This window comes from Chelonia mydas, chromosome 1, assembly GCF_015237465.2.
Source record: "Chelonia mydas isolate rCheMyd1 chromosome 1, rCheMyd1.pri.v2, whole genome shotgun sequence".
NCBI classification, from domain to species: Eukaryota; Metazoa; Chordata; order Testudines; family Cheloniidae; genus Chelonia; species Chelonia mydas.
Window position 1 is genome coordinate 206,162,136 of NC_057849.1, and position 111,295 is coordinate 206,273,430.

Below are 111,295 nucleotides of genomic sequence, written 5' to 3' on the forward strand. Positions count from 1 at the left end.
AAAGGAAATAAATCATGCCGCATCAATCTACTAGAATTCTTTGTGAGGGTCAACAAACGTGGACAAAGGTGATCCAGGGGATGCAGTGTACTTGGACTTTCAAAAAGCCTTTGAAGAGGTCTCTCACCAAAAGCTCTTATGCAAAGTAAGGAGTCATGGGATAATAGGGAAAGTCCTTTCACGAATCAATAACTGGTTAATACAGGGGTGGCCAACCTGAGCCTGAGAAGGAGCCAGAATTTACCAATGTACATTGCCAAAGAGTCACAGTAATATGTCAGCAGCCCTCCACCAACTCCCCCCTGCTCCCAATGCCTCTCACCCACCGGCAGCACCACCAATCAGCACCTCCCCCTCCCTCCCCGCACCTCCCGATCAGCTGTTTCATGGCATACAGGAGGCTTGGAGGAAGGGGAGGACCGAGGGCATGGCAGGCTCAGGGGAGGGGGTGGGAAGGGCTGGAGTGGGGGCAGGGCCTGTGGCAGAGCCAGGGGCTGAGCAGTGAGCACCCCCCGACACACTGGAAAGTTGGCGCCTGTAGCTCCAGCCCCGGAGTGGGTGCCTGTACAAGGAGCCGCGTATTAACTTCCGAAGAGCCGCATGTGGCTCTGGAGCTACAGGTTGGCCACCCCTGGGTTAATAGATAGGAAACAAAGGGTAGGAATAAACCATCAATTTTCATAGTAGAGAGAGGATCTGTACTGGGACCACTGCTGTTCAACATATTTATAAATGATCTGGAAAAAGGGATAAACCGTGATGTGGCAAAGTTTGCCGATGATACAAAATTGCTCAAGAGAGCTAAATCCAAAGCAGACTGCAAAGAGTTACAAAGGGATCTCACACAACTGGGTTACTGGACAAGAAAATGGCAGACGAAATTTAGTGTTGATAAATGCAAAGTAATGCTCATTGGAAAAACAAACTCAACTATACATACAAAGTGACTAGTACTAAATTAGCTGTTACCACTCAAGAAAGATCTCAGAGTCATTGTGGATAGTTCTCTGAAAACATCTGCTCAGTGTGCAGTGGCAGTCAAAAAAGTGAACAGAAGGTCAGGAAACATTAGGAAAGGGATACATTAAAAAAAAAAAAAAAAAAAAAAAAAGACAGAAAATGTCATAATGCCACTATATGAATCCATGATACACCCACACCTTGAATACCGCATGCAGTTCTTATCATATCTTGAAATATATATATTCGAACTGGAAAAAGTACAGAGAAGGGCAACAAAATGGGCCATCAGCTTTGATAGGCCATTAGGAAGAAACAATAAGACTCTGAAGATACTAATCTCTCTCCTTCCTGAGAGGCGTCTTGAGATGTAGCTGTGACACTACTAGGTCAGGTGGTCGTGTCACCTGGTACTAAACACCATCTTGGAATTCTAGTAATTTTCCACTAAAAGGAGGGGGAGGTCAAGACTGGGAAACAAAAGATTCTCACCTTATGTAAATCTTATTTAAGGCTGGGGAGTAAGGCAAACAGGACTCGTCTCCATTGCCTTCCTGTCCAAGAAGAAAGACTGCTGAAAGTACCCGAAGAGAAAAAGGAACTGAGCAGTGGGCAAGGCAAGGGCTGAATCCATACTGAGACAGAGAAATCTAATCTGTAAAGAGAAATAACTGGAACTCTAAACTACAGAAATTCTGCATCCTGCCTAAGTCAACATTTAGGGTGAGAAATTACTTCTTGAAATCAGTCTCTTTAAGACCTTCAGTTTAGTATGTGTGTTTTGTTTTATTTGCTTGGTAATCTGCTTTGTTCTGTTTGCTATCCCTTATAATCACTTCAAATCTGCTGTCTATAGTTAATAAACTTGTTTTGTTTATTATTAAACCCAGTTTGTGCAATTTTTAACTGGGCGGGGTGGGGGGGGAGAAGTTGTGCATATCTTCCTCCACGTTGAGGGAGGGGCCAAATTTATGAGATTACGTTGTATAGATTTCTTTACAGTGCAAGACAATATTATTTTGGGTGTACTTTCCAGAGGGGGGCTGCACTTGAGTGCTGGGTGATTTCCTAGCTGAGTCTTCTCATAGAGAGCTGTTTGCAGACTCTGTGTGATTCTACCGCCGGTGCATCCCTACCTGCGTGTGTGTGCTGCCAGAGGCTGGAAAGCCTGATTCAGCAAAACAGGGAGAGGGAGCCCAGGCTAATGGAGCAGGCAGGCTCAGTGAAATCTCAGTACATCAGGTGGCCTAACCCATCACAATATAAAATTGTTTAAGAAACATGTAAGAAGGAGATAGAAAGATTGAATTAATTTAAACAAAAAGGGCTTTACTGGTACTACTGGTAAACAAGAGTAATACAGGAGTGATAATAAATGAACCAAAACTGGTTTTGGAAATTAGATCTAGTTTGTGGCCAAAATAATGAGGGGATGGACTATTCCACCCATCACTCCCTTTTGAGGTCCTTAAAAGAAAAGAGATTGGGGGCTGGGGGGGGGGCGGAAATGAAAATTAGTAGAGGGGAAAAGTTGGCTACAGCGATGCTGGCTGACTGAAAGATGAGAGAAAAGAACTCTGAAAAATCAGGACCTAGGTGTCTCAAATTGTGCGCTCAAAATTAGTTGATATTTTTGACAGTTTTAGCCTTACTCTTTCTGTATCCCCACGTTGCATGCAACATGGGGATAATTTCCACTTTGCAGGCACTATTATACATTTTGACAAATGTCAGTAAATTCTTCAAATCACAGCTTTTGGAATTAGCACAATTTTAAAATTTGGTCACTTTTATTTTTAAATTAGCAGCTGTAAGTTCATTTAAAAAAGGAGTGGAGAAAACCTAAATTAAAATTTCCTTATGTGGAAAAGTTTCTGGAGGAATTGAGAAGACAAATACAGTAATATTTGTGAAGCACTGGAATACTAGTGAAAGCAACACAGAAAAGCCTCTGAGAAAATGAATAAGTCTGCATTCAGTGCAGTGTTTGGATGGTGGGCCCTGGGCAGTACAGAACACATGGGGACACACATTGAATGACAAGAATAAAATTAAACAGTGAATAGCTACCTCTCCACCCTGTGCATTGAATGGGGCAGGGAGTTCGGGGGACAATTCTATGTGATCATGTAATAAAAGACTGTATCATAATGCATATGCAAAAGAGGGCTGAATTAAGGTTGCACAGGCAACCTTGATACTGGCATTTCCTGACTTTACATAGAGGAAGTAATATATTTTATATGGTACTTAAACACAGCACTGAACCCACCCATAAAGCCCTTTCAAGGTTATTTAACTTAACCCTCCAAAATAGCCACTTCTCTGAAATGGTCAGATGGGCTAATTACCCCAACATACAAGGGCAGAGATGCTCTCAATCCAAACTACTATAGAATTACTGGGGTTTGCAATAACACCTGCAAACTATTATACAACATCCAGAACAAAAGAGTAATGCCCTTTCTAACCCAAACCAGCGTGTGTGTGTGTGTGTATATGTTTTCCCGCCGTGCCTCCAGCTAGCTTATGAGGAGGGTGGCTATTACACAGCAGAGGAGACCCTAATCTCCCCTTAGCCCTTTTCTCCGTCAGTGTGTCTTTCAAACACTAGTAAACCTTCTCCAGATGCAGATGTTTCTTAGACCAAGATGGATTTGTTGCAGATGTGCGTGCTGGGAGGAGAAGGATGTATATGGCATCCTAAGGACACATGCCCTCTGGAACTGCCTGTATCTTCTGGGCATGGTGCCCAGAGGTCTCTCTTCATGGAGAAGTTCAGCATCCACATCCCAGCAACTACAATCTGCTGTAATGAGAGCAGCTGCTCCCTGGGGGGGGTGTCAGCGGAGAGGTGAGTTAGGATGCCTCCAGTTCTGTAACCATTCAGTACAATGCCCCTGCTTCACAACAGCTTTGTCCCAGAGTTCCCAAAGGCAGTGGCTACGTCTGGTTTTAGGTGTAAAGAGCTTCTTTGCTAGTTTAGAAGCAGCTCAAGGGTTTAGGGTTTGTTCTGAGCTCCCTCTTTGGACATTCCCAATCTTTTAACATTCTTAAAAATTCTAAAGATACTGTAATGACTCTACTGAGCCGCTGTAGGTCAGCAGAGAGCAGTGTCATGAATCTGCTAAGCGTGGACCTACTTCTGCTCTTCTTCTGACTTCTTCCACAGGGGAAAGGGATGGTAGGAAAACTGGTGGTAGTGCAAGGACAGCAGCTGTTCCTGGTGGCTGGCACTAGTGATTAAGCAGGAGTTTCTGGCATTGCCTGTGTGTGGCTAGGTCTGTCTCAGTTTGAGGTTTACAGGGGTCTTGTAAATAAGAATATGGTCATAGTACAAGTAAACATATGACACCATAACAGGATTCCGTGACATCACTTTCTCCCCGCAGTGGGGCTCTGCCTGTTGCAAGGCATCAAAATCAATCATCATTTAGCTAAATGGGTTGAGCAGCAATACAATGTAAAACATTAAGGTCATTCTTCATAGGGAGATGTTAATATTTGATGTCCTCTGTGTTCCAAGCACTTCTAGGACCATTACGCGTTCTGTGTTTCCATATATAACTATTGTACAGTGAGTATTCATCCATGACCATTACACACACACACAGTATATTCCAGTACCTATTCTTCTGGTAAGTGTGTCTTATGTAGACCTAGAATAAGTACACACTTTTGCATGTATTACACTCAGACGGATTCTGATTTACACTAAGGCCACTTTGCATCACTCAGGCAGTGTAAAAGGACCTTAAAGTGGGGTGTAAATTATAGTTACACAAGATTAAGGGCCTTTTACACAGCCAGAGTACTGTACGGAGGCCTACAGGTATGTCTACACTTTGAGCTGGGGGTGTAAATTCCAGCTTGAGGAGACATACCTGGACTAGCTCTAGTTGAGCTAGAGTGCTAAAGTCAAAGTGTAGATAGACATGGTGGCATAAGTGGTGGGAGGGGCTAGCTGTTGGAGTACAATCCCATCTGAGCTGCTAGGCACATCTTAGGGCAGCTAGCCCATCATGCTGCTATGGCTACTCTCTACTTTCAGCGTACTAGCTCCATCAGAGCAAGTCTGGGTATGTCTCCTCATGCTGGCATTTACACCACCTCCTCAAAAGAGGAGACATACATACACTTAACAAACCTGGTTCTCATTTTGACTAGGTCCTATGTATACCTACAACCAGCACACACTCTCTCTGGCATCTGCATACATTTACAACCATTAAATGGTTCAAGTATGTTCTGAGTAAATGTATAACTATTGCACATACTGAGTGTGTGCACACACATATATGCACCATGTACATATGCAATGACTGCATGTTCTTTCATGAAGGGCTTCTCTACACAATCATTTAGTTCACAGCAAGCTGGGAGGTGAAGCTAGCCCACATTAGACTGCCACAGACTAACTATCTGTGTGGACCCTGCTGACTTGCATTAAAAGTAGGTTAATGTACTTTGATCTATTCCTTTTTCAAAGAGGACTAAATCAAAGTGCATTAATGAACTGTGGTCATTTTATACTCCATGGCCCAGTGGTTAGAGCACTCATCCAAGATACAGGGACATGAGTTCAAATTCCCACTTTGTCCGATATGGAATGGGGACTTGAATACAGGTTTCCCACCTCCCAGCTGAGTGCTCTAAACACTAGGCTATAGGGTATGTCACTCAAATATTTAAATATTCACTGGAGCTGGGATTGGAACCCAGGACTCTCAGGTGAGTGTGCTAACCATTAAGCAATAGAGTCAGTCTTATGCTATCTCTGGTCTCATTAATATTTTAGTGTTTAGTGGAACAACTTCAACAGGGTAGATTCAGAAGGACTCACTGCAGTTGTGAGGGCACTTACCTGGGAGTTGGGAAACATGTTCAAGTCCCTGCTCCACATCCAGGTCTCCCACATTTTGGGTGAGCACTCTCACCACTGGGCTACTCTGTATAAGAGGGGACACCACCACCCTCACCCTCCTCCAACTGTGTTTGGGGGAGGGGGGGGGAAGAGGAGGAGAGAGAGAGGATCTAAGTCCCTTTGTGCATTTAGCTCCCAGTTTTGAAAAATCTTACCCTCAGTACATCTTTAACAAGTATACATCCTCGGAGTATGTGTATTTTAGGTACATCAGCACTAACTACAAAAACTTATCTGGTGTTCTAGAGACCTCTACAACAAGTGTGCACTCAGATTCTGCAATGATGAGCATGGTATAAGAACCTATGTAGAAAAGAACAAAATAAAATTGCTGAGTGTGTGTGTGTGTGTGTTCATTTGTTCTAGGTACATATTTCCCACTGTATGTTTCCCATAGCAGAATATATAGTGTTTTAGAAACATCTATCCACCATTTCTCATTTTGTTGTAAAAGATTTTTTGTAATTTATTTTTGCATCACCAAGCTTACCATCCTTACATGGCTTCTCACATTTCTTTACCACCCTACTGAGCTTCTCCAGTTTGATCAGGGTACACTCTAGCCAACTTCCACAATCTTCCTGGCATCTTATGGCTACCCTATAACTCAGCAACCCCATGCCTTCCAGGATTATATTTCAGAGTCCTCAATTGGGCCATTCAAAAATATTTTGATGGGAGCCAGTGGCAAGTCCTCATTGGAGAGGATGAAGTTTTGAACTGGGTACCGCTTTACTCCTAGACTGGAGTGTGCTCTATAGGGTTTCTCCTCTGTGACCTGAGTCTTGGCCATCCCTGTGTCAGAGTCCCATGCCTGGCCATGACGGAGCTTCTTGAAGGTGTTCCGGAAACCTTCAGTGCTAAAATAGTAAATTAGGGGGTCCAAAGAGCAGTTCATGCTGGCCAACAGCACTGTGACAATAAGCACCTGGCGCACGGAGTCCCGAACTGATGCCTCAGCCTGAATCACATTGGCCTTTATCATCCCATACACTGCCAGAGTTGTGTTGTAGGGCACAAAGCAGATGATGAAGATTACCAGATTGACCACAAGCAGGCGGATAGTCTTCTGCTGGTGCAGGCTCTGTGTCCCACTGGCCTGGCATAGCTTCTGGAAGATTCTAATTGAGCAGTACGTCACAGAGGTCAGTGGTAAGAGGAAGCCCAGGATTTCAGCCAGAATGACCAGTGGGAAGATGCTCTTCTGCCACAGGCCATCACTGAAGCTTTCAAAACACAGAGCGATGGTCTGGTTCTCTTTGATGCAGGGACTTGACCTGTGGACATCAGCAGTTGGAACAGAGCCCACGAGGATAAGCACCCACACCACCAGGCAGAGCAGCCGGGCCAACTTGGGCCGCCGAAGGTGGCGCCAGCGGAGTGGGTGGACAATGGCAACGTAGCGGTCCAGGTTGATGCACATGAGGAAGAGGCAGCTGCCATACATGTTGATCTGGAAGAAGGAGCCTGATACCTGGCAAAGGAAATCGCCAAATGGCCAGTGCTGGCTGGAGTAGTAATAGAGCCGTAGTGGCAGCGAGAGTGTGAAGAGCAGGTCGCTTACTGCTAGGTTGAACATATAGATGCTCACCACAGACTTGAGGTGCAGGTAGCGCAGGAAGACCCAGAGTGCCACAGCATTGAGCATCAAACCTGCCACAAAGATCAGGCTGTACCCAACCAGGTGCAGCCGGTGGTTGGAGCTGTAATCTTTGCATTGGTTCAGACTTGGAGAGATGCTGGCATTTGACATGCTCGGCAGAACCTGTAGAGGGTCTCAGTGATGTAGTTCAGGCCACTGATAGGCAAATGGGGCACATTAAGGGGCATGGAGGAAGATCATTACCCTCAGGGGAGCAGGGGTCAGGTCATCCCCCCCACCCCTCGGAAGTGGATGGGTGTCTCTCTCTCTGCAGATTCCGTCACCAGCTCTTCAATGCGTCTCCTGGAATCGGTGGTTTGGAGATCAATCACTGGTTACATTTCACAGATTCTTTCCAGCAGTTGTGGTGATGTGGATGCAATGCTGGGTTCTTGCCAGATGTGGAACGACAACAGTTCCTGATCAGAGTGAAAAATCAAGAAGGATGAGTCTAGTTTATAAGGGAGTAAAAGCTCCAGGGTGTTGGCTTCTGCCCTTAGTACACACAGAGAAAGAAAACAGACTGAGAAATAAGTATTCCAGAAGACAGAGAAGAGAGGAGAAAGAGGGATGGAGGAAGTAAGAGAAGGAGCAGAAAGATAATAGAAGGGGATGGGGCAGGGTGGTGGGGGGAAGCAGGGAAGGCAAAGTCTAAGGTAAGGTTGAATGATAAACAATTTCTGACTGAATGTCAGAAAACAAGCCTGAGCTTCAGAGAATGATAAAAGTTTGTCCAGATTAGAATTTGTGCTCCTGTTTTAACTTTAATCAACACAACTGTAAATGCTATTCTAGGTGCTCCATCAACATTTGTTCCAGGACACAAATTTATCAGTTTACCCTAGTCTAGACAAACCCACAGGGTAAAAACTGATGCACATATCCTCCCCGCATGCAGACATGAAGAGACTATATTTCTTCGAGATGAGCCTGTACACTGTTATGCAGGAGACCGGGCAGACACACCATCTCACTGGAGCTGTTGGGTGTGCTAGCCGCCTGCCATTCAGACTAAATGAGGGAACAATTTAATATCCCCTTTGTCTGGCGATAGCTGGAACAATGAAAACCACTGACCAAGGACTAGACTGCCTGAAAGTGCAGTCCAAGGGGGTCCCCAGAGGTCTGGAACACAGATTATTTTGGGGGATTATTTTGATTGCAGCAGAGAGAGAGAGAGAGAGAGAGGAGAAAAACCACAAGAGAAGCACACAAAGAAGGTGTCAAGGAAGCCTCAGAGACAGTCAGAGAAGTACTTGTAGCGTGCACATGAGAAAAAGCTATGAGAGAGAGCTTTTGGGTAGAGCACCGGCTAAAAAGAGGCTTGGAGTTGTGAGCAAAGAGACTGTCTCCTACTGTTTGATTCCTACTGTGGTCAGGGAAAACAGGACCTTGTATGTTCTCGGTAAATTAACAGGATTTTATCAAAGAAGTACCTGACTATCTTCAAATTTCTCCTCCTAACGGAATGGCCCACAAGATCTTGAATAACGGCTAACCACTCAGGTCAAAATGAGACAACTCAGTTGGGCATGTGCAGCAGACCAATGGCACCTTCTGCAAGCAATCCCTATTGTGGCATCTGTGCGCTTTTCCCTTGGGGTTCCAACATTCAGGAAATGAGAATATAAGAGGGACAGAGGACCCAAATATCTCAGTTCTTTCCCCCCTGAACCTCAGATCCTGGTGGAGCAACAGGGCTCTCAGGAAGAGGGCAGCTAATGTGAATGTGCAAAGGCTCCTATCAAGGAAATTCATTTATTGGTAAATAAACACAGGTTCTCCACCTTACAATAATGGGAATTCTTCAAGATGCTTTGTCCACACAGATCCCACTGAAGGGCTGCATTTTCATGAGCTCAGAATATTTTTGGCCAGCAGCAGCTGCTGAGTTTGCATATGTTCCCACTCCCAAAGGTGGAAAGTGTGCAGCAGCCCCTGCTACCACTCAGTTCCTACAAAACATCCCACTAAAGGACTCCATATCAGTGGGAAAGGAGGGCAGGTCCTGGGATCCATGTGGACAACAGCATCCAATTATTGTGAGGTAAATAGCCTCTCTTTCTTCAACATTTGTCTGTACAGATCCCACCATAGGTAGTGGGGAATCACAAATCTCAAACATGGGTCCCCAGCCAGTCCTCAGCCTGCAGCTACCACCAGGCAGCTCACTGGTACTGGCAAAGGAGTGTCGCCTGGTGGACTCTAGTTCACCTTAGGCATTGCCCACAAAGCTCCCAATTGGAGGGGATGTCCGGGCCTCTCTGATTGGCTCAGCCTCACAATTTAAGCCAGAAGGAGGCACAGAAGTTTGTCTGAGCAACTATGTACATCCCTGGCTGGCTGCTACATTGGACACTGTCTTCTCGCCTGACTCCCAAGCCCTGCCTTGTTCCTGTTTCCTGCCTTTCTGTCCTGTTCCTGGTACCTGCACTCCTGCCTTGTTCCAGATCCCTGCTTCTTAGCCCCAACTGCTGTCTACTGACCACAGCTCTGACCGGTGGCTTGATTCCTGGCTCTGATTCCGGCTCCAACCCTTAGCTCGATGTTGGACTCTGACCACAGCTCTGACACTTGGCTTGACTCCCAAATCTGTCTCCGTCACTGACCTCCAGTTCCTGGCTTCTGACTCCTGCTTTAGCCACTAGGCATGACCACCATTGCTCAAACCATGAGGCCTGATTGCCTATGTTCTAGTCTACAACAGTTTGCTCAGCCCACCAACCCCTCCGAGTTGGACCCAGCCAGATATGGACCCAGCAGAGCGCCCCCTTCCCCAAGGAGCGCTGGTGCTCTATGAATAGGTGTCCCGCCTCCAAATAGACAACCAAGCTATGCAGGTGCCGATGGCACAGCTGGTCACTGAGAATCAGGCACTGCAGGGGCAAGTCCATCAACTCTGTGCAGAGAACATTGCACCCCGGGCCCGCTATGGACCACATCCTGACCTGAGCCAGGACCTGTTATCCCCCTCCCAGAGTACTTCAGTGGGGATTGTTCCCAATTTTGAGGCTTCATGAACTAGTGCTGCCTATCGTTCTTGCTTTGCCCTCAAAATGTACTCATCCAGCAGGCACTATCAACCATCTTTGGGGACCCACATTGTGCTCTCTATCTGCAGAGCAGAAGCTCTGACAGGGGGTTAGGCCTCCTATGCGGCACACTTCTGCCATCTCACATTGGACAGGGGGTGGAATGAGGCAGGATTGCTGTTCCAGGGGGGCCTGCTGGATAGATTAAAGGAGGCTAAAGTTGGGACCCTGACAGATCTGGTGCCTTTATCAATCTTGACAGTTGGCTGCATGAACAGCGGGAAGAAAGAAGATAGGTGGCATCGGAGCCATGCCCACTGCTATTGGGTCCTGCTCTGCAAGTTTAGCCCATGCCAGTTGATCTGGCCTACCGACTACTCACCACCAAGTAAAGAGAGTGCCGGCAACATTTTAACCTGTGTGTCTTCTGCAGTGAACCGGGTCATGCAACACTGATTGCTCCTTGAGGATCCCAGATCAGAGAGAGCTAGGAAAATGAGCCAGCCCAGGCTTGGTAAAGGGTGCTGGCCCGAGCACCTTGACAAAATGTGCTTGAGTGTCAAGCCTTTGCCATAGCTAGCATTCAGCATGCATTCCACCAACCAATAGCATGTTTGCAAGTACCAGATGAGCTGTGTGTCCCAGAGTGCTCCCTTCCAATCTCTCTCCAGCAGGCTCTCATTAACTTGGGTCCAGTGGATGACTATTGATCTGGATGCAGTCCAGACCCTCCAGATTTTCCTAAGGCTCAAGCCTGTTCCAGACCTAGTAGAGGTCACTGTGCAAGTGCACCAAGAGATGCTGCAGTTCAGTTCCATTCACCCCCCCACACATTTTCCCCGATCCTGGGAATTTCTTGGCTGACCCTCCATAATCTTCTAGTTCATGCTAGTGAATGAAAGGCCAGCTTCTCTTCAGAACACTGCTGGCAGCACTGCTTGACTCCAGGAAGTAGAGCATGCATAGTAGAGCCCTGATGGTCACAAGCTGAAGTAGCTGGTGGTCTGACAGACTCACCTACTGATCTTTCCAGTAGAGTGACTTTGCCACTGTATTTATTAAAAAAAAAAAACCGACACACAAAGACATCCTACTTCTGTATAGAGATGACTGCCCAGGTGAACTGCAGCCAGGAGCAAAAAATCTGTTCACTCTGTTGGTTACATTTATGCCATATCTGAACCTGAATTGGCTGCCCTGTGAACCTGCCTGCAGGAGAACTGCGCCAAGGGCTTTATTCGCAAGTCTACCTCACCTACTGGGCACCAATCCTCTTTGTTAAAAAGAAAGATAGTAGCCTCCAACTTTGCATGGACTACCAAGCATTGAATCAGGTCACTGTTAGGAACTGGTACCCTGTCTCTAACTCCCAAATTATTGGACCACGTGGGGGATGCCTGAATATACACAAAATTGGACCTTTGCTGGGCACGTAACCTGGGGAGGAGTGGAAGATAGTCTTTCAAAAATGCTACGGACATTTTGTATACCTTGTGGTGCCTTTTGGTTTAATCAATGCCCCTGCCAGATTTCAAACATTTTATTAACAGTGTGTTCTGGGATATTCTGGACCAGTATGTGGTGGTACATCTGGATAACATACTTCCAGACAGTGCTGAGCAACATACCATGCATGTCTGTTCTGTCCTTGGAAGGCTATGCCAATATCACCTCTACCCTTAGTTTAAGAAATGTAGTTTTGGTCAGGCATCCATAGAATTGTTAGGGTTCATCTTATCCCCGAGGGTATCGAGACGGAGTCTCATCAGGTGAAAGCAGTCCTCAACTAGGCAGCTACACAGAACATCTGAGAACTGTGGCACTTCCTGGGATTCATGAATTTCTATTGGCGATTCATCCCAATGTACTCAGAGCACATCACCCCCCTCACTGCCCTTCATCCCCTGCACTGGCCGGCCCTCCTCCCAGGAAACCACCCAGCTCTGGATGGATCAAGTTGTCTGCCTCCATGGCCTCCCAGAGGGCATCATCTCTGATCACGGTGCACAATTTATCTCCTGCTTCTGGCATGAAGTTCTCTGGATATTGGGTATTCTTGCTTTTCTCTCCTCCACTTCTCCCCAGTCAAAAAGTCAGACAGAAAGAACAAACCAAATTTTGAAACAGTACTTACAGCGCTATATAAACCACCACCAGGATGACTGGTACTCACTACTATCCCACGTGGAGTTTGTGTACTATAACGTGGAACAACTGTCTACAACAGCGGTTCTCAAACATTAGCAACCTGAGGACCCCCCATTTTGATTTTAAGATTTTTTGCAGTTCTCCGAGTCCCCCACTCAGTCCCAGGTCCCACCCACACTCCACCCTTCCCCCAAGGCCTCACCCCTCCCTGCCTCTTTCCACACCCTCCTCCAAATGCACCCCATCCCCGCTCCTCCCCCTCCCTCCCAGCACACCACTCAACAGCTGTTCCCCAGCATGCAGGAAGCGCTGGGAGGGAGAGGGAGGAGTTGATCAGCGGGGACCACAGACCCCATACCACAGACTACCCTCGCGGACCCCAGTTTGAGAAACGCAGGTCTACAAGACAAAGGCCCCCCTCCTTTTTCCACCCCAAACTATGGGTTCCACACTAGTTTCTATCAAAGAACTACTCACAACCTCCCACAACCCTGCAGCTTTTGATTGGGTGCAACAGATCCATTGGACCAAGATGATCTGAAAACCCACTTAGAGGCCAGAAGAAGCTACAAGCAATATGCAGCCTGTCAATGACAAGGACAGCCCACTTTTTCCATAGGTCAGATGGTGTGGCTTTTGGCCAAACATCTGTATGCAGACAGGTCATCTTGTAAACTGGATTACTATTTCCTGACCGCTGACTAAATTTGCTGCCAAATCAATCCACTTACCTTTGAACTCCTCCTGCCCTGATCCCTACAAATCCACCCAGTGTTTCTCACATCGCTTCTAAAGCTCCATATACAGGACATGTTTTCTCACCATTCTCAACTGCCCATCCCCACTAACCCTACCAATACGTGTTTAAGGACATGACAAATATGTCATCCATTATATCCTTGATGCAAGAATGAAATGGGGTGAACTCTACTATTTGATTGGGAGGGTTACAGTCCCGAGGAATGCTCCTGGTAACCCACAGAAAATGTCCATGCTCTGACCTAGTAAAGGCCTTCCACAAGAACCATTCTGGAAAACCCAGACCACTGACAACTGGAGGGCACCCTAAGTGGTGAGTGTTATGAGGGATCATGAGTCTCAAACCCAGGTCTGTGGGTCCCTAGGCAGGCCTCAAACCACAGCTATGACCTGGCAGCTCACTAGTACCAGCAGGGAGTGTGGGCTGGTGGACCCTAATTCACCATAAGCACCACCCATGAAGATCTCAATTGGAGAAGCTGTCCGACCTCTCCTATTGGCTCAGACTCACTATTTAAGTCAGAAGGAGGCAAAAAAAGTTGTTTGAGCCACTAGGTGTATCCTTGGCTGGCTGCTACATCAGACTCTGCCTTCCCTCCTGATTTCTGTCCTGTTTCTGCACTCCTGCCTTGTTCCAGATCCCTGCTTCTACTCCCCACCCCTGGCTACTAGCCCTGGCTCTGACCCTTGGATCAATTCCTGACTCTGACTCTTGGCTTGACTCCCAACTCTGTCTCTGACCTCCAGTTCCTGACTTACCCTTGGCTTATCTCCTGATTTTTTACTCTGGCTCTGACCCTTGACTTGACTCCTGGTTCCTTGCTCCAGCTCTGACCCTTTCCTCTGACTCCCAGTTCCTGTTCTTGACTCTTTTCAAGGTCTATTTCATGAGCCACCCCAGGAGAATAGGGAGAAAAAAAAAATCTAGGAATAGGGCTTCTACTTTCATAAGAAAATGAAGTTGCAGACAAGAACTTTCCCACTATTGGAAGTTTAGCAAGTACTACGCTATAGGGTGACTAAATACACTCTTGTTGTCCATGTCTAGATGATGGGCTGAAATAATTGCAAGATGAACCTTTGCTGAAGATATGGATAGTTCCAGTGATTTGAGATGTAATATGTATTACAGGATTGCTAATATTGGGCCTGTTGTTGGAGAGAGGTTAGTATTGGTCATCCACAGCAAAACCTTCTCGGCAGTGAGACATTTTTTGGAATTCAGCAGGATCCCCTGAACTTGGGCTGATCAACGAAGTCCCATAGCTCAAGCTGCAAGATAGAGAGACTCTAAGGATGTTGAATCTGTCCCTCCCTCTGAATTAGTAAATCCAACAAAACTGGGAGGAACAGAGGATTCCCATGGTAGACCTGCAGCAAGTCAGAATACCACCATTGTCTGGTCCATGCTGGTGCAATGGGTTGTCCTGTCTGATTCTCCATAGCTCTCTTGGGTATTAAAGCAGAGGTTTTCAAACTTTTATTTCATTTGTGGATCCCTAAACAATTTCAAATGGAGGTGTGAACCTCTTTGAAAATCTTAGACCTAGTCTGTGGACATTTGGGGCGTCCATGGACCACAGACTGAAAACTACTGTATTAGAGGAATTAGTGAAAGGCATTAAGAGGCCTGTTCCCCAATCCAGGAGGAAAGTATCCATTACTGACTGTCCAGGTTTGCTGTCCATCAGAATCTCTTGGATTTGGTATTGTAACCTTGCCACCCACATTTATGAAATATCCAGTCTGCTACAGACTGTTTTAGAGACAACTCATGTTTGGTCATGAAGGTTTCAGCTCTGTTTCATAGAATGCAGCTCATTCTGATTAGAAGGAGTTTTTGGGGCTGAACCCTGAGGAAGGGATGGAACTGGGGGAGGAGCAGAGTGCCTCTCTCAGCAGAAGGACCTTTGGAACCATAGGCAGGACATGGTCACTAGTTCTGAACCAGCTTTTTTTTTGCCTTATATCCAGAGTTAGGGGTTGACAGGGATCCCAGGCCTGGTTTCTTAGATCCTGAAAGGAACCCTGAGCAGAAGATGGTCTCTTACAGATCCCTGAAGTCCCCAAGACATCTAAAATTTCTGCATCTGGGCACGTACACAGCTACCTAAGTCCTGCCACTACCCAGCAGCTCAGTATCTAACACATGTCTAAACCCTAGCAGGATTCACAAACTAGGCACTGCCCTGTCTATCTGGCCTTCGGGGCCCAATCCCGTAGTCATAGTCTGATCACATCTAAACCACACCAAATGGACAGAGAAGGAGGTAGGGGTGCCCTCCATTATAACCTTTAGCCTAGTGTTTAGGGCAGGGGTGGGCAGACTTTTTGGCCTGAGGGCCACATTGGGGAATAGAAATTATATGGCGGGCCATGAACACTCACAAAATTGGGGCAAGGGTGCTGAAGGGGGTGAGGGCTCTGGTTGGGGGTGCAGGCTCTGGGGTGGGGCTGGGGATGAGAGGTTTGGGGTGCAGGAGGGTGCTTTGGGCTGGGATCGAGGGGTTTGGAGAGCATATGGGAGATCAGGGCTGGGGAGAGGCTCGGGGTGCAGGCTCTGAGCAGTGCTTATCTCAAGCGGCTCCCAGAAGCAGCGGCATGTTCCTTCTCTGGCTTCTATGCATGGAGCAGCCCTCAACCCTGCTAGTGCTGGAGTGGGCCCATGAGGCTGCTTTGGGAGCTGCATGGTGTGGCCCCTGACCTGGCACCCTGGCTGGAGCTGGTGGGCCCTCTTAGAATGGCTCACGGGCCATAGTTTGCCCACAGCTGCAGCACCCCCTGGCTTGAAGTGGTTTCCACTATATACAGGGTTTACAGTTTGGTTCAATGGCTCTCAGCACCCCCACTACACAAATTGTTCCAGCATCCCTGTGCTCCAGGTCAGGCAGAGGGAGGAATTCATTCTGTGTTTCCAATCTCCTGGCTGAGTGCCCTAACCACCAGCCTAAAGTTACATAGTGGGGCTCTACCACTGTGATTGCCACCTCAGTTTCTTCTTGAAAGAGGACTGACCTGGCTTAGGGGCTTAATTCCAGGATAGGGCTCATGGATGTGAATCCCATGTGGAGATAGGCCCCTCCCTTCAGCCCACAGGTAGGTGCCTATGGCTCCACCCCTCCCTTGGCATTTCCTATTGGCTAGGCTGCTCCCTGCTCAGCTTTCTGGCTTTTGTGAATCCAGTTCTTAGGTACCTAACTCTCCCCATCATTGTAAAGCAAGCCTGGATGTCTAACTTGGGCCTGGGAATTCCATTAGGGGGCAAGGAACTGCAATGCTGGAAATTCCCCCTTGTGAATCAACTTAGCTGCTAGTACCTCCTGTTGCTGGCTCTGTCTCACCTACTTGCCCATGGAGAAGAGGACTGATACGCAGACCACTGAGATGGGGTGTTTGCCTCACCAAAGCATGCTGGGCACCAAACATGTGTATCTTTAGTAGGAAAGACCCATGGATGAGATGCATAGCATTGGAACTTGGATCACTTCACTATGGGGTCTGTTATTATGTATCCTGCTGGAAATTAAGTCACAGGTATGGACTTAAAGAGAATTTCATGTATTCCCTGCAGCTGTCTAAAATTTTACTTAATAACTATACCCTAACCTCAAATATCTAATAACTCATTGCAAAAACATTTTCAACAAAAATCAGCAGAATAATCAACAAAGTCAATGACAGAATGGGGCAGAGGCTCCAGGTCTGCAGTTGAAAGGAATGGCAGCATATGGAGCGTGCAGCCCCATTTTATACCCTTGCCTGTGCAGAGCTGTGCGGGATGGGGTGAACAGGCTCCCCAATGGGCAAGAGTTCCAGAAGGTAGCACTGGTCTATTGCACTTTGAGTGGATTTCCAAGTGTGAATGTGCAGAGGCCACATGACAAAGAATGATGGTGATCATCAATCATGTAAGTGGCTGCTTTCACTTGAGGATCCCAAAGCACTTAACATTCAATTAACAGAGCCTTACGCTACCACCACCAGTGAAAAAGACAAAAAGAGTAATCCAGAATCACCTTGCCCACCCCTGACATGCCGGTGTCTCTGGGGTATGACAAAGTAGCTGTTTAACAGCAACACAGCACAAGTCTAAAACAGGGAGTGAAGCAGCACCCCATAACCCATTCAAAGCACAGGGGGAAATTTAGGTAGACAAAATGGAATCAACCTAAGCCTGTATTTGGCCAGGCTAGCAGAGGGTATTTAATGACCACAAAGGGTGAAGGTATCTGTTTTACCTTAACAGACATTTTCAACTGCCTAGTAATCTCTGGCCTCATAGTGAGGCACTGGAATCAGTACTGACTCTTGGAGGAGCATACACCCTTCTGATTCACCCATAGCAATCATTGCAGAATGGTCTATCAAAGCTCTGACCACACCAACCCCACTTCGCTTGTGAAAATAAGGCTTACAGAGGAGTTATCCGTCTATACACACTGCATGCACCTTCTAACACACTCATGTCCACCGACACACAGTGCCAGGAACAAAACAAGCTACTTTTATCTTAGAGGAAGGAAAACAAATGAAAGAAACAAAGTAAAGTCTCCTGGAGAAAATGCAGTATCTCCCCACCGCAAAAGGTGCAGCAATCCATGCTCCCACACTCAGTTTCAATAAGGTCTCTTTATACCATTCTGTCCCTGAGAATGCCTTGTGCAGTGAGCTGTGTATGTGGTTTTTCACCAAGGCTGATCTAATATTTCCAAACCCAGGAGTTAAAAGACCCTGAATCAGCCTCCAGAAAAACCCATGAGATTTTTTTAAATTATCTCATTATTTTAAAGTCAAATAAATTGTGGATGCTTTTTAGAGTCATAGAGTTTAAATTCAGAATGGACCACCAGATCATCTTGCCTGATCGAATGTACAGCACAGGCCACCTGATTTCTGAGTCTTTAGGTTATTTGATGAGCTTCAGCCTTGACACCCCCATTATCAATATTTTTTGTAACTCAAAGGCCTAAACATCTGTATTTGACATGAAAGCCGAGATTCCCATTTTCATTTCTAATTCTCTAAATCAGTGGCTCTCAACCTTTCCAGGCTACTATACCCTTTCAGGAATCTGATTTGTCTTGCGTACCCCCAAGTTTCACCTCACTTAAAAAAAAACCTCCTTGCTTACAAAATCAGACATAAAAATACAGAAGAGTCACAGCACACTAGTACTGAAAAATTGCTGACTCTCTCATTTTTACCATATAATTATAAAATAAATCCATTAGAATATAAAATATTGTACTTACAGTTCAGTCTATAGAACACTATAAACAAGTCATTGTCTGTATGAAAATTTAGTTTGTACTGACTTGGCTAGTGCTTTTTATGTAGCCTGTTGTAAAACTAGGCAAATATCTAGGTGAGATGACGTACCCCTGGTTGAGAACCACTGCCCTAAATCACCAGAGGGAAGCACACCGTATTTATAGGCCCAAAGGGCAGGTTCTGGTCACATGTTCAGAGGGTTGCTTGTGTCTGTTACCCAAAAACTTGCTTCCTGTCTCCTTACCTTTCTCCAAGCAGAGCTGGAAGCAGGTGAATGCCCTTGTCCTGATGACCACAGCCACTGTGGAGACTTCAATTCAGCAATCAAAACTGAAAGCAGAGCAGAAACAAAGTGGATGTAGAAAGGCAGATAGGAAACTAGCCCCTGCACCTCCCATCTAGTGTAGGACTAGAAGGGACCTGCTGGGTCATTGAGTCCAGTCCTCTGCTGTTACAGGCAAATCTGTCATACAATCCCATTCCTAAATGTATCAAGATCCATTTTAAAACCAGTTAGGTTTCTTTCCCCCTTTCTTCCTATTGAGAGGCTTTTCCAGAACCTCACTCCTCTGGTGGTTAGAAAGCTTCTTCTGTTTTCCAGCCTGAATGTATTCAAGGCCAGTTTATACCCACTTGTTCTTGTGCTAGCATTGTCTGTTTAGCTTACATAGCTCTTCTCCCTTCCTTTACACCCCTGATATGTATTTACAGAGAGAAATCTTATCTCCTCTAGACTAACAAAATGAAGTCTGAAACAAGCCAAGCTCTTCCAGTCTTCTCTCATAAGATTAGGTGCTTCATTTCCCTGATCATTCTGGTAGCTCTTTGCTGCACCTGTTCCAGAGTGAATAGCTCTTTAGTGAACACCGGTGACCAAACTGCACACAGAGGCACTACTTCCCCCTAACTCTCTGCATGTGGCTGCTTAACACTCTCTTTGTTGCTTGCTGTTTTTCTCTCCCTCTCTCCTTCATTCCCCCTTCTCATTCTATCTTCTTCCTGTTGCCCTGCTGGGTTGGCCTCAGCAAATGGACTTTGCTGTCTGCAGGTGATATGCCTGCCGAGCCACACTTCTATGAAAGCAGAAGCGAAAGCAATTGTGAAATGTAAGTAACTCCCTTGGATTGCAGCAGCAGACTCCCTGAAACATGGGGACTCTGGAAACATAAGGACACATTCACTTTTGACCCATTGCTTCTCCTCACTCCCCCCACCCCAAGTTATTCACGGTCAATGGGAAAAAAAGAGTCACCTGTCCTTGGATATTCCCAGCTACAGTAGATGAGAGTGACAAATGGGTAGGAAGTGAGATGGAGAAGAAATTAATCATTACCCAGCAATTGCTGCACAAGGGCGCAGAGACTCCTGTTAGTGCACTGGGCTCCCACTAATCATGGCACTAAAGAATGAAACCCCTGGAGAGCAAAGCCAGCTGTGTATCCCTGGAATGGAACTGCTGCAGAGGGAGAAGGGCCAGAGGGAGCGATGCAGACAGTGTGAGGATTGGGACTGAAGAGGAGGAAAGAACAGCTGGCATCCGTCCCAGTAACCCCACAGCATGGGTCTGTTTGTCACTAATTGCACACCAAACCGGCACTAGGTGGAATCAGTTGCAGGATGTGAGACTCCGTGCAATGCTTGGAGGGTGAAAATTCAGGGGTAGCAGGAAGCCTGAGAACGGTGGATTCAAAGGAGAGTAGGAGAGCTTTCTGCCTCTTTCCATAGCCTCTGTAATATCTCTGGTGCCTTTTAACACTGTGGTCTCATTTCCTGTTGTATCTGAGCCCTTCACCTTGGGGAGGCTGTTGGGACCAGGAAGACACTCCTCTTTGCCACACTCTGAGCCCTATGCTTTCTCCCCAACGAGTCTGTCACTGCCTCCTGCTTTAGTAAGAGCACCCCTTCTGGGGCTGTGAAGCTATTCCCAGCCCCTGCGGGCTCATCACTGCCTGGACCCTTTCTCTGCTGCTCTGTCCAGCTCCTCTGCCTGTTGCATGTTCTTTCTTGTGTTTGTTTTTCTCATTCTGTATGCCCTTGTTTGGCTGTCACTGCCTCCTGATTCAGTGGGTGACACTCCGGGGATATATGTCTCTGCTGCTCATAAATCCTGCAAGGATACAATGGCAGCCCAGCCACTGATCTCACCCAATTTCATTTTAGTGCTTGCCTTTTTGAGCCAAACCCCCTTTCCTGCTTCCTTGTTGCTGGGATCTTTGTTCTTACTACTTTTAGTGTCTTTTGAATTACCATCGAGAATCCATCCCCACTAAAGGCTTGGAGAGAGAGAGAGAGAGAGACAAACTGGGGAGGAATCTGCACTTCCCCCGTTACAGGGCAGTCAGAGTCTTTAACCCCTCTGTGGGAACAACCCTCCCCACACAGTTGTCCTAGCAGCCCATGTCCCACCATGTGCATTCCAGGTCGTGGGATCTTTGTGGGTCCCTAATTTTGGCATATAGTTCTCTGCTGTCCCTGATGGAAAATTTTACCCACCTCTCTGATTTTCTGACATTTCAGCCCATGAACTTCCATTCTTGTGCTGTCCCAGGCAGGGTCAGGAAGCACCAAGCTATGCCTCTGAGCTGTATCATGGACCCTCAGCTCACTAGGGAAAGCAGCATAACCACCTGCATTTCTTCATCTCCCCGCCCCCTGGCTGAGTCGGCAGCAGGTAAGACCAGCTTGCTGGGGGAGTGCTGGAGGTTACACCCTGGAGCTGCAGATCCCAACATGCCTTTGGCCTTGGAGTTCAGTCTCAGAACAGATAAAACCAAGATTGGGAGGAGGGAAGAAGAGACAGAGAGATGGAGACACGAAAGTTGGGGGGGGGGGGCTGAAAGAGGGACCCATAGTACAGAGCAGTATCCAGCCCTGTTTGTATGGCAGGCAATTTCAGTAAAGACTGTTGACAAAAAGACTACCTCATATGTGTGACATGAGTCCTGAGCCACAACCAGAGGTGTAGCCAGTTGTAACTAACTACGTGAGGAATTAAACCTTCCTTAGCCTACAGGAGGGTGGGCGTTTCCCAGTCCTGTTTAGGGGAAAAAACTTTCTCTCAGGATGTTCCTGCTCCCAGCTCACAAGGGTTAAATTTGCCTAATCCCTCAGAGGTTCCACAGTGCAGGGGTTTTTTTGGAGGGGGGTATATTTAACAACCTAGACCATGTCAGTTTTCACAAATAGCCCACCGAGGGAGAGGTATTACCCCCCACCCCATTTCCAGGGCTGTCCCTTCACCTCAGTCTGACGGGGGGAAGGCGGGGAGGAGAGCTGCCAGGGAAAGAGTTAAGAGAGCCAGAAAGCAGCAGCCTGAGTTGTGTGTGTTTGCTGTAGCCATGAGGGTTGCAGGACAGAAAAGAGGAATCTCTAGCCCGGAGGAGCCAGACAAGAGAAAGTCACCAAGAAAGGCAGCTGGGAGGTGAAGGAGGCCCAGACCAGCACCAGCTCTCTTTGTGCGCCACTCTTGGGAACTAGCACTGGGACTCGCCCCGGCTTCCTAAAGGGACTGGTGGTAGAAAAAGATGCCGGAGAACTGAATCACCACGTAACAGCAAATTGGTGCCACTGGGACTTCACTGCATAGAGGAGCGTATTAGTTACCAATAGGGTCTCACTCTGCTCCCCTGCTGGCTTCTGGGCAGCGTGATTTGCAGGGGAAAGAGGGCGAGAGTATAAAGCATTCATCCGAGGAGTGGACTTAAAGATTCTGCATGTGGAATTGTGGGTACAGGGGCTGCTTGCTGTTCACGTTGGACTGTACCATGTGAGCCCCCTTTCTGGGAGAGCTGTCGTGGAGCCCCTGTCCCTGACCCTCCAGTTATGTCTCACAGTCCCTAGAGGACAGTGGTGCTGTAAATGCCCCTACAGTGCTAACCTGGGAGATTTCTTCGTCCCCCAGGGCTCCTGTGCTGACAGGCACCCTGAGACAGCTCATGGTTGTTGTGGAGGGTGGGGGTACTTGCTCTCCACAGTGCTGGACTGGGACTGCCCTGGGAGTGACTCTGTGGCACCAGGCGCTGGGGAGGAGGGAAAGGCATTTGTGCAGCTAAGGCAGAGGGGCTGTGGCTAAGATCTCTCCAGGAAGAAGATGGAGATTGTCCAGCTGTATGTTGTGCTGATTTCAGTGCGGCACATCCTTGCTGTGACCTGGCTGTAAGTATGGTGTGGGCTGGAGTTTGCCTTACCTAACCGTCTCCTAGGGAGGGTGAAGGACCCTAATCCCCACAAAAGAGATGATAGGCAGATCTCACAGGAAAGGGGAGGTGTGGGAGACCTCAGCACCCCAAAGAGAGAGGCTGGGGGATCCCCTGGGGTGGATGGAAGTCTGATCACACGGGGAGAGGGAGTCTGAGAGTATCCCTATGGGCTCTTCTAAGAGTGAGGCTATGAAGGGGTATTTCTCCCTTTGAGCTATTAGTGTGTCCATAGCTCATCTCTGAGTGTGGCTAACTCCCTCTACCCCTCTCCGCAGGTACTTGGCAAAGCAGCCCTCCCTGCGAGAGACTCTGCAAGATTCCAGTGCCTGTGAGGGCTTGAAGGGCCTGGCGGAGGAGCAGGTGCGGATCTGCCAGCGGCAAGCGGAAGCCATGGACTCAGTGAAGCACGGAGCAGAGCTGGCCATAGAGGAGTGTCAGCACCAGTTTCACAACCGCCGATGGAATTGCTCCACTCTGCAGGGGCTACAGGTCTTTGGCAAGGTTGCCATACAAGGTCAGAGGTCAAGAGTTAGGCAGATCTGGGCAGTGCATGGAACATTTGCCATCAGTGCCCAACTTCTTGGCTCATGTCCAAACCCCACCCTAATGCTCACATTAAACCTAACTTTTAAAACTTCACCCTAGCCCCAAACCAAACCCTAACCTTACCATGCTTATCTTAATTCTAAGAGTAAGTAGAACACTAAACTATATACACATGCTATAACTAACACTAGTATTCTGGCTAAACCTCTCCCTAAGTCTACCCCTAATGGTCAGTCAGACACTGCTCCTAATGCTCACCTAGACTATTCATCCTAATGGTCATGCATACTATTAAACCTAATGCTCACCAAACCCAAGGGGAATGTGCTTGTGTTTGGAAAGTAGATTCAGGTCAACTGAAAGATATAGTGATTTTGTATTGATTTTGGTGAATTGTTTCAGTTGAAACAAAAAAGGAAAAGAAAATATTTCACTATTCTGGGCTAGCTTTACAAGGGGATTTAGGTACCCTTCACAAAACAGGAGGAGGAGGTGTTCCCTCTCCCCCCCCAGCCTTTTCACCCAATGGTTAGAGTAGTCACCTGGAATGTAGAAGACCCAGGTTCAAAAGCCTGCTCAGGAGCAGGGACTTGACCCCAGTTGTCCTTCTTACCACAAAAGTATCCTAATCACCAGGGTATTCTGATGTGGGGCTCACTCAATCTTTCCTGTTGAAGGTGTTCTACTGTGGATAATTATAATAATTATTAAAATATAAATTATATAATTGCAAATAAAAAATTTATTAGCACAGGGACTGGAAGCAGATGTCCTACTTCTCAGGTTGGGGGGCCTAACCACTGGGTGAAAGAGTCATTCTCATTGTCTCTCACTGTGGCTCAATGACTATTTAAGTATTTTATACACAGTGGAACAGCTTTAGTAGGAGATCTCAGACAGCTCCACCCCAGAATAGCTTGAGCACGCACCTGGGAGCCTTCCTTTCTCCCTCCCACAGATAAGTGCCCCAACTGCTGAGCTAAAGGTTATCATGGGGGGCACCGCCTACTCCTTGTTTGTGAACAGAGCCCTTCATTTTCTTTGCTTTTTTAAAAAGGTTTAAAATTTCCAAAAATGAAACAAAATGTTTTGTTTGACCCAAAATGATTTTTCCCTAATTTGATTCTCCAAAAATATGTTACTGTTTCAGTTTGAACCAAACCTTTTTATTTATTTTTTCTTCAGAACTGCCAGCAAACCAAAAAATTAGTTATCTGCCCTGCTTTAGTCCTGAGAAATGAGGCTCCAGGCCCTTCACTTGGAGGGATGACTCTCCAGGCTCACTGACCCCCTCAATCTCACTGCATGCTCTTTGGTTCTCCCCCCAAAAAATTCCTTCTGAGACTTCCATCCCCTTTCCTCCCTGTTGGAGACATGAGATAGCTGCATGCATGCCATGTGGGATCTCCCTGGTGCCCTCCCAGGAGGGGCTATCCTCTCCCTGCTATGGGATCCAAGACCTCTGAGGATGTAGCAAAACTCCCCTTAATGATTTACCCAGCAGGATCTCTGTTTGAACGTCTCCTTTCTGGGGGTGACACAGCATTATCACATAGCCCTTGCATGTCTCAGGCTGCCTCCCTGTGTCTAATGCGGATGAAACTGCAATGTTTCCTCTCTCCGCAAATGAACTGAAGGAGAAATTCCTTAGACAAATCTTGAAGAAATTGTTCCTTCCAAAGGCTGCTTCTGTCTCTTCTGCAGGTACACGAGAGTCTGCTTTCATTCACGCCATCTCATCAGCGGGAGTGGCATTTGCTGTGACCCGGGCCTGCAGCCGTGGGGAGCTGGAGAAGTGTGGATGTGATCGCAAGATCCGTGGAGTCAGCCCAGAAGGTAACAGAAGGTGGTTAATGCTGGAGAAAGAAGCCCCCGATTTGCATGGGGAGAACTGGAAGGATGAACGGGAGCAGACAACAAAGCTAGCTACATATCCCTGGGAAGGGCATGGTGCAGAGGAGAGCGCAGAAATAAATGGGGATGGAGAGTGCTGCCCCTGGGATGAAAAGAGTACAGGGAGGGTGGGGCCAGGGAGAGATCAGCGGAGTGCTCTTCTTTTCTCTGCTTGGGAAGCCTGAACACCTCTGGATCTGCCCCCACACCTGCAGCAGCCTCTCTGCCTCATGGACTCTCTCTCTTCCCCAGGATTCCAGTGGTCAGGCTGCTCTGACAACCTGTCCTATGGTATTGCCTTTTCTCAAGCCTTTGTGGATAACCCTGAGCGGAGCCGTGGTATCTCCTCCAGCCGAGCACTCATGAACCTGCACAACAATGAGGCTGGTAGGAAGGTAAGGTTGGTACCATGTGCTGGGGAACATACCCAGCTGTCTGGGCCCCTCATTGGGGGCCTGAGCCTGTCCCATCCCCCACTCCCTTTGTGCAGATTAGAGTGGCACCCACAAACTGATTACCTCCGAGGAGAGCCCTTCCCTTCTGATTGGATCCAATTCCCTGCCTTTCCTTCAGAGTCTATCATTGCTCGGCCTCAGAGCAGAGCCTGTTCCTTATATACCTTGGAGTGGATCCCAACTCCTCAGCTCCACTTCTCTCAGAGCAGCTTTCTTTCCCTGTTACAGACTAGAAGTGGATTCCCCTTCCTCTGCCTCTTTCTTAAAGTGAATCCATTTCCCTCACTCTGCCTTCAGGAGATTCCCCATCCCTTCACCTCTTTTGAATGAATGGATCAGTTTCCCCAGCCACTGCCTCCTGAGTAGGTCCTTGACCCTCCCTCTGGCTAACAGTGGATCTTGTTCCTTTCCTTTGTGGTGGAGTAGATCTCTTCTCCTACTACCTCAGAGTGGATCCCTTTCTCATTTTTGAGAAGGCCTGCTCATATCCCTCTGCAAAGGGATCACTGTAGTTCTGGGCAGTTCTTTCCCCTCATAGTGGATCCCTTCAGTTGATGAGTGGATCAGTTACTTGTATTTCATATTCCTGTGAGCAGCCTCGGTTCATTCACTGTTCCCTGTCACGCACCTTAGAGAGACCCCTTTTCCCCAGGCCTCCCTTTCCCTGACTCTCTGGGTCACACTCCCCACATGCAGCACCCCTGGGTGGGAAGGAGAAGCTCCACTGCAGGCGTAGGTCTTCTTCTCCCTGGCTCCCTCTGGTGGGCTGCGTGAGGCCCTCCATCTCCTGCTGATGCTCTTTCTGCTTGCCAGGCCATCCTGTCCCACATGACGGTAGAGTGCAAGTGTCATGGAGTGTCAGGTTCCTGCGAGGTCCGCACCTGCTGGAAGGTGATGCCCCCATTCCGCAAGGTGGGCAATGTCCTGAAAGAGAAATTTGAGGGGGCCACAGAGGTGCATCCCAAGCGGGTTGGGTCCCGCAAGCTCCTGGTGCCCAAGAGCTCCCGCTTCAAACCCTACACAGCCCACGACCTGGTCTACTTAGTGGCCAGCCCAGACTTCTGTGACCGGGACCCCCACAGTGGGGTCTTTGGCACCTCTGGACGCCAGTGCAACCGGACGTCCCAGGCCGTGGATGGCTGCGAGCTGCTGTGCTGCGGGCGAGGCTTCCGCACGGCCCAGGCCGAGGTGGTGGAGAGATGCAGCTGCAAGTTCCGCTGGTGCTGCTCAGTCAAGTGCAAGCAGTGCCGCCACTTTGTGGAGGTGCACACCTGCCGGTGACAGGGAGCTGAGCCGGGGGCAGGGAGCAAGTGCTGGGCACGTGTGCTAGCAGCCAGAGGCAGGGGAACCTTGGGGAAGACACGGGGAGGGGATGACTCTGAGAGAGGGACTGAGAGCTCCAGAGAGGAATATACAAAGCGTGTGTGGGGAAGGAACACCCTTTACCACCCTGATGAAGAGGGAGCTGATTGCTCCAGAGGAGGTATCTCTGGTGGGGCTGCACAGAGGTTGTTCCCCTGTTACAGAGCGGTTTGTCTGGGATGTGGCTCAAAGGATTTGGGTTTACTTGCCTGTGATGGCATTCTCTGTATTTTTTGTTGTGTGTGTGTGTGGGGGGGGGGGACATGGGGTTGAACACAGAGTCAAATAAACCCTTAAAATATTAGGAATAAAATTATTGTATTAGCAAAAGATGTGAGTGTTAGCTACTGTATGTGTGAAACCCTGGGTGCTGCACCCACCGGCCCTTCAGGTGGGAACTTCTGTGCACTGGGGTGGGGGAGACTGCGCTCAGAGTCCATTCTGAAGGCTCCAGGCTCCAGTGCCCTTTGTATGCAGTTAAATGAGGGTCATTGGTGAATGTGTGAATGCGCAAGGGGAACCAGTGAGAGTGCAAGAGACACTGCTGACACAGCTAGTGTGGAGGAAGGAGTTCTAGGGAAAGGATCCATGTGGTTCAAAAAAGAACAGCAGCTAAAAGAACAGAGAAAGTGAAGTGTGTGGGCTGAACAGGCTCTTTATAAAACAAAACATAAAATATAGGAAACAACCCGCTGGTGGTGCCCTTGGCAGGAGGCCTGAGGGTAAAAGACATTGTGGGCTTTGGGCAAGGGCCATCAGGCAGGAACCTGGAAACTGGCAGAAACTCCAAGTGGATCACCCCAGGGCTGATGCTGCTTCTGTTGCTGGAGTCTCTTTTCCCAGCTGCTGAGCCTTGGAGGCACCTGGGGGACAGGTGAAACTGTACAGTGCCTGGGTTGGTGTCAAATGAAACGCCAAAGCCAGGGATTCCCCAGTGAATTCTGGGGTGCTGTCATTCACAATGCCATATGGAGCAGAGAGGAGACTGTGGCTCTTGGATGAAAGCAGGGGTGGGCACCAGAGAGACAGACAGAGGTTGAGAAAAGTTGCTTCAGGTCCTATCAAGTTTCTCCTCATCTCTCTGCCTCCACAGGGTCCATTCAGTGCCCTATGCCCCCTTTTTCCTTCCTCCCTGGGGTCTCTCTCTGTCCTCTCTCCTCCACTCATCCCTCAGTCAAGCGGAAGAATTTCTGGCTCCAGAGCAGCACCTCCTCCTCGCCTTTCTCTTCACTCAGCACTTGATATGTCTCATTCCTGCGGCAACCGTGACGAAGCACCTGAGCAGACAGATAGAGAGATAGACAACCTTATCCCCAGAGACTGGTGCAGACCCCTCTCTCCCCCACTCTAGAGTCAAGGGACCCAAGCGCCAGCCAAAGGGAGTCCTGGGAGTGAAAGGCGCTGCCTCCTGGTAACATGAGCCCTGCAAGTATGAGAGCCTGTCCCTTGGCCAATGGAGGGCCTGGAAGAGAGGGTCCTGTCCCTAGGTCACTGCAGGGCGGAGATCCTGGGTGGGGAGAACCAGTCAAAGGTGGCCGAGGGGCGATGGAAGATGTGGCTGGGCTGCACTAGGTTGGTGACCTAGGAGTTATTTATTTTGCTCCCATTTTGTTCTCCATAATTTCAGATTTCATTAAAAATAATTTTTTGAAGGTTAAGGGCCTGAGATATACACGAGGTCAGACTAGATGGTCTAATGGTCCCTTCTGCCTTAAACTCTACAAATTTATGACAGAAGTTTCTAGCCCCGATGGTTGTGAAGAAAACGTTCAAAATATGAACTCATGACATCTGCCTGAATCTGCAGACAGCTTGAAACAAGGGCTCTGATAGGCTTAACCTGCCATGTTTATTTCAGTGGGTGCTAACTCACATGTCCAATTATGCCAATTTAAAATGTCAGCACTGCTATCTGAGAGACAAGGTGGGTGAGGTAATATCTGTTAGCAATGTCAGTCCCAGGATATTAGCGTGACAAGGTATCTGTTTTACATCTAATTACAGCTGTGAAGAAGAAGAAAGGAGAAGGATCAATTTATGGAATTTTGCATAATCTACTGTGCAAAATTTGACCTTTCAGTTTGTGCCCCTAGTGCACGGTGCTTGGAAGAGACCCAACTTTTCTGCCCCCAGTCTGTGAAGCCAAAGGTCTTAGAGAAGGAGTGGAGCCGGGGGGGAGGGGCTAGTCGACTCTGGTGGTGGATATGGGGTGTGATAATAAAGTGGTGGGATAGCTCCCTTTGATGGACACCCAGCCAGCCTGTTAGCTGTAAAATCCCTCTTGGTAGCTGTTCTTTAATTGCTTTACCTATAAAGGGTTAAAAAGTCCTACAGGTAAAGAAAAAAAAAAAGTGGGCAACTGACCAAAAGAGCCAATGGGAAGGCTAGAACTTTTTAAAATGGGGAAAGAAATTTCCCCTTTGTCTGTTCTCTGGGCTGCAGGGACAGAGCAGCAATGCTGTGTAAGTTTTGAACCAGGCATGAAAAATTATCTTCCATACCTAGAAGGAATCATTTGGATAGGGAACGTTTAGATAAATTCGATCAGGTTTATTCTTTATTTTGGATTGTGGATCTCCTCTGTGCTAACCTCAGATGCTTTTGTTTGCTTGTAACCTTTAAACTGAACCTCCAAGAAAGCTATTTTGGGTGCTTGATTTTTGGAATTGCTCTTTTAAAAGCGAGCAAAAGCCTAAGTTCCAGATGTATTTTCTTTCTTTTTGTTTTTAATAAAATTTACCTTTTTTAAGAACAGGATTGGATTTTTGGTGTCCTGAGAGGTTTGTGCATATGTTGTTTAATTAGCTGGTAACCACAGCTAATTTCCTTTGTTTTCTTTCTCAGCTCTTCCCCAGAGGGGGGTGGTAAAAGGGCTTGAGGGTACCCACAGGGAGGAATTCCCAAGTGCTCCTTCCTGGGTTCAAAGGGTTTTTTTTGCATTTGGGTGGTGGCAGCGTTTACCAAGCTAAGGTCAGAGAAAAGCTGTAACCGTGGGAGTTTAATACAAGCCTGGAGTAGCAAGTATTGATTTTTAAAATCCTTGCAGGCCCCCACCTTCTGCACTCAGAGTGACAGAGTGGGGATTCAGCCTTGACATGGTGGTAGAGCGGTGGGATCACCCCCCCGCTTCTTTTCTTTTCTTTGCTGCCTGACGGGGAACAGGCACACCAAAGGAGCCAGGGAGTCCAACAAGCAGTTGTTTTTTTCTTTTCTAGCTTTGTGGCAACAAAATAGTTAGGCTAGAGTAGGGCAGCCTGTGCATGAGGCTGAGGTCAGGCACCGAAACCCTAGAGAAACCAGTCTCCCCAAAGTGGCACGCAACGGAGAAGAAAGACCCAAATCAAGCCCAGACATCCAGCTCCATGACAGAAATGCAGGGAAAGGATGGGGGACCAGGAACTTCCCAGGAGGGAAGGGTCAGCCCTCCCCAACCCAAGATCCAGGTGCCAGGATGGAGGGATGCCTTTAACTCAGGCTGAGTTCTAACTGAGGCAGAAAGGAATTTCTTCCTAGAGATGAAGCGCTTGGAAGAGGAGGACAAGTGTTTGGAGGTGGAAGTGGAGGCAAAGCGCTTGGAAGCAGAGGAGAGAGGAGAAGCGCTTGGAAATGAAGCACTCGGAGGCGGAAATGGAGCTGAAGCACTGAGAGCTTGAAAAGGCTAAGCTGGATCCACCAAGTAACCCTAACAGTCCTTCTCCAGGTGCCGCTCCCCATTCCAATAAATTCCCCACATACAAGGTAGGCGATGATACAGAGGCCTTCTTAGAAAATTTCAAAAGGGCCTGCCTTGGATACAACACCTCTATAGATCAGTATATGGTGGAACTGAGGCCGCAGCTCAGTGGACCCTTAGCAGAGGCTGCAGCTAAAATGCCTAAAGAACACATGAACAAGTATGAACTTTTTAAACAAAAGGCCAGAATTAGGATGGGGCTAACACCTGAGCATGCCCATCGGCAGTTCAGAGCCCTAAGGTGGAAACCAGATGTGGCATTTTCCCGACCAAGCCAATTTTACTAAGCCAATATCAGAGAAAAGCTGTAACCTTGGGAGATTAATACAAGCCTGGAGTGGCCAGTATTAATTTTTAGAATCCTTGCGGGTCCCCTCCTTCTGTACTTGGAGTGACAGAGTGGGGATTCAGTCTTGACATGGGGTCAGGTGGATTTCTCCTTGGCCTTAGTGGTTGGTGCACCTTCCTCTGCTGCTTTCTCCCCACTGGCACCATTGCATCGATTACACTCAGATTTTTCTTCAAAATCATAAAGACTAGAAAAACTTTTTGATAGACATTTACATTTTAATTTTATCACATGAGTCCAAGGCACATGGTATGTGCCTGGTTCTAGGTATAACCAAATCCCACTGAGGAGTCAAGCCTGAAGAGTTCAGCAGAGGATGTCTGATCATGTTTTGAACATCTGCACCGTCTACTGCAAGTGGCATCTCCTTTTGGAAACCCAAGTGGGTAAAGCTTAGGAGAGTACCACCACACATACCCCCAATTCAAGTCCTGCAGGAGGGGAAAATCCTGGGGCAGGAAAGAGCCAGGAGATGGGGAAACTGGAGTTGGGAGTGCTGCCATTCTGGACAGTGAATGGTCAGTGTGGAGCGGGGCAGATCCCTGGGGAGTGGGGCTGGTCCTCACCTTCTGGCTGCTGAGGCTGCGCTGTAGGCATTGGTGGCTCTTGAATGCACAGTAATTAGGGTGCTGAACTCTGTCTGAGTCACAGATCTGGGGAGAGAGGAGTGAAACGTTAGAGAGAAAATAGAGGCGAGGAGGAGGGATGAGGGGACAGTGGAGTTCAGCACTTACTTTGTTTGGGAAGTCTCCTCCTTGGAAGAAAGCATATTCCACTTGCAGCCAAAGGATCACACGGGGGTCATCACAGCCATGTGTGGCCAGGCGGCCACACCAATAATGTGCACGCAGCCCTCCGTACACCTCCATCCCATAATACCCCATTGCCTCCAGGGAACCAACCTGCAAACGGAGGGGAGGATTAGAGATAGGCGAGCTTCCCTACTGCAATGCCCCAGTTGTGCTTAATCCAAAAGCCTGCCGCAGAGCCAGGTCTGTACCTTATTGCCCACAGCTTGATACTGGGCAGAAATCTCAGGGTTGAGGTAGGTAGTGAAGGTGCCAGCATCACAGTGAACACGTCTCAAATCTGACACCCCATGGCACTGCTCCCTCTTCAGTGAGCAGAAGGCACAGTCAGGGCACAGATCCATGTGGTGCCTTCCAAGACTATCACACACCTAGAGAGGAAGACAACTGCAAGGTGAAGGGGCTGTGGTGGACTGAGTGGGGCAGGGAGGGAGGGCATGGGGAGACAGAGAGCTGGTCTCAAGGGCCTCCTATGCTCTTGGACCAGACTCTGTGTGTAGGTCCCAACTAATTTATAATCTAGCCACTCCAGCCCCAGCCTCTTCCACCAAGAGGGACTGTAGAGAGCAAAGCCAGAGCACTGTCTATTTGTGGAGTTCTCATATACTCCTGTACCAGATGCTACAGTCAGGAAGAACTGCTAAGAGGGATTAGGGAATGTTGCCACAGAGGCTAGATAGTGATTCTTACCGAATCCCCAAAACCAAGGGTTCTTGCCTCCATTCGCTTCCAAGCCTGGGTAATGGCTGATGATAGGCAGATGCCCTCCAGCATTGCATAGCAGAGAATCACCAGAGCCTCATCCCTTTCCAGAGCTAAGAGGCTAATGCAGAGAAAGGAACAGCAAGTCAATTTCTGGGATCTGTAGTTTCCTGCTGGTTCTTTAAGGGATGAGTGGAGAGTGCTGCACTGGCTCAGAGTCCAGAAGTTCTGCGTGTTTGTACGAGTTGCAGGCATGCGTGCAGTGTTTGTATGTGTATGTGTAATATGTATGTGGGGATTATTTAGTGTATATTTATCAATATGTGAAGGGGAATTTCTACAATGAAGAGCATTACTGAACATTATCAGGTGGCACTACTGCAGTTCTTGCTAGTTTTGTTTATTTGAAGATACAGGAATTAGATCTTGGAGAACTGCTTATTGTCAGCTGTGGTGACACACAACACAACACACAGTCAGTCTGTGGAACTCTTTGCCAGAGGATGTTGTAAAGGCCAAGACTATAACAGGGTTCAAAAAAGAACTAGATAAATTCATGGAGGATAGGTCCAACAATGGCTATTAGCCAGGATGGGCAGGGATGGTGTCCCTAGCCTCTGTTTGCCAGAAGCTGGGAATGGGCGACAGGGGATTTTCTGTTCATTCCCTCTCAGTCACCTGGCACTGGCCACTGTCGGAAGACAAGATACTGGGCTAGATGGACCTTTGGTCTGACCCAGGATGGCTGTTCTTATGGAAGCTGAACATACCAGCGAAAAATCTATGGCCAGTAGGATTAAAGACAATGAAGAACATATATCAGGAAGAAAAGAAATCCTAGCAATAGTATAGACCTATTACTAGAAAGGGGTGGTCTAAATGGTCAATGATGCAGAAAAAGCCGAAATGTTCAATAAATACTTCTGTTTTTGGAAAGAAGCTGGATGACATTCATAGCTTGCAGTGATAACAAAATACTTTACATTCTGACAGTAAGTAGGAGGAAAGCAGCAGATAAATATAAATAATTTTAACTGCAGGACTTGATAATTTTCACCCAAGAGTTTTAAAAGAATTTTGAAGTATTGAGGTGTTCATTCAGCCATTGGTAATGGTATTTAACAAATCTAGAATATTAGGGAAGTGTCAGAGGACAGGAAAAATGTGAAGTATCAATAAAGGGTAAATGAGATGACTGAGGTAACAAGAGGCTGGTTAGCCTGACCTTGTGTGATGACGTGGGAATGTTCTTAATGTTTTCTGTGAATACTCAGTTTCCCCTATGCATGTCTTAAGTATTTAGGTGGTTGGATAAGGGTGTGTGATTGTTGCAGAGCCCTAGAGGGCAGGGATGTGCAGGGGTCTGCATGGAGAATGGCCGACACCTTGTCTCCTGGCAACTGATGGTCTGGGCCCCTCCCCTGCAAGGTGCCAATTGAAGGTGTTGGAGAACAAAGAGATCAGGTGGTCTCCTTGCCCGGGGCGGGGGAGAGACAAAGGCCAGAATCAGGGCTGGAGGGGGTTGCAGTTTGGAGCTGGCTGGGGAAACGGAGGGAGGCCCAACACCGGGGTCTGGGCTCTCTACTCCCCAAGATGGACCTGACTGAGGGGTCCTGTCTTCTGTACCTATAAGCTCTGTTTTGGACTGTGTTCCTGTCGTCTAATAAACCTTCTGTTTTATTGGCTGGTTGAGAGTCACAGTGAATCGCAGGAAGTGGGGGGTGCAGGGCCCTGACTCCCCCACACTCTGTGACAACTGGTGGTAGCAGTGGGACGTACTGCACCCCGTGGATGGCGCTTCCTGCAGTAAATGACTAGGGAGCAGTACAACGAAGGGAGATTAATGAGGAACAGGCGTGCTGAAGACTCAGAGAGGAGCGGTTTCGGGGGGGCAGAGGAGCTACGCTTAACCCCTGGGAGTGTGTGACCAGTGAGAAGGACTGTTGCAGTAACAGAGTCCCCCTGGGGACTGCAGTGAGCGGTCCCAGCGGTGGAGGAGTCTGTGGCTTAACCCTGGAGAGAAGTGGTGACCTGGAGAAGGGCTGGCATGGTAGGGGTTCTTCCTGGAAACCGTGGGGAGCTGAGAGCATGCAGGCCTGTGAGTCCACAACAGCTTGGGAACAGCGAAGTGATGGCCTATCACCATCTCCTTAAGAAGGACATTGTAAACCTGTGCAAAAAGAGAGGGTTACGCTTTGGAAAGTTCACCAAAGCACAGCTAATTGTGCAGCTGGACACTGACCACTCTAAGGAACAGATTCCTAACCCAAATGGGGCTACAAGAGGATATGGGAGCAGCTGGAGTGGTAGCCAGGCATCCCAAGACTCCTGTCCCCAACCCGATGAGGATCTTCACGATTGGGTTCCCCATCAGGGGATCTGAGACGGATGGGATTGGAGCTGAATCTGAGAGAGCTGGAGGACAGTGAGAAGGAGCGAGAGGACCGTGAGAGACAACGAGAGCCCAAGAGAGAGCTGCAGGGGAAGCAGCAGCAACATGAACTAGTGATGGTGGAGTGAAGAGACATAGGAGACTTCCCGGGGTGAGTGGGGATATACCCTGGGGTGCCAGTTCTGCAGGGAACTTTGATACTAAATTGCTGCCCCTGGTTAATAAGGTGAGGGATGTGGATGCCCACCTAACTGCCTTTGAGCAGACTGGCAATTTGAACCAAGGGGACCCTGCAGAAAAGCCTGGTATCTAGCTCCCTTGGCTGGGTCCTAAGGCCATAAATGCCATCAGCCAGATGGGTGGGGTGGTAGACAGGCTTCCACCACCCCATCCGGCCTATATGTCTGCATGGACTCTCCTGGGCTCAGGCCCCTCGGACCCACAGTGGGAGCGGAAGGTGATGGGCAATGGGGAGACATTCCTGGGGTGGCAAGATTCTGTGACAGAGAGAACCCTTGTCAGGCCTCAGGTGATGCAGCCCCACCAGATGCTGCAGGGCTGCGTGACCTCGGTGAAGGTCCCAGGTATGCAGCCTTTCGCCCTGCCTATGGCCCAGATCCCTGTGCAGACACGGGAGGAGTCAGGCTGGCTGGTAGTTGGGGTTCTCCAAGATATCAGCTGTGAGGTCCTGTTGGGGGATGACTGTGTCTATTTGGGACAGGATCCAGGCCCTGCTCCTGTAATGGCCAAGGATTTGAATTTGAATCCAGGGAATCAATCAGGGGAGACTGAAATTGTCAGTGGAAATGCAAATGACCTGGCTGGCAGTGGGGAGGAGCTTCTAGGCTCAGGATACCTGCCTGCCTGTAACCAGACCCCTTGGGCTGAGTGGGAGGGAGAGATGCTCCCTGCCCCCCTGCACACCAGAGAGGGGGCTCCCGCTGGCTCTGATGCTGTGACTAAAGCAGTGAGTGCGCTGCCTGCCCCCACTGGGACAGCAAGAGCAGCGCTGAGCACGGTGGGAGCTGAGACCCCAGCTGAGTGAGGGGGGACACAGGCAGGGCAGGTCGGCTGCCAACCAGGTTTGCCTTGTCCAGACGTGCTGCTGGGAAGTGATCCCACAGCAGGGAGGGAGCTACCAGGGACAGGGCTCAGCGGGGCTGTGACTCCAGGCCCAGCCAGCGAGAGGGAATAGGTCCCACACCCTTCCCCAGAAGCTGAATTCCAGACCGAGCTGCAGAAGGATCCCTCCTTGGAGAAGCTGAGGGAACTTGCTGGTCACAGCGCTGCAGACACCCTTGGGAAAGGCTGCAGGGAAAGATTCCTGTGGGAGAAGGGATTCCTGGACTGGGATTGGGCTCCCCAAGGGGAAGTAGAACTGTGGGGAATCAGGAGGCAGCTGGTGGTGCCCCAGAAGTATCGCCGCAGGCTGTCGTACCTGGCCCACGATGTCCCTCTCTCGGGACACCAGGGGATCCAGCGCCCCAGGCAGCAGCTGCTGCAGAGCTTTTACGGGCCCGGAGTCTGCGACCCCTGCCAGAGGGTGGGGAAGGCCCGGGATAAGGGTGAAGCTCCCTTGAGACCCCTGCCTATCATAGAGGAAACTTTCCAGAAGGTGGCTGTGGACACAGTGCCCCTCAGCAAGGCGACCCGGTCGGGGAAGAAATACATCCTGGTGGTGATGGATTTCACCATCTGCTACCCAGAGGTGGCAGCTCTGTCCTCTGCCAAGGCAGACACCATGGCAGATGCGCTGCTGACCATCTTCAGCAGAGTGGGGGTCCCCAGCGAGGTCCTTACAGACCATGAGTCCAGTTTCATGTCAGCCCTGCTCTGGGGCTTGTGGGAGAAATGTGGGGTCTGGCCCACCTGGGCCTCTGCAGATCACCCTCAGTCCAACAGGCTGGTGGAGAGATTTTATGGGACCCTGAGCATGATGCTGAGGACTTTTATGAATCAGCATCCGCAGGACTGGGACAAGTACCTGCCCCACCTGCGGTACAGGGAAGTGCCCCAGGAATCCACAGGGTTCTTCCCTTTTGAGCTGCTGTATGGGAAGAGAGTGAGGGGACCCCTGGACCTGGTAAGGGACAGCTGGGAGGAGAAGGGGAAGACCCCTTGGTGGATCTCTTCCCTGAGATGGGAGCGAATCCTCCCATCAGGTGTCCCCAGTCAGAGTCACTGGGAAAACAGCCCAGAATCTGGAGAAAGAGGTCAAGGACATGCTGGCTTTAGAGATGATCCAGCTGTTCAACAGCCCATGGGCCTCACCAATAGTACAGATTTTTAAGCACCATCTACTGGCACATTTTTATGAACTGTTTCCAGATATACAGACATATAGCACACTTGTAACATCTCTCTTTCCATAAAAGAAACAATCATTTAAATTAGTCTTTGAATTTATTAGGCAACTTTATTGCTCTTCCATTCTAAGTGATGATATTTTGAGTCTCTTTCCCTCTCTTTCTGTTTGCCTGCAGGAAAATTCTGTGCTGTTAGATTTTCTGGCATCACCATAATGACAAATCATGAGGGTTGCTAGTAGCTGCGTCCATGTGGACTCACTTAAGTCATTCCAAGAGATCAGCTGCTCCTTGGCTGATCTGAGGAAACAACAGCTGCAATGGTGGAATTGTTTTTATACTATCATCATGTATGATGTTTGCTACTCTTTGCATACATGTCCCAGTCCTCCACCTCTTGTCTCTCTCATTAGGAACTCATTATACTCTGACTAGCTGTTGTATATGGAGCTCAGGGAGCTCTTTGTCTTTTAGCTATAGTAGTATTTGGCTTGTTGTCACTGCTCTTTAACTTGGTCTGTTACCTTTTCCACCACTACTGGCTTCAAAAGCTTATTTGCTGTGAGCAGTGGAGTCCAGGGTCTGCAGGATATGAAATGCTATAATGGGCTGCTGTCCATGCACCCATGCTTTCTGTTGCTGTATTTCTCCAGCCCAGTAGTGTTGTCCATGGATCTTCACTATCCCAGTTTGTCTTTTCTAGTAGTTTCTTGGAAATCTTGACAGATGCTTCTGCTTTGCCATTAGACTGGCTGTCATAGGGAGAGGATGGGAAATGTTCAAATTCCCAACATGCAAACTGAGGTCCATTATCTATTACAAGAGCCCTGAAATTCCATGCCAGGCAAACTGAGCTTTGCAGCATTCAATGACAGAGGCTGCTGCTGTTGTATATAAGGGAATTTATTTCCCAGTAATCCAAATACTCATCAACCGTCAAAAGATAGGCTTGATTTCCCATTATACAAATGCTCCAGGCTGATCATCTTATCATAAAATTGCTTCCAATGCTCACTCGTTACAAGTTACATAGAATAGTTACAAGTTCCTTCACAATTTTACATAATATTTTAGGTAAACTGGGTGCCCTTTCAAACAAAACAGTGTGTTCAGACATGTAGGAATAATGAATGCAGGCCATACCTACGGAATGAGGGACTGTAGCCTGGACAGTAGCAACAAAGAACTCAGACAAGCTCCCATTGTGATGCTGTGGTAGAAAGGGCTAATGCAATCCTTGGATGTATATGATTTGACCTCCATATACAGCATTGGTGAGACCGATTCTGGAACAGTGCATCCAGTTCTGATGCCAAAATTTTAAAAAGGTTGTTGAAAAACTGGAGGGTGTGCAGAGAAGAGCCACAAAACTGACTCAAGGGCTTAAGAAAATGCCTTAGAGTGAAGAATTTAAAGAGCTTAATCTGTTTAGTTGAGCCAAAAGAAGATTAAGAGAGGACTTGATTACAGTGTATAAGTCCAGTACCTTTATGGGAAGAAAATACCTGGTACTGTAGAGCTCTTAAATCTAGCAGGGAAAAGCAGGACAAGAACCAATGGCTGGCAATTGAAGCCAGACAATTTCAAATTAGAAATAAGGCACCGTTTTTTAACAGTGAGGTTGATTAACCATTGGAACAAACTATCAAGAGCAATGGTGGATTCTCCATCTCTTGTTGTTTTCAGATCAGGGCTGGATGCTTTTCTGGAAGATAGACTTTAATCAAATACAAGTTATAGGGCTCAATAAAGGGGTAACTGGGTGAAATTTTCTGACCTGTGACACATTAGCACCTGTCAGGAATGATCTAGGTGTACTTAATCCTGCTTTGGTGGGGAGGGGGGGGGGAAAGAGGGGAAGGGGAGAGAGAGAGAGAGAATTGGAGGGGCTAGATGGTCTCTTTGGGGCCCTTCCAATCCCGCATTTCTATGACTTTTGTGACAAAATGTCAGACTGGATGAACTAATGATCCCTTCTGACCTTAAACTCTCTATGCATTTATGAATTAACAAATCCTACAAATTGCTGTATGTCTTGCACATTTGTGGAGAAGGAATGCCCCACATGGCTTGGACCTTCTCAGGGCTTGAGTTTAATCCCTGTGCTGTTAGAAGGTGTCTGATATACAACATAGCTGACAGGTATGATCTTATTTTTTTCTCACTCAGTTTGAGATTCACTGACATATGTGGCAGAGCTCTGTCCTTGTCCCCGTGGGTCCCGTGCTTCTAGGCGGTTTATGCTAGCCTCAGAGGCTCACTGTGACCCTCCACGTAGCCCTTCTCTCTCTAGGGCCAGGGTTACAGTCTTCTGAGCCCTTTTCATCATAAGCCAGCAAGGAGGTTGGTGAGAGAACTCGCACAGTCTCTGTTGTCCCTATGGGCTTATTCCCGAACAGTTTAGCCTCCAGTCCTGCAGGGGCCTGTCTTCCCCTCCCAGGAGGTGTTCCTGTTGGGGGGAACCCGGGCCCGCCCTCTACACCGGGTTCCAGCCCAGGGACCCTAATAAGGGCTCCCTTACAATGACTTGAGGGTGTCTTCATTAACCAGCCCTTCAGCCGCACTTCCTCTCCTCTGACTCCCGAGCTCTCTTCTGCCTGACAGGAGCCCTTTTATAGTATCAGAGGGGCCTTAATTAGAGTGAGGTGGTCACATTAGCTTAATGGCCTCACCTGACTCTCTTTGCAGATTAATTGGAGTCAGGTGTTCTCATTAGCCTGGAGCAGCCCCTGCTCTGGTCAGTCAGGGGACAGAAAACTGTTAATCCAGTGGCCAATATATCTGCCTTCTGCTGCGCCAGGCTGCAGCCCCTATTCCGGCTCCTCAAGAATATTTTGTTAAGATTTTGGTTGCACTTTTCCCCTCACCTCCTTATCTATGCACTCCCTGTCTATGGTCCCACTAAGTCGCGGGACCTCCTGGTCAACCTCCTCCTGGCCCTGGCTAAAGTGGCCATCTATAAAACCAGGGTGAGGAGGTTGGCCGATGGAGTCTCCTGTGACTGTGGGGCCTATTTTTCGATCCTCTGTCCGTTCACGCCTCCGGGCAGAGTTCCTCTGGGCGGCGTCCACTGACTCCCTTGACGCCCTTGAGGAGCAGTGGGCGCTGTCCGGGGTCCTCTGCTCGATGTCCCCATCCGGTTCCCTTCGTTTGACCCTTTGACCGCATTCCTGTCCCTGTTGTTCAATAGTTGTCCCCCATAATTATTTGGTTTTCCAGGTCCTGTGGACCCCCCCCCTTAGGCTGGGGGGGATCCTTTAGCAGTGGGCGGGCGAATCCACCTCCTGGATCCCAATAAGGCTACTCTGCTGTACCCAACTGGCCTGGGTCTATCACACATACTATAAAGCAGTACATGATCATGATCAGCATTAATCTCTTCAAGGGAGTCTCCACAACGAAACACTAAGGTGTCATCTGCAATTACATCAACCCTCTCGAGTCTCTCTAGCACTTTATGTTGACGTCTCTGGTATGCTTCTAGCACCAGAGAAAAGTCACATGGCATTCACAGCCATCTAGATCTGACCAGAAGGGTCCAGAAAGACGTCAAATGGGGGCTTTCTTCATCAGGTGTTAGCACCAGAAACCATCTTTGGCAAAGAAAAAACCTTTGCCTTTGGCAGGATCCCTTCAATTGTTGATAAATGATAACAGGAACAGAGTTTGCTTGTTTTTTATACAGGTACCATATCTGTTAGATACATCACTCTTTTTCAGACTCCCATCTCCATGAGATTGTCAGTCTGTTTTTTAAAGTATCTTCTTCAATGGAACTGCTGTTCTGTGTCATGCTCATTGTTGCAGTTTCACCCCTGGGTTGATTTCCAAGGGCCATTCTCCAGGAAGGCATCCAAGGCCTGTAAAACCATCCCAATGATAGGGACTTTTTAATGCAATGCTTATCTGTCATTGGCAAAAACCAGCTGGTTCTGCTGAGGCACCTGTGGAATTTCAATTACAGCAGAACCCCATTTATCGCATCTATTTGGGAAAGGAGCCAGATCGGAAATCAAAAATTATTCGGGATAATCTGAAGAATGGGAAAGTGAGAGTCTGCAGCACCATCTAGTGGCCACAGGAGAGATCACCTGCTTCTGCACCAGTGTGAGCTGGTTGTTTGGTTAATACCGAGAGCCAGATAATGGAGATTTCAGAGTAGCAGCCGTGTTAGTCTGTATCCGCAAAAAGAACAGGAGGACTTGTGGCACCTTAGAGACTAACAAATTTATTAGAGCATAAGCTTTCGTGGGCTACAGCTCACTTCATCGGATGCATAGAATGGAACATATAGTAAGATATATATATACATACAGATAAATTGGAAGTTACCATACAAACTGTGAGAGGCTAATTAGTTAAGATGAGCTATTATCAGCAGGAGAAAAAAACTTTTGTAGTGATAAGATGGCCCATTTAGACAGTTGACAAGAAGGTGTGAGGATACTTAACTTCAGGAAATAGATTCAATATGTGTAATGATAATGGAGAGTCAGATAACGGGGTTCTGCTGTATTTCAAATATGAATAATCTCAGGTGTTAAATTAATGTGCCATTGGAGAGATTTAGCCTGGAGTTTTTCGTTTTCCAGTAATGTGAGTGATTTATCTTGTGAAATGTTACAGTAATCTTTGCCTTGCCATGGGAATGTCAGAGCTGGGCCATTCCTGAAGTTTTAGTTTTGCAAACCACAGTTTTCCTTCATAGTTCATGGCCTCCATGCAGTGGGTGGTGGTGAAGCAAGAGCTGTACTTTAGACTCCTTTTAGTCTCTCTTGAATTCAACCTTCAGATGGCAGGCCTGCCTTCCTTCACCTCTCTCTGTGGAAACTGGCAGTTCAACCACTCTGGGGCGCAGCCCCCTGTTTACTACTTGTGTTAATACAACAGGCCCAGCTGGGTTTGGCACCCCTCAGTCCTTTTTCTCCGGGTACCTGTGAGAACAGGTGATTAAAGTAGCATTTAACTACCAAAGGGAATACAGCATTTAGGAGAATGGGCTAACAGCAAAGACTCCTATGCACATATTTCTTTACCTAGGCATAACCATTGCTCAGATAGGTCCAGCTTATTCCCCTCTCTGGGCTGGGAGAGTCAGCCTGCTTGCTGCAGTGCCTGTATCTTTCTATTAGTCTGGGTGCCAGCCCCAGTCTGCTGACAACTCACTCAGTCCCCTCCTTACCAAAGCCAACAGGTTTAAGGTTTAGGATCCCTTCTGATCCTAGGCGGTCTGCCTTGGGAAGAATAAACCAGGCCAGCCTAAATGGTGTCAGGTAGGTACCTACTTCCCAATCCATGGATCAGCCATTGAACTCCTTTGAAGTTGTTTCCTCTAGGTGTCTTATCTTTGCCATTGTTTCATTTCCTGTTTGTTTCTCCCTTAACAGCCTGTTTTGCTTTAACTCTGTGCAGTCAGGCAGGACAACAATGCAGACAAGGCAGAAGTGTTCAATAAATATTTCTGTTCTGCATTTGGGATTCAGATGATTTCCATTGCACTAGTATCTCCTGAGGATGTTAAATAGCAGGCACTAAAGTTAGACATTTTTAAATCAGCAAGTCTGGATAACTTGCATCCAAGAATTTTAAAAGAGCTGGCTGCAGAGGCTTGCTGGACCACTAATGTTGATTTTCAGTAAGTCTTGGAACACTGGGAAAGTACCAGAATACTGGAAGAAAGCTAATGGGTAGGTGAAGTTCTCAAGAGGTCAGACTAGATGATCATGATGATCCCTTCTGACCTTAAAGTCTATGAGTAAAATGGTGCCAATATTTAAAAAGGATAAATGAGATGACCCAGGTAATTATAGACCTGTCAGTCTGACATTGATCCCCAGCAAGATAATGGAACAGCTGATATGGGACCCAATTAATAAAGAATTAAAGGAGGATAATATAATTAATGCAAATCAACATGGGTTTATGGAAAATAGATCCTGTCAGACTAACTTGATATCTTTGTTTGAGATTAGAAGTTAGGTTGATAAAGATAACAGGGTTGATAGAATCATAGAATATCAGGGTTGGAAGGGACCTCAGGAGGTCATCTAGTCCAACCCCCTGCTCAAAGCAGGACCAATCCCCAACTAAATCATCCCAGCCAGGGCTTTGTCAAGCCTGACCTTAAAAACTTCAAAGGAAGAAGATTCCACCACCTCCCTAGGTAACCCATTCCAGTGCTTCACCACCCTCCAAGTGAAAAAGCTTTTCCTAATATCCAACCTAAACCTCCCGCACTGCAACTTGAGACCATTGCTCCTTGTTCTGTCATCTGCTACCACTGAGAACAGTCTAGATCCATCCTCTTTGGAACCCCCTTCAGGTAGTTGAAAGCAGCTATCCAATCCCCCTTCATTCTTCTCTTCTGCAGACTAAACAATCCCAGTTCCCCCAGCCTCTCCTCATAAATCATGTGTTCCAGTCCCCTAATCATTTTTGTTGCCCTCTGCTGGATGCTTTCCAATTTTTCCACCTCCTTCTTGTAGTGTGGGGCCCAAAACTGGACACAGTACTCCAGATGAGGCCTCACCAATGTCAAATAGAGGTATCACGTCCCTCCATCTGCTGGCATGCCCCTACTTATACAACCCAAAATTTCATTAGCCTTCTTGGCAACACTGCTGACTCATATCCAGCTTCTCATCCACTGTAACCCCTAGGTCCTTTTCTGCAGAAGTGCTGCCGAGCCATTCAGTCCCTAGTCTGTAGCTGTGCATGGGATTCTTCCGTCCTAAGTGCAGGACTCTGCACTTGTCCTTGTTGAACTTCATCAGATTTCTTTTGGCCCAATCCTCCAATTTGTCTAGGTCCCTCTGTATCCTATACCTATCCTCCAGCGTATCTACCACTCCTCCCAGTTTAGTGTCATCTGCAAACTTGCTGAGGGTGCAGTCCACACCATCCTCCAGATCATTAATGAAGATATTGAACAAAACCGGCCCCAGGACTGACCCTTGGGGCACTCCACTTGATACCGGCTGCCCAATAGACATGGAGCCATTGATCACTACCCGTTGAGCCTGATGAGCTAGCCAGCTTCTATCCACCTTATAGTCCATTCATCCAGCCCATACTTCTTTAACTTGTTGGCAAGAATACTGTGGGAGACCGTATCAAAAGCTTTGCTAAAGTCAAGGAATAACACGTCCACTGCTTTCCCCTCATCCACAGAGCCAGTTATCTCATCATAGAAGGCAATTAGACTAGTCAGGCATGACTTGCCCTTGGTGAATCCATGCTGACTGTTCCTGATCACTTTCCTGTCCTCTAAGTGCTTCAGAATTGATTCCTTGAGGATCTGCTCCATGATTTTTCCAGGGACTGAGGTGAGGCTGACTGGCCTGTAGCTCCCCGGATCCTCCTCCTTCCCTTTTTTAAAGATGGGCACTACATTAGCCTTTTTCCAGTTGTCTGGGACCTCCCCCAATCGCCATGAATTTTCAAAGATAACGGCCAATGGCTCCGCAATCACATCCGTCAACTCCTTTAGCATCCTCGGATGCAGTGCATCTGGCCCCATGGACTTGTGCTCGTCCAACTTTTCTAAATAGTCCCGAACCACTTCTTTCTCCACAGAGGGCTGCTCACCTCCCCCCCATACTGTGCTGCCCAGTGCAACAGTCTGGGAGCTGACCTTGTTTGTGAAGACAGAGGCAAAAAAAGCATTGAGTACAAGTACATTAGCTTTTTCCACATCCTCTGTCACTAGGTTGCCTCCCTCATTCAGTAAGGGGCCCACACTTTCCTTGACTTTCTTCTTGTTGCTAATATACCTGAAGAAACCCTTCTTGTTACTCTTAACATCTCTTGCTAACTGCAACTCCAGGTGTCATTTGGCCTTCCTGATTTCACTCCTGCATGCCTAAGCAATATTTTTATACTCCTCCCTGGTCATTTGTCCAATCTTCCACTTCTTGTAAACTTCTTTTTTGTGCTTAAGATCAGCAAGGATTTCACTGTTAAGCCAAGCTGGTCGCCTGCCATATTTACTATTCTTTCTACACATCGGGATGGTTTGTTCCTGTAACCTCAATAAGGATTCTTTAAATATGGAATCTATACAACATTTTAATTAAAAAATAGAATGATATAAAGCCAACATGACATACATTAAATGGAGTAAAATCTGGCTTACTGATAGATCTCAACACATAATTGTAAATGGGGATCATCATCGATCACGTGTTTCTAGTGGTGTCCCACAGGGCTCGGTTGTTGGCCCTGTGCTATTTAACCTTTTTATCAATGAGCTGGAAGAAAACATAAAATCATCACTGACAAAGTTTGCAGATGACAAAAATTGGGGGAGTGGTAAATACTGAAGAGAACAGATCACTGATACAGAGTGATCTGGATCACTTGGTAAGCTGAGTGCAAGCAAACAATACGTGTTTTAATATGGCTAAATGTAAATATATCTGTGACGCATAGCTAGAAAGGGTTAAACATCCTGCAAAATAAATACCCCTCAAATAATTGGGGAAATAATTTTTTTGTATTTACATGTGTATGAGTAGGGTCCATTATGTAATCAACAGTCCCTGTCTATGCTGTATTCTGATAATTCAGAGGTCAAAAGAAGATCCTAGCATTTAAATGAATTGTGAACACGGGATATCTCAGTATTCATCTCTCTTTGAAATGTACTGTGAATGGTGGAGGAACAAGCAAATGGTCTTATGTTAATTCGTATAGCTAAGTACCAGTGATGGACCTCCTTCAAAGTCATCCTAATTACCTTTTGTTCCCTGAGGAACTCCAACTTGTCAAAAGACATAAAATTGTATAAAAGATCCTTAGATCCTGATTCTTCATCTCAGATCTGCTTAGGCTTCATCGAGGAAGTTTGAGTCGCAAGACAGGTCCCAGTTATGCTGGTACGCCCAGAATGAGATATTTTGACACTGGACTATGACCTATGAACTATTTCTGAAAGAACTCTTTGCAGCTACAAAGCTCACCATCTCTGCTGTGAATCTCAACCTCAATGAACTGAACTCATGTCTGTATGTATATTGACCTTTTAACCATACTCTCTCTCTTTTGTTTTTTAATAAATTTTAGTTTAGTTAATAAGAATTGGCTGTAGCATGTATTTGGTTAAGATCTGAAACATTCATTAACCTGGGAGGTCATGTGTCCGATCCTTTGGGATTGGGAGAACCTTTTCTTTTATACGATGAAATAAGATTTTAAGAAATCATCATATTTAATGTGGGAACCTGGATGGAGGCCTGAGGCTGGATCACTTTAAGGCAACTGTGTTTGAACTTCTGAGTAACCAGTAAGGTAATAAAGAAGCTGTTTTATGCTGTCTTGGTAAATCTAAGTATTGGAATATCCACCAGCTTTTTGGGGTTTGGCTGCCCCATTCTTTGCAGTTCACCCTAATTGAGTGACCACAGCTGGCTCCCGACTAGGACCCTGGTCACAGTATCCATCTAGGAACAAAGAGTGTAGGCCGTGCTTATGGGAAGCAGTGATTCTGAACAAGACTTGGAGGTTGTGGTGGAAAATCAGATGAACATGAGCTCCCAGTGTGACACTGTGGCAAAAAGGGTCATTGCAATTCTTGGATGCATAAACAGGTGAATCTTGAGTAGGAGTATAGAGGCTATTTTACCTCTGTTTTTGGCACTGGTGCAACCGATGCTGGAATAGTGTGTCCAGTTCTGGTGTTCATAGTTCAAGAAGGATGTTGATAAATTGGAGATGGTTCAGAGAAGAGCCACAAGAATAAGTAAAGGATTAAAAAACATGTCTTATGCACTGAAAGAGCTCACTGTATTTATATTAACAAAGAGAAGAATAAGGGGTTATTTAATCACAGTCTATAAGTACATACATGGGGGAAGAAATATTTAATAATGGGCTCTTCATATGTTCCATACCTAGCAGAGAAAAGTATAATATGATCCAACAGTTAAAGGAAGGTAATAAGTTGAAGCTAGACAAATTCAGACTGGAAATAAGGTGTATATTTTTAACAGTGAGAGTAATCAATCACTGGAACAATTTACCAAGGCTCCTGGTGGATTCTCCATCATAGATAAAGCTAAGATTTTGTCTCGCATATTTTTAGTAAAAGTCACAGACAGGTCATGGGCAATAGAGAAAAATTCATGGAAGCCCAAGACCTGTCCCTGACTTTTACTAAAAATATGCATGACAAAATGGGCAGTTGCGGGGTCCCCACACCAGCCCCGGGGAGTCCTGGCTCAGAGCTGAGGGGTTCCCCCACTCCTGGTGGCTTGGATTTTGGGGTACCCTGTCAACCCCCGGCTTGGAGCAGCCAGGAACTGCAGCGGACCCCCGCCACCACACTAGCTGGGAACTTCATGGCACCCCTGCCACCCGCAGTGGCTTGGAGCTCTGGGGCACTCCCACTGCCCACAGTGGCTCAGAGCTCTGGGGCACCCCCACTACTCATGGCAGCCAGGAGCTCCAGGGTACCCCCACTGCCCATGGTGGCTTGGAGCTCGGGGCCAGTGGGTGTACCCCACAGTTCCCAGCCACCACAGGTGGCGGGGGGGGGGGGGGGACCCTGCAGCTCCTGGCCACCACAGGCTGAAGTCACAGAGGTCTCTGGAAGTCACAGATTCTGTGAATTCTGCGACGTCCTTGAGAAAATTGTAGCCTTAATCACAGACAATTTTAAAATCCAGATTGGACAATTTTCTAATGTATATGTTCTGGGAATTATTTAGGGGTAGTTCTCTGGCCTGTGTTATACATGAGGCCATACCAGATTATCACAATGGTCCCTTCTGGCCTTGGAATCTATAAAATATACCTCTCATATACAATATTGCCAACCCCAAGCATTTAAAAGTAATGACTATTTAGGCTTCTAATTTAGAAGATTCTAATTTAGAAGCTTAAATACCTTTGAGGATCTGGACCTCATTGCCTCAGATCAGTCCCCAACAAAGAATTAAAGTAGTGAAAATATTTTACTTCTGACACCATGTGAAAAGCTGCTATAATGAGCGGCACAGAAGAAGCCATTTGCAAAGCATAGCAAGAAGTCTTATTGGTCCTACAAGCTCCAGGAACAAATGCTGCATATTCTTGAGCACCATCTACTGGCACCTTAACTATTTACATATACACAGCCATGGAGCACTCTCGTAATCCTGGTCATATAAGATGATCTCTTAAGAAACTTATACCTTCCATAAAACTACTGCAATACATGGGCCCCACAGGTCAACTCATGATATTTCACTCAGAACAATTCATGATATTTCAGATACAGTCCCAAAACATCTAAAACAAAGTAATATTTTATACAGAAACATGATCACTGGACAGACCCTAAGTCACACATATCTTAGTCTTGTAATACATGCATTAGGAAACTTCTAATTGACTAGAAAGGCTTTCTATGACATGAAGAAACAGGTAGGTAAATATAACACACCAATAAAATCACTGCTGTAACGTTCGATGTTATAATCCAACCCATTCTGCTATTTGGGAATGAAATCTGGGGCCCAACTTTAATAGCTGACTACAGTGACTGAAATAAAACTGCAGTAGAAACCTTACATGTGCAGCTCAGCAAACAAATCCTGCATGTGCATGGGAACTCCAGCAACAGCAGCCGCAGAGTAGAGCTGATCTGACCTCCCTACTAACCAACACACAGAGATGGTTATTGACCTCAGCCAAAGCAGAAAAACTTCCCCCAGCCACAAAATACTAGAGGATCCAAAATTAAATCCAAATGAAAACAAAATCCACTTGTGTGTGTCATCACCCACCTTGCTCAGCAACCCCAGCTTCCTGAGCAGTGGGGCAAATGGGTCTAGTCAAAACTGAAAAGTACTCAAGATACTATGTAGGCCAAAAGAAGTTGTCTTGAGTAAATTGTACTCCATTCTGCTTATTTTACTTTTATACTCCATTTTCCTAGCTTTGAATTAGTAGAAGAAATTGTAGCCTTGAATTAGTAAGAAGAAATTGTTCTGAGTTTATTCTTTGCTGATTGAATTAATGATTGTTCTTAGAAGGATAGAAATTTTATGCCTGTAATTATTGCCTTATTTACTGTTTGGTGTGTGAGTGAAGAATGTATGGTATACTAATTAACTGAGACAAGACAGCTGGGCCAGATGGGCAAGAGGGGAGTAGAGGAATCTGAGAGGCACCGACTTTATTATCAGAATCACCCGGATGGCAGATTGACAACCCTAAAGCAAAGGCATACACCCCAAGGACAAGATAAGGAGTTGAGCCAGAGGGATGAGATAAGAAACAGCTGTGGATCCTCCTGGTAACAACTCAAAATAATGCTAATTAAGAGCAACCTTGAATACCTCATGATTGACAGCTCCGGTGTGACACAGCAAGGTCCATAGACTTATATGGAAACTTATTACTATAAAAGAAGGGTGTATTGCCATGGGACTTTGGGTTTGTTCTTCATCAACATCAGAGCTTCGAACGCATTTGACAGAGACCCAGCTCCCCCTCCCTTGTGTGCAGTTTCAGCTGGCTGCTGGAACTGACAGAGCAACACTAAGGATTGGTAACTATAAGATCCAGCCACAGAACCTCTGTGTGTGTGTGTGTGTGTGTGTGTGTGTGTGTGAGAGAGAGAGTATGGAAGCATATCCTGATTTTAATGCTTACATTGTACTCTCAATAAATGTGGCGTATTGCCTTATCCCTTTTTAAAAGATTCTGTGTGCTTCTTATAAGCATAACAACTAAACCAGCACCTAAAATACCAACATATGAGTCACTAGGAAAAGCAAATAGGAACAAGCTGGACTGCTACAGGTCCCTGTAGAGAAATATCATATGATCCGACTACCTCACCCCTGTGAAATGTGGCAAACAAATACAGACTCTCACCAAACACAGAATAAGTGACCGTAAGGCAGCTATGGAGATGGGGAGGTGCAACGCAGAATCTAAACCCAGAAAGGAAGTGACAGAGCACCTAATGGGAGAGGAGCCATTGAGACAAAGAGGCTCCTTTCACTCCAATGCCCCAAATAAGAGGAAATGCAAGAAAGATATTTCCACAAATTTTCAAGAATGAGAACAGACTTCTTGTCAAAAAGTAATAAGGAAAAACTGGGCCTGACCAGGGAGAAAAGGGGAGAAATGGCAAAGATAGCAGCACACAATGTAGCAACCTGTCACTAGATCAGGAATGAACAGGAATAACAAACGCACACAGAAGCAAGCCTCAGACACAGCATGTAGCCCCATTCTGAGTGCATCTTACCTGCCTCAGGCAGATATCTGTGGAGACTCTCTCTTTTTTACACTTTGACCACACTTATATAGCTTGTTCTGCCAATCAAGTCTCATTGAATTGAACTTAATAACTGATCTGTGTGTGTGAGGAAGCTCACCGTACACATGCATGACAGTGGGGAGAGGGGGAGCCTGGGGAGCTCACCGTGCACATGCACAATGGGAGGGGTTGCACAGGAAGGGGTTGTAGGGAGCTCACTCTGGGTGTGGGTGGGTGTTTGTGGGGACCCCACCATGCATGTGCATGACTGGGGGGGGCATGTTTGTGGGGAGCTCATTGTGCACATCCATGACTGTGTGTATGTGGCTGTTCGTGGGGAGCTCACTGTGCACGTACATGACTGTGGGGGGTGAGGGGAGCTCTTTGTGCATGTGTCTGTGAGGCGCTCGCTGAGTGTGTCTACTCTGGAACTAGAAGGTGTAATTCCTAGTTCGAGGGACATACCCATGTTAGCTCTGATCAAGCTAGCATGCTAACAATAGGGTGAAGCCGTGGCAGTGCAAGTGTAGCTGTCTGTGAAGCTAGGCACCTACTCAGGTAGCGAGCCCCTGCCACGACTCATGGCATCTACATTGCTACTGTTGGCATGAACTCAATCACAGCTAGTGTGGGTCTGTCTACCTGTGCTGGAAATTACACCGACTAGCTCCAGTGTAGAAATGCCCACTGTGTGTGTGTGCAGGGTGTGCATGTTTGGGGTCAGCTGAGCTGCCACACCTGCCCTGACCCACTTGTGAGCTGTTTTTTTACCTTACCTGCCACTGCTGCTTGCATCTGAGATCCCTTCCTGGGCACTGCTGAATGAGCCCTTCCAATCTGGTGCAGTGCCTGGGGGCACCTGAGTGGTCTCCATCTCCGGAGAACCCTCCAAGGAGAGAGCTGAGTTGATCAGCTGCTGGATGCTCTTCTGCATGTGCTGCTCTGCGGCCCTTCCAGTCTTGTTACTGGGTCTTATGACGGACGGGGAAGTTTCAGGGGTGGCTGTGACTGGCTGGACTTGTAGGGGGCCTGCCAGCTCCGGGCCCACTCCAGGCTCGAGACTTCTCTGGGCTGGCACGCTTGGGATGTGCCTCCTGATCACTGGTTCCTGGCCTGAGACAGCATAGGCATATTTCAGAATGGTGTTCACATTGGAGTGGAGACGGATGTCCGGATGCAGCCGGGTAGCCTGACTCATGGGTCTGGGGTCTGCCTGACCCTGTGCTGGGGGAAGAGCATACAGAGCGCAAGTGAAGAAGGGATTGAACCTCACCCTCACTTCTTGGAAGTGTATCCCTATGAATAAACACACACACTGCACGTACACATGCTCACACACCCTGTCCAGCTGGGCCTCTTTCAGATTCATGTTCCCTTAGCTTTGCACAGACTCTCACATCCCCACTGGCTGCTGAACTGCACACACTTCCTTGTGATATGTGCATGCCCACCCATGTGTCCATACACTGTGCACACACACAATCCTTGTCCCACACTGCCAGGGATGTGCACTCCTAAACCCACCTTGTAACATGCTGGCCTGCTCCACTATGCACACCTGCATGGCCCACTGCATTCACACATGTTCCCTTCCCTCCCATCAGGCCCAAACCCTGCAGAGAGCTTCTCAAAGAATCAGGACGCAGGGGAGGGCCATGGGGAAGAGAGGGGATGAGAAGGGCACGTGGAGAAAGAACCAGAAGTGGATACAGAATTCACCCAGCACCATGGTACCTGTTTCGCTAGTGGACCCAGCACGGGAAGACCAGTTGCTTTTTGCCCAAGAGCCCATGGTATCAAACACCTCTCCTTGGGCACGAGGTTCTTTGTGGGGAGCCATTTCAGGACACAGGATCCGCTGAACAGGGGGCAAGGAAGTTGAATCTAGAGACCCCACTGCAACCATCCCCCCTGAAGCCCACACCTCCACTGCATTACACCCAAATGAGACCCCTTCCCCCTACTGCAGTAATCCCCGTTTGAGATTATCCCAACAAATGCTCTCACCTCTGCTGCAATAATCCCTCTACATGCCTCCTCTCCACTGTGATAATCCACTCAATACAACTACCCCTGGAAACTCCTCCCCTCAACTGTAACATCCCTCTCTGAAACCCCTCCTCTCTAGTGCAACAATGCCCCTGAACACCCTCCCTTCCACTGCATTAATCACCACCACACCCTGGCCACTCCACTGCAATTATTTTCCGTTCACAATTATAATCTGCCCAAACCCCTCCCATACATTGCAATACCCTCCCAACCTCTTCCCTCCACTGTTATAACCCTCTGCAAAACCCTCCCCTGCACTGTGGTTCTCTCACTGAAATCCCGCCCCTGCAATAATCCCTCCCCTCCCCTATGAAAATCCCCCAAAACACCTTCCCCTCCACTGCAATAATCTCCCCCAAAACGTCAACCCTCCAGTTTATAATCCACCCAAATCCCTACCATCCACTATGAAAAATCCCCCCAGAAACCCCTCCCCTACATCGCAATAATTCCCTTGAAACCCCTCCTTTCCAATTCAATAATCTTTCCCAAACCCCTCCCTTGCCATAATCTCTCAAACCGCTCCCCTCCACTGCAATAATCCCCCAAGAAATGCCTCCCTTCCACTGTGACAATCCCTCTGAATCCTCTTCCCTCCACTGACACTCTCCCTCAAGCCCAACCCTTGACTATTCACACCCTACACACTATAGTAATAACCTTTGAACAAACTATGCCTTGTAAGGAAGCATTTGAAAAAACTCATTATTTGTTGGTCAGTATTGTCCTGGTAAAATATGTGTGGCAATACTTTGTGTGAAGTCATAAGATTTCCCTGTATGATATTATTAACCCATGTTCCAAATCCCACAGCCCTGTCCAGGCAGAAGTCAGGTCTGCCCAAAGCAAAAGAAGGAATGTGTGCTTGCCTTAATGTGCATTTAAGCAGTAAGCAGAGTTACCGTGCAGAGAGGGGAAACAAAAGAAGTTTAAACAGGGGGGAAAAACCAGCAGGAAATATCCTCCCACACAGACTTTTTGGCTCCTGGATCTCTGCTGGAAATGTTTTTCAAGAGGGGGACCGAAACAATAAAAAGGAGGGACAAACATCCCAATGCACCCCCACTCTCTCCCTGCCTAATGCATTCACTGCACCTGAAGAGACAAAGGAAGCAGCCATTGGACTCAGGGGTGGAGGTGGAAGTCCTGACCTAAAGAGATTGTCAGTAAGACTGCTGAAAGCAAGTTGTGAGAAAACTTTGCTTTGAATCTAATATAGTTTGTTAAGCTAGACACTAGAAAGTGTTTTATCTTCATTTTTCTTGAACTTGTAACCAGTTCTGACTTTTATTCCTCCTTCCTTGTATTCACTTAAAATCTCTCTCTTTGTAGTTAATAAACTTGTTTTAGTGTTTTATCTAATCCAATGTGCTCAAGATGAAGTGTCTGGGTAACTCCATTTGGGGGTAACAAGTTATGTGCATATTATTCTCTTAAAGAAATAGCAGACTTAATATATCTGTACTGTCCAGGAGAGGACTGGGCAGTACAGGACATACATCTCCAGTGGGAAATCTAAGACTAGGGCTGTGTTTGGGTCACCCTGCAGTATAACCAAGGCTGGTAAAAGCCAAGGTCTGGCAGGCTGGCTGCAGCACACACACAGACATGGCTGGAAGTGACTTACATGCTGGAGACTGTTTGTGAGCAGTCCAGGTTGGAGGCTGCAGCAGCAAGGCATTGTAAAGGGCACCCCAGGTTATGGGACAAGGATGACAAAGCTGCCCAGTAGTGTGAATTGTACCCCTGGTATGTCACACTTTCCCTTCTGATGCAATAACCACCACCACACCATCTCTCCTTCATTGCAATAATCCCTTTGAAACCCCGTCCCTCCACTGAGATAATCCATCCCTGAACCATTGTAATACCCACCTCCACTGCAACAATCCCCCTGAAACCCCACGCCTCCACTATGATAATTCCCTTGAAACCCCTCTCCTCCACTGCAATAATCCACGTTAAGACCCTCTTGTGACACTCTGTGCCTCAAAGCAACATCCTGGCACCCCCATAGTTACCATGGTGATTTGATTATTATATGTTTTGTACAGCGTATGCCTTGTGAGGTATCATTTTGAAAGTCTTGATCTGTTGAACATTAATATCCTGTTGGATTGTATGTACTAGCATTGTATGTGGAATTATAAAGTTTTGCTATGTGTGTGTTACTGAAATATGTTATGAAGTTGGAAACACCCACAACCAGCCTTTCAGATATAACAATAGGGCAGCCAGAAACTGATGATGGTCCATAAGGGGAATACACACTCACAAGGTCTATCCCAGGTACCGTATACAATGGAGACTTCTCAAAGATAGCATGTAGGCATTGGAGACTGTTTGACTCACTTCATAGCAAAGGATCTTTCCAGCAAGCTGGAAGAAGCTATAAAAGGGGAAGTGACTTGGCCTCTCTCCCCACACAACTCAACAACTGGAAACAGGTCTGTAGAGCAAAGACTGAACTGGGGAGGTGGTCCCAGGCTGGAAAAGAGAATCCCAGCCTGTGCCTTAAAGAATAATACCATTAGGGTGAGACATTGCTTGATTCAACTCCTGTCCAGTTTATAGAACTCAGATTACAGTTTTACTTTTATTTCTTAGCTTTGATCTCTATACATGCCACTTATAATCACTTAAAATCTATCTTTCTAAAGCTAAAGTTAATACATCTGTTTTATATTTTACCTAAAACAGTGCATTGTTTGAAGTGGTTGGGGAATCTGCTCAGGAACAAGAGCTGGTGCACTTCCAGTTTCCTTTGCAGAAGGGGCAGACTGGTTAATCAATTTATACTGGTCAGGCTCTTGACCAGGGCAAGACGGTACAGTTCTGGGGTCCTAGGCTTGGGAGCTGGGGGAACTGGATGGAGCCTCTCTATTGTTAGTTCATGAGTGGGGCTAGGAGAAATATTCATGTAACTCAGCTGGGTGTCCCTGCCTGTGGATGGCTGTGTTCCTAAAGTGCAGTACCTGGAGAGGATTGCAGCTTGTCACAGCATCACAGTGTGAGAGGGAGCCCAGGTTGGTGAGACAAAGGGCTCAGCGGTATGCCCGTTCCAGGTTGCACCCCGGGGAACCTGTCACACTTCCCTTCCACTATGACAATCCCATTGAAACCCCTGCCCTCTATTAAAATAATTCCCCGAAGACCCCTCCCCTCCATTGCGATAATCTCCCCTGAAACCACAACCTTCCCCTCCTCTACAATAATCTGTCCCAAACTTCTCCCCACATTGCAATAATCCCCTTGAAAACCTTTCTTTCCTGTGAGATAATTCTTCCAAAACCCATTCACTGTCATAACCCCTGGAATCCCATCCCCTCCACTGCATTAATCCTCCCCCAAACCCCTCCCCTCCTCTGTAATAATCCTTTTGAAACCCCAAACCTTCACTTCTATAATCTCCACAACCCCTACCCCTCCACTATGAAAATCCCCCCAAATCCCTCATCTCCACTGTGATAATCACCTTGAAAACCCTCCTTTCCAATGCAATAATAATGCCCTTGAAACTCCTCCCCTCAAGTGCACTATTCCCCTTTGAACACCCTCCCATCCACTGCAATAAATGAACACCCTCCCATTCACTGTGATAAATGAAGGGCGGGCTGGGGGGGCGGGGGGGAGAGGAGCTCCTTTTTATGGACACCCAGCCAGCCAGTAGCTATGAAATCCCTCTCAGTAGCTATTCTCTAATTGCTCTACCTGTAAAGGGTTAAAAAGTCTCACTGCTATCCATAGGTAAAAAGAAATGAGTGGGCACCTGGCCAAAAGAGCCGATGGGAAGGCTAGAACTTTTTAAAATGGAAACAAGACTCCCCTTTTGTCTGTCTGTTGTTGTTCGGGGGAGAGGCAGACAGGGAGCAGTTATGCTATGAGAAGTTTAGGCCAGGTATGAAAAATTATCAGTATCATACCTAGAAACTACTCATCTAAAACTCCAGATATGTAAGTAGATCAGGAAATGTTTAGGAAGACGTGATTAGGTTTATTCCTTTTATTTCTTTATGGTTTGTGGATTCTGTTGGTCCTGCTTTGAGTAGGGGGGTGGACTAGATGACTTCCTGAGGTCTCTTCCAACCCTAATCTTCTATAATTCTATGATTCCTCTGCTAATTCCTCTGTTTTGCTTGTAACCTTTAAAATGGACATCAAGAGAGCTATTCTTGATGCTTAATCCTTGTAATTATTTTTTTTAATCTAGAAAAAGCCTAAATCCCAGATGTATTTTCTTCTCTTTTTTTTAAATTAATAAAATTTACCTTTTTTAAGAACAGAATTGGATTTTGTATCCTAAGAGGTTTGTGCACATGTTGTTTAATTAGCTGGTGGCAACAGCTAATTTCCTTTGTTTTTCTTCTTAACTCTTCCCCAGAGTGGGGCGTGAAAGGGCTGGAGGGTACCCCACAAAAAGGAATTCCCAAGTGCGCCTTCCTGGGTTCTGAAAGGGGTTTTGCACGTGGGTGGTGGCAGCATCTACCAATCCAAGGTCAGAGAACCTTGTAACCTTGGGAGTTTAATACAAGCCTGGAGTGGCCAGTATTAATTTTTAGAATCCTTGCAGGCCACCACCTTCGGCACTCCAAGTGCCAGAGTGGGGAATCAGCCTTGACATGGTGGTAGTGGTGGGATAATTTTGAACCAGAAGCACGGATCTCAGGAATTTAAAAGGACACATTTTCCTTTTGGCAGCCAGCAAAGCCAGGGAGGTTTTTTTTCTTACTTTTCTTTTCTTTGCTGCCTGAGGGGGAACAGGCCAGCAAAGGGTTCTGCCTGCCAAGCCAGGGAGTCCAACAAGCAGGGTTTTTTTTCTAGCTTTGTGGCAATGAAATAGCTAGGCTAGAGTAGGGCAGCCCTGTGCATGAGGTTGCAGTCGGGCACCGAAACCCTAGAGCAACCAGTCTTCCCAGAGCAGCACACCATGGAGAAGACAGACCCAGATCAAGCCCAGACATTCAGTTCCATGACAGAAATGCAGGGAGGGGATGGGGGACCAGGGATTTCTCAGGAGGGAAGGGTCAGCCCTCCCCAATCCAAGATCCCAGTGCCAGGATGGAGGGATGTCCTTGACCCAGACCGAATCCTAACTGCGGAAGACAGGAATTTCTTCCTTCAGATGTCAAGTATCAGAGGGGTAGCCATGTCAGTCTGGATCTGTAAAAGTGGCAAAGAGTCCTGTGGCACCTTATAGACTAACAGACGTATTGGAGCATAAGCTTTCATGGGTGAATACCCACTTCGTCGGATGCATGTAGTGGAAATTTCCAGAGGCTGGTATAAATATGCAAGCAAGAATCAGGCTATGGACAATGAAGTTAGTTCAGTCAGCGAGGATGAGGCCCTCTTCTAGCAGTTGAGGTGTGAACACCAAGGGAGGAGAAACTGCTTTTGTCGTTGGCTAGCCATTCACAGTCTTTGTTTAATCCTGAGCTGATAGTATCAAATTTGCAAATGAAGCTCAGCGGTTTCTCTTTGAAGTCTGGTCCTGAAGTTTTTTTGCTGCAGGATGGCTACCTTTAAATCTGCTAATGTGTGTCCAGCGAGGTTGAAGTGTTCTTCTACAGGTTTTTGTATATTGCCATTCCTAATATCTGATTTGTGTCCATTTATCCTTTTATGTAGGGACTGTCCAGTTTGGCCGATGTACATAGCAGAGGGGCATTGCTGGCACATGATGGCGTACTTACATTGGTGGATGTGCAGGTGAATGAACCGGTGATGGTGTGGCTGAAGTGCTTGGAGGCAGAAGAGAGGAGAGAGGCGAAGCGCTTGAAGGCAGAAGTGGAGCTAAAGCACTTGGAGCTGGAAAAGGCTAAGCTGGGTCAACCAGGTCGCCCTAACAGTCCTCCAGGTACCGCTCCCCATCCAAAAAATTCCCCACAAAGAAGGTAGGCGATGATACAAAGGCCTTCTTAGAAAATTTTGAAAGGGCCTGCCTTGGGTACAACATCCCTCCAAACCAGTATATGGTGGAGCTGAGGCCACAACTCAGTGGACCCTTAGCAGAGGTGGCAGCTGAAATGCCTAAACAACACATGAATGAGTACGAACTTTTTAAACGAAAGGCCAGAATTAGCATGGGATTAACACCCGAGCATGCCCGTCAGCAGTTCAGAGCCCTAAAGTGGAAACCAGACATGGCATTTTCCCGACACGCCGACCACATTGCAATAAATTGGGATGCCTGAATATCAGGAGCAAGCGTTGAATCTCTGGAAGATCTGTCTCTCCGAATGCAAATGGAGCAGTTCTTAGAGGGTGTTCCTGAGGAAATAGAAAGGTACATGCTAGATGGGAAGCCCAAAACTGTAACTGAGGCAGGGGAGATTGGGACCAAATGGCTAGAGGTGGCGGAGCAGAAGAAAGCGAGTAGCAGTTGGTGGGGATACCAGAAGGGGCAACCTGAGATGACACCCCACCTTTGGAGTTAGCCCAAGGCCCCACCTCACAAGCAGGAGCCCTCCACACAGCCAGGGAAACCTCAGATGCCCTCTCGTCCTACCACCCTAGTCTCCAAACACCCAATTCGCCCCAGCCCACAGTCAGCTGGGCAATGCTTCAAATGTAATGAGCTGGGACATGTGAAGGCCAACTGCCCCAAGAGCACCAGCTGACTGCAACTCATCACCCCAAGGTCCCACCAAGAGCCTTCAGGCCCAGATGCCTTGCAAATACCCCCAGAGCAAAGGGAAACTGTGAGTATGGGTGGGAGGAAGAGACATGGAGAGACACTGAAGAGGCATGGAGGCATGGAAGAGGCATGGAGAGACACTGAAGCACAGGTGTCAGCTATTCACCAACCCCTGGTGAACCCCAAATGCATCGACCCAGAGGCCCAAGTGATGGAGAAACCCTTTAAGGCCAACTCTTTTAACTTGCCCCTACAGCCGAATTTCCTGTCCAGTACAAGGGCTGGTCAGGAATATGGACTTTTATGACTATTATCTATGACAATTATCCCATTCCCATGCTGCTGGAAGAAGACTTTGCCAACCATGTGAGGCTAACAAAAAGAGCAGGGATGGTCACCTGCAGCCAGGATAAACAGGCCTCCACACCTAACTCCATTCCTGAGCCTCCTACAAGAACCCGGTCTGTGTCCCCTGATACCACAGGCCAGGGAACGCAGCCAGAGGTGGTGGAACCAAACCCCAGACCAGAGTCTATGGCAGAGATTGTAGATCCAGTTCCTGGGACCCAGCCAGAACCAGCCCAAGGACTGGAACTGGCGGAGAAGTCAGCACCAGAACCCATGCTTGCAACCCCACCAGAGTCAGGGGAGCCAGTACCAAAGGGCGCCACAGAGCCTGCACCTGCAGCTAAACCGGTGCAAGAAGCTCAAGCGGAGCCTGAAATACAACCTACTGCACCAGTGGAGAGTGGTTCACAGTCGACGGAGACATACCCATCACCTGCATCGCTTCTGTGGACCAAGTGCAAGTCCACAACACGCGAAGAACTAATGTCTTCAGCATCAAGGAAGCCATTCCTGGAAAAGCAGGAAGCAGATGAATGTCTCAAGGGAGCTTGGATGGTGGCATGGAATGACCCACCACCTCTCAGCTCTTCTAATATGTCCAGGTTTGTTGCAGAAGGAGGACTCTTATACAAGGAGTAGATGCAAGCAGAACTGGCATCCTCAGAGACAGTTGGTAGTTCCAACTAAGTACTGGGAAAAGCTCTTGAGCTGAGCCCACGATCACCCTAGTGGCCATGCTGGGGTGAACAGGACCAAAGACCATTTGGGGAAGTCATTCCACTGGGAGGGAATGGGCAAGGACATTTCTACCTATGTCTGTCCTTGTGAGGTGTGCCAGAGGTGGGAAAGCTCCAAGACCAGGTCAAGGCCCCTCTCCAGCCACTCTTCATAATTGAGGTTCCGTTTCAGCGAGTAGCTGTGGATATTCTGGGTCCTTTTCCTAAGAAGACACCCAAAGGAAAGCAGTACATACTGACTTTCATGGATTTTGCCACCTGATGGCCGGAAGCAGTAGCTCTAAGCAACACCAGGGCTAAAAGCGTGAGCCAGGCATTGGCAGACATTTTTGCCAGGGTAGGTTGGCCCTCGAACATCGTTACGGATTTGGGAACTAACTTCCTGGCAGGGACCACGAAACGTCTTTGAGAAGCTCATGGGGTAAACCACTTGGTTGCCATCCCTTACCACCATCAAGCAAATGGCCTAGTGGAGAAGTTTAATGGGACTTTGGGGGCCATAATACATAAATTCGTAAATGAGCACTCCAGTGATTGGAACCTAGTGTTGCAGCAGTTGCTCTTTGCCGAGAGGGCTGTACCACATTCCAGTTTGAGGTTTTCACCCTTTGAACTCGTTTATGGCCATGAAGTTAAGGGGCCATTACAGTTGGTGAAGCAGCGATGGGAGGGGGTTACATCTTCTCCAGGAACTAACATTTTGGACGTTGTAACCAACCTGCAAAACACCCTCCAAGACTCTCTAGCCCTTGCTTGAGAAAACCTACAGGATGTTCAACAAGAGCAAAAGGCCTGGTAAGATAAACATGCCAGAGAGCGTTCCTTCAGAGTAGGTGACCAAGTCATGGTCCTGAAAGTGCTCCAGGCTAATACAATGGAAGCATCATTGGAGGGGCCGTTTATGGTCCAAGAGTGTCTGGGAGCTGTTAATTACCTCATAGCATTCCCAGACCCTACCCTAAAACCTAAAGTCTACCATGTTAATTCTCTAAAGCCCTTTTATTCCCGAGGAATCACATTTATCCAGTTTACAGCCCAGGAGAGAGATGACGCTGAGTGGCCTGAAGGAGTCTACTGTGAAGGAAAAAGCAATGGTGGCATAGAAGAAATGAGCCTTTCCATGACCCTTGGGCGTAAGCAGTGACAGCAAATCCAGGAACTGTGCACCAGCTTCGTGCCAATGTTTTCAGCCATCCCAGGACAAGCAGAATGGATGAACCACTCCACTGACACAGGTGATGCTCATGCAATTAGAGCCCAACCCTACCAGATGGCTCCTCAAGCCAAAACCGCAATAGAAAGGGAGATCAAGGACATGTTACAGATGGGTGTAATCCACCCGTCTGAGAGTGCATGGACCTCTCCAGTGGTTCTGGTTTCCAAACCAGATGGAGAAATCTGCTTTTGCATGGACTACTGTAAGCTAAATGCTGTAACTCATCCAGAGAACTATTCAATGCCGTGCACAGATGAGCTATTGGAAAAACTGGGACGTACCCAGTTCATCTCCACCTTAGACTTAACTAAGGGGTACTGGCAAGTGCTGCTAGATGACTCCGCAAAGGAAAGGTCAGCCTTCATCACCCATGTAGGACTGTATGAATTTAATGTGCTCCCTTTTGGACTGCGAAATGCAGCCACCACCTTCCAGAGACTAGTAGATAAACTTCTGGCTGGATTTGGGGAATTTTCAGGTGCCTACCTTGACGATGTAGCCATATTCTCAGATTCATAGGCAGAAAACCTGGAACACCGCCAAGCTGTCTTCCAGTGCATAAGGGAGGCAGGATTGACTGTTAAGGCCAAAAAGTGTCAAATAGGCCTAAACAGGGTACCATACCTTGGACACCAGGTGGGTCAAGGAACTATCAACCCCCTACAGGCTAAAGTAAATGCTATCCAAAATTGGCCTGTCCCTAAGTCAAAGAAGCAGGTCCAATCCTTCTTGGGCTTGGCCGAGTATTACATTTTACCTTTAAACTGGACCTCGAGAGAGCTATTCTTGATGCTTAATCCTTGTAATTGTTTTTTTTTTTAAATCTAGCAAAAGCCTAAGTCCCAGATGTATTTTCTTCTCTTTTTTTTTAAATTAATAAAATTTACCTTTCTGTTCTTAAAAATTGGATTTTTGTCCCCTGAGAAGTTTGTGCATATACTGTTTAATTAGCTGGTGGCAACAGCTGATTTCCTTTTTTTAATTCTTAGCTCTTCCCCGGAGTGGGGGTGAAAGGGCTTGAGGGTACCCCACAGGAAGGAATTCCCAAGTGCACCTTCTTGGGTTCTCAAAGAGGTTTTGCATGTGGGTGGCGGCAGCATCTACCAATCCAAGGTCAGAGAAAAGCTGTAACCTTAGGAGTCTAATACAAGCCTGGTGTGGCCAGTATTCATTTTTAGAGTCCTTGCAGGCCTCCACCTTCTGCACTCCAAGTGCCAGAGTGGGGAATCAGACTTGACATCTCCATTGCAATAATCTTCCCAAATCCCCACCTCTCCATTGCAATAATCCCCCCAAATTACCATATCTTCTACTGCAATAATCCCCCTGTGACACATGGCTAGAAAGGGTTAAATATCCTGCAAAATAAATAACCCACAGAGGACATGTGCGGAGATAATGTTTGTGTTTTTGTGTATTTACATATGTATGAGTAGGGTCCACTGTGTAATCAACAGTCCCTGTCTATGCTGTATTCTGATAATTCAAAGGTCAAAAGAACATCCTATCATTTAAATTAATTGTAAACATGGGATATTCATCTCTCTTTGAAATGTACTGTGAATGGTGGAGGAACAAGCAAATGGCCTTATGTTAATTCGTACAGCTAAGTATCGGTGATGGACCTCCTTCAAAGTCATCCTAATTACCTTTTGTTCCCCCTAGGAAACCCCAACTTGTCAAAGAGGACGTGAAATTGTATAAAAGATCCTTGGGTCCTGATTCTGTCATCTCAGATCTGCTTAGACTTCATCAGGGGAAGTTTGAGTCGCAAGACAAGTCCCAGTTATGCTGGTATGCCCTGAATATGAGATTTAGACATTGGACTATGACCTATGAACTGAATTCTAATGGAACTCTTTTTGCAACTACAAAGCTCACCATCTCTGCTGTGAATCTGAACCTCAATGAATTGAACTCATGTCTGTATGTATATTGATCTTTTAACCCAGGGGTGGCCAACCTCAGCCTGAGAAGGAGCCAGAATTTACCAATGTACATTGCCAAAGAGCCACAGTAATACGTCAGCAGCCCCCCACCAGCTCCCCACCCGCCTGCTCCCAGGGCCTCCTGCCCACCGGCAGCCCCATCAGCTCCCCACCTCCTCCCTCCCAATCAGCTGTTTCGAGGCGGGGCGAGGGAGTTAGGAGTGAGGGCACGGCAGACTCAGGGGAGGGGGCAGGAAGGGGTGGAGTGCAGGCAGGGCCTGTGGCAGAGCCAGGGGCTGAGCATTGAGCACCCCCCTGGCACACTGGAAAGTCGGTGCCTGTAGCTCCAGTCCCGGAGTGGGTGCCTGTACAAGGAGCTGCATATTAACTTCTGAGGAGCCGCATGTGGCTCCGGAGCCACAGGTTGGCCACCCCTGTTTTAACCATACTCTCTCTCTTTTGTTTTTTAATAAATTTTAGTTTAGTTAATAAGAATTGGCTGTAGCGTGCATTTGGGTAAGATCTAAAACATTCATTAACCTGGGAGGTCATGTGTCCGATCCTTTGGGATTGGGAGAACCTTTTCTTTTATACGATGAAATAAGATTTATAGACAGTTTCATCATATTTGACGTGGATACCTGGATGGAGGCCTGAGGCTGGATCACTTTAAGGGAACTATGTTGTTTGGACTTCTGAGTAACCAGTAAAGTAATAAAAAAGCTGTTTCATGCTGTCTTGGTAAATCCAAGTATTGGAATATCCACCATTTTTGGGGTTTGGTTGCCCATTTTTTGCAGTGTGTCCTAATTGAGTGACCACAGCTGATCCCCACTAGGACCCTGGTCACAGTCCCAAATCCCTGCCTCTCCAATGCAATAATCCCCCCAAATCCCCTCCCCTGCAATAATCCCCCCAAGCCCCATACCCTTCACTGCAATAATCCCCCCAAAACCCTCTGCTCCACTGTGATAATTGCCCCCCCCAAAAGCCATTGTTGCCACTGTTCTAATCCCCACCTCTCCCTCTCACCTTGGTGTAGTACTTGCGGTTGGAGCAGCGATACTGTGCAAACTGGCAAAAGGTTTGAAACCACAAGGCATCTGGGAGGTCAGAACAGACGGGGCCTAGAAACATGGTGAGAAGGGATGTCAATATTAGCAGGGAACTCACTCCCCTGCCCACAGGTGAATGAACCAGATTAAGACAAGGGCACCTGTTTGTTCGATGTAGAAGAAAATGCTGAATGTGCATGGAGATCCAAAGCACCCCTTAGAGCTAAGCTACAGAGCTCTGTTCAGTTAATGCTCAGGCAGCTCCTGGCTGCTATATACACTCCCTATGTCAATCTGAGGGAGTGCCTCATCTTATGGCCTACTTTAACCACCTGCTTTGGACCTCTGTGACAACTTACCCCCATCACCTCCAGGCCCCACTGCTTCCCCCTCAGTGATTAATTTGTATTGGAAGAGGTGCCAGGGCTCAGCCCCAGCACAAATTAAGCACTGGCTGAGTGGCTAGTGCTGGCCGGACACCCAGCTCTGAATTTTGGTGCAGGGGGGGAAGAGAGAGAGAGAGAGAGAGAGAGAGAGAGAGAGAGAGTGTGTGTGTGAGGGGGGGCAATGTGTTTGTTGGGAGGAATATGAGCATGAGAGGGGGGAGTGTGTGTGTGCCTGAGTGACTGGGTCAGTGCACTGTCTCTTTAAGTAGAGCATTCAGAAGCCTGAACAGCAGCACTGGCAGCTCCCACTCTGGACCCAGAGGCACCAGCCCAGACATGCTCCCCCGACCCCCACCCCAGCTCAGCAGAGCCTGGGTACACAGGTGGGGGGAGGGGGATACCCCAACATCACTCCCAAGGGCTCCAGGTCTGAGCTTGGCCAGGGGCAGCTCCATGGAGGGGAGGAGGTGGCGGAGACAGGAGCAGCGATGGCTGCAGACGGCAGTGGAACAGGGGAGGAGGGGCATCCCTGCTTCAGAGGAGGGTTGTTTTTTTTTATTTGACAGTGTTGTTTATTAAACTGCGCAATCTTCATCTAATATGTTACAAATCTGCAGAGTTAAGATCAGACATGTTGGCCCACAAGGAGAAATTACCCCTCTATTGTATAAATGCAGTCCCTTGGGGTTTCAGCTGAAACATTCCAAACTGGTTTTGACTCGTTCCATCTCATGCAGAAAACTGTAGAACTGCGGCAATGTTAACTCTACATACACATGATCCACTTGGCTTCCTTTTTTAACCACCAATCTCAACTGTAAGAAGACACTTCCCACTTTTTCCAGTTCACTGCTCCCTGCAGTCACTCCAAATTTCCACTCCATATCTATAAGCTGGTTAATCATCAGTGTCTGTCCAACAGCCAGGCGTGGCAGGGTGGGGGAATTCAGCTTCCACTACTCTGCAAAATAACTGGCTTTCTCTTCACTGAGTCCCAGAGCGAAAAAATCTGCTCTGACTTGTTCAGATTAGTTATGTGGCTGGTCCATCTGCCCCCCTGCAGGTCGGTCTGCCTGGCTGCCTCTAAGCCTTGCTGGCTGTCAGCAAGTCAGGTGGGTGGGAGGCACCAGCATGGTACCTTCTTGAATACCAAACCCTGGGCAGTGGCCCAGCTTGCCCATCCCTAAAGCAGGTCCTGAATAAGTCCCTATGTCTACTGGAAATGTCTCGCCTAATACACCCTAGGATCACATTTGCCTTTTTCACAGCCACATCACACTGGTGACTCAGGCATCCTGTGATCAACCCACATAACCGAGTCTGTCTCCTCCTCTGTGGCTTCCAACTGATGAGTCCCAGCTTGTAGCAGAAATTCTTATTATTAGACCCTAAATGCATGACCTTGCACTTTGTACTATTGAATTTCATATCCCATTTCTGTCACTCTAGTCTTCAAGGTCATCCAGATCTTTCTGTATAATATTCTGAACCTCCTCTATATTGACAAGGCCTCACAACTTTTTATCATCAGCAAATTTCATTAGCATTCTCCTGTGTTTCGGGCCAAAGTCATTAATAACATTATTGAAGAAGATTGGTCTCAAGACCAATCCTTGAGGAACTCCACCAGTAACCTCCCTCCAGTCCGATAGTTCCCCTTTCAGCACAACTTGTTGCCTTCTCCCCTTTAGCCAATTCCTTATCCACCTTACAATGCTTGGACTGATCCCCATCTTCCCTAATTTAACTAACAATGTCCCACATGGTACCTTGTCAAATGCTTTATTGAAGCCCAGGTATATTAGATCTATTGCACTTTCCTTATCTAAAAACAATCAGTTATCTTCTCAAACAAGGACATCAGATTAGTCTGACATGATCTGCCATTGCTACACCCATGTTGTATTAAAGCCCTTTGACCATTTACTTCCATTAATTTACTTATTTTTTCCTTCACAATTTGTTCTAAATCCCTGCGTGCTACTGAGGTCTGTAGTTGCCCGGATGACTTTTTTTCTCTTTCTTAGATACATTAGCTACTCTCCAGTCATATGCTACTATCCTGAACAGATAGATTAATTAAAAATCCTTGCTACTAGAGACTCACAGTCTTGTGACTTAGTTCTTTCAGTATTTTGGGATGGAAATTATCCAGCCCCCTGATTTGATAGCATGCAGAATAGAGAAGGAGTTTCATGAGGAACCTGAACACATCACCCAAGCCAAATTCCTTCATGTGGCAGATAAGTGGTTTCTGCAGACACAGTGCTTTAAACACTCATAGAATCATGGACATGCAGTGCTGGAAGGGACTTCGGCTGGTCATCAAGTCCAGCCCCCTGCTGTAAGGCAGGATCAAGTAAATTAGAATGTCTGTCAAGGTTCCTCCCCCACTCTGAACTCTAGGGTACAGATGTGGGGACCTGCATGAAAACCTCTTAAGCTTACTTTCACCAGCTTAGGTTAAAACTTTCCCAAGGTACAAATTAATTTTATCCTTTGTCCCTGGATCTCCACTGCCACCACCAAATTCTAACTGGGTTTATTGGGAAACGTAGTTTGGACACGTCTTTCCTCCCAAAATCCTCCCAACCCTTGCACCCCACTTCCTGGGAAAGGTTTGGTAAAAATCCTCACTAGTTTGCATAGGTGACCACAGACCCAAACCCTTGGATCTGAGAACAATGAAAAAACATTCAGTTTTCTTACAAGAAGACTTTTAATAGAAGTAAAGAAATCCCCTCTGTAAAATAAGGATGGTAGATACCTTATAGGGTAATTAGATTCAAAATATAGAGAATCCCTCTAGGCAAAACCTTAAGTTACAAAAAAGACACACAGACAGGAATAGTCATTCTATTCAGCACAGTTCTTTTCTCAGCCATTTAAAGAAATCATAATCTAACACATACCTAGCTAGATTACTTACTAAAGTTCTAAGACTCCATTCCTGTTCTATCCCAGGCAAAAGCAGCATACAGACAGACACAGACCCTTTGTTTTTTTCCCTCCTCCCAACTTTTGAAAGTATCTTGTCTCCTCATTGATCATTTTGGTCAGGTGCCAGCGAGGTTACCTTTAGCTTCTTAACCCTTTACAGGTGAGAGGATTTTTCCTCTAGCCAGGAGGGATTTTAAAGGGGTTTACCCTTCCCTTTATATTTATGACAACATCCTAGTCAGGTGTTTGTCCAACCTGTTCTTAAAAACTTCCAGTGATGGGGATTCCACAACCTCTCTTGGAAGTCTGTTCCAGAGCTTAACTACGCTTATGGATAGAAAGTTTTCCTAATATCTAACTTAAATCTCCACTGCTGCAGATTAACCCCATTACTTCTTGTCCTACCTTCAATGGACATGGAGAACAATTGATCACTGTCCTCTGTATAACAGCCCTTAACATATTTGAAGACTGTTATCAGGTCCTCTCTGAGTCTTCTTTTCTCAAGACTCAAATGCCCAGTTGTTTAACCTTTCCTCATAGGTCAGGTTTTCCAAACCTCTGATCATTTTTGTTGCTTTCCTCTGTACTCTCCAATTTGTCCACATCTTTCCTAAAGTGTGGCACCCAGAACAGGAAACAGTACTCCAGCTGAGGCCTCACCAGTAGAGCAGAATAGAGCAGGACAATTACCTCCCATGTCTTACATACAACTCTCCTGTTAATACTCCCAGCATGATATTAGCCTTTTTTACAACTGCATCACATTGACTCATATCCAATTTGTGATCCACTATAACTACCAGGTCCTTTTCAGCAGTACTACCACTGAGCCAGTTATTTCCCCTTTTGTAGTTGTGCATTTGATTCTTTCTTCCTTAGTGTAGTATGTTGCACTTGTCTCTACACAGAATTTCATCTTGCTGAATTCAGACCAATTCTCCAATTTGTCAAGATCAATTTGAATTCTAATCCTGTCCTCCAAAGTGCTTGCAACCCCTCCTAGCTTGGAGTCATCTGCAAATTTTATATGCATATTCTCCATAAGCACCGACTTCCCCTCTTTCCCTTGGGTGTTCGACCCCCTTCTGCCCTCGTCCCTGCCCCCACTCCACCCCTTCCATAAGGCCCCACCCCTGCCCCACCTCTTCCCACCCCTGCCCGCACCCCCATTCCAACCCCTCCCTGCCCCTATTCCAACTTCTTCCCCAAATCCCTGCCTCAGCCCTGCCTCCTTCCCTGAGCACGCCATGTTCCCGCTCCTCCTGCTCCCTCTCGGCGTGTGCTAACACTGCCAAACAGCTGTTTGGCAGCAGCCGGGCGGGCAGCACTGGGAGGTAGGTGGAGGAGAGGGGATGTGGCGTGCTCAGGGGAGGAGGAGATGGGGAGGGGGTGAGGGGAGCTTGGCTGCCAGTGGGTGCAGAGCACCCACTAATTTTTCTCCATGGGTGCTCCAGCCATGGTTCTCCAGCCCCAGAGCACCCACGAAGTCGGCGCCTATGATACTCTCCACTCCGTTATCCAAGTCCGTAATGAAAATATTGACTAGTACTGGACCCAGGAATGACCCCTGTGGGACTACACTAGATACATCCGCCCATTTTGACAGCAAACCATTGATATGCAATCTTTAAGTAGTCTTTCAACCAGTTATGCACCCACCTGTTGAAGGCTTGTGGCCTGTTTTTCACACTTCTCCTACAGCAGAAAAGTCATTATGTCAGGTTGGCCAGACAGGAAGGAAGAACTCCAGAGGCATAACTAGGAGACATGTGGGGAGTGTCACAGGCCCCCAATCAGATGTTTGCTGAAACATCAATGACTCTGTTGACAGATTTCTGTTGACAGAGAATCTCTCCAATCACAGAAGAAAACAAAACTAAAAAGTAACCACCACTGCATGTTTCAGAATTTTGTTTAGCTCTCTGCTACAATCACACTCCGGCAAACAAGAATCAGGGCTTATTTGTTTGTTGGTGCCTTGTTCCACTCCAAATAGTGGGGCTGTGCTGACAGATATGGTTACTAACCTGTTCTATAACTGTTGTTCCTCAAGATGTGTCGTACATGGCCACTCCACTTCAGGTATGTGCAGGGCTAGTGCCACAGTTGTCAGAAATTTTTCCCTCAGCAGCACTTGTTGGGGTGGCACTTGAGCCCTCTGCTGTTTTGTGCTGCTGTGCAATGGCATAAAGGGCAGAACTGCCCTCAGCCCCCCTTAGTTCCTTTCTTACTGGACAGACTCCGACACAGAGAGGAAGGAGGGTGGGTCGTGCAATGGACACATGCAACACATCTCAAAGAACAACAGTTACAGAACACGTTAATAACCGGTTCTTCTTCTTTGAATGACTGCACATGTCCATTCCACTTCAGGTGAATCACGAGTAGTTCCATTTGGAGGTAGGATCTGAGTCTACTTGAGTAAAGACTGAAGGACCATATGTCCAAACTTGGCATTATCTCCAGACTGCTGAGAGATGGCATAATGTGAGGCAAAGGAAGGCACTGAAGACCAAGTTGCTATTTTGCAAATGTCCAGAATAGGCACTTGGGCCAAAAAGGCCGCAGAGGCTGCATGTGCCTTTGTTGAATGTGCTAATACTCTGTTTGGAGGGGTTACATTGGCCAAGTCGTAGCATAAACATATGTAAGAGGAGATTCTATGAGAGGAGACCGAACAGTCCTTCATCCAGTCTGAAATTGCCATAAACAACTGTGAAGATGTTTGGAATGGTTTATTCCTGTTCATGTAAAATGCCAATGCTCTCCTGACAGCTAGTGTGTGAAGTCTCTCCTCATCCCTGTGAACATGAGGCTGAGGGAAGAAACTTGCCTGACCCTGATTAATAAGGAAGAGAGACACCACTTTGTACAAGGGCATAGGCATATCTTGTAGAAGACTGTAGACGGAGGTTTGGACTCTAGAGCTTGTAATTCACCCACTGTCCAGGTTGATGCAAATGGTCCAAACTTTTTAGAAATCTGGCTGTCGTACGATTGGAGAAAGCGAGTGGCTATCAACTGGAACGTGGAAAGCTGTGATAGCTGCCAAGTGGACCTTGATGTAGCTAATGGCAAGACCTTCCTGTTTCAGGAATTACAAATAGTCCAACACATGATGGATCAGTGCCAGGACAGGAGAAACACCTTTTTTCTGGGACCAGATGTAGAATCTCTTCCACTTCACCAGGTAAGTATACCTAGTAGAAGGTTTCCTACTATTTAAAAAAAAATCTTGAACTCCCTTTGAACAAACATCCTCCTGAGGTGTTAGCCACAGAGCATGCAGGCTATCTGGTGGAGGCCCTGCAAGTTAGGGTGGAGGAGGCTACCGTGGTCCTGAGAGATCAGGTCTGGGTCCAATGATAATGTCAATTGAGCTCTATCTGAGAAAGTCAGCAGAATGAAAAGTCAGTCTTGTTGAGGCCATGCTGGAGCTATGAGTCTCACTCGAGCATGTTCTTGCTTGATTTTCAATAAAATTCTGGGCAGGAATGGAACTGGAGAAAATGAGTATAGGAGCTTGTTTGTCCAGGTCAACAGGAAAGCATTCATGAGAGACCCTGGGCTGTGACCTGCTTGAGAGAAAAACTGATGACACTTCCTTTTGACTTTTGTTGCAAACAGGTCTATTTGGGGAGAGCCCCACCATTGGAAAATGAACCTGAAAACATCTGGGTGGAGGGACCATTTGTGGTGAGAAAGATCTGCTTAAATTGGTCTGCCAGATTATTCGGAACACCAGGAAGGTGAGAGGCTTTGAGTGGATTGAGCTGGCAATGCAAAAAGTCCCACAGTCTCACTGACTCTTGGCAATGCTCCTACTACTGCAGCCCAATATGCCGTTAGTCTTCTTGGCAACAAGGGCACACTGCTGACTCATATCCAGCTTCTCAAGCACCGTAATCCCCAGGTCCTTTTCTGCAGAACTGCCACTTAGCCAGGTGGTCCCCAGCCTGTAGCAGTAGAAGGGATTCTTCCATCCTAAGTGCAGGACTCTGCACTTGTCCTTGTTGAACTTCATCAGATTTCTTTTGGCCCAATCCCCCAATTTGTCTAGATCACTCTGGACCCTAACCCTACCCTCCAGTGTATCTACCTCTCCCCCAAGTTTAGTGTCATCCACAAACTTACTGAGGGTGTTATCCATCCCATCATCTAGATCATTAATGAAGATGTTGAACAAAACCAGGCTGAGGACCGACCCTCGGGGCACTCCACTTGATACTGGCTGCCAACTAGACATTGAGCCGTTGATCACTCCCCGTTGAACCCAACAACCTAGCCAGCTTTCTATCCACCTTATAGTCCATTCAGTCAATTCATACTTTTTTAACTTGCTAGCAAGAATACTGTGAGAGACCGTATCAAAAGCTTTGCTAAAGTCAAAGTATATCACGTCCACCACTTTCCCCATTTACACAGAGCCAGTTAGAGCTCATCATAGAAGGTAATCAGGTTGGTCAGGCATGACTTGCCCTTGGTGAATCCATGTTGACTGTTCCTGATCACCCTCCTCTCCTCCAAGTGCTTCAAAATGGATTACTTGAGGACCTGCTCCATGATTTTTCTGGGGACAGAGGTGAGGCTGACCGGTCTGTAGTTCCCCAGCTTATCTTTTTTCCCTTTTTTAAAGAGTCTTGCACCTGGGCACTATATTTGCCTTTTTCCAATTGTCTGGGACCTCCCCTGATCGCCATGACTTTTCAAAGATAATGGCCAATGGCTCTGCAATCACATCAGCCAAGTCCCTCAGCACCCTCGGAAGCATTGCATCCACCCCCATGCACTTGTGCATGTCCAGCTTTTCTAAATAGTCCTTAACCTGTAGTTAATGAATGATGAATGAATGAATAGTCCTTTCATCATTGTGGGCTGCTCACTTCCTCCCTGTACCGTGCTGCCCACTGCAGCAGTCTGGGAACTGATCTTGTCTGTGAAGACTGAGGCAAAAAAAGGTTTGAGTACTTCAGCTTTTTCCACATCATCTGTCACTATGTTGCCTCCTAAATTCCCTGTAACCTGCACAGCCGCCTATTTAGTGCTGCGTATATGCTCAGGGAACCCACCCGGGGACCTGCCATGGCTGGGATGCCCCTCCCTCAGTTTCCACCGAGCCCAGCTCCCCAACTCCTCTGGTCCCAACTGTGCTGTGGCGCAGTCTGGGGCAGCCCATCCCCAGGTGCCACCAGGGCACCCAGACCAGAGCGGCCCGGCCCCAGGCACGGCCAGGGCGGCCTGGACCCAGCTGCGACTGGGGAGGCCCAGCCTGGACCCAGGCATGGGTGGAGCGACCCTCTCCTGGCCTGGACCTGCTGGGGTCGGGGTGGGTGGGGGGAAGAGGATGCCTGTCCTGCAGCCCCAGCGCCAGCGCTGCCGCAGCAGAGAGAGGCACCTCTCCCCCTCAGCCCAGGTATTATTGCTGTGGAGTCCTCTGAGCACCCTCCTGCACCCCCAATCCTGCACCCCCATCCAGAGCCCTCACCCCCTGCACCCAACCCTCTGCCCCAGCCCTGAGCCCCTCATCCCCAGCCCCACCCCAGAGCCCACACCCCCAGCCAGAGCCCTCACACCCCTGCACTCCTCCCACACTCCGAACCCTTTGGCCCCACCCCCAACACATGCATTTTGTTATGTGCACCAAGATGAAGGTGCTGTGTGACACATCACTTCCATATTGGTGCACATAAAATTCATTCCGCACATGGGTGGGAAAAATTAGAGGGAACACTGGTTGCTTTTTCAGTAAGGGTCCCACACTTTTCCTGACCTTCTTGTTGCAAAGGTATTTGTCATGGTAGGATGGGCCTTCAGGTCTAAAGCAGTGGTCAGTATCGTCTGCAATAACTGGGGAAGAAAGGTCTTGGCTTTCGTAGAGTCCAAGACCGCTTCTATAAACTCTGTCTCTTGTATAAGAGACGGGATTGACTTCTCTGTGTTGATGAACAACCTTAATACATTGAAGGTGAATTGGATAACAGTCATGTTGGACATCACCTCAGCCTTGGACCATCCAAGCAGGGAAACACTTGAATTCCCAATTTTCTGAAGAACGCTGGCACCACTGCCCTCTACTTTGTGAATACACGTGGGGCTGCAGATAGGCTAAATGGTAAGACTGTAAACTGATAGTGGCATTGGTTGACCAAAAATCTGAGGAATTTCTTGTGGCTTTGATGTTTTGCTACATGCAAATATGCATCCTTTAAGTCGAGGGTGGCATACCAGTCTCCAGGATCCAGGGAGGGAATAACAGAAGCCAGAGGGACCATACAAAACTTTATTTTCTTTAGCTATCTGTTGCGATCTTGCAGGCCTAGAATGAGTCTGAGACCCCCTTTTGCTTTTAGAATTAGGAAGTATTGAGAATAAAATTCCTTTCTGCTGTGAAATGGAGGACCTTCCACTATGACTCCCAACTGGAGGAGAGATCGCAGCTCCTGAAGGAGAACATCCTCTTGAGTGTGGCCCCTGAAAAGGGATGAGGAAAGGGGGTGAAAAGGGAGGACAGAAATAAATTGACGGATATCTTCCAATTCCACTATACTTAAGACCCACTGGTCTTCAGGGATGCCGGACGAAGCATTTAAGTAGGGGGATAACCAGTTGGCAAAAAAGGGGTAGAAGAGGCTTGCACTCTGGAAGATGGTAGGCTGTCCTTGACAAACACATCAAAATGTTTGCTTAGAACTGTCATTCTGTCGGTAAGAACTAGGAGCTGCTGCAGAAAACAAAAGGGTTGGTCTTCTATAACCTCCAATCTTTTTTCTCACTAGGTCCTGGTTGTGAGGCATGAAAGAAGGATACTATGGCTGTGGAGGCGAGATCTGCTTTTAATTTGGGGAAGGGGAGTCTATGCAGCTTGTCATCAGTCTGCTTAAAGAAGAGTAATGACCCCTCAAAGGGCTGTAATACTTTGGTCTCATTTTGGTTGTCGGGTTTAGTGAACAGATACTGGGTGGTGCAGGTGGCCTGTGATATACAGAGCTCAGACTAGATGATCTGGTGGGCCCTTTTGGCCTTAAATTCTATTTATCTAAAAGGTCATAGGAACAGTGGGTGCTGGAGGAGCCAGGAATTCACATAGAACTCTGTCTGGATGTGTGAATTGACAAAGGCATGGAAAATGGTCCCACAGTCAGAGAGAGCCTTCCTGTTAAGCTTCCTGTTCCTGGACTGATCTGCAGCCATCTTAGTCAATGCCAGGAGGAGGTCCCAGGACTATGTGGGACCTTAGATCAAGTGGGCAAAAATAAACAGGTGAAAGGAAAATTGCAGCCCCAGCCTCTCAACACAAACGGTTGGTTGGATGTTGGAGGAATCCATGAAATGCAGCAGCAATGTGCCTATGCTCACAACTCCATGGAGGATCTGCCAGCTTACATCACTGGTGGATGGTGGAACCAGGATGGAATATATGCTCTCCCACCAGGGGCCTTCCATCCAAGCATGAGTGTCCCACCACTTGGGTCCCTGCGGGAGGGAGTGCAAAAGAGCAAGGAAATGGATGATATGGAGTGCTCAATATATGAAGATGTCCCCTGGGTATGGCTGTGAGGCGGGCTTAGGTTGATGCGTGGAGAGCAGCTGCGGGGATTTGTCATGGGGCCAAGGCCTGACAGATTCCAGCAGCTAGGAGAGAAGGGTGGGTTGGATAAGTCTTCTCAAGGGACCCATTTGGGGAACATGAGAGAGGTAGGGGACAGGGCAGCTTTCACTGCCTAGAGCATACAACAGGAAGTTTGAGTGAGGTGGGCAGCCCCACGCATGGTGAAAGCATGGTGGGGACCACCCAGTCCTGCCGGCTGTAACTTATGAAAGGGAATATATGACAGGGTTGCCTGCGAAAGCAGAGGATTGGACTCAGTGATCCAGGAGATCCCTTCTAGTCCTGTGTCCTTCTATAGTCCAGAAGCTCTTGATTCTGAGGACCAACTTCTGGTCAACTGAAGAGAACACTACCAGCACATGAAGCCGGAAATTGGGCAGGAGGGGCTCTAGGAGAAAGTCCTCAACTCTCAGTGGCTACAGAGGACCTGGTTGTGGAGACCAGCTGGTAGAAGGCTGGCAACTGTGAGAGGTCTAATGGGAGACCCCTTGGGTTGAAGTCAAAGAACTGCTGGTCCTATCAGAGCCCTCAGAAACAGTGGAGAAAAGCATGCTCCATGCAGGACAGGAAGCATCCTACAGGATCTCTGCAGGACCTGTGTAAAGTACACTCTGGCCTGTCACAGCTGGACTTTGAGGTCTACCCACTTGGGACAGTAGTCACGAAGCAGGAGTTGGAGGAATTGCAAGTGCCAGGTCCTGTAAGCAAGAGTCTGGGACAGAGTCAGAGACTGGAGATCAGAGGTAGTTACCAGGCTGGAATCAGGAGGCATGCATCAGGATCAGAGTCAAGCTGGAGTAGGAGACAGGCGATCAAGCAAAGTCTAGCACTGCAGCAGGCCAAAGTCTGTACAGCTGCCCAGGCAGCTTGTTGGGGCAACCTCTGGGGTTAAATAGGGTGCTTGGCCAATCAGAGGGCTGCAGGGCACCATCACTCTGGGTCTTTTGGGAGATATCTTGCGGTGCCTACTCTCCACAGTGCTCCCTGGCTGTCTTTCTACATGGCCTCCTGGTGGCACTGTAGGAAGATCAACTGTTCTAGGTTCTGCAGACCTGGGTTCTAGTCCCTGGTTCTTTACAGCCTGAAAGAACCAGGTTCTGTAGGCTGGGAATATCAGGCCAGGTCAACAACTGAATCGTCAGTAAGAGCGGCCCAGCAGCCTAAAAAGTTGTGCTAGAACAGGATAGGTTTGTGTTGACTCAAACTGGGCAGAAGTTGTCTCTCTTTCTGGGCCAAACGGGTAGGAACCACACTGCCCAGATCCAGGCTGAGTCAGTAGAGGTAATGCTGAGCTTGTTTCTGCGTGGCACTGACAACACACAAATGTTACAACCCTAATATGCCCACACGCTCTGTACCCTCTGGGATCCAGCCGTGGTTCTCAAACTGGTCCAGCCGGATGACTTTAGGGTCGTGGCACCCTTGAGTACGTCGGATCTGGCAGGCTACACCTGCCTTCCAGGAGGGCATCAGAGCAGAAAAGAAGACCTGGTACTCGCTGTCAGACAGTGGGCTGCCTGGAACCGGGGATGACATGCTGCAGACAGGCTGCACCATGGGGAGCAGAAGTCCTGTGGAGAAAGCAGGACAGGGATGAGTACAGCCATCAGCGACTCAAGGACATAAAGAAACACTTCATAGACCTGTCAGTCCCCATGTTTCCACTTGCTTCCCCAACATCTAGATCAGCCCAACAAGCCCATCCAGCCTGAGGTTCCCCCGTTCCCCATGTTGGCTGGACCACAATGGTGCCTTAGAAATTAAACACAAACACCTCAAGCCAGCCGGTTTCCCCCAGATCTGGGTGAGTCTGGTCTGGAGCTGGTTCCTTTGAGGTAAAAGGCTTCATATCCCATTCCATAACCACCGAGTCCTCCAGAACTGGGGTTGCACTGAAATCATTGCCCTACAGGTGAAAGGCTGTTTTATCCCATTCCTTAATCTCCCTGAGTCAGCCAGTTCTTTTAACCCATTTTGCACCATCTGTGCCCCTGTGCCCTACCCCCCTGCAACCTGCTTAGCAATACAGGCTCTGATCCTGTAGAATTTGCACCCCATTCCCTAACCATGTGTCCCATCCTAGGAGTTTTGAGACTTCATAACAGTAAGAAAACAAAGGGCAAAGTACATGTGCAGCAATGAGGCCATCTTGTGCCCTGTGTTGGCTAGTGCCATTCAAGAGCGAAGATCTTGAAGATCCATTCCCGTGGGGATGAGGGAAGGATACCAGGAGTATATTCCCAGTGGGGAGAGATGGCAGAGGTACTTTCTCTTCAGGGGTACTGAGGGACAACAATAGAATTTCCTGGGCTCAGGGATTTTGTGTGACACCTTATAGGGAAGAGGCAGCCAAGACATCAGAGGGGAGGGGTTCTTGTGAGGTGCAGACACAGGTCACTTACCCACCAGGAGGGCACAAGGCAGAGACTGGAACCTCAGCATTTTCTTCTCTTTAACTCCAGCACCTGCAACTCCCAACCAACTCCTCCCATTTCAAAGGCCAACATGGAGGCTGTCGGAATGAGAATGTGGCGACCTCATAGTCAGAACCCTAGAGGAGCCACAGTGAGGGTGGAGGGCAAAGGGATCAAGAGCAATGTAAGAATGATCAGAAAAGGGGGTCAAGGGGCAGGCAGGGAGGGGCACAGATGAAAAGAGGAAATCCAGAAGGGGAAAGGATTTGGGGAACATGGAAGATGAGAGGAAAAAGGAGAGGATTTGTGATGGGCAGCAAGGTTGGAACTACTATGGGGGAAGAGAAGCTTGGGGAAGTCATGGGAAGAGTGGGAAATGGAAGGGAAACAAACTAGGGATATGGGGAAAGAGAGGGATACAGGCAGGTGAGATGAGGAATCCAGGATAGGATGAAGGCATGGGGGATGAGAAGGATGGAGGCAGGGAGAGCTGGGGAGAACAGCAAGGAAAGGGCATGTGAACAGAGGTGGTTGGCTAGAGAGTAAATCAGGAGGCAGCAGACAGGCAGACACACTCTAGAGCTACCCCTTCCTCCCACACACACATCCTAGTGATCAGCCTATGATAAACTACAAATGTTTGTAGCCAGGAACAATATTTGTTGAGTGTCCTGACTAGCAGCCCACACAAAAGTGTTAATTACCCCAGGTTAACTGATAATCAATTAACTCCAGGTAAAAAACCCTAGAAAAAAAAGCCCTGCAGGTACCTCCTTAGGTATCTAAGTTTCCACAGATAAAGTTCCCTAGATGCCTAAATGTCTCCTGGCAGGCATATGCGATCCCACCTATGTCCGCACACCACTGAGCAGAGTCGGTGCCTAACTCACACCTAAGCCCCAGTGAGATCCTTGAACTGGGTTGTCTCTGGCCTAGCTCACCTGTGGGGGCCCAATCCAGTAGGCATGCTCAGAGGCCACCTCGTGCATCAGGCCCATACAACACAGAGAGAAGGTAGTGTTGCCCTTTCCCCACCCCCTTTTATACTCACCAGTCCAGTGTTTAGAACACTCACACTGGATGTGGAGCCCTGGGTTCAAATCCCCACTCTGCCTGATTCAGAGCCTGGGTCTCTCAGGTGAGTGGGCTAATCACTAATCTAGAGTCATTTGCACTCTCTCTCTCGCCCACTGAATATTTAAGCATATCATACAAAGTGGAACAGCTTCAATAATATAGACTGAAAGAGTCCCTTTTGTAAAGCTAGCCCTGAGAAAAAGATTATAGGGGGAATTAGTAGTGGCCCCCATATTAAAGCTAAAACTTTCTATTATAGAAGTCACTTTCAACTTGTTTAGAAGTTCTCACACCCCCACTGTTTGCAGAATGTCTTTAACAAAGCCTTGAAGCCAAAGAAGGATCTGTTCTTTGTCCCATGACATTCTGTTCAGGTCTTGAGATATAAACATTTGAAAATCACCAGTTCCCTGCTGTCACTTCTCAGTGTGCTAAAATAACTGAATATGAACATTCTCAGAGGCTGGTCCTACACCACTGCACAGACTGCACTGGGAATTCCAAGAACAGACAGTCTCTCGAGGAAGAAGGAAGAAAAAGCTGGATGAGTTTCCCCCAACTAGCACCCCAGACCTAGTGCATAGTCCCAGTGGCTGTTCCTTCCTACATGGGGAAGTCGCACCCCTCAACTCTTGCAGGGCAGGGAAGAAAGAGAGCACCGTGCCAGTCTCCACCTGACAATCCTGATGAACCTGGGATATGTTCCTAGCACTGTGGCCAGGGGAACTTGGGAGATGTGGGTCCTGAAATAGCTCTTGCATTAATTTTCTAATAGCAGACCAGTAGTTATTTAATATTTTATAGCCAAAAAAGATAATGTTTGTATTGTCAAAATATGTATGCTTACTGATTTGTCTGAAGTTAAATAAAGACAGGTATGCGCTTAGAATTTTTGTGATTCCACCCAATAAATGTATTTTATCACTTGAGTTGCAAAAATATTTACTCTCTAAAGAACCAGACTTGAGGAAAGATAGGCCCAATTAGATTAACTGCTTTTTAAAAGTTGACAGAACTGTTACAAAATCAATATGAATACCTACTGGAATGCATAACCTATGTGACAAAGCTCTGTCCTTGCCTCCATGGGTCCCACGTTTCCTGGCGGATTTCGCTAGCCTCAGAGGCTCACTGTGACCCTCCACGTTACCCTTCTCTCTCTAGAGACAAGGGTCACAGTCTACTGAGCCATTTTCATCATAAGCCAGTGAGGGAGGTGAGGAGAAGTTATCCTTCCTTGCACAGTGTCTGTTGTCTCCCAGTCTCAGTGATTAATCAGGGGGCAAAGGTGGGGGGAGCCCAGGCCCACCCTCTACTCTGGGCTCCAGCCCAGGAACCCTAATAGTATCAGCTATGGTAGCTGACCTTTTAGAAACATGACACGTACAATTCCCTGGGCTACTTCCCCCACAGCAGCCCCCATTTCCTCAAGCTCCACTTCACCCTTACCTCAGGGCCTCCTTCCTTGTGCCTGATATGGTGTGTACTACTCAGTCTCTCCAACAGCACAACTTCCTCCCACAGCTCCTGACATGCACACCCACCTGACTAACTGGGAGGCTTTTAACTAGTTTCAGCTAGCCCCTGATTGGCTTCAGGTGTCCCAATCAACCTAGCCTTCTCCCTGCCTTCTGGAAAGTTCTTAATTGGCCACAGGTGTCTTAACTGACCTGGAGCAGCTGCCATTTAACTTATCCTGGTACCAGGGATTTGTTTAGCCTGGAGCTAATATATCTATCTCCCACTACTTTTCTATAGCCAGCTGGCCTTGCCCCGTCACACCTATTATATCTCAGCACTGCTCTCTTTCCTTCCCTTTTGTATTTGGTCCCTCTCTTTTAATACTTATGTAAGGTTATTAACAATTCTGTTAATCTCTAAATAAAAAAATATAATATTTGCTTAATAACAAATATGTGATAAATATGTGTGTGTATAAAACTGATATCACTGATGATTTATTTGTATTTCCGTAACACCTAGGAGCCTTAATCATGGCCTAGGACCCCACTATGCTAAGCTCTGTACTAATACCAAAAAAAACCAAACAAAAAACAGTCCTCACCCCAAAGCCCTTACAATCTAAGTTTAAGACAAGAGACAGCAGATGGATACAGACAGGCAGATGGGGAAGTGCAAGGAAACGATGAGACAGTATTGGTCAGCAAGATAGGCAGTGGTCTTAGCACACCAGCAGCCTAATTGTCAAGTTTTTTGTAGGCATCATGACAAAGGAGAGATTTAAAGGAGGATAATGAGATAGTTTTGGGGATGTTCAGGGGAAGCAGACGAGGGACAGTCTGGAAGAAAGCACAAAGGTGCTTGTTTGAAAAATGTAACAAGTGGGCAATGGAGGCTGGCATCATTGGCTAACCAGAGTCAGGAGTTGACCTTTCAATATTGAATGAGAGACAGTAGGTAGGACAGGGATAAGTCATTAGGGGCCTGGAAATTGAAAGCTTATGTTTGATGCGCGAGAGAAGGTGGAGCCAGTGGAGGGATGAAAAGAGAGGGGTGACACAGTCAATGTGACAAGGTAGGAAATGATCTTTGCTGCAGCATTTTGAATGGATATGAGCAGGGCAAGACTGCATTTGTCAAAGCCAGAGAAAAGGATGGTGCAATAATTCAGGCGCAATATGAGGAGTGCTTGGATGAGAGTTTTAGCTATGTGGATGGATAGGAAAGGCCGTATCTTACAGATGTTGTGTGGAAAGAATTGATAAGATTTAGATATAACTTGGATGTGAGGACCTAGAGGGTGGCACGAGGCAAAGATGACACCAGGTTACAGTGCTGGAGAAAGAAGGTAGCAGGGAGGGCTTAGGGGAATGATTAAGAGCTCAGTTTTAACCATAGAATCAAAGAACCATAGAAATTAAGACCTCAAGAAGTCATCTGGTCCATCATCTCATGCTGGGATAGGACCAAGTATACCTAGACTCTTCCTGTCAGATGTTTATGTGACCTGTTCTTAAAAACCTCCAGTGACAGGAATTCCACAATCTATTCCAGTGCTCAACTACCCTTAGAAAGAAAAGGAGTACTTGTGGCACTTTAGAGACTAACATATTTATTTGAGCATAAGCTTTCATGAGCTACAGCTCACTTCATCGGCTGTAGCTCACGAAAGCTTATGCTCAAATAAATTTGTTAGTCTGTAAGGTGCCACAAGTACTCCTTTTCTTTTTGCAGATACAGACTAACACGGCTGCTACTCTGAAACCTACCCTTAGAAAGCTTTTCTTAATATCTATCCTAAATCTCCCTTGCAGCAGACTAAACCAATTATGGTGGACATGGAGAACAACTGATCATTGTCTTCTTTATAACAGTCTTCAAATATGTGAAAGGTTGTTATGTTCCACCTCAGTCTCCTTTGCTCAAGGCTACATATGCCCAGTTGTTTCAACCTTTCCTCATAGATCATATTTTGTTGCTCTCCTCTGGACAGTCCAGTTTGTCCACATCTTTCTTAAAGTGTGGCACCCAAAATAGTAAGCAATACTTTAGTGGAGGCCTCACCGCTGCCATGGAGAGCAGGACAATTACCTCCCATCTCTTACACACAACACTCCTATTAATACAGCCCTAAATGATATTTGCTTTATTTTTATTTTTATTTTTTTTTTGGAAACAGCATCATATTGTTAATTCATACTCAATCTGTGATCCACTAAAACCACCAGATCCTGTTTCAGCAGTTCTTCTGTCTTGCTAGTTACTCCCCTTTTTGAATCTGAGTTTCAGCTGATGGCTAGACAGCCACAAGGAAAGAGAGAGACAGGCTGAGATTTTTTTGGACAGAACACAGAAGGAGACAGGTCTGGAGCAGAGAGGTAAATTTAAGAGTTGTCAACATAGAGATGGTAGTTGAACTTGTGTTTGTGGATCAGATTAGCCAAAGATAAGGTCCAGAGGGAGAAGAGAAGGGGACCAAAGGCAGAGCTCTATGGGGTGGATGAGGAGGATGCTGAAGGAGCAATTAGAGAGATAGAAGGACAACTAGGAGAGAACAGTTACAAAGGCCAAGGGTGGACAAAATTTCAAGAAGAGCATAGTGAATGATGTCAAAGGTGACTGACCAGCCAAGGACAATGATGATGGAGTATACTGGTTCTCAGCTTTGGCAAGAGAGAGGTCATTCGAGATGTTGATGAGAGCAGTTTCAGTGGAATACAAAGGGGGAAGGCAGACTGAAGAGGGTCTAGGGTGTAGCTGACAGAAAGGAACTCCAGAAAGCAATTGTAGATAGTGCATTCAATGAGCATAGAGATGGGGCAGTAGTTGGAAAGGCAAGTGGGGTCAAGGGTAGCTATAAAATGGGAGAGACTAAAGCATGTTTGTATTGTGAGGCAAAAGAGCCAGAGGAGAGTAGGGGAAAGGAAGGGAGGATATGAGAAAGGGCATGAGGTAGATCAAGAGATGGGATGGGATTGGGTTTCTAGGGCAAGCGGAGGGGTTAGAGGAGGAGAGCAAAAGAGAAACTTCTGCATCTGTGATGGGGAGGAGGAGAAAGTTGTAAGAAGGGAAGGGGGAAAGGAAGGTGAGCGAAGGGGGAGGGAAGGTCACCAAGGATCGTCGAATCATGGAAGTCAATGAATGGCTATGCAGGTGGTGTCGGAGAGAAGGCTTTGGATTCTTCGACAATGGGATGGTGTTCCAAGAAGGAGGAGTGCTAGGCAGAGACGGGCTCCACCTAACGAAGAGAGGGAAAAGCATCTTCGCGAGCAGGCTGACTAACCTAGTGAGGAGGGCTTTAAACTAGGTTCACCAGGGGAAGGAGACCAAAGCCCTGAGGTAAGTGGGGAAGCGGGATACCGGGAGGAAGCACAAGCAGGAGCGTGTGAGAGGGGAGTGCTCCTGCCTCATACTGAGAACGAGGGGCGATCAGCGGGTTATCTCAAGTGCCTATATACAAATGCACAAAGCCTGGGAAACAAGCAGGGAGAACTGGAGGTCCTGGCAAAGTCAGGGAATTCAGATGTGATTGGAATAACAGAGACTTGGTGGGGTAACTCGCATGACTGGAGTACTGTCATGGATGGATATAAACTGTTCAGGAAGGACAGGGAGGCCAGAAAAGGTGGGGGAGTTGCACTGTATGTAAGGGAGCAGTATGACTGCTCAGAGCTCAAGTATGAAACTGCAGAAAAACCTGAGAGTCTCTGGATTAAGTTTAGAAGCGTGAGCAACAAGGGTGATGTCATGGTGGGAGTCTGCTATAGACCACTGGACCAGGGGGATGAGGTGGACGAGGCTTTCTTCCGGCAAGTCGCAGAAGCTACTAGATCGCACGCCCTGGTTCTCATGGGCGACTTCAATCATCCTGATATCTGCTGGGAGAGCAATACAGTGGTGCACAGACAATCCAGGAAGTTTTTGGAAACTGTAGGGGACAATTTCCTGGTGCAAGTGCTGGAGGAACCAACTAGGGGTAGAGCTCTTCTTGACCTGCTGCTCACAAACCGGGAAGAATTAGTAGGGGAAGCAAAAGTGGATGGGAACCTGGGAGGCAGTGACCATGAGATGGTCGAGTTCAGGATCCTGACACAAGGAAGAAAGGAAAGCAGCAGAATACGGACCCTGGACTTCAGAAAAGCAGACTTTGACTCCCTCAGGGAACTGATGGGCAAGATCCCCTGGGAGAATAACACGAGGCGGAAAGGAGTCCAGGAGAGCTGGCTGTATTTTAAAGAATCCTTATTGAGGTTACAGGGACAAACCATCCCGATGTGTAGAAAGAATAGTAAATATGGCAGGCGACCAGCCTGGCTTAACAGTGAAATCCTTGCTGATCTTAAACACAAAAAAGAGGCTTACAAGAAGTGGAAGATTGGACAAATGACCAGCGATGAGTATATAAATATTGCTCAGGCATGTAGGAATGAAATCAGGAAGGCTAAATCACACCTGGAGTTGCAGTTAGCGAGGGATGTTAAGAGTAACAAGAAGGGTTTCTTCAGGTATGTTGGCAATAAGAAGAAAGCCAAGGAAAGTGTGGGCCCCTTACTGAATGAGGGAGGCAACCTAGTGACAGAGGATGTGGAAAAAGCTAATGTACTCAATGCTTTTTTTGCCTCTGTCTTCACAAACAAGGTCAGCTCCCAGACTACTGCACTGGGCAGCACAGCATGGGGAGGAGGTGGCCAGCCCTCTGTGAAGGAAGAAGTGGTTCGGGACTATTTAGAAAAACTGGACGTGCACAAGTCCATGGGGCCAGATGTGTTGCATCCGAGAGTGCTAAAGGAATTGGCGGATGTGATTGCAGAGCCATTGGCCATTATCTTTGAAAACTCATGGCGATCGGGGGAAGTCCCGGATGACTGGAAAAAGGCTAATGTAGTGCCAATCTTTAAAAAAGGGAAGAAGGAGGATCCTGGGAACTACAGGCTGGTCAGCCTCACCCCAGTCCCCAGAAAAATCATGGAGCATGTCCTCAAGGAATCAATTCTGAAGCACTTAGACAAGAGGAAAGTGATCAGGAACAGTCAGCATGGATTCACCAAGGGAAAGTCATGCCTGACTAATCTAATTGCCTTCTATGATGAGATAACTGGTTCTGTGGATGAAGGGAAAGCAGTGGACGTATTATTCCTCGACTTTAGCAAAGCTTTTGACACGGTCTCCCACAGTATTCTTGTCAGCAAGTTAAAGAAGTATGGGCTGGATGGATGCACTACAAGGTGGGTAGAAAGTTGGCTAGATTGTCGGGCTCAACGGGTAGTGATCAATGGCTCCATGTCTAGTTGGCAGCCGGTATCTAGCGGAGTGCCCCAAGGGTCGGTCCTGGGGCCGGTTTTGTTCAATATCTTCATTAATGATCTGGAGGATGGTGTGGATTGCACCCTCAGCAAGTTTGCGGATGACACTAAACTGGGAGGAGTGGTAGATATGCTGGAGGGTAGGGATAGGATACAGAGGGACCTAGACAAATTGGAGGATTGGGCCAAAAGAAATCTGATGAGGTCCAACAAGGAAAAGTGCAGAGTCCTGCACTTAGGATGGAAGAATCCAATGCACTGCTACAGACTAGGGACCGAATGGCTAGGCAGCAGTTCTGCAGAGAAGGACCTAGGGGTGACAGTGGACAAGAAGCTGGATAAGAGTCAACAGTGTGCCCTTGTTGCCAAGAAGGCCAATGGCATTTTAGGGTGTATAAGTAGGGGCATTGTCAGCAGATCGAGGGACGTGATCGTTCCCCTCTATTCGACATTGGTGAGGCCTCATCTGGAGTACTGTGTCCAGTTTTGGGCCCCACACTACAAGAAGGATGTGGAGAAATTGGAGAGAGTCCAGCGAAGGGCAACAAAAATGATTAGGGGTCTGGAACACATGACTTATGAGGAGAGGCTGAGGGAACTGGGATTGTTTAGTCTATGGAAGAGAAGAATGAGGGGGGATTTGATAGCTGCTTTTAACTACCTGAAAGGTGGATCCAAAGAGGATGGATCTAGACTATTCTCAGTGATAGCAGATGACAGGACAAGGAGTAATGGTCTCAAGTTGCAGTGGGGGAGGTTTAGGTTGGATATTAGGAAAAACTTTTTCACTAGGAGAGTGGTGAAACACTGGAATGCGTTACCTAGGGAGGTGGTGGAATCCCCTTCCTTAGAAGTTTTTAAGGTCAGGCTTGACAAAGCCCTGGCTGGGATGATTTAGTTGGGATTGGTCCTGCTCTGGGCAGGGGGTTGGACTAGATGGCCTCCAGAGGTCCCTTCCAACTCTGTTATTCTATGATTCTATGAAGTATTTTGTCAGTTTTCTCTTGAAAGAAATCAGCACAGTCCTGTGCAGAGACAAGTGAAGGCAGGAGGAGGAGAGGTTCTGGGGATAGAGTCAAAGGTGGTGAAAAGGTGGCTGGATTGCAGGTATGAGATTCAATTAAACTGGAGAAGTAGAGATGCTTCGAGGTAGCAGAATTGAAGAAGAGGATGATTTGCACTGGAGGAAATCAGCCAGGCCAAGGATTTCTGCCTTAAACACTCCACTGCACAAGAGCAGGCGCAGAGGAAGCGAATTTAGGGGGTAAGCCAGGGCTGGGCATTGCTAGGGTGGACCCGCTAATGGGAGAGAGGGACAAAAAGAGTCAAGGGTGAAGGAGAGTGAAGCACGGAGAGAATACACAACCACATAAATGGGAGAAACAGAAGAGAAGGTGGGTAGGTGAGGACTGAAAGCCACCAACGCTGGAGTACTGGAAATCAAGGAAAGGCTGAATGACAGGCTGTGAATAGGGGCTAAATGGGTGATGCTGCAAGAAACCAGGTGATGGCTAGAGAAGGGGAATTATTATAAGGTATCATTATTCATGGGAAAACATACTGGAATGTTCTAGCTAACATTTAGATCCATAAATGTCCCTTTTTCCATAATAGGTGTCACTGCGGGTATTTTAAAACCTCTCTCTCTCTCTCTCTCTCCATTTTAGCTGAATTTCCTTATTTCCAGGAATGGCACTACCTATCAGTCACTGGTTCAGGAGTTCTGGGCCTGACACCCAATCCTATTGTTTCCCTCCCTAGGTAAGGTGGTGTCACAGATCCACAGGATCTGAGATGTGCTCCAGGTTGGAAGCTGTCCTTTGGAGGCACCCCTTCAGTGTGCCAGAATCCCAACAGTTTCCACTATCCCATAAGGATAAGCCATGCAACCATAATATCTCCAATATTGAGCCTTTGAGCTTCTGCACTTCTGTTTCACACTGTGACCTCTGCTCAGGAAGTCCACCTGAGATAGATTCCTGGTCGAAGACTTTGCACTCTTCAGGGACCAATGCACCTCAGCAAGTATTTGCAGTGACACCAGACAGTCTTTTCAAAACAGAGTAGGATTTATTAGTCAGCTAGAATGCAGCATTGGGAAGTCCTTAGGTCAGCATAGCGAATCAAAGGTTAAGACAGTCTATCCTGATCAGCATTCCAGCCAGCCAAGCTCCCATGGAGTCCATTTGCGGCTGTCTCCCTCTCTAAGACCCAGGTGAGAGCTTCTCAGTCTCTGCAAAGGCCAACTCTTACCCACCTACTGCTGACCCATGCTGACTTCACATGATTCCCGTTCTTAGGTGTTAATTGATCTGTCCTTGGGGCTCCCATCGTCTTTCCAGATTCTTCATTGATATGGGTTGGCTTCAGCTAGTCCTTTAATGACACATTCATTCCTGACAGTTCCAGACAGTTAAATGACTCATATTGCTCCTGATCTGTCCCAAGAGCAGTTTTAACCCTTTTGCAATCACTGGGTAGCAATGCAAAGTGCAAAGGGGTAACTGAGGCACACATGGGAATCATAAAAATGTTGCTCAATCTCATTTTGACCGAAGCTAGACGCAGTATACTACTGCCAGCTAATGACGTTAGTTTATAACTCAAGCTCTGCTCCATTACTAAAGGTTTAGGATTCAAGTTCTAATGATGATGCCAAAGTTGTTACAGTTGCACATGATGTAATTCTTTTTACCTTTTCCATCAAATAAAAACCCTTCAAAAACAGAACAAACAACCTCCTTCTACATACCACGAGGAAATTACAGGGTTTTGGTTTTTTAAGCTTTCTTTTGTTTAAATTACATGAAAAATGTGACTTAGATGGCAAAGTCAAGCACTGGAAAGTTAGAAAATTCCAGAATTTAGGTGCCTATTAAAAATTAATTCTGCCCTCTATTCATGTATTCATGTATGCAGTAGGTACAGCACATGATTTAGTTACTTGATTATTTCCACAGGACCCTTGCCACATTCAGTTTACAGAAGGGATGGAGCTCAGGGAATTATTCAGGGTTGTGTTGCAAAGGAGGTGGTTGTCTATAAAACGTATGCCTAATTTTCACAGAAGTTGGAAGACATGGAATGAATGAAGCATGGGATTGCAAGAAGAAAAAGGATGTTCTCATGGTTAAGGCAAGTGGATGCCATACAGCAGAACTCAGTTCTCTGCTTCAGAGTCCCTGTGTGATGCTGAGTAGGTTGCTTAAATCAAAACTTTTGGAGGAGACCACTAACTGTGCATTCCTTAGTTTCTATGTGCCCAAACTGAGATACCTGGGACCTGATTTTTAGAAGTGCTGAGCTTACACAACTACAACTGACAACAATGGGTACCTGCTCAATACTTCCAGCAATAAGGCAGTGTGATCCAGAGGAATGAGCACAGCTATGGGAGAGGCAGGAGTTCCTATCTTGACTCTGCCACTGACTCACTATGTGGCATGAGTCAATTCTCTGCCTCAATTTACCCACCTGTAAAATGAGGATAACAGTACTCTCATGTCGCAGTTAATTCATGTTCATGGAGCACTCAGATAGTGATAAGCACCATAGAACAGACCGTGAGGAAATACATAATTCTGTAGAGAGTGTGGGGTTTGGATGGTGTATAGTAAATAAGGAAGGAGCAACTAACTGAATGATGAGGATAAAAATATTGAACTGCTGCAACATTCCCTGAGCACCATCAATCCTGTGTACTAAATGAGATAGGAATCCTGTGAAAAAAGAAAAAGTTATTTACCTTGTGCAGTAACGATGGTTCAAGATGTGTGTCCTGATGGATGCTCTACTGTAGGTGTGTGAGTTCCTGCACCTCTGATCAGAGATTTTAATAGCAGTGTTTGTTTGGCCCGCACATGTGCTCTCCCTGTTTCGTGCCTTGCCTTGAGCCTAACTAGCGTTGCGTGGGCGAACCGCCCCCAGTTCCTTCTCTACCACAGAGCCCCTTATTGAGAACTTCAAAGTAGAGGGGAGGAAGGCGGGTTGTGGAGCACTCACAGGGACACACATCTTGAAGAACCATTGTTACTGCACAGGGTGAGTAACTTTTTCTTCTTCAAGTAGAGTCTCTATGGGTTCTCCACTGTAGCTGACTCCCTACAGTACTCCTTATGGAGGGGTGGGGCTTCGGTGTCGAGTCTATTAATGATGTCAATACTGTGAAGCTGAAGTCATGGGTAACTGCATAATTTTCTGCAAAGATATGAGCTGATGTCCAAGTTCCTGTCCTGCATATTTCTGTGATGGGGACATTGTTAATAAATGCTACAGAAGTGGAGATGGATCTTGTGGAATGAGTTTGGACTCTAGATGGAGGCTGCAGATCATGCGCACAATAGTAATAGTTAATACAGTTTGAAATCCATTTTGAGAGTTGCTGTTTTCATATTGTGGATCTATTGGATCTGTCTGCAACTGAGAGGAACAGTTTAGGAGATTTCCTAAACTCCTTTGTTCTAGCCAAATAAAATGCCAAAGCTCTCCTCACATCAAGCATATGTAATATTGCTTCTCTGTTGTCACTGTGAAGCTTTGGGAGGAAAGTAGGCAGATGAATGAGCTGGTTCATATGGAAAGACAAGGCTACTTTGGGAGGGAACTTTGGGTGTGATCTCAGTGTGACCTTAAAGAATATTGTGAAGGGAGGGTGTGCCATTAGTGTCACTATCTCCACGACCCTCCGAGCCAAGGTGATGGCCCCTAGGAATGCTGCCTTCATGCACAGATGCGTAAGTGACATGTGGCCATGGGTGCAAAAGGTGGTTTTGTCAGGCCTTTGAGGACTAGATTAAAGTCCAATGTTGGTGAGGGACATCTGATTTGTAGGAATAAAGTTACCCATACCTTTGAGGAATCTCGTCATTGTTGGATGAGCAAATATTGAATATCCATCTGTCTTGTGGTGGAAGGCCGTTATGGCTGAAAGGTGCACTTTTACTGAGCTAATAGTCCCATCTTCTTGAGGTCTAGAATGTAGTCTAGTATTAGCAGGAGGGGAGAGGATGCTGAGGTAATTTGTTTCAAAATACCAGATTTGGAAACTTTTCAACTTTTATATGTAAGTGTGGTGAGTCATTGATCTTCTACTACGTAACAGCACCTTTTTCACCTCCTCACAGCAGGAGTTCTCTGTGCATTGGAAACATGTAGGAGTCAAGCCTGGAGTCAGAGAATCTGTACGTTCAGATGATGGATCTGTCTGGCACTCTGAGAGAGGAGGCGAGGAAGGAGCTGAAGAGTAATTGGTGGGCACATTGCTAGCTAAGCTACATACAGGTACCACATTTGTCTTGGCTGGGTGGGAACTATGTGTATAACTTTTGTTCTCTCTCTCTCCCTCTGAGTAGGACCTTCATTATGAGTGGACATGGGGGAAAGACATAGAGGAGCTCTCTGTTCTATTGAAAGACAAAAGCATCCCCCTATGAGTCTCTCTCCAGACTGGCTCTGGAGCAGTACCGGGGGCATTTCTTGTTCCCATAAGCAGCAAACAAATCTATTGTTGGGGTTCCCCAGTAGCAGAATATGTTGTGGAGCACTGTCCAGTCCATATCCCATGCACGATCCTGTGTGTGTGTGTGAGACTGAGCATGTCCGCTGCTATATTCTATGCTCCTGATAGGTAAGCGGCTGATATGTGAATGTTGTGGTGAATTGTATTGGCCACTGTCAGAAGACAGGACACTGGGCTAGATGGACCTATGGTCTGACCCAGTATTGCCAATTCCATAATTGTATTGTTTCTGTACATAGGGATGGTGCTCTCACCCCACCCCTTGTCAGTTTATGTAAAACATACACGCTATGTCGTCTGTCATTATCTTCGTAAGTGTATCTTTGATTAACAGTAGGAAAAGAGCACAAGCATTCCTGACTGACTCCTAAATTCCAGGAGGTTGATATGGAGCGTTGATTCTGTGGGGACCATTTCCCCCAAACCTTGTGATTGCTCAGGTGAGCTCCCCAGCCCACTAAAGACGTGTCTGTTGTGAGAATCAATGCTGGGGGAGGCTGTGTAAATGGAATCCCTGCACAGATATTCTTTGGATCTTTCCACCATTTAAGGGAGTCTTTAACCATGGAGGACATTGAGAGTGACTTGTTTAATCTGTGCCTGTTTAGCATGTATACCAATCTGAGCAATGCTTGGAGACAGCGCATGTGTAGTCTCACATGAGATACCATGTACATACATGCTCTACCATGTGTCCAAGAAGCTGAAGGCAATTTCTGGCTGACATTTGGGGGCTGGCATGAACTGTGTCTATTAAGGTGGTCAGGTTGTGGAATCTGTGTAGCAGGAGGAAGGCTGTGGCCTTCACTGCATCGAGATAAACCCCTATAAACTCCAAGTGTTGCACTGGAGTCAAGGTCGATTTCTGAGTATTCAGTCCTAGTCCCCACTGTGAGAATACCTCCATAGTCTTTTGAGTGGCCCTTAGGGCATCTTCAACAGAACAAGCCTTGTGAAGGCAATCATCCAAATATGGGTAAATCATGATTCATAATTTGCGTAGATTAGCTGCTACCACGGATAGAATTTTGGAGAATACTCTGGGTGCGGATAAGAGGCCAAATGGAAGCACTCTGTACTGGTAATGGTCCTGACCGAAGATGAATATGAGCAATCTCCTGTGAGATGGTTGAATCAATACGTGGAAATAGGTATCTTGTAGTTCCTGTGCTGAGAACCAATCTCCCTGGTCTAGTGATGGAAGAGACAGTTACCTTTTCTGTAACTGGTGTTCTTCGAGATGTGTTGCTCATGTCCATTCCACAATAGGTGTGCGTGCTCGCCATATGCACCGGTACCAGAAGTTTCTCCCTTAGCAGTACCCTTAGGGGAGTGCCCTAGCGACCCCTGGCGTGGTGCCGCCATGGTGCGGTATAAGGGGCGCTGCACGCTCCCTCCACCCTCAGTTTCTTCTTGCCAGACACCTCCGACACAGGGGAAGGAGGGCAGGATGTGGAATGGACATGAGCAACACAACACCAAGAACACCAGTTACAGAAAACGTAACTATCTCTTCTTTGAGTGATTGCTCATGTGCATTCCACAATAGGTGATTCCAAGCTATATCTGTTGGAGGTGGGTAGGAGTTCACAGAAACTTGGGACAGAGCACAGCCCTGCTGAACCTGGCGTCCTCCCTGGTTTGAGGTGAATGTGTGAACTGATGACCATGTGGCAGCCCTACAGATGTCCTGAATAGGGACATGGGCCAGAAAGGCAGCCGAGGAGGCTTGCGCCCTAGTCGAGTGTGCCCTCACAATCAGCAGCGGGGGGACTCCTGTCAGGTCGTAACAAGTACGGATACACAAGGTGATCCAGTTGGAGAGCCGCTGAGTGGAGATCAGCCGACCTCTCATGCGTTCAGCCGAGGCAATGAACAGTTGTGAAGACTTCCTGAATGGTTTTGTACATTCCAGGTAAAAAGCCAGAGCCTGTCTCACATCCAGCATGTGGAGGCGGTGCTCCTCACTGGACACGTGGGGTTTGGGACAGAGCACTGGCAGGAAAATGTCCTGGCCCATATGGTAGGAGGAGACCATCTTAGGGAGGTATGAAGGATGTGGTTGGAGCTGGACCTTATCCTTATGGAACACTGTGTATGGGGGTTCGGAGGTCAGGGCCCGGAGCTCTGAGACCTGTCTAGTGGACGTGATCACCACCAGGAAGACTCTCTTCCACAAGAGGTGTGAACAGGAGCATGTAGCTAGCAGTTCAAATGGAGTTAACCTGGCCAGCACCAAGTTCAGGTCCCACTCTGGGACTGGGGGCCTAACGTAGGGGAAGAGACGATCCAAACCCTTAAGGAATCAACCAGTCATGGCACGAGAGAACACCATGTGGCCCTGCACTGGCGGGTGGAAGGCCGATATGGCCGCCCAGTGCACCTTGGTGGACGAGGGCGCTAGGCCCTAAGCTCTAAGATGAAGGAGGTAGTCTAATATGAGCTGGATCAGAGCAGCTACAAGCGAGATGCCCTGATCAACGGCCCACCGGGAAGATCAAGACCATTTTGTCAGGTGGGCCACCTGCTCTCCAGGAGGACGCGCTGAACCCCTTCCGAGCAAGTCCTCTCCTCCTGACCTAACGCTTGAGCAGCCACACCGTGAGGTGGAGTGCTGCTAAGTTGGGGTACCTGCGACCAGCCAGTCATCGAGGTAGGGAAAAATCTGGACCCCCCGACATCTGAGGTAGGCCGCTACCACAGATATACACTTCGTGAATACCCTGGGAGCCATGGACAGGCCAAACGGGACAACAGTGAATTGGTAGTGCTCCTGCCCAACAGTGAAACAGAGGAAACGCCTGTGTCCCTCGAATATATGAATGTGGAAATACGCATCCTGTAGATCGAGGGCGGCGTACCAGTCCCCGGGATCCAGGGAGGGGATGATGGAGGCCAGAAAGACCATGAGAAACTTGAGCTTTATCATGTACTAGTTCAGGCCTCGCAGGTCCGGATAGGCCTGAGCCGCTCTTTGGCCTTCAGAATAAAGAAATAGCAGGAGTAGAACCCCTTGCGTCTGAACTCCACTGGCACCACCTCCACCGCTCCTAAGCCAAGGAGCCGCGTCACCTCCTGCTCGAGTAGGCTCTCATGAGAGGGCATGAGAGGGATCCCTGAAGATGGATGGGGATGGAGGGTGGGTGGGTGGGGTAGAAGTAAACTGGAGGGTGTAACCAACCAGATGGTCCGAAGTCAGCCGCGACCACGCTGGGAGAAAAGCACACAACCAGTTAGAGAAGGGAAGTTTTATTGTGGGTGGATCCCTGGTATGAACTAGTAAGTCGCCCCCAGACATCCCGTCAAAACTGGTGCTTTCCCACCTTAGCCCTGGTCTACACTACGAGTTTAGGTCGAATTTAGCAGCATTAGATCGATTTAACCTGCACCCGTCCACATGAAGAAGCCATTTTTGTTGACTTAAAGGGCTCTTAAAATCAGTTTCTGTACTCCTCCCTGACAAGGGGATCAGCGCTGAAATTGACATTGCCGGGTCGAATTTGGGGTAGTGTTGAAACAATTTGTTGGTACTGGCCTCTGGGAGCTATCCCAGAGTGCTCCATTGTGACTGCTCTGAACAGCAGTTTCAACTCAGATGCACTAGCCAGGTACACAGGAAAAGCCCCGAGGGCTTTTGAATTTCATTTCCTGTTTGGCCAGCGTGGCGAGCTCATCAGCAGAGGTGACCATGCAGAGCTCATCAGCACAGGTGACCATGCAGTTCCAGAATCGCAAAAGAGATCCAGCATGGACCAAACGGGAGGTACTGGATCTGATCGCTGTATGGGGAGATGAATCCATGCTATCAGAACTCCGTTCCAAAAGACAAAATGCCAAAATATTTGAAAAATATCTCCAAGGGCATGAAGGACAGAGGCTATAACAGGGACCTGCAGCAGTGCCGCGTGAAAATTAAGGAGGTCAGGCAAGCCTAAGAAAAAAACAGAGGCAAACGGCCACTCCAGGTCAGAGCCTCAGACATGCCGCTTCTATGATGAGCTGCATGCAATTCTAGGGGTTGTCCCTACCACTACCCCACCCCTGTCCGTGGACACATGCAAGGGGGGAGTCTCAAGCAATGGGGATGAGGATTTGGGGGACGAGGAAGATGAGGAGGAGGATAGTGCACAACTGGCAAGCGGCGAAACTGTTCTCCCCGACAGCCAGGAACTGTTTATCACCCTGGAGCCAATACCCTCCCAAGGCAGGCTCCCGGACCATGAAGCTAGAGAAGGCACCTCTGGTGAGTGTACCTTTGTAAATATAATACACGGTTTAAAAGCAAGCATGTTTAATTATTAATTTTCCCTGAAGACTTGGGATGCATTCACGGCCAGTACAACTACTGGAAAAGTCTGTTAACGTGTCTGGGGATGGAGCGTAAATCCTCCATGGACATTATTAAGGGGTCATTCAGAGGTGGCCGTTCCTGGTGGGCTGTTTCCCTGTGGCTGAAAAGAAATCATCCCCGCTTTTAGCCACGTGGTTGGGGGAGGGAGGGCGTTCATACTGAGCTGTTCGCATTTGGCTGGCAGGGATCTTCCCTGATACTAGTCACATGGTGGGAGGAGGGGTGAAGCGGTCATCCCAGAGAATTGGGGGTGTGTGTGTGTGTGGGGGGGGGTTAGTTGGGTTTGTGCTGCATGTTAACCCAAAAACTGCAGCCCCTCCTTTTAAATGGCCAACCCAGTGGGTGCTTGGTATGGGAAAGGAGGGTGCTGCTGTTTGAAAACATTCCCACATGTTATGAAGGTTGAAGAAGCTGAAAGACTGTGGCTTACTATGGCTGCCTGCAAGCCGAATTCGGTTGCCCGGCCCTGTGTGTGTGATCTCTCACACCAAACCGGCAGGCCCTCAATGTAAGAGGCAAAATGCAACCTTGTACCAAAAGCACATGTGCTCTGTAATGTTAACAGCTTGGTTCACCGTGACAGAGTCTACCCATTGTTCTCTAAAATGTGTCTTTTTAAATACTACTCTCCCTTTTTTTCCTCCAGCAGCTACTAATGCTCCCCCTATCATCTCTGTCCCAGAGGCCAGCACAGATAAAAAGGTGAAAAAAATGCACTCGCAATGAAATGTTCTCCGAGCTCATGCAGTCCTCCCTCACTGAAAGTGCTCAGCAGAATGCGTGGAGGCAAACAATGGCAGAGTCCAGGATAGCAGAAAATGAATGCGAGGACAGTAGGGATGAGCATGATGAGACATTGTGCGAGCAAGAGGAGAGGTGGTGGCAGCATGATGAGAGGAGGCAGGATGCAATGCTGAGGCTACTGGGGGATCAAACTGATATGCTCCAGCATCTGGTGGAGCTGCAGGAAAGGCAGCAGGAGCACAGACCCTGCATAACTGCCTGCCCTTCTCCCCAAGTTCCATAGCTTCTTCACCCAGACGCCCAAGAACGCGGGGGCAGGGCGGGGCGCCACTCCGGGCACCCAACCCCTCCCACCCCAGAGGACTGCCCAAGCCACAGACGGCTGGCATTCAATAAGTTTTGAAATGCAGTGTAGCCTTGGCCTTCCCTCCTCCCCCACCCCTCCCTGGCTACCTTGGCAGTTATCCCCCTACTTGTGTGATGAATTAATAAAGAATGCATGATTCTGAAACAACAATGACTTTATTGCCTCTGCAAGCGGTGATCGAAGGGGCGAGGGTGGTTGGCTTACAGGGAAATAGAGTGAACCAAGGGGGCGGGTTTTCATCAAGGAGAAACAAACAGAACTGTCACACTGTAGCCTGGCGCCAGTCATGAAACTGGTTTTCAAAGCTTCTCTGATGCACAGCACGCCCTGCTGTGCTCTTCTAATCGCCCTGGTGTCTGGCTGCACGTAATCAGCGGCCAGGCAATTTGCCTCAACCTCCCACCGCACCATAAACATCTTACTCTCACAGATATTGTGGAGCACACAGCAAACAGCAATAACAATGGGAATATTGGTTTCACTGAGGTCTAACCAAGTCAGTAAACTGCGCCAGCACGCTTTTAAACGTCCAAAGGCACATTCTACCACCATTCTGCATTTGCTCAACTATAGTTGAACAGCTCCTTACTACTGTCCAGGGTGCCTGTGTATGGCTTCATGAGCCATGGCATTAAGGGGTAGGCTGGGTCCCCAAGGATAACTATAGGCACTTCAACATCCTCAACAGTTATTTTCTGGTCTGGGAAGTAAGTCCCTTGCTGCAGCTTTTGAAACAGACCAGAGTTCCTGAAGATGCAAGCATCATGTACCTTCCCCAGCCATCCCACATTGATGTCGGTGAAAAGTCCCTTGTGATCCACCAGCGCTTGCACAGTGGTGCCTGTGCCAAAATGACTGATTGTGCCAGAGATCTCCTTTGATCAGTCAAGAGTTCAGTTTGGGAACTTGTGGCCCTCTTCTTAGAAGCCCTTGAGGGGAGTCAAATGCTTTCCTTAGGCTCTCCTTCCATGGAAGTTGATGGTCTTAGTAGTGACCATTGCTCTGGGGGAGTCTCAGGACTGGGATCAGATGCCTGTCTAAGGGAACTCTCCATCATGAGTAGCTTAAGTTTTAACGCCTGCATTCTGGCCTTCAATTTTTGGCAGAAGGTGCACTTCTGAGAAATGTGCACCTCTCTGAGGCACCAAATACAGCATGAGTGACCATAACTGATCGTTATTGCCTCCCTACAGGAGACGCAATATTTGAACTTAGAGGAGCCAGGCATAGCCCCTGATGGAGAGCTGGTCCCCAAAAAGGAGAGGGGGATGTGTCAACAAGACCAGGGAGAAAAAATGAAAGTATATATATATAGATTTTTTTTTAATGGGGAAAATCTTAAAAAAACTCTACTGGATGCTATGAAAAATGGAAACTCTACCAGCTATTATAAATTCAACGCAAACTGCAAACTAAATCAGACTGCTAATCAAGCAGTCTCAGGCCAAGGGTGGCTGAGAAGGAATTGGCGGTGGTTTGCCGACACAGCGCTAGATAGCCTCGAGGCAAGGCATGAGACAGAGAGAGTGCATGTGTGAGCTGAACTGACTCTGCTATCTAAAATCTCTGATCAGAGGCACAGGGATGCAGACATATCTGCAGTGGCGCACCCATAGGGATACTACTCGAAGAATAGTATGTGATCATGTAATAAAGGACTATCACAATGCATACACACAAGGGGGCTGAATTAAGGTTGCCCAGGCCACTGTAAATATTGTATTTCCTAATATTGGAGTGCTTGACTTTGCAACCTAAGAACATTTTTTATCAATGGGGGGAAGGGTTTTGTGCACACACACACACACACACACACACACACACACACACACACACATTTACATTATACACACACATAGATAGATGTTAAGGTTGAGAATACATATAATTAATTTAGTGTAAAAACCATATGTAATTATTCCCAAAACATTATAAAGCCAAGAAATTCGAGAGTTAAGGTTACATTAAAAAAAATTCAAACATGTTCAAGTATGGAAATGCATAGGTCAGTCATCCAAATGACCTTAGTTCTGCTCCACAGCAACACTAATGCAATAACCATATGTTTCAGGCATTTTAGTGTTTGTGATACAAAGCTGAATTAAACTAAATTTAAACACACAGTTTATTTTTTTTCCTTTACAGTTGCACTACAGGACAGTCACCATAGTTGAAGTATCAACCTTTCATTATTTATCTTAATTTCTATAGCCAGATCCCCTGAAATGCTATGGCTGCATTATGTCATCTTGCAACAGTGCAAAGCACCCATAACATACTGGATAATTAGACTGAGTGTACACATACAGACACACACACACACACTTTTCCCTCCCTCCTGCCCTCCATGCACATGCAAACCTCTACTGCCTTCTTATGGAGTAGATCTCGTGTAACAGTTAGCTTAAAAAAAAGTACTAAAAATTAATGGTCCTTTTTGTCATTATTCTTCATAGTTCAAAGTTTCTCCTTCAGCAGAAAAATGCTCTATTTCATCCAATTCTACTAGGAACTGATCTTTCAAAATGGCCACTCTCTCTACAGTTTTCAATAGGATTGAGGCCACAGGTTGCCATCAAATAAGATGTTCTCTTTCAAAATGGCCACCCCTCTCATTATTCCAAATAGGAGTTAAAACAATCTGCCCTGACCAAAGATGGTGGCTCACTATACTTTCAGGAGATTGACTAGAAAACTGTGAAGTGCAGGTGAATGGAGGCAGTGGACATATTTGCTAAGGGCAGCCTGTGGTCTCAGTTCAATTGGGAACAATAGGACATGACAGTCATTTTGACAGAGGGCAAGTTTTTTGGTAGAATTTTCTGTAATACAATATTATCCGTAAGCTACTGCTGAAGGAGCAACTTTCACTTCTGAAGAATGGCAAAAAATGACCATTAATTCTAAAATGTTTGCAAATGTAGCCAATACACAAGATTGTAATGATTTTAGCTACATAGGGAAATTGAAAAGTCTGCATTACTAGATTATTCTCATCATTTGGGACTGAAGATCACATACAGTGTTAAATCTCAAGGACTCCCTATAAAATGAATAATTTACAATTAAATACATTAGTTTGAGCTCTCAGAAAATACATCCTATAAAAAGTATAGGAAGTAATTTTAATAAAATGTGTTAATGACTTTTCAGATTCACAGAATTTAAGGCCACAAGGGACCATTCAAAAATCTAGTCTGCCATCCTGTACAACACAGGCCACAGAATTACATTCAGTTACCCCTGTACTGAACCCTATAACTTGTGTTGAATTAAACCTTATCTTCCTGAAAGTCATCCAGGCTTAATCTGAAGTATTCAAAAGATAGAGAATTCGTCACTTCTCTTGTTAGTTTGTTGCAATGGTTAATCACTCTCACTGTTAAAAATACATGCCTTACCTCTAGTTTGAATTTGGCTTCACCTACCAGTCATTGGTTCTTGATATGTCTTTCTCTGTTAGATTAAAGAGCCCTTTGGTACCATATTTTCTCCCCATGAAGGTTCTGATAAAACTATAATGATTTCCTTTTTGATAAACTAAATCTCTTTCTCTCTCTCACTGTAGGGTATTTTCTCAAGCCCTCAAATAATTTTGTGGCTCTTCTCTGCACCCTCTCCAATTTTCAACATATTGTACAGTGATCAAATCACCAACCCAGTCCTACTCACTTGTTTATATATCTAAGAATCACAGAGTCCTTTTTACTACATCACCACACTGGATGTTCATGCTGACTTGTGTCCACTACAATCTCTCAATGCTTTCTGGTCACTACTGTCCAGGATACAGTCCCCTATTCTGTAAGTATGGCCAATACTCCTTGTTTCTCAATGTTTGACCTTCCATTTGGCTACATTAAAATCAACTGTTTGAATGAATTACCCACTCATCCAGATCACTCTGTATGACTGCCCTCCATCATCATTAGGTATTTACCACTCATTAATCTTTATGGGAATCTGCATATTTTACCAGCTGTGATTTTATATTTACCTCCAGATCACTGATTAAAAGGTTGAATAGGATTGGAGCTAGAACCTGTGCTCTGTGAAACCCCACTAAAAACACCCCTGTATAAAGATTCCCCACTGACCGCTATTTTTTGAGATCTTTCAGTTAGCCAGTTCTTAATCCATTTAACATGTGCTTTATTGATATTGTATTGTGCATTTTTTAATCAGAATGCCAAAAGTCTATTAACACATGTGTAGTTACCAGTGTTACTTTTATCGATCAGACTTGTAGTCTCATCAAACAATGAAATCAGGTTTTGTTTAAGAGCTATTTTCCATAAAACAAAATTGACTGGTTTTACTTCCATCCTGTACATTTTTTAAAATTGAAACCCATAACAGCTTTTCCATTATTATGCCCAAAACTGATGTCAGGCTTGTGACAGGTTTGGTCACAGAGACCCCCTAGGTACTGTCACCTGATGTGCTGAAATTACCTCTGAGCCCGTTTTCCCTGCCAGCTTGGGACTCTAGAACTCTGCCTTGATGAGCCAGACATGCTAGCCTGCTGCAACACAGACCCAGGTCTGGTCCATGCCCTCAAAGCTGCAGACTTTAACTAAAAACTGCTCAGCAGGTTACTTGCCTCCAGCACCAAGAGACCCAGCTCCCAATGGGATCCAAACCCCAAATAAATCCATTTTACTCTTTCGAAAGCTTATACAGGGTAAACTCATAAATTGTATGCCCTCTACAACATTGATAGAGAGATATGCACAGCTGTTTGCTCCCCAGGTATTAATCACTTTCTCTGGATTCATTAATAAATGAAAGTGATTTTATTAAGTATACAAAGTAGGATTTAAGTGGTTTCAAGTAATAACAGACAGAACAAAGTAAGTCACCAAGCAAAATAAAGCAAAAACACGCCAGTCTAAGCCTAACACATTAAGAAACTGATTACAGGTAATATCTCACCCTCAGAGATGTTCCAATAAACTGCTTTCACAGACTAGACTCCTTCCTAGTCTGGGCCCAATCCTTTCCCCTGGTACAGTCCTTGTTAGTTCCAGCAGACATCTTAGGTGTAAAGCAGGGGCTGTCTCATCACTAGCAGCCCACTTTGTTTTGCTCCACCCCCTTTTATAGCTTTGGCACAAGGCAGGACTCTTTTGTCTCTCTGGGTCTCCACCCCTCCTTCTAAATGGAAAAGTACCAGATTTAAGATGGATTTCACTATCAGGTGACATGGTCACAGGTCACTTTAAGACCTCATTCTTCATTACCCACGGGCTGGCCCACACATACACAGGAAGGCTTGCAGGTAAATAAACCATCCACAACCAATTGTTCTAGTCAATGGGAGCCATCAAGATTCTAAACCACCATTAATGGCTCACACTTTGCAAAATTACAATAGGACTTCAGCGTTATACTTCATATTTCTAGCTTCAGATACAAGAATGATATATGCTTACAAATAGGATGAACACACTCAGTAGATTATAAGCTTTTTAATGATACCTTACAAGAGATCTTTTGCATAAAGCATATTTCAGTTACATCATATTCACGTTCATAAGCATATTTTCATAAAGCATATGGAATGCAACGTCACAAGGCTATCCAGCCTATAATTACCCAGGTAATCCTGCTCACCCTTTCTGAGTATTTGCATAAATTAGCACTCTTCCAGTCTTCGGAAATTTCCCCAGTATTGCAAGTTTTATTAAAAGTTAACATCAATGAGTCAGAGATCTCCTCACAAACTGTTTTAGAACTTTGGGATGCAAGTTATCCAGCCCTGCTGGTTTAAATAGGTTTATCCTTAGTAGATGCTGTTAAACGTTTTCCTTATTCATTAATGGACTGGAAAGTAATTAATCATCCTCATGTGCTACACGCATATCATCCTACTTCTTTCCAAACAGAGAAAGAAAATATTTATTGAACAATTGTCCTTTTCTGCATTATTAACAATGTTACCATATCTAGCTAGTAAAAGGCCTATTCTACTAATAAGAGGCCACTACTAGGATTTCATTTGCTCCTGATATACTTAAACTCTTTCTGATTGTCCTTAGCCCTGCCAGCCATGGATTTTTCCCTAGTGTCTTTAACTCCCCTTACCAATTTTCTAAACTTCATATCTTCTAAGATGAATTGATCACTGGACTGGAATTTGGTGGTTGGCTAGGATCCAGTGATTATGTCCTGATAACATTCAATATGGGCAAACAGTGGACATTCCCAAATAACTGATTGGGAATGCCCATTGTTTGCCCATTTCGAATATCAGGTCATGATCACTGGATCCAAGCCAACCACCAACTTCCAGTCCAGTGATCAATTCATCTTTATCCCTTATACTGAGATCCTAAAAGTTGGGTACAATACCTTTTTTGTTAGATAAGGTATCATCATTCTTATTTGTATTGCCATAGTGCCTAGTGTCACAGACTAGGGCCCCATTTTGCTATGTGCTGTACAAACATGGAACAAAAAGATGGTCCCTGCCCCAAGATCTTACATTCTAAGTATTGCACCCAGTATCTAATTTGTAACCCAAAACTTTTTGGTTTGCAAAAGGTAAACATTTTTAGAAACTCTAATGATGTTGTGCTGGTGGCTGCATGAGACTGACAGCATAAGTCTCCCAAACTGAAGTCCCTCATAATAATATTTTTACCTACACCTTACATACAAGTGTTTAAGGAGTAACTCATCCTGTTCTTTGGTTCAGTTTGGTGGTCTGTAACAAACCCCCACTGTAAGGTTCTGAGGGTCTTTTCTACAGTAAGCAGCAGCAGCCAGAATAGGACAGCAGCAGCCATGAATTAAGAAGCAGAGTCACATCCTCACAGTCCACCTAAATTACATCAAAACAATGTAATAGCGGACTATTAAGAAGGCACTCATGTCCTAATAGTACCCACAATCACCAGATAAAGAAAAAAAACGGTTACCTACCTTTCGTAACTGTTGTTCTTCAAGGTGTGTTGCTCATGTCCATTCCATGCTAGGTGTATACGTGCCCATGTGCACAGCTGCTAGAGACTTTTTGCTTTAGTGGTATCTGTAGGGCTGGCTCTGGCGCCCTCTGGAGTGCCACGCTCATGCGCCGGTATATTAGGCACCACCGGCCCTGCCCCCTCTCAGTTCCTTCTTGCCATCAATTCTGACAGCGGGGACAGAGGGCGGGTCATGGAATGGACATGAGTAACAAATCTTGAAGAACAACAGTTACGAAGGGTAGGTAACAGTTTTTTCTTCTTTGAGTGCTTGCTCAGGTCAGTTCCATGTTAGGTGACTCACAAGCAGTTTCCCTGGAGGTGGGCTCAGAGTTAATGATCTTGCGGCTTGCAACACTGCTCTACTGAAACTTGCGTCATCCCATGCCTGCTGGGTAATGACATAATGGGATGCAAAGGTGTGGACCGAGGACCAGGTCGCAGCTCTGCAGATGTCCTATTTCAGAACTTGTGCAAGGAAAGCTGTTGATGAGGTCTGAGCTCTGGTAGAACGGGTGGTCACGGTAGCTGGCGGTGACACCCCTGCTTGCTTCTAGCAGAACTTGATACATGTGGCTATCCATGAGTAGATACCCTGGGCGGAAACCAGCAGGCCTTTCATCCTGTCTGCCACTGCAACAAAGAGGTGCGTCAATTTAGGAAAGGACTTGGTTCTCTCAAGGTTCTCTCAAGCCAGCACCCTTCTAACACCAGGGTATGTAGCCTGAGTTCCTCGCTAGACTTATGAGGCTTGGGATAAAATACCAGCAGGAATATATCCTGATTATTGTGGAACGGTGACACCACCTTCAGCAAGAAGGCTGGCCGGGGGGGGGGCGCCACAGCTGGACCATATCCTTGTAGAACATCATATACAGTGGTTCTGATGTGAGCGCTCTAATTTTGGAAACTCTGCAGGCTGAAGTGATTGCGATCAGGAAGGAAATCTTCCTCAAGAGGAGTAGCAGGAACACAAAGATAATGGCTCGAAGGGTGGCCCTGTGAGCTTAGGCCACACCAGGTTTAGATCCCAAGGCAGGATAGGGTCATGAACTTCAGCATAAAGTCGCTCTATGCCTTTCAGAAATCTGACCGTCATATCATGGGAAAAAAGCAGATCTGCCCTGAACCAGCGGATGAAAGGCCAAGATGGCCACTAAGTGGACCCTGATTGATGAAAGAGTCAGACCTTGGTGCTTTAGATGCAACAGGTACTTTAGGATGGATTGTAGTGAGATCTGGTGTGGAGGTAGGTTCTGGCCCAAGACCCAACATGAAAAACGCTTCCATTTGGCCAGGTAGGTAGGCCTGGTGGAGGGCTTTCTACTGCTCACCAAGATTTGCTGAACTTGAGCTGAGCAAGCCTGCTCCTTCACTTTCAGCCATGCAGCAACCATGCCGTCAAGTGGAGGGGTGCTGGATTCAGGTGTAGCAAGAGGCCGTGGTTCTGTGACAGCAGGTCTGGCTGGAGCAGGAGCTCCAATGGGGCTGCTACCAAAAGCTCTAACAGCGTGCTGAAGTTGATGCAGCCACACCGGAGCTATCAGGATAACCTTTGCTCCCGACCACAGGAACAGGAAGGCTTCGGACAGGAAACCTCTGTCGAGCCTGTGGATCAGGCAGAACCGGTGACGCTTCCTGTTCTGGTCCACGTGGGGAGTTCCCCACCTTTGGAAAATGCAGCTGACCACCTATGGGTGGAGAGACCACTTGTGGCAAGGTGAGAAAGACCTGCTGAGATGATCTGCCAACGCATTCTTGGTGCCAAGCAGGTGAGACACCATGAGATGAATGACGTGCTGGACGCAGAAGTCCCATAGCTGGAGAGCCTCTTGGCACAGGCCTAACAAGCGGGCTCTGCCCTGCTTGTTGATGTGAAACATCACCATGGTATTGTCTGTCAGGACTCAGACCTTGCCCTCCAGAAAGCAGAGGAAAGCTTGACAGGCCAGCCAAACCGCCTTGAGCTCCCTGATGTTTATATGCAAGGAATGATCTTTCTGCAACCAAAGAACTTGCATGCTGATGTTGCTGAGGTGGGCTCCCCAGCCCAAGTCTGATACATTGGAGACAAAGGTTACTGCAGGACATGGGTTCATGAAGGGAATGCCCTCCAACACTGATTGGGGTTCCATCTTCCACCCCAAGGAAGCCAGGATGTGTGATGGGACTGTGATCACCTGTTCCAAATCGCGTCTGCCTGGCATGTAGATCGAAGCCAGCCACACTTGCAGGGGTCTGAAATGCAGACATGCATGCCGGACCACGTAAGTACCTGCTGCCATGTAGCCTAGCAGCTTGAGCCATACATGGGCAGTTGTGAGCAGGTGGGTTCTCATGTGGGTTATGAGGTCCGACATGGCTCAGAAACTAGACTCTAGAAAGAAGGCCTTGGCTTGGGTAGAATTGAGTACTGCTCCTATAAACTCTATCCGTTGCACTGGTGACAGAGTTGATTTCTGTTAGTTTATAAGAGGTGGGCAAACTACGGCCCACGGGACCATCCTTTCCGGCCCCTGAGCTCCTGGCCCAGGAGGCTAGCTCTCAGTCCCTCCCCTCCTGTCTCCCCTCCCCCGCAGCCACGCGGGCAGCACTCTGGGCAGCGGGGCTGCCCGCTCAACGTGTCTGGCTCCAGCTGAGTGGCATGGCAGCCAGACATGCTGCTCTGAGCGGCATGGTAAGGGGCCGGGGTGTTGGATAAGGGGCAGAGGGTCCCGGGGGGCAGTCAGGGAACAGGGGGTGGTTGGATGGGGCAGAGGTTCTTGGGGGGAGGCAGTCAGGGGACAGGGAACAGGGGGCGGTTGGATATGCCAGAGGTTCGGGGGGGGGCAGTCAGGGGACAGGGAGGGAGTTATATAGGGGGTGGGGTCCCGGGGGGCGGTTGTCCCAGGAGGGGGCAGTCAGGGGACAAGGAGCAGGGGGGTTGGATGGGTGGGAGGTTCTGAGGGGGGCAGTCAGGGGGCAGGAAGTGGGAGGGGGCAGATAGGGGGCAGGGGCCAGGCTGTTTGGTGAGGCACAGCCTTCCCTACCTGGCCCTCCATACAGTTTTGCACCCCGATATGGCCCTCAGGCCAAAAAGTTTGCCCACCCCTGGTTTATAAGCAGGCCCAGATCCTGAGAGGTGAACCTCACCAAGTTGAGGCTGCATTGCACCTGAGTTTGTGACCTGTCTCTGACCAGTCAGTTATCAAGGTAAGGACACCCCTCGATGCCTCAGGTAAGTGGCCACTATGGCCATACACTTTGTGAACACCCTTGGGGTGATTCAGTGGCCAAAGGGCAGGGCCATGAACTAGTAGTGGCATTGACCCACTACAAAGCGCAGAAACCTTCTGTGTCCTTGGAAAATGGAGATATAGAAATAAGCATCCTTCAAATTGAGGGCGGCAAACCAGTCTCCTGGATCCAGAGAAGGAATGATGGAGGCCAGGGAGACCATGTGGAACTTCAACTTCTTGAGATATTTGTTGAGGCGACACAGGTCTAGGATGGGTCTGAGGCCCCTTTCGGCCTTCAGGATTAGGAAATACTGGGAGAAAAACCTTTTCCCCTCATGTCTTGAGGGACTTCCTCTACAACCCCCACCCTTAGGAGGGTTTCTACCTCCTGGACGAGGAGTTGCCCCAGAGAAGGGTCCCTGAAGAGGGACGTGGAGGTGGGGTGGGAGGGAGGAAAACTGCAGGGTGTACCCAGAGGTTACAGTGCTCAGCACCCAACGGCCCAAAGTAATTCGGAACCAGGCAGTACGGAAAGGGAATAAACGATTGAAAAATAAACAGGTGGGGGAGGGGGGGGGGCTGGATCTGATAAATCTGGTACTCCGTCCTTGGGCGCACCCTCAAAATGTCTGTCTCGGGCCACCTGACTGACATGCAGAGCCTGATTGGGAGGCTGAGGACGGGGGGGGACAATGGTATTTGAAGCCCTTGTCTCTGTCCCTTCTCCTGTAGGAGCCTTGTCTCAAGGAGCCCGAGACCCTCAGTGGTGGGGGAGAAGGCCGGAATGACTTCCTGGAGGTCTGCGGTGTGGAAAGCCCCATGGAGCGGAGCATGGCATGGGAGTCTTTCAGGCCTTGTAGCCTGGCATCCGTTTGCTCCAAGAACAGAGCATTGCCTTCAAATGGGAGGTCCTGGATGGATTGCTGGACTTCTAGGGAGAGGCCAGAGGACTGCAGCCACAAACTCTGCCTCATCGACACAGCCGTAGCCATAGACCTGGCTGCCAAGTCTGCCACATCCAAAGCCGTATGGAGTGAGGCCCTGGCTACTGACCTGCCTTTCTCCAGAATAGACCTGAACCCTTGGCCCAGGTCTTGCGGCAGGAAATGTTTAAATTTTGCCAGCGAGTCCCACAAGTTGTAATTATATCTACCCAGCAGCGCCTACTGGTTAGATATCCTCAGCTAGAGGCATGCAGTCAAATAAATTTTCCTTCCAAAGAGGTCCAACATTTTTGCATCCTTATTTTCAAGCGTGGCTCTTGCCTGTCCCCTCCTGTCCTTTTGTTCACCACTGATACTATGAATGAACCCGGGGGTGGGTGGGAGTATAGGTATTCTTACCCTTTGGCAGGCACATAATACTTCTTTAAAGCCCTCTTTGATATGGGCAGCAAAGAGGACAGGGTTTGCCACAGGGCCTTTACTACCTTTGATCACCCCTTTATTCACAGGTGGTGCCAAGATGTCAAAGAGGCTGTCTGCTTGTTCTGCAAGCTCCTCAGCCCGTAGGCCCAGATTTGAGGCCACCCTTTTAAGCAGTTCTTTGTGGGCCATAAAGTCATCGGGAGGGAGTGGGTGAGATGGGCCCATGACCACCTCATCAGGGGAAGAGGAAGAGGAAGGTAAACCGGGGAGGGGCTGGGCCACACACACTACCCCAAGAGAGTCTTCCCCAACAACTGACGTCTGTCATCAGGTACGAGAGTCAGAATCCGATTCCAGGTCCGGTCCTGGTGCCAGTGGTACTGCAGACAGCTTCTTGGATGGCCCCACTGAGGAACGTTGTGAGTATGGCCCTGACATTATGGGGAGGCCCCAGGGATTCCAATAAGGCCACTGGATCGGCCACTGGCTCTGTGGCCAGGCACCCATCGCGGGCCCTGCCATGTCTGGTGCCCCAGTGAATGGTTCCCCCTTTGAATTCTGGGGAAGACTCCTCCCTTCCTTACCATGGAGGTGCTGTCAGAGCCTCCCTCTGCCATCAAGGCTGGAGAATGGTGCTGGGGTCATGGCGATCGGTGGTACCATGTAGGTGGAGACTGATAGTGGGACGGTGGTGAGAGCCGACGGACTGGAGACTGGGGTGTGGGTGACCTGCGCCGAGGAGATGGCAACCGCTGTCTTTAAGATGCAGGTCGGTGCCAAGGAGATTGAAACCTCGCCAGTGATGAATCACATCGTTGGAGAACACGAAGGTGGTGATGGACTGGTGCCAAGTCTCCGGGGATTGATGGTGCCTGCGGAACCTTTGCCATCTCCACTGACTGGGAGTCTTGTCATGTAGGTGGTACCGTGAGAGCCATGAGGTCTCTCACCACCTGAAACGCCTCTGGCATCGAAGGCACCATCAACCACGCTGGCCCCCTACCGCTCCTAGGAGTCAGAGGCAGGTTCTTGGATGGGCTAGGGGCTCTCGAGGCTGCCACCCCTGGGCTCTCAAGTGCAGGCAGGTGGCACGACATGGGTCCTTTGCCTGCTGACTGTGCCTTGTCCTCATTAGAAGCTAGGGAGCGCCCCCACTGCTTTATGCGCTTCCTGGGCACCGGTGACAGGGAGTGATGCCATGGAGAGCTCGGAGCTGGAGGGGCACTCCAAACTGACCCGGACATGTTCTGTGCTGAGTCAGACCTCGAGGGGTCTGACGCCGGTCTAAGAATTGCCTCCATTAATAGTGCATTTAAGTGGATGTCCCTGTCCTTTTGGGTCCTTGGCTTAAGGTTTTACAAATTCAGTACTTGACCTTGACATGCGCTTCCCCCAAACACTTCAAGCAGCTTGTGTGAAGGTCACTAACCTGCATCGGCTTATTACAAGCAAAGCATAGCTTGAAACCCGGGGACTGGGGCATGCCTTGTCCCTGGAACAACGTCCCAACAGGGAATCATAGAATATCAGGGTTGGAAGGGACCTCAGGAGGTCATCTAGTCCAACCCCCTGCTCAAAGCAGGACCATTCCCCAATTTTTGCCCCAACTCCCTAAATGGCCCCCTCAAGGATTGAACTCACAGCCCTGCGTTTAGCAGGGCAATGCTCAAACGACTGAGCTATCCCTCCCCCAACTCTAACTGTAACTAACTCTACCCTAACTGCTAACAATACTAACTATCTGAAAACTATAGTACACAAACAGTTCGAAGAGACCACTATCACACTTGCTGAACAAGAGTGAAAGAGGCGTTCCAGTATCTGTCAAGGGCGATAAGAAGAAACTGAGAGGGCGTAGGGCCGGTAGCGCCTAATACGCTGGTGCATGAGCGCGGCACTCCAGAGGACACCAGATCCAGCCCTATGGATACCACTAAGGAAAAGTGTCTGGCAGCCATGCACGTGTGCGCACACACACCTCGCATGGAATCGACATTAGCAAGCACTCAAAGAACAAATCTTAAGATGGTTAAAGAAAACTTTGACAGCATTCTGTCTCGCCAGGAATCATTGAACAGCTGTGATTGTGAAATCTGTACTTTAGTATTTTGCCTTTATGGTCCCTACTTCGCTATTGTTTATCTGTATGGATTCTGTCTGATTCTTTAATTGTTTCTATCTGTTGCATAATTAATTTTGCAAGATTTAAATCAAGGTGGCGGAGTGTGACTGGTTAAAGAATTGTTTCATAAGGGGCTAGGATTGGTGAAAAATACTGCTTCGTAGTACTTTATTTGAAAATGATTGGTTAAAGTATAGCTAAGCAGGACTTAGTTTAACTATGTAACTGGAGTCCAAAAGGAAGTTCTTTGGAACCTAACTCCAGCACATAGCCCAAGATCAGAGCTGCCAGACCTCAACACTCTGCCGAGCATACCATGCAGAAGCTGGAGCCCTGGACGACTTGATCCTGACTAGCCACTAAGAAAAGTTCGTCTGCCTTATTGGGAGTGGTGAGCATTGCATGCTTAGCATATGTGTTCTGTTTTGGTAACTGTTAATAAACAAACAGAGGTTAAGGATATTATTGTGTAAGGCTCTTTCACTGGTAAAGGCCTCACAAACACGCAGAAGATTATGCCCTGATCCCTGGGAACTGGGTCAGGGTGGGTGCCTTTCACCCAGAGCCCTATAACTGGGAAAGGGTGGGGGTGCCTAAATTAACCGTGTTATCCCTTGAGTGCACAGAAGCGTAAAGGTGGGGTGCCCTAGAGTGTGTGGGAACACCCACCATTCATCAGTATCCCCCTTGGGCTTTGTTAGTAAGCACGTTAATCCATACGATCAGTACAGCTGGGAAAA

The 111,295-nt window shown here is 47.4% G+C and overlaps 3 protein-coding genes across 8 annotated transcripts; 1 reads left to right on the plus strand and 2 right to left on the minus strand.

Annotated features, from left to right (window-relative positions):
* Window positions 1-5,270: 5,270 nt before the first annotated feature.
* Window positions 5,271-21,341, minus strand: LPAR5 (lysophosphatidic acid receptor 5). 5 transcript variants are annotated; one of them, XM_007061400.4, is made up of 3 exons: window positions 21,230-21,341; window positions 18,981-19,066; window positions 5,271-7,945 (listed from the first exon to the last, which is right to left on the minus strand). In XM_007061400.4, the coding sequence occupies exon 3, from the start codon at window positions 7,635-7,637 to the stop codon at window positions 6,516-6,518; it is 1,122 nt and encodes a 373-aa protein (XP_007061462.2). In that variant the 5' UTR covers window positions 7,638-7,945; window positions 18,981-19,066; window positions 21,230-21,341; the 3' UTR covers window positions 5,271-6,515. The 5 variants fall into 5 exon arrangements, with proteins under 5 accessions (XP_007061462.2, XP_043394243.1, XP_043394176.1 ...); XM_043538308.1 differs by lacking the exon at window positions 21,230-21,341 and adding an exon at window positions 19,989-20,001; XM_043538241.1 differs by lacking the exon at window positions 21,230-21,341 and adding an exon at window positions 19,571-19,728.
* On the plus strand, window positions 19,705-27,508 carry LOC102945642 (protein Wnt-4). Of its 2 annotated transcripts, XM_043538493.1 has the most exons (6): window positions 19,705-19,842; window positions 21,254-21,407; window positions 23,211-23,449; window positions 25,186-25,317; window positions 25,627-25,769; window positions 26,643-27,508. In XM_043538493.1, the coding sequence occupies exons 3-6, from the start codon at window positions 23,326-23,328 to the stop codon at window positions 27,108-27,110; spliced, it is 867 nt and encodes a 288-aa protein (XP_043394428.1). In that variant the 5' UTR covers window positions 19,705-19,842; window positions 21,254-21,407; window positions 23,211-23,325; the 3' UTR covers window positions 27,111-27,508. The 2 variants fall into 2 exon arrangements, with proteins under 2 accessions (XP_043394428.1, XP_007061453.2); XM_007061391.4 differs by lacking the exons at window positions 19,705-19,842; window positions 21,254-21,407 and adding an exon at window positions 21,557-22,891.
* Window positions 27,425-93,456, minus strand: LOC102948129 (acrosin binding protein). The gene is made up of 10 exons (XM_043546607.1): window positions 93,216-93,456; window positions 77,004-77,216; window positions 64,685-64,779; window positions 52,469-52,592; window positions 51,511-51,958; window positions 32,773-32,905; window positions 32,274-32,453; window positions 32,008-32,175; window positions 31,840-31,926; window positions 27,425-28,468 (listed from the first exon to the last, which is right to left on the minus strand). The coding sequence occupies exons 1-10, from the start codon at window positions 93,454-93,456 to the stop codon at window positions 28,355-28,357; spliced, it is 1,803 nt and encodes a 600-aa protein (XP_043402542.1). The 3' UTR covers window positions 27,425-28,354.
* Between the last annotated feature and the right edge of the window lie 17,839 nt (window positions 93,457-111,295).

What these genes read in the sequence shown, in the direction of transcription:
- LPAR5 (XM_007061400.4), bottom strand. Translation starts at nt 7,637, where the DNA reads ATGTCAAATGCCAGCATCTCTCCAAGTCTGAACCAATGCAAAGATTAC.
- LOC102945642 (XM_007061391.4), top strand. Translation starts at nt 22,827, where the DNA reads ATGGAGATTGTCCAGCTGTATGTTGTGCTGATTTCAGTGCGGCACATC. An exon ending in CCGTGGAGTCAGCCCAGAAG is followed by an intron (nt 25,318 to 25,626) that starts GTAACAGAAGGT and finishes TCTCTTCCCCAG; the next exon opens with GATTCCAGTGGTCAGGCTGC. An exon ending in ACAATGAGGCTGGTAGGAAG is followed by an intron (nt 25,770 to 26,642) that starts GTAAGGTTGGTA and finishes TCTGCTTGCCAG; the next exon opens with GCCATCCTGTCCCACATGAC.
- LOC102948129 (XM_043546607.1), bottom strand. Translation starts at nt 93,456, where the DNA reads ATGGTCTCCTCCTACCATATGGGCCAGGACATTTTCCTGCCAGTGCTC. An exon ending in CTGGATCACCTTGTGTATCC is followed by an intron (nt 77,217 to 93,215) that starts GTACTTGTTACG and finishes CTTTCTCCACAG; the next exon opens with GACTTCTGCTCCCCATGGTG. An exon ending in TGGGTCCACTAGCGAAACAG is followed by an intron (nt 51,959 to 52,468) that starts GTACCATGGTGC and finishes CTCTTCCCCCAG; the next exon opens with CACAGGGTCAGGCAGACCCC.